At 42.4% G+C, this 127,532-nt stretch overlaps 3 protein-coding genes across 12 annotated transcripts; 1 reads left to right on the top strand and 2 right to left on the bottom strand.

The window, feature by feature from the left end:
* Window positions 1-8,037: 8,037 nt before the first annotated feature.
* On the bottom strand, window positions 8,038-75,048 carry ak8 (adenylate kinase 8). Of its 6 annotated transcripts, XM_071402329.1 has the most exons (14): window positions 74,941-75,048; window positions 74,370-74,474; window positions 73,761-73,845; window positions 73,256-73,305; window positions 61,035-61,145; window positions 59,632-59,700; window positions 53,230-53,311; window positions 53,024-53,095; window positions 48,866-49,066; window positions 34,629-34,760; window positions 33,780-33,869; window positions 31,214-31,355; window positions 9,324-9,404; window positions 8,038-8,403 (listed from the first exon to the last, which is right to left on the bottom strand). In XM_071402329.1, exons 1-14 carry the CDS (start codon window positions 75,013-75,015, stop codon window positions 8,169-8,171), a joined length of 1,530 nt encoding a protein of 509 aa, XP_071258430.1. In that variant the 5' UTR covers window positions 75,016-75,048; the 3' UTR covers window positions 8,038-8,168. The 6 variants fall into 6 exon arrangements, with proteins under 6 accessions (XP_071258430.1, XP_071258435.1, XP_071258432.1 ...); XM_071402334.1 differs by lacking the exon at window positions 48,866-49,066; XM_071402331.1 differs by lacking the exon at window positions 53,024-53,095.
* A 363-nt stretch (window positions 75,049-75,411) lies between these two features.
* Window positions 75,412-76,331, top strand: spaca9 (sperm acrosome associated 9). Its single transcript, XM_071402336.1, is given in 4 exon segments — window positions 75,412-75,497; window positions 75,499-75,572; window positions 75,638-75,828; window positions 75,958-76,331. Coding segments are annotated over 4 exon segments (504 nt in total). The 3' UTR covers window positions 76,111-76,331.
* A 280-nt stretch (window positions 76,332-76,611) lies between these two features.
* tsc1a (TSC complex subunit 1a) lies at window positions 76,612-126,297 on the bottom strand. 5 transcript variants are annotated; one of them, XM_071402324.1, is made up of 23 exons: window positions 125,825-125,974; window positions 125,653-125,736; window positions 124,799-124,994; window positions 116,981-117,084; window positions 116,292-116,444; window positions 115,856-116,000; window positions 115,157-115,311; window positions 114,962-115,035; window positions 114,576-114,757; window positions 114,009-114,121; window positions 112,914-113,082; window positions 112,630-112,709; window positions 112,143-112,200; window positions 110,128-110,232; window positions 109,258-109,849; window positions 108,889-108,959; window positions 107,229-107,395; window positions 106,728-106,910; window positions 92,168-92,278; window positions 91,819-91,941; window positions 80,653-80,840; window positions 80,187-80,363; window positions 76,612-78,878 (listed from the first exon to the last, which is right to left on the bottom strand). In XM_071402324.1, exons 3-23 carry the CDS (start codon window positions 124,905-124,907, stop codon window positions 78,227-78,229), a joined length of 3,711 nt encoding a protein of 1,236 aa, XP_071258425.1. In that variant the 5' UTR covers window positions 124,908-124,994; window positions 125,653-125,736; window positions 125,825-125,974; the 3' UTR covers window positions 76,612-78,226. The 5 variants fall into 5 exon arrangements, with proteins under 5 accessions (XP_071258425.1, XP_071258428.1, XP_071258427.1 ...); XM_071402327.1 differs by having other exon boundaries at window positions 108,916-108,959; XM_071402326.1 differs by lacking the exons at window positions 125,653-125,736; window positions 125,825-125,974 and adding an exon at window positions 126,131-126,297.
* Between the last annotated feature and the right edge of the window lie 1,235 nt (window positions 126,298-127,532).

Below are 127,532 nucleotides of genomic sequence, written 5' to 3'. Positions count from 1 at the left end.
GACTTGAACCCGATCGAACATCTCTGTAGAGACCTGACAATAGCTGTGCAGCGACGCTCCCCATACAACCTGACAGAGCTTGAGAGGATCTTCAGAGAAGGGAGAAACTCCCAAATACAGGTGTGCCAAGCTTGTCATACCCAAGAAGACTCGAGGCTGTAACTGCTGCCAAAGGTGCTTCAACAAAGTACTGAGTAAAGGGTCTGAATTCTTATGTAAATGTAATATTAAGGTTTCATAAAAAATAAAAAGAATTGCACAAAAAAACAGTTCTTGCTTTGCTATTATGGGGTATTGTGTGTAGATTGATGGGGGGGGGGACTATTAATCCATTTTAGAATAAGGCTGTAATGTAGCAAAATGTGGAAAAAGTCAGGGGGTCTGAATACTTTCCGAATGCACTGTACTTTATATTACACCGTGCTCAATATTTGTTCTCGTATTTGGATTTTCAAATCATCTGATCCATAGTCCTACTTTCTCATGTGTTCTCTGTCGTGCTTTCATTTTTACCAGGACCCTATGGGCACTGGTCAAAAACCTGGTCAAAAGTACTGCACTAAATAGGGAATAGGGTGTCATTTGGGACGTAGACCAGAATGTAATTTGTCAAAATGTCATTTTGAAATAAGACCGCTTTTGAAACACTCGTTATTTATGAAATGTTCTCAGAATAATTATTTAAGAATAATTATGAAATTTCTTTGACAAAAAATTGAATACTGAATTTACATAAAAGGAATCCTCCTCATCAGCTTAAGTAAAACAAATAATACATCTTAGTAGTCACTCTTATTCATATCCCAGACACTTCTACAGTATAACCCTTTCCTTGGCTTTTGTAGAGGTATGGATAGAGATGTATACATATGAAAGTGGTCATGATCCTCTGGGTCCCCAAGCATCGACTCCCAGTCCCATCTTTAATCATGAGGCAGTCACCTCGGTGTTACCCGACCCATTGTTTGCTTTGGGGACTGTATGTAGCCTACTGCTCCCCCGGCCCATGTTCTCAACTAAGAGTTAATGATATTTAACAATGTGCACTCTGACCTCACTAATTAAAATGAATCTCACATCTGCCCACAGGATCGGGCCCTCATTACTGTGCCATGTCATTAGACCAAAAAGGCCCTTGGGAGGGAGGGATTCAATATGTGTCATGACTCTCCTGTGAGGATCCTAAGATCAGGTTACAATGGATCAATGTCTACAGAGCCCTCTCACCCGCAGAGGGGAGGGATTGGTGTGGGGGTTTTATGAAAACCTCATGCCAATCGTAAATTGTATGCAGCAGACTCCTCCTTTTGGTCTCTAGTACTGGTGATTGGAATCGCTTTGTTACAGAAGATTTTGCCGCCCAAAAACTCTAATGTCCAAAAGTGAACACTGGGACAATATTTTCAACATCCGAATGTGGGGAACGATGAGAGATGGAATATGGGAAATTAATGTCTATTTTGTGACGTCATTACAAATGGTATAAAAGTGATATAATGAAAATATTGTCACTTGAAGAGCTTTCACACTGTGTATGTCAGGTTTACATCCTTTATGTTGTGTCGGAAATATCAAGGATGAAGATGTTTTTGTTAAGATAGGAATGTTATTTTAGTTTTCTAACAAGTTCATAGTTTTGATGATACTTTGCCAGTAACTAGCCACGCCCAAGGGAGCTCAGAAAGAATGCCCCTTTTTACCTAAGTGTATAAAAGATTGAGTTAAGAATTAACATACCAGACTAGAGGGACTCAAGCTGCAGCTAGGTCTCCATTAGTCACGACCCTGAAAATCAACACGAGTTGAAGACGACAAAGTAGCCTCTAACAATCAATGTTACGGTAGAGAAGCTGTTCTAAGTACTGTATCTAAGAAAGTTAATTTAAGTAAGACCATCCGGTTATTCTCTTCAAATCATCGTCGACTACACTGCTCTCATCACCCCAATGGGAATCAGACATGGCTGATTAGCTGTCCTCAGAAGACCACTCTTCCAGAACGAGTGAAAGTAAACACAGACAACTAAGAAGGACATTGTGACCTCTTGTGGACAATCAGAGCCTTACAGAACTAAGGAGAGGGCCCAATCGAACCCTTTTTACGAAGCGGAACCTTTTTCACGAAGGCCTGGATCCAACAGAGATACACGACGAAGGAAGACATTCAACACGTAAATACATGCATTACTTCTTACCCAAACGGGCGGCAGTTCGGGGAAAAGTCTTATGATTGCTATGAGAGTAGTTCCCAAATGTATCCATATGTTGTGTCTCTCTTTTTCTCTCTCTCTTTAACTCTTCATCTTTTGTAACAAGTGTCATATTGTGTTAGTCTGCTAGGGACCTGTTTTCATCGTATTAAGTTTCTAAATAATAACCTATACCATGCGTGTGTGTGTGTATCCTGTGTTAGTTAGTAAATAAATAATCAAATCTGTGTGTTACGGGACGATCAGCAAGACTCGGCTTTGTACAGATTCAAGAAGCCTGCGACATTCAGAATGAGACTGATATGAGGTAATGATTAACTTCTTCTTAATAGGGGGCGCTGTTTTCACTTTGGGAAAAAATCGTGCCCAATTTAAACGGCCTCGTACTCTATTCTAGATCATACAATATGCATATTATTATTACTATTGGATAGAAAACACTCTCAAGTTTCTAAAACTGTTTGAATTATATCTGTGAGTAAAACAGAACTCATTTGGCAGCAAACTTCCAGACAGGAAGTGAAAAATCTGAAAACGAGGCTCTGTTTCAGGGCCTGCCTATTGAATTGCCTTATATTTATGGATATGCATGCACTGCATACGCCTTCCACTAGATGTCAACAGGCAGTGGAAGGTGGAATGGGGTGTCTAGCTTGATCTGAGGTCGAACAAGAGCTTTTGGAATGACGTGTCCAGAATTTCCTTTCTCTACCTAGGCGCGGGAAGCACCTCCATATTGTCTTATGATAAGCGTTCGGTATACACAGCTAATATCTCCGGCTATGATTTTATTTGATACATGTGATAATAACATCGTAAAGTATGTTTTTTCAACCGAGTTTAACCTCTAACGAGTCACAAACCCGGATCCGGGATCCCCCCCATCAAAAAAGCTGACTAGCATAGCCTAGCCTAAAGCCACAGGGATATCATATAATCAAATGTTCATGAAATCACAAGTCCAAGACACCAAATGAAAGATACAGATCTTGTGAATCCAGCCATCATTTCCGATTTTTTAAATGTTTTACAGGGAAGACAAAATATGTATTTCTATTAGCTAACCACCATAGCAAAAGACACAACTTTTTTTTTCTCCACCATTTTTCCCTGCATAGGTAGCCATCACTAATTCGACCAAATAAAGATATAAATAGCCACTAACCAAGAAAAAACTTCATCAGATGACAGTCTGATAACATATTTATTGTATAGCATATGTTTTATTAGAAAAATGTGCATATTTCAGGTATAAATCATAGTTTACCATTGCAGCCACCATCACAACTCTCACCGAAGAGACTAGAATAACTACAGAGAGCAACGTGTATTACCTAATTACTCATCATAAAACATTTCTTAAAAATACACAGCGTACAGCAATTGAAAGACACAGATCTTGTGAATCCAGACAATATTTCAGATTTTCTAAGTGTTTTACAGCGAAAACACAATATAACGTTATATTAGCTTACCACAATAGCAAACATCACAACAGCATTGATTCAAGCAAAAACATAGCGATAAGTATAAGTGTCACGAACCGGCTCAAAGCCCGTAACAAAAGGGAGACAACGTGGAGATAAGGAGTAACAATATATATATTTATTAAGTAAAGTAACTGGGTATAATATACAATGGTGTGTGTAATCAGTAATCAGTAGTGTAAGTGAGTGTTTTGCATGCATGAATGTGATAATGCAGGGTGTTGAAAGATGCTAAAGTAAACAACCAAAAAACCACCAAGAAACACAACAAAATCTATAAAGGTGTCTGCATGGAGAGAGTCTCCTCCATGAATGGGGAAGTGGTGTATTTATCCTGGGACACACTGGGCTCAGGTGTTTCCCATGTAGCTGACGACCCTCCCAACTCCGCCCACCGGCATCCTAATAAGGAAACAAGAACAAAGAGAGAATACGGCAGACAGAGTGGGAGGGTCGTCACAATAAGCCACCGAAAGATATACATTTTTTCACTAACCTTCTCAGAATTCTTCAGATGACAGTCCTATAACATCATATTACACAATGTATATAGAGTTTGTTCGAAAATGTGCATATTTATCGGCACAAATCGTGGTTATACAATGAGAATAGTGGCCAAAACTTAGAGCAATCTGTCCGGCGCCATCTTGGAGAAGCACCTATTCTAATCGAAAACTATTCATAAACTTGACTAAAAAATACAAGTTGGACAGCAAATGAAAGATAAATTAGTTCTTAATGCAATCGCTGTGTTAGATTTTTAAAATTAACGTTACTAGACATACAGTGTGCGTTACAGCCAGACCAGTGCCGCAACAATAGCGGCCAAACACTTTTACATTTTTCCACATAAATACGGAATAACATCATAAATAGCTCTTACTTTTGGACGAGCTTCCATCAGAATCTTGGGCAAGTTGTCCTTTGTCCAAAAGAATCGTTGCACGGTTGTAAAACGTCCTCTTCAACTTTGGAATTAGCAGCTAACAATAGCTATGTCGCACAGACATGCCCAAATCGTCATGGCGCAATACTAAGGAAATACCGAAAATAGCAATATACTCGCATAAACTGATATAACTCGGTTTAAAATAACTTCGTTATGATGTTTCTAACACCTATATCGAATTAAATCACAGACGGATATATATAGGGCCTAAAACGAGAGCGTTTGAGCATGCCATCCTGATGTCCTCCTCTGCGTCTTGACGAAAGTCGAAAAGAGCGGACACTGCATGTCATGGCCTTTTATAAGGTCTGAGAGCTACGTAGAAACTCCATTCCAATTCTCATTGGTTACTGACATCCAGGGGAAGGCGGGTGCAGTTCATGTCGACCCATAGGATACATACAGAGCTTTAAACTGATCTGAGAACAGAGCCTAGTTTTCAGACCTTCGCAGTTCCTGTCATGAATTTCGCTGCAGAAAGAGTTCTGGTTCACCCACAGACATAATTCAAACGGTTTTAGAAACTAGAGATTGTTTTCTATCCAATAGTAATAATAATATGCATATTGTACGAGCAAGAATTGAGTACGAGGCAGTTTAATTTGGGAACGCTAAATGTCGAAGTTGAAACAGCACCCCCTGTAGTGACAAGAAGTTAATCAGATTATTTAACGTTTATTGGGACTTTGAGTTTTCCGTTCTCTGCGTCGAGAGAAATTGGGAACGTCATCATATTGACTAGCATTGTGGCACGAATTCGACAGGAGAAAAGGACATTCTAAAACCAAACAACGATTTATTCTTGACCAAGGACTCCTTGTACAAGATTCTGATGGAAGCTCAGCAAAAGTAAGAACAATTTATGATGTTATTTCGTATTTCTGTGGAAAATGTTGAGTCCTATTATCCGCCGTTTTGGCGGGCGCTGTCTCGCTATAACGTAGGCTGTTTGTTATGGTAAAGTTATTTTTAAACATCTAACACGGCGGTTGCATTAAGAACCAGTGTATCTTTCATTTGCTGTACAACATGTATATTTTAGTAAAGTTTATGATGAGTTCTTTGGTCAGATTAGGTGAGTGTCCAAAATAGCTCCGGACATTCTGGTGAATCGATGCTACATATTCACAATGTATAACCACGGTTTGCAGCTCTAAATATGCACATTTTCAAACAAAACATATGTGTATTGTATAACCTGATGTTATAGGACTGTCATCTGATGAAGTTGGTCAAGGTTAGTGATTAATTTTATATCTTTTGCTGGTTTTTGCGATCGCTACCTTTTGCTGCTAATAAATGCATTTGTGTGTTTGGCTATTGTGGTAAGCTAATATAATGCTATATTGTGTTTTCGCTGTGAAACACTTAAAAAAATCTGAAGTATTGGCTGGATTCACAAGATGTTTATCTTTCATTTGCTGTACACCATGTATTTTTCATAAATGTTTTATGATGAGTATTTAGGTATTTCACGTTGCTCTCTGTAATTATTTTGGCTGCTTTGGTGATATTTTTGATGGTAGCTGCAATGTAAAACTATCATTTATACCTCAAATATGCAAATTTTCGAACAAAACATAAATTTATTGTATAACATGTTATAAGACTGTCATCTGATGAAGTTGTTTCTTGGTTAGTGACTAATTATATCTCTATTTGGTCGGTTTTGTGATAGCTACCTATGCGGTAGAAAAATGGTGAAAATATGCAGTTGAGTCTTTTGCTATTGTGGTTAGCTAATAGAAATACATATTGTGTTTTCGCTGTAAAACATTTTAAAAATCGTAAATGATGGCTGGATTCACAAGATGTTTATCTTCATTTGCTGTATTGGACTTGTGATTTCATGAAAATTATATTATATGATATCCCTGTCGCGTTAGGCTAGGCTATGCTAGTCAGCTTTTTTGATGAGGATCCCGGAATCCGGGAGAGAGAAGCGGTGGAGGTTAATAAGTGACTGTTATCGATATATAACATATCTTTAGAGTTTAATTCGGGAGATGGTAACTATAAACAACTCTTCCGTGGTGCCCCAAATTCCCTAATGAGTTAATTGTTACATGATTAATTTAAATCGGGGAACAATTAAACATAGTTGATTCGATAAATAACAGACATCACATTAATGAAAGTCACGACAAATGCAACATCATAATATGGAGCAAGTTCTTACATTCAGAAAACGTGCTTTGTAGTGGTATTGTTTGAATTGATTGACAAGTCCATTTTCTGAGTTGAGACCAACAACAAATACAGAGCTTTGAAATAGATTCTGATACTTATGATAAGATGGACAAGTCTGTCTTCTCACCTGCATTTACAGGTAGTCTGCATTTACAATACAGACTAAAATATCAAGTAAGCAATCCCCCACATTATGAAAACATAGACTAAATAAACATACTAAATAAATCAGAACTACACTGATTAGTGGAACACAAAAAAATAAAGAGGGCATGGGAATTGGTTGCTTTACTCTAGAGTACAAACTTTCAAACACCACCACATAAAAAAATCCCACTACTAAAATATTCAAAGGAGATGCATATTATGTTCAAACTCATCTGCAGTAATTAAGTCAGCCTGGACCAGTCTTTGGGGACTTTGTAAAACCTGCCATATTAACATCTTTGTTTAACTGCTGCACTTAAGTCTCCCTGATGGCTAACTAATGGCTCCCCTGTACAGAGGACTTGAACCAAGCAGCAGTTTTACTTCTATATGTTAATAAAGCAGAGTTAACCAGTGCACCTTGTGAAGATTAGGGCCAGGAGCGTGGTGAAAAAAGTACAATTGTCATACTTGAGTAAAAGTAAAGATACCTTAATAGAAAATTACTCAAGTAAAAGTGAAAGTCACCCAGTAAATTCTACTTCAGTAAAAGTCTAAAAGGATTTGGTTTTAATTATACTTAAGTATCAAAAGTAAATTGAATTGCTAAAATGTACTTAAGTATCAAAAGTAAAAGTACAAATCATTTCAAATTCCTTATATTAAGCAAAACAGACGGCACCATTTTCTTTTCTTTTTTTGTTTACGGATAGCCAGGGTCACACTCCATCACTCAGACATAATTTACAAATGAAGCATTTGTGTTTAGTGAGTCCGCCAGATATTACGCAGTAGGGATGATCAGAGATGTTCTCTTGATAAGTGTGGGAATTGGACCATTTTCCTGTCAAGTCCTTTTGGGTGTCAGGGAAAATGTATGGAGTAAAAACTACATTATTTTCTTTAGGAATGTAGTGAAGTAAAAGTAAAAAAGTACAGATACCCCAAAAAACTACTTCAGTAGTACTTTAAAGAAGTTAAGTACTTTACACCACTGGCCAGGAGGCCACAGACAAAGTGGATGCGGAAACAAATGACAACGATGACGGCTTCAGTGGGTTTGAACAATAAACTCCTTTTATTTCTACAATTAAGATCCCAATACGTTATACTAAATAAAAAGGATATTCACTCCGCTCGTGTTAACGTAAAAATCATGAGGGTGGGTGGGTGTCTCGATTAGAATTCAGGCGTCGTTTTGAAGACGTCCGACTAGACGACTCTCTAGGGACTCAAAGACGGTGTGTGGGTCCTGGTCAGCGTTGATATGCACCGCCTCAGGGTAGAGGTCCTGCAGGGAGGAAGCATTTGCCCAGTACTCCTTTAGCTGCCGGAGCAGTTGGGCCTCGGAGTCCTTGGGATTGAACTGCAGACGGGTCTGCACCTCAGGACTGGGGGCTGGCTTATACAGTGAGTGGTATCTGTCGGGCAAAAACAACAGGACTAAGAATAACAAAGGACGAGGAATAAACAACAGAACTTTGTACATCAGACTATGGGAACATCCCCATTTAATGGCACCCTCTTTTCTATATAGTGCACTACTTTTGACCAGAACCCTATGGGTCTTGGTCAAAAGTAGTGCACTAAAGAGGGAATATGGTAACATTTGGGACACAGGCTGTGTTTCAAACTCATAAAAGACACACCCTCATCCACTTACCCTCGCCTTATGACCATGGGGGAATCCCCGTGGCCATATTTGTCGTCGGTCCAAATTATTAGCCAAGCAAGGGAAGTTTGCAACATAAGCCCCTCAGCCCTCGTTTTAAATGGAGTTTGCGAGTGTACAATTATGTTCACTCCGGGACCTGAAACCCCCCATAATTCAATTTGCGATGATTGTACATCTGCTAAGAAAATTCAGCCAAAACTTAAAACCAATATTAATATGGAGAAGGAATGTAATGTATGTAAATAAGTTAGACATTTTGCTACCCTGACGTCACACTTACAGATTGTAACTTTCAATTTTCCTGATATAGTAGGATGGCTAACATTCGATGTCGTTGGCTTCTAGTCAAGATATGAAATGCAATCATAATTGATTGTAGTGCATATAAGGCACACACAACAGTTCCATGATGACTGAAAACACAACCGTGGGATGAACGAGTGACAAATTGCCGGTCAAGAGCGGTAAATTTAAAATGTATTCATTCTTCCCTCGCCCTGCAAGTGTCAACTCGTCAGACATCATGATACGTCATCAGAAGTGTCCACTTAATTCGAGGGCTGAGGGGAGAGGGTGTGTCTTAAGAGTTCGGAATGCAGCCGCTGTCTATGTCATGGGGTCAACATCCCCATAAGCCCGAGCAATGACCGCCGTCGCATGACTCACCTCTCCCCGGTGACAGGGTCGATTGACCTCAGAGTGACTCTCTCGATGGCCACGTCATCTGTCATCTCCAAAAAGAAGACCCTATGGCGAGAAAGGAAATGAACATTAGATATCCATCCAGAAATAGTTGCAAGGACTGTAATTAGCTGTACAAGCTTCATTTTAGGATTTCTCCACATACCACTAATGGTAACGTACCCCACACCCACTCAGGAGACAGCCAAAGTAAATATTTCACCTACTCTGTCCCCAGCACAAGTACAGGAAGTAAAGACCCGGATCTAAAAAAACAGATGTGTTTTCAGAGGTACCAGGCCGAACTGAGGTTACGGCTCATGATATCGTTTCCCTACCAGGGAGAAAAGTGAGCATGAGGCCATATCAGGTACCTGATGTTCGACAGGCCGCGATTAGAACAGAGACAGAGAAAATGTTGGCAGCTGGAGTGGTCGAAGAGTCACATAGTGAGTGGTCTAGCCCAATTGTGATGGTCTCCAAGCCCGATAGGTCTTTGCGGTTCTGTAACGACTTTCTGAAGGTCAATGAAATCTCCAAGTTCGATAACTACCCCATCCCCGAGAAGATGAACTGCTGGAGAAAATTGGTAAAGCTTGGTACATTACGACCCTGGACCTAACCAAAGGTTACTGGCAAATTCCTCTGACCCCCAGAGCCAAAGAAAAGACAGCCTTTGCAACCCCTGATGGTTTGTTTCAATACACCGGCTTACACGGGGCCCCAGCCACCTTTCAACGGCCAATGGACAAGGTCCTAAAACCACACCAAGCGTATGCCGCAGCCTATTTACATGACGTGGGGATCTACAGCCCAGTTTGGGAATCCCACTTACCCCGGGTATAGGCAGTGTTAGACGCCCTTAGGAAGGCACGGCGAACCCTTCTCACGGCGAAACCTGACAATTTTTACGTGGGGTTAGAGGAAACAGAGTATCTGGGATACACCGTGGGAAGAGGGTTAATCAAACCCCAACGTAAGAAGGTGGAGGCAATTAGAGGATGGCCGAAACCAGTAAATAAGAAGCAGGTTCGAGCCTTCCTAGGGTTGACCAGTTACTACCGGAAGTTTATTCCAAGTTATGCCACAGTGGCCGCCCCACTTACCGACATGACTAGAGCCTGGAGGACCAAACATAGTAAAATGGGATGAAAGGGCCACCAAAGCATTTAGAACATTACAGGAGGCTCTCTGCTGTAATCCAGTGCTGGTGGTACCAGACTTTGAGCGAGAGTTCGTGGTTCAAACGGATGCCTCAGAGGCCGGCTTGGGAGCCGTGCTATCCCAAGAGGTAGAAGGGGTGGAATACCCCATCCATTTTTTAAGCAGGAAGCTGGAACCACGGGAGGCCAACTACTCAGTCGTTGAGAAAGAGGCGCTGGCAGTAAATTGTGCTCTAGAAAGCCTGAAATCCTACCTGCTAGGGCACCACTTCACCCTCATCAGTGACCATGCCCCACTCACTTGGATGCATAGGGCTAAAGAGAAGAACGCTCGGGTGATGCGGTGGTTTTTGAGTCTCCAACCGTTTCACTTTGACTTAAACACAGAGCAAGGAAGGAAATGGAAAATGTGGATGGGTTATCCCGCATGCACGCATATTTTGCTGCGGTAGCTCAACCTAGGGGTCGAATCTAGGGGGGGGGGGGTGTGTGGCAAAGAAGGGGGTCGAGTGATAAATGGCAGATATGTGAGAGCAGAACTAATAATCGGGCTCTGCCCTCTCACTAAAATGGCCACCCCGATCAGAACTACAGATCACAAAATGGCCGACCGCCAAAACTACTATTCCCAGAAGCAAGGGGAACGCTCAGAAAGTGGGGCCACCCACTAACGGGTCAAGACAAACCAGGAAGAGAGAGAGGAAGGGCTGGAAGGATCTGTGAACCATAGAGAAAGAGACAATATATATCAGCTGGATTTACCGTGTATGAGCTGAACTGTTTGGACTTACCTGTTGGCGTTTGGACCTGGACCTACCGAGAACCCGATTTGTGTACCGAACCCTAGTATCCTTGACCTCGCCTGCGGCCTGGGTGGACCAGGACGGGGAAACAAACACACAGGTACTGTCCAGTTCGAAAGAACTCTCATTCTGGGGTTATTTTGGTGACAGTTTCCCGCTTAATTTGTGACAAACTCTCCTAATCTCGAAGAGGTTTGTCACAATACATGAGGTTTGTCACAATACATTGTTAGATAAATATACAATATATTTCCTCCAGACAAACAATGATGACCAGTCACCTTTCTTGGATCATCACAAGGATATAAAACCCCAAAGTAAGCCACATGAGCCAGTGCCGGGTTTGGGATCGTCAAGGTACAATCACTTAGAGACCATTTCGCTTCCCTTTACTTCCACTTGAGAGAAGACGACGGTTGGTATGCTTACTTACTACTACTAAATGATTTTGTCTTCGAAATGTCCCATGAAAACAATAAAGGTAATGCCTGAATATCACTGTGCCTAACTGAAATAATCATGACGGCAGCTAAGAGAAAGTGAATGGATGATGATGGTCTCCTGAGCAGGCACAACTTAATAATCGCGGGAATGTCCACTCGGGTCTCTCCCAGGACATGCTGCTGCTTACGTAAAGTGCCTCTAATGGTGTGGTTAGGTGGAGGAACACCATGCTAACTGTCCTCGCCCCCTAGTCCCCGTCATCCCCTTCTAAACCCCGGCCCCATAGTGGTCTCTGGAGGATCATAGGATGGTGACCTCTTGACTGCATTCGCAGTATCATAAATGTTTTACATTTACTTCAAGAGGAGAGTATATAGAAGGACCACCCCCTAGCCCCACTTAAGGTGAGATTTGGAACATTTCAAATTACAAAGGATCAATGACACACACACACACACACACACACACACACACCTTGGAATATACTGTGTGTGATACAGTATATAGGCCTACTAAAGCCCTTTGATATGCCTTCCATTCCATGATGTTCCCCAAGTGTTCCTAACTGTTACAGATTAAGAGACTGTGGCAGGGATGTCCTGACTGGCACATACTGAACCACATGTCACAGAGCTGTCAATCACCACTGTAAAACATTTCCAGACGAAGATTTTAAATGTATGCCTCAGGGAAAGCTTTGTGTGTGTGTGTGTGTGTGTGTGTGTGTGTGTGTGTGTCTGACTATGGTCAATTATTTTGGGGAGAGTGTCTTGAATTTTTTATGAATATTTGTCTTTAAAAAAATAAAAAAGAACTACTCTGCAAAGCTATTAGAATTAATATTTATGCCACTACATGAAATATTCATGGTTAAACCAAGAAGATTAAAAAAAGACTGATAGGAGAGTCAGTCTGGGTAGGGTGGTTGTAAGAGAAGAGATCATTTACATTTGGGTGTTGTTTGTGGAACAGCTTGATGCTCTAAAACAAATAACTTACATAAACAAGAGTGCTCACAAGCAGAGATATGCGGAGATATGGGAAAAAATTGGAAAGAAACGTAAAGTGTGTTTGTGTGTGTGCACACTTGAATGAATGCACATGCATTTCTGTCTTAGGCATGTGGGTATATAACCTAAATTTGATGAGTGAGGAACGTACACACTGTACAAGTACCTCTTTTCTGCACAAAGACCATGTGTACCAAATGGCACCCTATACATTATATAATGCACTTTGGGCTCTGGTCAAAAGTAGTGTACTAGGAAATAGGGTGCTCTTAACTAAACCAAGAGGCTCCACCCCCTGTCTAGAACCAGAACCCCCCGCCCCCCCCTCCCAACCCCCTGTCCTTATTTCCTCCCATTCCATCTTACCCAAATTAAGAAATTAATGAGGGGCAGATTCTTTACAGCCCGCATTGGCAATGTTTACCACTGATTAAATTAGAATGCAGGCCCTGTTGTATTATTTATAAGCCAATTAGAGGAAGTGTTAATTTGATACGGTCTGCTGGACAATTAAAATACATCTGAGTGAGAGAGGGGTTGGGGTGGAAAGAGGAAGGCTCAAGCTGACATTTGTCCACAGCTCTCTGGGATTACATGGCTAATTGCCCTGCTTTATCTGTGTGTCACGAATAGGCATGCATATTTCACTGTTCACAAAGACTTTGATTGTTTCAACTCGTGTCGGGCCTTTAAGGAGCCAAGGTGTGGCCAACGCGGAGTGTAGCATAAAGCCCAATGATGGCTTAAAATGTTTTGAGGGGTCTGGAGAACACAATAAAATCGCCCAAATATGCCATATGTGTCATAATATACACTGAACAAAAATATAAACGCAACATGTAGTGTTGGTCCCATGTTTCATGAGCTGAAATAAAACATCCCAGAAATCTTCCATAGGCAAAAAAAGCTTATTTCTCTCAAATGTTTTGCACAAATTTGTTTACATCCCTGTTAGTGAGCGTTTCTCCTTTGCCAAGATAATCCATCCACCTGATATGTGTGGCATATAGAGAAGTTGATTAAACAGGATGATCTTTACACAGGTGCACCTTGTGCTGGGGACAATAAAAGGCCACCCTAAGAGGTGTAGTTTTGTCACACAACACAATGCTACAGATGTCTCAAGTTGAGGGAGCGTACAATTGGCATCTTGACTCCAGGAATGTCCACCAGAGCTGTTGCCAGATAATTGAATGTTAATTTCTCTACCATAAGCCACCTCCAACGTCATTTTAGAGAATTTGGCAGTATGTCCAACCGGCCTCACAACTCCAGGTCACGTGTATGGCGTTGTGTAGGCGAGCGGTTTGCTGATGTCAACGTTGTGAACAGAGTGCCCAATTGTGGGGTTGTGGTATGGGCAGGCAAAAGTTACGGACAACGAACACAATTGCATTTTATTGATGGCAATTTCAATGCACAGAGATACCGTGACAAGATCCTTAGGCCCATTGTTGTGCCATTCATCTGCCGCATCACCTCATTTCAGCATGATAATGCATGGCCCCATGTCGCAAGGATCTGTACACAATTCCTGGAAGCTGAAAATGTGCCAGTTCTTCCATGGCCTGCATACTCAAACATGTTACCCATTGAGTATGTTTGGGATGCTCTGGATTGACATATATGACAGCGTGTTCCAGTTTCTGCCAATATCCATCAACTTCGCACAGCCATTGAAGAGGATTGGGGCAATATTTCACAGGCTACAATCAATAGCCATTAGGCAAATGGTGGTCACACGAGATACTGACTGGTTTTCTGATCCCCGCCCCTACGTTTATTTTTAGGTATCTGTGACCAACAGATGCATATCTTTATTCCAAGTCATGTGAAATCCATAGATTAGGGCCTAATGCATATGTCAATTGACTGATTGCCTTATATGAACTGTAACTCAGTAAAAATCTTTGAAATTGTTGCATGTTGCATTTATATTTTTGTTCAGTCTATATTCATTAAAATTGTATTGTTAATGTTTTCATGGTTAGTTCCAATAGGTTACATGTAAACACTAAAGGTGTTCCCTTTAGTCTAATGATGGCAATGATGCTTCCAAAATGGCTAGAATTAAGAAAAATGGTGAACACGATTCACATGACCATATTTCCATAAATAATTGGCACATAAAAACCAATGATGGCTTAACATGTTTGGTGGTGGTATGAAGAACACAATAAAAGGGCCCAAGTATCGTATCCCATACATCCCATTCAAAAAGTTTCCATGTACATTCTAAGTACAGGGAATGTTTCCTCTAGCATTTCTTGAAAATTACAAAATACAGAATAGGATATTATACATAATTTCAATCAGTAGACTTCAGGGAACACCAATACCAGTCAAAAGTTTGGACACACCAACTCATTCCAGGGTTTTTCTTTATTTGTACTATTTTCTACATTGTAGAATAATAGTGAAGACATCAACTATGAAATAACACAAATGGAATCATGCTGTAACCAAAATAGTGTTAAACAAATCAAAATATATTTTATATGAGATTTTTCAAAGTAGCTACCCTTTGCCTTGACAAGTATGCACACTCTTGGCATATAACATTTACATAAGTATTCAGACCCTTTACTCAGTACTTTGTTTAAGCACCTTTGGCAGCGATTACAGCCTCGTCTTCTTATGTATGGCGCTACAAGCGTGGCACACCTGTATTTGGGGAGTTTCTCCCATTCTTCTCTGAAGATCCTCTCAAGCTCTGTCAGGTTGGATGGGCAGCGTCACTGCACAGCTATTTTCAGGTCTCTCCAGAGATGTTCGAATCCGGGCTCTGGCTGGGCCACTCAAGGACATTCAGAGACTTGTCCCGAAGCCACTCCTGTGTTGTCTTGGATGTGTGCCAAGGGTCGTTGTCCTGTTGGAAGGTGAACCTTCGCCCCCAGTCTGCGGTCCTAAGCAGGTTTTCATCAAAGATCTCTCTGTACTTTGCTCCGTTCATCTTTCCCTCGATCCTGACTAGTCTCCCAGTCCCTGCTGCTGAAAAACATCCCCACAGCATGATGCTGCCACCACCATGCTTCACCGTAGGGATGGTGCTAGGTTTCCTCCAGACCTGACACTTGGCATTAAGGCAAAAAAGTTCAATCTTGGTTTCATTAGACCAGAGAATTTTATTTCTCATGGTCTGAGTCCATTAGGTGCCTTTTGGCAAACTCCAAGGGGGCTGTCATGAGCCTTTTTACTGAGGAGTGGCCACTCTACCATAAAGGCCTGATTGTTGGAGTGCTGCAGAGATGGTTGTCCTTCTGGAAGGTTCTCCCATCTCCACAGAGGAACTCTGTCAGAGTGACCATCAGGTTCTTGGTCACCTCCCTGATCAAGGCCCTTCTCCCCCGATTGCTCAGTTTGGCCGGGCGGCCAGCTCTAGGAAGGGTCTTGGTGATTCAAAATTTCTTCCATTTAAGAATGATGGAGGCCACTGTGTTCTTGGGGACCTTCAATGCTGCAAAAATGTTTTGGTACCCTTCCCCAGATCTGTGCCTCGACACAATCCTGTCTCGGAGCTCTATGGACAATTCCTTCGACCTCATGGCTTGGTTTTTGCTCTGACATGCACTGTCAACTGTGGGACCTTATATAGACAGGTGTGTGCCTTTCCAAATCATGTCCAATCAGTTGAATTTCAAAACAGGTGGACTCCAGTCAAGTTGTAAAAAACATCTCAAGGATGATCAATGGAATCAGGATGCACCTGAGCTCAATTTCGAGTCTCATAGCAAAGGGTCTGAATATGTATGTAAATAAGGTATCTGTTTTTGATTTGTCATTATGAGATATTGTGTGTAGATTGATGAGGAAAAACATGTATTTAATCCATTTTAGAATAAGGCTGTAATGTAACAAAATGTGGAAAAAGTCAAGGGGTCTGAATACTTACCAAATGTAAAGATTTGTTGGAACTAACAAACATAAATGTATCCTAACAGTAAAACCCTGAATCCCATTCCACTTTCTTCCTAACTGAGACACCCAACGCTTCCTCTCCCACCTCTCACTAATCGTAGCCTGGTGGACAACTGCATTCTAACCTGGTGGACAACTGCATTCTAACCTAAGTGATGCTAAACAAAACAAAGTGTCTGCTGCCTTCTCTCGGCATATCTAGCAAGATGATATGTGAAATATTACGAGTATTCGTTTGAAAAGTAGCAAAGAATAGCTCCAGCTATTCAGGTAAGGTGTAGGTGATTTGATCCTCGACCAGTCTCTCAAAGCACTTCATGATGACCGAAGTGAGTGCTACGGAACGATAGTCATTTAGTTCAGTTACCTTTGCATTCCTGGGTACAGGAACAATGATGGCCTTCATGTAGGGACAACAGACTAGGATAGGGAGAGACTGAATATGTCCGTAAACACACCAGCCAGCTGGTCTGCGCATGCTCTGAGGACGCGGCTAGGGATGTCGTCTGGGCTGGCAGCCTTACGAGGGTCAACAGGTTTAAATAGTGGCCGGGGACTTTAATGCAGGCAAACTTAAATCCATTTTACCAGCATGTCACATGTGCAACCAGAAGAAGAAAAAAAACAACTCTAGACCACCTTTACTCCACACACAGAGAAGCATACATACAAAGCTCTCCATCGCCCTCCACTTGGAAAATCTTAACATAATTCTATCCTCATGATTTCTGCTGTGGCGTACAGCAGGTCAGCCACCAGGGAGAAACTCATCGAGGCCTGGTGACAGACGGAGTCTACATCACGAGGCGATGGCTCCATCTGCTGGACGTGCAAGGTCTCGATGGGCTCTCCGGCCAGGATTAATTGGAGCTGATTGTGGTTGGTGAGTAATCAAGGGGCTGATTGCTCACCAGCTGGACGAGTACCATAAAGCTGCCAGAAGGGCAGCACACGGGAGAGGGGACTGGGGGAAGAGAGGTTATTCCCGTATAGTCTTGCTCAGCACCAGAGATAACGGATGGAGCTCAGTTTTGTACCCCCAGGATAGAGCAATACAGACCCCGGAGCCCAGAAGATGGTAATGTTCCTGTCTCCTGGAGGAGACCTTTTCTTTTCATTTGTTATTTAAATAAACACCCTTGAAACCGAGCTAATCCAACTCTGTCTGATCTGTTTTAAACGCCTGGACCAAACCCCCTGGTCTGCCACACTGCTTACAGGCAAAAACTAAATCCGGAAGAACCAGTGACTCGCTCAATACAGAAGTGGTCAGATGACGCGGACGCAACAGGACTGTTTTGCTAGCACAGACTAGAATATGTTCTGAGAATTATCCAATGGCATTGAGAAGTATACCACCTCAGTAAACGTCATCATCAATATGTGCATCGACGACGTCGTCCCCCAGTGACCGTACGCACATTTCCCAACTAGAAGCCATGGATTACAGGCAACATCCGCACCGTGCTAAAGGCTAGAGCTGCTGCTTTTAAGGAGCGGGACACTAATCCGGACGCTTATAAGAAATCCCTCTATGCCCTTAGATGAACCATCAAACAGGACAAAGATTGAATCCTACTACACCGGCTCTGACGCTCGTCGGATGTGGCAGGGCTTGAAAAATATCACAGACTATAAAGGGAAGCCCAGCTGCGAAATGCCCAGTAACGCAAGCCTACCAGACGCGCTAAATGCCTTTTTAAATGCTCGCTTCAAGGCAAGTAACACTGAAGCATGCATGAGAGCACCAGCTGTTACGGATGACTGCGGAATCATGCTCTCTGTATCCGATGTGAGCAAGACCTTTAAACAGGTCAACATTCACAAAGCCGCGTGGCCAGACGGATTACCAGGATGTTACTCAAAGCATGCATGGACCAACTGGCAAGTGTCTTCACTGACATTTTTAACCTCTCCCTGATCGAGTCTAATACCTACATGTTTCAAACAGACCACCATAGTCCCTAGGCCCAAGAAAGCGAAGGTAACCTGACTAAATGATTACCGACCCGTAGCACTCAAGTCAGTAGCCATGAAGTGCTTTGAAAGGCTGGTCATGGCTCACATCAACACCATCATCCCGGAAACCCTAGGCCCACTCCAATTAGCATACCGCCCCAACAGATCCACAGATGACGCAATCTCAATCGCACTCCACACTGCCCTTTCCCACCTGGACAAAAGGAACACCTATGTGAGAATGCTGTTCATTGACTACAGCTCAGCGTTCAACACCATAGTGCCCTCAAAGCTCATCACTAAGCTAAGGACCCTGGGACTAAACACCTCCCTCTGCAACTGGATCCTGGACTTTGACAGGCCGCCCCCAGATGGTAAGGGTAGGCAACAACACATCTGCCATGCTGATCCGCAAAATGGGGGCCGCTCAGGGGTGCATGCTTAGTGCCGTCCTGTACTCCCTGTTCACCCACGACTGTGTGGCCAAGCATGACTCCAACACCATCATCAAGTTTGCAGACAACACAACAATGGTAGGCCTGATCACCGACAACGATGAGACAGCCTATAGGGAGGAGGTCATAGATCTGGCAGTGTGGTGCCAGGAAAACAACCTCACCCTCAATGTGAGCAAGACAAAGGAGCTGATCGTGGATCATAGTAAAAGGAGGGCCAAACAGGCACCCATTAACATCGACGGGGCTGAAGTGGAGCGCGTCGAGAGTTTCAAGTTCCTTGGTGTCCACATCACCAACAAACTATCATGGTCCAAACACACCAATACAATCATGAATAGAGCATGACAACACCTTTTCCCCCTCAGGAGACTGAAAATATTTGGTGTTGGTCCTCAGATCCTCAAAAAGATCTACAGCTGCACCATCGAGAGCATCCTGACGGGTTGCATCAATGCCTGGTATGGCAACTGCTCTGCATCCGACCGTAAGGTGCTACAGAGGGTAATGCATACGGCCCAGTACATCACTGTGGCCAAGCTTCCTGACATCCAGGACCTATATACTAGGCGGTGTCAGAGGAAGGCACAAGAAATTGTCAAAGATTCCAGAGAGTCAAGTCATAGACAGTTCTCTCTGCTACCGCACAACAAGCGGTACCGGAGACCAAGTCTAGGACCAAAAGGCTCCTTAACAGCTTCTACCCGCAAGCCATAAGACTGCTGAACAATTAATCAAATGCCCACCCAGATTATTTACATTGGCCCCCCCCCCCCTTGTTTTTACACTGCTGCTACTCACTGTTTTCTATCTATGCATAGTCACTTTACAAATTACCTCGATTAACCTATACTCCCGCACATTGACTCGGTACCCCCTGTATATAGCCACATTATTGTTATGTTTTCTTGTGTTACTTTTATATATATATATTTTTTTACCTTAGTTTATTTTGTAAATATTTTCTTAACTATTTCTTGAACTGCATTGTTGGTTAAGGGCTTGTAAGTAAGCATTTCACGGTAAGGTCTAAACCTGCTGAATCCCGCGCATGTGACAAATCAAATTTGATTTGGATGTCTGCTAATGAGTTCACAGCTGGCGATGCCTCATCTGTATTGGTTATTCCCCGTCATTTTCAACAATGTCAATCAGCGTCATGACTATCTTTCCTTTGCGGTACCTCAAACTGTCAATAGCTGTCAGGTAAATCACTGCCCCCAACAGCCCTGGCCGTCCCACCACTACCATAATCATCATCCCCCTTCAGTAAACATTCTCTCTCCATTGTCTCTATGACTTAATTAAGCTAATACTATGTAAATTAGGTCTCCTGCCATTAGCGCCAACGCCAGTATTGCCTGTGAGCTTTCTGGACACTTCGCAGTATTTACTGACATCTCTAATAGTGCTTAATGCCACACAGCAGGCTGCACTGGAGAAGGGAAAATGAGACCATTATGATTAGTAAACACTGATTGAGAGGTGGTGTAGGGTCTAGCTAGGACATGGGATGTATTCAAAATGGCACCCTCTTCCCTATGGCCCCTGGTCAAAAGTTGTGCACTATGTAGGGAATTGAGTACCATTCATTTCCATTGCAGACATGGACATGTTGGAGACGAGGTAGATGTCCAGTTGAGGTCAACACATGGAATGGAGCTTGTACTGTAAATGCAGATGGCTCTCTTGTGATTCTCCAAGAGAATTTATTTGCATCCTTCAATAAAAATAAGAAAAGCACCAAAAGCCTAACTATACAACCGGGTCAATCTTCAATACTGTCAAAATCTTATAAACAGTCAGAGGCAGCTAGTTCTATAGATTTTCAGTCAATAACACAACAAATTGAAGTTGTGGTGGAGGGTCAATGTGTTTCAAGATTAAATGTTGACAATGAAGCATAACCCACAATTCAATGTCTATTTTAGATTTACAATTGGTTGAGTTGTCAACTAATGTGAATGCAATGTGAAATCAACCAAAAAAAATCACCAAAATCCCCTTCACCTCTCTTGGGCACGTGAGACGGTAGCGTCCCACCTCTTCAACAGCCAGTAAAACTGCTGGGCGCCAAATTCAAATACAGAAATACTCATTATAAAAATTCAGAAAACAAAACATATTTTACATAGGTTTAAAGATTAACTTATTGTGAATCCAACCACGGTGTCAGATTTAAAAAATGCTTTACGGCGAAAGCATACCTTACGATTATTTGAGAACATAGCCCAGTAGACAAATCATTACAAAAAGTAGAACAGTTACACATGTCAGAAATAGAGATAAAATTAATCCCTTACCTTTGATGATGATATGGTTGCACTCAGCAGACATTCATTTACTCAATAAATGTTCCTTTTGTTCGATAAAGTCTCTTTATATCCAAAAACCTCCGTTTTGTTTGCGCGTTTTCTTCAGTAATCCACAGGCTCAAACGCAGTCAAAACAGGAAGACAAAGAAATCCTAATTGTATCCGTAAAGTTCATAGAAACATGCCAAACGATGTTTATATTCAATCCTCAGGTTGTTTTTAGCCTAAATAATCGATAATATTTCAACCGGACAATTACGTCGTCAATTTAAAAGGTAAACAAGAAACGCACTCTCTCGGTCGCGTGCATGAAAAAGCTCTGTGACACTTTAGGGTCCACTCATTCAGACTGCTCTTACTTCTTCATTTTTCAGAATACAAGCCTGAAACAATTTCTAAAGACTGTTGACATCTAGTGGAAGGCATAGAAACTGCAATCTGAGTCCTAAGTCAATGGATACTGTAATGGCATTGAATAGAAAACTACAAAACCCCCCCAAAAAACGACTTCCTGAATGGATTTTTCTCAGGTTTTCGCCAGCCAAATCAGTTCTGTTATACTCACAGACACTATTTTAACAGTTTTGGAAACTTTAGAGTGTTTTCTATCCAGATTGACCAGTTATAGGCATATCATATCTTCTGGGCCCGAGAAGCAGGCAGTTTAATTTGGGCATGCATTTCTTCCAAAATTCCGAATGCTACCCCCTACCCTAGAGAAGTTAAGTTGATGACTTTTTGCAAATCTGATGGATTCTGTCAAATTGTAACATGTTTCTGGTTAACCTCTTGACGCTAGGGGTCAGATTATTATTTATTTTTTAAATAACGTTCAAGGTAAACGGACTATTTCTCAGGTCCAGATCGTAGAATATGCATATAATTTACAGATTAGGATAGAAAACACTCCAAAGTTTCCAAAACGGTCAAAATATTGTCTGTGAGTATAACAACTGATTCTGCAGGCGAAAACCTGAGAAAATCTAACCCGGAAGTGATTTAAATTTAAAAGAATCTGTGTTTCCTGGCCCGTCTTTCTTCCATTTAAAGGGGTATCAACCAGATTCCTTTTCCAATGGCTTCCTCAGGCTGTGACCAGGCTTTAGACATAGTTTCAGGCTTTTATTTTGAAAAAGGAGCGAGATTTTTCTAAACTAGTCAGGTGTCCTCTGATTAGTTCCTGCGCGCGAGAGGGTAGCTCTCCATTTTCTTTCTCTCTCTTATTGAATAGGTTACGGTCCGGTTGAAATATCGATTATGTTTGTTAAAAACAACCTGAGCATTGATTATAAAAAACATTTGACATGTTTCTACAACCATTATGGATACTTTTGGGAATTTTCGTCGAACGGAACGAGGCTTTGGTTTTCTGAACATAACGCGCAAACCAAATGGCGTTTCTTTTGTTATAAAAGTAATATTTATCGAACAAAAAGAACATTTGTTGTGTAACTGGGAGTCTCGTGAGTGCAAACATCCGAAGATTATCAAAGGTAAGCGATTAATTTTATTGCTTTTCTGACTTTCGTGACCAAGCTAATATAAGGCTAACTGTTCTAGCATTGATTGATACACTCACAAAAGCTTAGATTGCTTTCGCTGCAAAGCATATTTTCAAAATCTGACACGATAGGTGGATTAACAACAAGCTAAGCTGTGTTTTGGTATATTTCACTTGTGATTGCATGATTATAAATATTTTTTGTAATATTGTGCCCTGCAATTCAGCGGTTGTTTCGGAAAATGATCCCGTAAAAGGGATCCGTAGCGCAGAGAAGTTAAACTGTAGTTCGTTTGTATCAAATCAAACTTTAGTCACATGCGCCGAATACAGGTGTAGACTTTACAGTGAAATGTTTACCTACAAGCCCTTAACCAACAGTGCAGTTCAAGAAGAGTTTAGAAAATATTTACCAAGTAGACTAAAATAAAAAGTAACACAATAAGAATAACAATAACGAGGCTTGTATCCTGTTTAGTGAATGATTACTGTGAGCGTTAATGGAGTTTAGGCCATGAAACTGTGTGTATGCTAATTTAGAAATGGTGACCTAATCAGATAAGAGGAAATTGCTTCGGATCAGAGAGCATGGTCAGGCCCAGAACAGAAGATGGACGGGTTGTGATTCTGACATCTGGCTAAACAAAGAGAGGACCATGGACATTCCACAGGGGGAAAGGAGGGAAACTCATTGGGGTCATAAAATGTACCTTCAAGAGGGGGGTGATCAAAAGGAGGGAAGAGTATAAAAGGTGTTGTGAACTTTTTAAATGCATGCACTCAGCTGACTGTATCCTTGGTATGAAACACTTTAAACTTCTCTTGAGCGTTTGGTCTCAATTCCTTATTGCAAAGAGGCTGCAATAGCATTTTTCTTTTTAACAATTCAATGTCATCACATATCATTTTTTTGTTGAAATATCAGAAACAAAGGTAGTTCAACCAGTTTCTGCCCAGTGAGAAGGAACACAATGTGTGTACACAATGAAGATAAACACAAATAATGTTTGATTACACTGGGGAAGGAATGATATAGAATCCTTTGTGGACACAGAAAGGATCTGTACACCTGTACAGGCAACAATAATGATTAAATTCCACAGCATTTCCAACAGCATAGTTCCTTTGTTTCTGGCAAGGTTAGATAAAGAGGAGTACACCTTGGAGGAATTATGACCATCCCTGGCTCTGTGTCAACCGAATAGCCTGGGTGGAGGAATAGTCCAAGTGTCATGACCATGAGTGAAGAATAGCCTAGAATTGTCATGATGAATGACAAGGAGTTGACATGACAGCACAAACAGGTTTAGGACCAAGCTACCAACGGAGCACTGACCTGAGAGCCCTCAACTGGACCAGTTGCAAAACCTTTACACCCATAATGACCTCATTTCATTTCCACTTGGTACATACCCACACTACCCACAGAGAGATTTGGCATTCCAAATGACACCCTATTCCCTATTTATTGCACTACTTTTGACCAGTGCCTACAAAAGTAGTGCACTGTATATCATGGGAATAAGGTGCCATTTGGTACACAGCCAGAGAGTGCCGTCGGATAGAGTACTTTGGAGTAACCGGAGTCTCCATGACGGGTGATCTGCGTCCAGAGGTATGTACAGTGCATTTGGAAAGTATTCAGACCACTTTAATTTTCCCACATTTTGCTACATTACAGCCTTATTATAAAATGTATTCAATATTTGTTGAATACACGCAATGCCCCATAATGACAAAGCAAAAACAGATACCTTATTTACTCAAGTATTCAGACCCTTTGCTATGAGACTCGAAATTGAGCTCAGATGAATCCTGTTTACATTTATCATCCTTGAGATGTTTCTACAACTTGATTGGAGTCCACCGGTGGTAAATTCAATTGATTGGACATGATTTGGAAAGACGCACAGCTGTCTTTATAAAGTCCCACAGTTGGCAGTGCATGTCAGAGCAAAAACCAAGCCATGACGTTGAAGGAATTGTCCGTAGAGTTCCGAGACAGGATTGTGTCGAGGCACAGATCTGGGGAAGGATACCAAGACATTTCTGCAGCACTGAAGGTCCCCAAGAACACGGTGGCCTCCATCATTCTTAAATGGAAGATGTTTGGATCCACCAAGACTCTTCCTAGAACTGGTCGCCCGGCCAAACTGAGCAATCGGGGGAGAAGGGCCTTAGTCGGGGAATGACCAAGAACCTGATGGTCACTCTGACAGACCTCCAGAGTTCCTCTGTGGAGATGGGAGAACCTTCCAGAAGGACAACCATCTCTGCAGCACTCCACCCAAATACAGGTGTGCCAAGCTTGTAACATCATACTCAAGAAGACTCGAGGCTGTAACCAAAACGAAACCGGTAGGTTGTGGGGGGGCAATCCTTAGTTGCTACATCCATTTTTGGACCTATGAATTAATATGTAGCCATTGATTCTTGACGCTGTTTGTTCACACGCACCCGTTCGCAATTGCTAATAACCCATCTGCAACCGCCTGACTGTGTGATAAAGTGCAAATCTGGAGGCCCACACTGGACCCTATCTCGCAAACATACAACAATTCGGTCTAGGCTACAGTCAGAGAAGGTGGAACGATTTTTTGACAGGGAGTGCAGGATATTTTTTGGGTGCTTAATGTAGATATGTTTCTGCTTATAATTTCCGACAATTTGGTAGGCAATTTTTTATTACCTCCCCCCTTTTCATTTTCTGCTTCTTTCTCTAAATTTCACACACTTTTCTGCTCCCACTGTTTTTTTCTTCTCTTGTTAAAAGACACTGCTTCAACTTTCTTTTGTAATGCCATCATCAACAAAAACAATTCATTTACGCTGTCTGTCATGCTGCAGCTAGCAGATTTCAGAGTGAAAGGTGTGGAGTGTCTTCAAGAAATAAACATGAATTTTTCTGATTCCAAATTAAATATTTTGTAGCCGATACATTCCTCCTTGATTTAGAAGAAAACACATATAGCCATAAAAGCCTGTCTCTGAAGATATCATATTGATATTAATGCGTTGTTTCCTTTAGGCCCTAAAGCTTATAGGCTTACGCACTTATGCGAAATAGCCTTAAAAGAATGAAAGAAAAACCTAATTGTAGCCTACAGATATACATTTCGCAAGAATTATACATTTATGGATTTTCTATTTATTCATCCCGCCTGCCACCCACCAGCCCTTCATCCACACAATATTTCATGACCCTAAACCCGCCCACCCCGATTGCGGGTAATAAGTCAAACTTGTTTAATTCCAATCTTTGTAAACAACCATTGTATAGTCTAAAAACATGGTTAAAACTATAGTTTGGATATCATGGATGGTCAATCCTTGCATCCATAGCGTAGTCTATGGATATGAGTGGTTGCATTTCTCCAGCCCCATCCCTCAGCTTTTTACTGAAACTGTTTACGGTTTCAATAAAGGATTGCCTCTTCAAACACCTTTATTAGAGTAATAGTGTTATTATATGGTGTTAGCCTCTAGTGAGTGAGTTACTTTTGTGCCATTAATATTAAGTAAAACTTCTGAAGTCGCAAACAAAAATAATTATATTGAAAGCAAAACATAAACCCAAAGGTATTGAAAGCAAAACAAAATATTGCAAGGAAATCATTTCAAAATGCGAGAACAAATTCATTGTAAAAAATGTTTGTTGTTATGATTTTTTTCATGTGTTTTTTTTGTAAGGGCGCTGCATTCACCATTCTATTTCAGTAAAAAATAATGGTGAACGCAGCTAACAGGCTGGTTCCACCAGGCAAACATGTAATTTATTTATTTAATTAAAAAAATGGTTTATTTAACTAGGCAAGTCAGTTAAGAACAAATTCTTATATATAATGACGGCTTACCCATTTGGCCGCCCTATGGGACGCAGCCTGGATTCGAACCAGGGACCGTAGTGACGCCTCTTAGATCGCTGCACCAGTCGGGAGCCCTAAATGTAGCCTGACTGTCATGTAATGAAGTGAAGTGGTTTTGAACCAAAACATGAATTAAACTGGAACCTACTAGCTATATAAACTAATCTCTTTACACAGAATGGAGAAGCAGGAGACATTACTGATCTACTACAGTAGTTTCACATTACCACACTCATAGGGCTCTATTGTCAACTTTGACAGCTGGTGCTACACAAATACTCACAACCCTATATTGGAGTGTGAGTGATTGCTAAGTCAGTCCAAGGTCTGAGATATAGGCTGATTGGCTGTGTCCTCTAGGGCTGGTATTCCAATGTCGTCAGGGGTATGCCAAATAAAAATGTGATTCACATAAAAAATAAAAAAATCAAAAAATCTATATACACTGCTCAAAAAAATAAAGGGAACACTTAAACAACACAATGTAACTCCAAGTCAATCACACTTCTGTGAAATCAAACTGTCCACTTAGGAAGCAACACTGATTGACAATAAATTTCACATGTTGTTGTGCAAATGGAATAGACAACAGGTGGAAATAGGCAATTAGCAAGACACCCCCAATAAAGGAGTGGTTCTGCAGGTGGTGACCACAGACCACTTCTCAGTTCCTATGCTTCCTGGCTGATGTTTTGGTCACTTTTGAATGCTGGCGGTGCTTTCACTCTAGTGGTAGCATGAGACGGAGTCTACAACCCACACAAGTGGCTCAGGTAGTGCAGCTCATCCAGGATGGCACATCAATGCGAGCTGTGGCAAGAAGGTTTGCTGTGTCTGTCAGCGTAGTGTCCAGAGCATGGAGGCGCTACCAGGAGACAGGCCAGTACATCAGGAGACGTGGAGGAGGCCGTAGGAGGGCAACAACCCAGCAGCAGGACCGCTACCTCCGCCTTTGTGCAAGGAGTAGCAGGAGGAGCACTGCCAGAGCCCTGCAAAATGACCTCCAGCAGGCCACAAATGTGCATGTGTCTGCTCAAACGGTCAGAAACAGACTCCATGAGGGTGGTATGAGGGCCCGACGTCCACAGGTGGGGGTTGTGCTTACAGCCCAACACCGTGCAGGACGTTTGGCATTTGCCAGAGAACACCAAGATTGGCAAATTCGCCACTGGCGCCCTGTGCTCTTCACAGATGAAAGCAGGTTCACACTGAGCACATGTGACAGACGTGACAGAGTCTGGAGACGCCGTGGAGAACGTTCTGCTGCCTGCAACATCCTCCAGCATGACCGGTTTGGCGGTGGGTCAGTCATGGTGTGGGGTGGCATTTCTTTGGGGGGCCGCACAGCCCTCCATGTGCTCGCCAGAGGTAGCCTGACTGCCATTAGGTACCGAGATGAGATCCTCAGACCCCTTGTGAGACCATATGCTGGTGCGGTTGGCCCTGGGTTCCTCCTAATGCAAGACAATGCTAGACCTCATGTGGCTGGAGTGTGTCAGCAGTTCCTGCAAGAGGAAGGCATTGATGCTGTGGACTGGCCCGCCCGTTCCCCAGACCTGAATCCAATTGAGCACATCTGGGACATCATGTCTCGCTCCATCCACCAACGCCACGTTGCACCACAGACTGTCCAGGAGTTGGCGGATGCTTTAGTCCAGGTCTGGGAGGAGATCCCTCAGGAGACCATCCGCCACCTCATCAGGAGCATGCCCAGGCGTTGTAGGGAGGTCATACAGGCACGTGGAGGCCACACACACTACTGAGCCTCATTTTGACTTGTTTTAAGGACATTACATCAAAGTTGGATCAGCATGTAGTGTGGTTTTCCACTTTAATTTTGAGTGTGACTCCAAATCCAGACCTCCATGGGTTGATAAATTTGATTTCCATTGATAATTTTTGTGTGATTTTGTTGTCAGCACATTCAACTATGTAAAGAAAAAAGTATTTCATAAGAATATTTCATTCATTCAGATCTAGGATGTGTTATTTTAGTGTTCACTTTATTTTTTTGAGCAGTGTATATTTAGAAGGATTTTTTTCTTCTTCACATTTTCAAACATTTATATTTTCCAATGGGGCTATACATTTGGGTGAGGTTTTTCTCTCGCCTGAGTAGCCTCATTTCACTTCCAAAAATAAAATTAAGCCATCTAGTGTTCAGCGAAATAACAACAAAGTCAAATGCAGATGGCCTAGTCAAATAATTAACATCCAATCACATTAACCGTTACTCTCTCGCGGGAAATCCACTAAAGGTCCGTATGTAGCCAAACGTAGCTGCTGCTCATTCTGTTTGCTTGAAAATGGATGAATGGTTAAAAAAAGTAAGTCCCGCGTCCATAGAGACACATACCAGCTCTACTGGTAGTACTGCTGGTAGTAACACCTATCGACACAAGTTGTTCTGCTTTCACGAGCACATCCAATGCTAACATCAGTAATTCTACATTTGTTGTTAGCCCAGCTAGCATGGACACTGACAGTTGTGAATCTGATGCACCCGAAGAGCTACTGCCCCCTTATGCGGGAAAGCACTGAACAACAGACAGGGACGTTGGACCTAAGTCCTCCACAATAGTATGGGGCTTGCCTGTCCTGGCCACTTGGTAGTTCACCATATAAGACACTTCTAGCCCCTTCTTTTAATGTTACCTGTTGATTTTATACAAGTCTTACTACTCGAAAGTCGTCTTAATTCTCACTCAAAAAACTGCCGTGGCTTATTTTCAAATGTATTATTTCAACAATTACTGCTTCGCATACAAGCCAGTGAATTATATGCATTACAGCTGGATGAGTCAACAGATCCTGTTATATGTCTGTTACGTTTATGGGAGGTCAATTAAGGAAGACATCCTCTTCTGCAACACTGGAAACCAGGACAACAGGAGAGGATATTTTTAAAGTACTGGACAGCTTTGTGACATCAAATGGACTTTGGTGGTCAAGATGTGTTGGTATCTGTACTGATGGTGCAAAAGCCATGACAGGGAGACATAGTGGAGTAGTAATACGCATGCAAGCAGTTGCTCCCGATGCCACTTGGGTGCACTGCAGCATCCACTGAGAGGCTCTTGCTGCAAAAGGAATGCCTGACCGCTTGAAAGACATTTTAGACACGACAGTGAAAATGGTTAACTTTGTTAAAGCAAGGCCCCTGAACTCTCATGTATTTTCTGCACTATGCAATGGTATGGGCAGCGACCATGTAACACTTTTACAACATACAAAAGTCCGCTGGTTATCAAGAGGCAAAGTATTGATAGGTTTTTTTTAAATTGAGAGACGAGCTTAAAGTTTTCTTTACTGACCATAATTTTCACTTGTCTGACCGCTTGCATGATGACGAGTTTCTCACACGACTGGCCTATCTGGCTGATGTTTTTCTCACCTGAATGATCTGAATCTAGGATTACAAGGACTCGTCGCAATTATATTCAATGTGCGGGACAAAATTGAGGCTATGATTAAGAAGTTGGAGCTCTTCTCTGTTTGCAAAAACAAGGACAACACACAGGTCTTTTCATCATTGTATGATTTTTTGTGTGCAAATGAACTCAAGCTTACGGACAATGTCAAATGTGATATAGCGAAGCACCTGAGTGAGTTGGGTGCGCAATTACGTAGGTACTTTCCGAAACGGATGACACAATCAACTGGATTCATTATCCCTTTCATGCCCTGCCTCCAGTCCACTTACCGATATCTGAACAAGAGAGCCTCATCAAAATTGCAACAAGCGGTTCTGTGAAAATTTTATTTAATCAGAAGCCACTGCCAGATTTCTAGATTGGGCTGCGCTCAGAGTATCCTGCCTTGGAAAATCACGCTGTTAAGACACTGATGCCCTTTGCAACCACGTACTTATGTGAGAGTGGATTCTCGGCCCTCACTAGCATGAAAACTAAAAACAGGCACAGACTGTGTGTGGAAAATGATTGAAGACGGAGACTCTCTCCAATACCTTCCAACATTGCAGAGTTATGTGCATCCTTTCAAGTACACCCTTCTCATTAAACTGTGGTGAGTTATTCACAATTTTAGATTAACAAATAAAGTTGTATATGTAAGATGGCTAAATAAAGAGCAAAATTATTGATTATTATTATTTGTGCCCTGGTCCTATAAGAGAAATGTGTCACTTCCCACGAGCTGGGTTGTGACAAAAACTCACACTCATTCTTATAGTGTGGGTGTGGCAGGCTTACAATGATGGTAAAAAAACAACATTTGAGAGTGCGCTGACCCAGGTGCTAGAGGGGGTACACAGCTGGAGGTTGAATGTTTAAAGGGACTATAAAAAGTTTGGCAACCACTGCTCTAGGGGATCTAGAGGTAAATTAGCTCGGGTCCCATCGTGTGGCCTATGCAACTAGAGGCGTTAGTAGAGGAACGAGCATTAACGCCCTGGACCAGAGCTAGAGGTAAATAGGCCTACCTGCTGGGGATGAAGTTGGACTCCTGGAGTTTCTCTGCCTGCTCCAGGTCTCTGGGGAAGCCATGCAGCACCCAGCCCCGTGTGGTACAGTCCAGCCTGCTGAGACGCTCTGTCAGGATCTGCAGCACCATACTATCAGGCACTAAGGAAACACAGGGACACACATAACACACTCCCTTAGAGACTCTGGTCTTGTTCTTTCAGAATTCTTAAGAAGACTAAGAATGCATCCTTCCTGATCAGACATCTGACAGATAGATCCCTGTTCTGACATGCCTGGATTGGTGGAAGATGTGATAGAACCATTGCTTATACTGCATCTATCAATGTGTTCAGTCACATTCCATAGTTTACACATGGTAAACAGACGTATTCACAATTAACATATTTCTCTCATTACTTTTGTTTTTGTGGATTCTTCAGGAATTTCCTGAATAAACACTATAGCCTACTCTTTAATCATCTTTTCATTTAGAAATTCATTGATTAGTCTAATTCCTGGCGTTATGATCATATCAGCAGATTGGGTCCAGAGGATTATTATACATGTGCTCTTCCTTTCTGACAAGGCTTGTGATGCAAATCCCCCCCCCCCCCCAAAAAAAATGGGTATCGACCTTTATGTTAACTTGTCTGGTATAACTTATCCCCCTCTGTACTTTCTATTTGGTCTTGTTTTTTCCACCACACTTATTGCACCTTGAGCCAGAAATCTCTCTTGTTTCCAAAAATAAACATGCCTATTAAGTGTAGGCTATATCTTCAGAGACAGGATTTTATCACCACATGCATTTTCTTCTAAATCAATGAGGAATGAATCAAGGAGGAATGTATCCGGCTACAAAATAATTACGTTGGAATCAGACAAATTCATGTTTACATTTCTTGAAGACACTCCACACACCTTTCACTCTGAAATCAGCTAGCTGCAGCATAAGTGAATTATTATTAATTTATTTATGTTGATGATGGCATTCCAAAAGTAAGGTGAATAAGTGGCTTTTAACAAGAGAAGAAAAACAGTGGGTGGAGGTGGGAGAAGGAAAGTATGTGCGAAAGTTAGAGATAAAATAGCAGAAAATGAAAAGGGGGGTAGGTAATACAAATATAATTATATTCTTTGAGAAAAAATAAGAGCAAAACCCAAGGGGACCATGAAGCCTGAGAAAAATGTAAGTTGATGGATTGAAATGTCCAATTTCTACAACAAACAATCTGAGCTTCTCCCTCCTGCAGAAACGTCTTCAAACATCAGGCAGCCTGAAAACGTTTCTTCTTCTCCCTTCGTTTCCACTCCCTCCTTTCCTTCCACTCCTCCATAACACTATTTCCTATTTTCTACTTCCTTAATGGTGGCTCTCCAAATCCCTAAAGCACTGGACTGGTTACACTAGCCACAATCTCTCCCTACCCTAATTATACCCCAGTGAGTCTATTAATCAACTTGTAAATGATTTAAGCAAGCTCCTTTCCCTGCAATCCTCACTGTCACAGAGAGGGAGAGTGATGTAGGGAGGGTTAGGGAGAAAGAGATGTCTTCAAATGGCAAAAGCCACCTTCTCTCACTGGATAACATAAAGCCCAGTTCAACAAAATACAAGAAGTTGAACACAACAATTAACATGCATATTCTTCACTCCAATATGTACATTGGTAACAATAAGAATGTGAGTTGGTTCCCACTGTGGCCAGCAGTGGTTCTTCTGGTCGTAAATAGTTGCAAACGGACTCTATGGGTCATTGTCCCAGACCCAGATTAAGCCTGTGTGTTTGTGTATGTGTAGCCTATGCATGTGTATGTGTAGCCTATGCATGTGTATGTGCAAATGTGTGTTTGTGCGTGCGAGGGATAAGTGTGCGAGCCAAGGCCTTCATTAGGCTTGAACTCAGTATGCATTGGAGGCACAATCTCGACACACATCTGCATGGAGCCCACTCCCCGGGGGATGTTTATTCAATTAATAAAAAGTTGCTCAAGGCGAGTGGCCCAGACACAAGCCCTGGGCACTGCAGTGATTGGCACGCTTTGGCAGCCACATACACTCTCTAGAGTGGAGCAGTAGCCCCAGCTAAATGGCAAACGCCTTATATCATGTCTAATATTATTTTCCACAGGATGTTATTCCAAGTAGCAAAACAATTAAATGTAAAAAACTGACTGAAATATGTATCTTTTTCCAATCAAGATGAGACACACAACCCAGATGAAAACCTGATTTGAACTAATTGGAAATGTAGTACTAGAGAATGTCTCCTTAGTTATTATTCACATCAGAGAATTGTCTGATGATGAGTAGCCCGAGCTAATCTAATTATTTTGGGCAAACGACTCTAGCCATTCCAGAGCTGTTCATTACTATTGCAAGGGCAGGGATACAGGGTCTCTGTGCACACATCAATTTTTACTCCCCCCTGTAACACTGTTTACATGCAGGCTCTGATGCTAAAAGCAACTAATTGAAGGAGGAACCAGGTAAATTGTATGGCCACAAAGGTGTGTGTGTGTGCAGGTGTGTGTGTGAGCACGTGTGTATGAGTGCACCCTCTTGTATGACTAGCTGTGTACCTTGCTGTCCAGATTCCAAGTAAGGTTTAATGAGTTCTCCCATATTGGTCGCGTCTGCAGAAACCGCCTCCAGAAGCTCACCGCAGCAAACTACAAGGGAAGTGGAGAGTCGGGACAAGAAAGGGGAGACATTCATGTTGAAATAAACAGAATACACAATGTAACCTTTCAGACAGGGAATAAACAGAATAGGAAAAATGACAGCTCCTGTAGGCTGCGTCCCAAACAGCACCCTATTCCCTAGAGCGGTCTTGGTCAAAAGTAGTGCACTAAATAGGAATAGCTTGCATTTGGGATGCAGACATACACAGTAAACAAGGAGATGGAGGATGGAAAATGAAAGTCTGTGCAAAAAAATGGCAGTGACATAAGACTCCATGTCAAAACAGAACATTTGAATCATGTTTGTGTCTAAACAAATATATATCATATACTGTACTCACCATATGTATTTGGACAGTGAAGATACAATTTTAATTTTGGCTCTATACTCCAGCACTTCAGCCATAAATCTAGAGCATTAAATAATTTCTCTGGTTTGCAAACTGGGAGTCAATATTGGATTACCGCATTCTGTTATAAACTGCATTCAAACAGGAAAACTGCACTTAATATAACCACATTCTGTCAGTTTCTGTGCCAACTCTAGAGAACATGGCAAAATATACTTTGTCGAAATAACATTCAAAAGTTGTATCATAAGAAGTACTTCTAAAACCAATTTTGAATTTAACGCCATAACCATAGTACAAATTCAATTAATGAGTATTCTGTAGAGCCAGGTAAAGGCAATAGTATGGGGAACACATTGAGAGGGACAGTGAAGTACTGTTCTGGGTGAAAACTTACGATTGACAATGTTGTATTTCTGAGAGATAAGTTTCGCCAGCAGACTCTTGCCTGAGCCAGGGGGCCCAAAGAGGAGGACCCTGGGGGTGTGAGGGGCCACAGAACAGTGCCGCGAAAGAATGTACGTCAGCACTGTGGGAGGAGACAAGAACCACAGCATTGAAGTGGCAATCCAGTTCTCCTTTTCACCTAATTTAACACATGATCTCAAGAGGTGGTCCAGGTATGTCATTATCAACGTTGTTTCCACGTCATTTCAAACAAAAAAAAATAATCAAAATCTTATCAAATTTTATTAGTCACATGCGCCGAATACAACAAGTGTAGGTAGACCTTACAGTGAAATGCTTACTTACGAGCCCCTAACCAACAATGCAGTTTCAAAAAAATATGGATAAGAAGAAGAGATAAAAGTAACAAGTAATTAAAGAGCAGCAGTAAAATAACAATAGCGAGACTATATACAGGGGGGTACCGATACAGAGTCAATGTGCGGGGGCACCGATTAGTTGAGGTAGTATGTACATGTAGGTAGAGTTATTAAAATGACTAGGCATAGATAACAGAGAGTAGCAGTGGTGTAAAGAGGGGGGGGGGGGGGCAATACGAATAGTCTGGGTAGCCATTTGACTAGATGTTCAGGAGTCTTATGGCTTGGGGGTAGAAGCTGTTAAGAAGCCTTTTGGACCTAGACATGGCGTCCAGTACAGCTTGCCGTGATGTAGCAGAGAGAACAGTCTATGATTAGGGTGGCTGGAGTCTGACAATTTTTAGGGCCTTCCTCTGACACCTCCTGGTATAGAGGTCCTGGATGGCAGGAAGCTTGGCCCCAGTGATGTACTGGGCAGTTCGCACTACCCTCTGTAGTGCCTTGCGGTCGGAGGCCGAGCAGTTGCCATACCAGGCAGTGATGCAACCAGTCAGGATGCTCTCGATGTTGCAGCTGTAGAACCTTTTGAGGATCTCAGGACCCATGCCAAATCTTTACAGTCTCCTGAGGGGGGGATAGGTTTTGTCGTGCCCTCTTCACGACTGCCCTCTTCACAACTGTCTTGGTGTGCTTGGACCATGTTAGTTTGTTGGTGATGTGGACACCAAGGAACTTAAAGCTCTCAACCTGCTCCACTGCATCCCCTTCGGTGAGAATAGGGGCGTGCTCGATCCTCTTTTGTCTCCTTTGTCTTGATCACATTGAGGGAGAGGTTGTTGTCCTGGCACCACACCGAGAGGTCTCTGACCTCCTCCCTATACGCGGTCTCATCGTTGTCAGTGATCAGGCCTACCACTGTTGTGTTATCGGCAAACTTAAATGATGGTGTTGGAGTCGTGCCTGGCCATGCAGTCATGAGTGAACCGGGAGTACAGGAGGGGACTGAGCACACCGAAAGTCTGAGGGGCCCCTGTGTTGAGGATCAGCGTGTCGGATGTGTTGTTTCCTACCCTTGCCATCTGGGGGCGGCCCGTCAGGAAGTCCAGGATCCAGTTGCAGAGGGAGGTGTTTAGTCCCAGGGTTCTTAGCTTATTGATGAGCTTTGAGGGCACTATGGTGTTGAACGCTGAGCTGTAGTCAATGAATAGCATTCTCACATAGGTGTTCCTTTTGTCCAGGTGGGAAAGGGCAATGTGATGACATTGAATCAATGTGGAAAACTGATTGGATTTGAAAAAAGTCCTTCACGTTTTGGAATTTCATTGTTTTTTCACCCAACTTTTAATCTAAATCCAATGACATGGTAAATATATATATTTTTGCTTTCATGTTGAAATCACGTTAGTTCACAACTCAACCAAATGTAAATCAAAACTAGATGTTGAAAATGTTTGCTTGGTTCTTTGTGGTAGATTCTGTAATGAGGGGATTCACATAAGTATTTTATTTTAAGTTATACATTTACCTAGTAAGCATATGTTACCTTGGAAACTGTGTTAAAGTTGTAAGGGATGGTTAACAAATATATCAGTTCATTCCTATTGATAATATATAAACTACAGCTAAATTCTGTTCGTCTCTAGTATGTTGCAATTTCAATGTTATTTTAGCAAAAGCATTGATAAGAACTTTTTACCAAAGGCTATCTATCTTGATAGAGGAATAGCTAGAACATGGGTTCATTTACACTTATTTATTAAAACATTGGCAGGATGAAATCTCTTGAGATGCACCATCTTGTTTTCAAAAGTGTCCAAATAAAACCCCAAATTAACAGACAATACTTAGTAACAAGAATAATGTCTAATAATAATAATAACAATAAAACAATAATAATAAATATCAAAAACTTACATTAACAGCAAGAACTGTTGTTGTACAACTACTAATAGGCCTACAGCTAATAAAACAACTACTAATTCCACTAATAAAATACAGTGGGGTCCAGATATTATTAACACCCTATAAAATGAATAATTCAAATACAGAGCTATATTGTATGCAACAAAAAAAGGGGGAATTCTATTATTTTATACTAATACAATTGCTCAGAGAAAGAGATTTTGTTTAACAAGTAATACTTTTTTTCACAAAAGGTAGGGGTCAAAAGTATTGACACCCCTAAAGATTGTTATAAATAAAGTAGTCAAAAGTTTAGTATTTGGTCCCATATTCCTAGCATGCAATGACTATATCAAGCTTGTGACTCTAAAAACTTGTAGGATGCATTTGCAGTTTGTTTTGGTTGTGTTTCATATTATTTTGTGCCTAATATACATTTATGGTAAATAATGTATTGAGTCATTTTGGAGTCACTTTTATTATAAATAAGAACAGAATATGTTCCTAAACACTTACATTAATGTGGATGCTACCATGATTACGGATAATCCTGAATGAACCGTGAATAATGATGAGTGAGAAAGTTACAGAGGGTCAAACATCATACGCAAAAGACATGTTAACCTCCCAGGGGAGGTCAGCATATCTTGGGGGCATGATCATGTTTAGAAACATATTCTATTCTTATTTACAATAAAAAAGACTCCCAAAAAAACAAAAAACATAACATTATTTACCATTAATTTCTATTGGGCATAAAATAATCTGAAACACAACCAAAACAAACTGCAAATGCATACAACAAGTTTATAGAGTCACAATCTTGATGTAGTCATTGCATGCTAGGAATATGGGAACCAAATACTAAACTAATACATCTTTTAACTACTTTATTTATAAGAATCTTGTGAACCCTACCTTTGAGAAAAATACATTACTTGTTAAACAAAATCTCTTTCTCTGAGCAATTGTATTACTATAAAATAATAGAATTCCCCATTTTATGAGCATACAATATAGCTCAGTATTTGAATTAATTATTTTATATAGTCATTATTGCTCATCTTCATAAAGGGTGTCAATAATTTCAGACCACACTGTACATACATATTTACAAATATCTCATCATGGCGATGTTCGTAAATAGTTAAAAACACAGTTATTTTTCACATTTGAAGAAGTGCTTTCTTAAATCCACTGTGATTAATGCCCTGATTTCTATAAGTCAATTATTGCAGTCAATTGGGCCTTTGTATCTGAAAGATCTTAATCCAACTTCACGATGTACACTTGGAATATGTCATTGCTGCTGTTATAGAAAGGAGTACTGTGAGTCTTGTATAGTTATATACAGGGACATATAAGTAGATACATTCTAAAATGTAATTGTTACCAATGGAGTTGTCTTCTGTTTGGGAGTGACAGCCAATATAGTGATTCATACATTTTGCAAAGACGTGTCTTATAATGGCATCCAAGAATGAATCTGCAAAGATAGTTATAAATTACATCTAATTCCCAAAGTATGATCTTGGTTATGTCTTAATGATGAGGGATCACTCGTGCACATTTCTATATAAAATAGGTATGACATTATTTACACTATAAACATCAAATATATCTAAACCTATCTAACTACCATTGGCAAAGTCAAACTAACATTACTTCAAAATATTATTTCCCCAATACAAAATAAACACTAAACCATAATTTTTTTTTTTTTAAAGCGAGATCTCTTGTGCTTTACAATAACTCTGTTAGCTTACTTGCACTGTCATGTATGATCTCATAAGCCAGTTGTTAACAGTGCATTGGGGCTGGCTGGGGATTGTTTAAAGCCCTATTCTCTCCCATGGAGTAATAAAGAGCGAGCCAGCGGGCTAATCTGAATTTAAAGGAGGTGATCAATAAATTGAGTCACTCTCTCTCCAACGCTCCCTCTCTCCCTCCCTCCCTCCCTTGGTTCCAGGGGAGTATTTGTTTGAAGTGTGACACTCAAGAGGAAGCGAACAGCTGTTTACATTTGGGTCGAACTACAACAATACTGTTCGTCAAAATGATAGGCCTTGCGTTTAACACGCTGCAATTAACAACAAGCTAATTGGAACTAATCACTCTAAGCCTCTAATATGCAACAAAATATATTTACTACATAGTGCACTCACGTCTGTAGACATGAAATGCTTTGAAAGGTTGGTCATGGCTCACATCAACACCATTATCCCAGAAACCCTAGACCCACTCCAATTTGCATACCGCCCCCAACAGATGATACAATCTCTAATGCACTCAACACTGCCCTTTCCCACCTGGACAAAATGAACACCTATGTGAGATTGCTATTCATTGACTACAGCTCAGCGTTCAACACCATAGTGCCCTCAAAGCTCATCAATAAGCTTAGGACCCTGGGACTAAACACCTCCCTCTGCAAACTGGATCCTGGACATCCTGACGGGCCGCCCCCAGGTGGTAAGGGTAGGAAACAACACATCCACCACGCTGATCCTCAACACAGGGGCCCCTCAGGGGTGCGTGCTCAGTCCCCTCCTGTACTCCCTATTCACTCATGACTGCATGGCCAGGCACCACTCCAACACCATTATCAAGTTTGCCGATGACATAACGACGAGACAGCATATAGGAAGGAGGTCAGAGGTCAGAGACCTGGCCGTGTGAAGCCAGGACAACAACCTCTCCCTCAAGGTGATCAAGACAAAGGAGATGATTGTGGACTACAAGAAAAAGAGGACTGAGCACGCCCCCATTCTCATTGATGGGGCTGTAGTGGAACAGGTTGAAGGCTTCAAGTTCCTTGGTGTCAACATCATCAACAAACTATCATGGTCCAAACACACTAAGACAGTCGTGAAGAGGGCACGACAAAGCCTATTCCCCCTCAGGAGACAAAGGATTTGGGTCCTCAGATCCTCAAAAGGTTCTACAGCTGCACCATCAAGAGCATCCTGACTGGTTGTATCACTGCCTGGTATGGCAACTGATCTGCCTCCGACCGCAAGGCACTACAGAACGTAGTACGTCACTGGGGCCAAGCTTCCTGCCATCCAGGACCTCTATATCAGGCAGTGTCAGAGGAAAGCCCTAAAAATTGTCAAAGACTCCAGCCACCCTAGTCGTAGATTGTTCTCGCTGCTACCGCACGGCAAGCGGTACCGGAGCGCCAAGTCTAGGTCCAAAAGGCTTCTTAACAGCTTCTTCCCCCAAGCCATAAGACTCCTGAACAGCTAATCAAAGGGCTACCCAGACCCCTCTTTTATGCTGCTGCTACTCTCTGTTTATAATCTATCCAGTCACTCTAACTCTACCTACATGTACATATTACCTCAACTAACCGGTGTCCACGCACATTGACTCTGTACCGGTACCCTCTGTATATAGCCTCGCTTGTTATTTTACTGATGCTGTTTAATTATTTGTTACTTTTATTTTCTATTTTTTTCTTAACTTGTTAAAGCATTGTTGGTTAAGGGCTTGTAAGTAAGCATTTCACTGTAAGTCTACACCTGTTGTATTCGGCGCATGTGACAAATACAATTTGATTTGACTTCTGACAAGCGTCCATAGGGCAAACATCATATTTTCGAATGGCTGAGGCAGCCAGTCAGATCATAAAAGGATGCATCTTAATTAGCGTAATAATCAATATGCAAAGAAACAGTTTTAGCACATTTGGTATTTCAACCACAGCGTATGAATACTTAATCGCAAAGACATTTTCGAAACATTTCTATGCCCTCAGTTTAACTTGAGCAAATAAGAAGTTGATTAATTATAAATGGTGCCATTACAGAAACCTTTCATTTACTTATCAAGCTGAAAACACAGCCCGGGAGAGTAAACACACATAGCCTCCCATACACTCCTCTAAATCTCTATCTGCAATCATAGACCTGGACTGCGTCCCAAATTGCACCCTATTCCCATTATAGTGTACTACTTGGGCTCTGATCAAAAGGAATAGGGTGCCATTTAGGACGCAAGCCTGGTTCTAAATCAGAGAGGATCTGGGGAAAGACACCATACATGGCTGATTCTGGCAATGAGAGAGGACGGTTTGTAACTAATAACACAGGATGGAGAGGCTGAGTCGAGACCTAAAAAAAAGATCACGTGTGTAATTCTTACACAGGATCAAAATGGGGCTTAGGTGGTGGGAGTGGCAGAGGCGTGGAAACAAAATGTTGCTGTTTTAAAGCTAGAATCCTTAATTGAAACAATAACAAAGCAGCACCCCACCTCAGTTTTGGTAAAAAGCTGAGGGATGGGCCTGGAAAAATGTAACAACTCTCAAATTCATAGACAGGGGTATAGATTCAAGGACTGACCATCCATGATGTTAAAATTATAGTTTTAAATATGTTTTGAGGCTATACAGTGTTTGATTACATTATTTACAAATATTGGAATAAAACAAGCTTATATTTTGGGTTAGGGTTAGGGTACTCATTCCAGGGTTTTTCTTTATTTTTACTATTTTCTACATTGTAGAATAATAGTGAGGACATCAAAACTATAAAATAGACATGTGGAATCATGTAGTAACTAGGGTTGAAAAGGGTTGGAAACTTTCCGGTAAATTTACAACATTTTTCAGGGAATTTTCCATGGGAAGTTAAGCCCAGGAAATTGGGGAATTTTGCTTAAATTCATCAAAGAAGTTAGCTTATAACAGTGAACCTTTTTTGTGGGATACACATAAGGCAATTCTAGGTCTTGGTTAAACTATCCAATGGAATTGCAACCCTCTGCATAGACAATGCATTCTTCCACCACATGTACAGCTGATTGTCAAGATCTTGCACTCTAATGAGATGCTATTGAGCCCACACTACTACACTGTCTGAGCCAAGGACTACATGCTTTCTGGTAAGTTTTGATTACAATACTGGGTGGGGTGAATATATTTTATGACATACATGATTTTTTGTTAACTAGTAAATAGTAGCCTACAGCAAAGTGTGTTTAAACAATTTCTGCTAGTTAGTTTTTCTACCATGTGGGTTGTAGCTTGCTTGAGCCTGCTAACTGAGGAGTGTTAATTCACCTGTTTCCATACATGTTTCATTTTAAAACATTTATCTTACAAAGGAGTTGTTTAATCTAACTGCTTAACTATTTATCTGTACATGGAATTGTATTAGTTCTTTTGCTACAATTTTTTTTCTAATCTTTACAGGAAATTGCCACAGACACTATGATGTGTGGAGACATTTCACTGCAGCTGACGTAGAAGGAAAAGCTGTGTACATTTGAAAATACTGTGCCAAATCATATGTGAAGAATGCAACAAAGATGCAGAATCATCTGGCCAAGTGCATAAAGTTCCCTCAGTGCTCAGAACGAGCAACCTCTGATTCATCATTTTCAACACGAATAGAAGTAGACACCTTATCGATAGCAACAACTCATGGTCCTCCTGGAATCAGAAGTTTTTTGACTCAATGGAGGAACGTAGTCAGAGAAATGCTGATGAATGTCTTGCTAGAGCTGTGTATGCAACTGGTTCACCAATGATGCTCACAGGCAATGTGTATTGGAAAATATTACTGAATGATGCCCAGCATACACCCCTTCAACCAGACATGCTTTATCTACTCATTTGCTGGATGCAGAGCTCATCATAGTTCAAGTGGAGGTCTAGCAAATCATAGAGAAAGCAGACTGTATTGCAATCATCTCTGATGGGTGGTTGAATGTGCGTAGGCAGGGAATAATTAATTAGATAATCTCCACCCCTCAACCAGTATTCTACAAGAGCACAGACACAAGGGACAACAGGCACACCGTTCTCGGCATTGCAGATGAGCTGAAGGCAGTCATCAATGACCTTGGACCACAGAAGGTATTTGCACTGGTGACAGACAATGCTGTGAACATGAAGGCTGCTTGGTCTAAAGTGGAGGAGTCCTACCTCACATCACACCTATTGGCTGTGCTGCTCGTGCATTGAATCTGCTCCTCAAGGACATCATGGCACTGAAAACAATGGTTACACTCTTCAAGAGAGCCAAGGAAATGGTTAGGTATGTGAAGGGTCATCAAGTTATAACAGAAATCTACCTCACCAAGCAAAGTGAGAAGAATATGAACACCACATTGAAGCTGCCCAACAACATCTGTTGGGGTGGTGTTGTCATCATGTTTGACAGTCTCCTGGAGGGGAAGGAGTCTCTCCAAGAAATGGCCATATCACAGTCTGCCAATATGGACAGCCCCATCAAGAGGATCCTCTTACCTACAGCAGTAGCCATTGCACAGATTGAGGGAGACAATGCCATATTGTCTGATGTTCAGACTCTGCTTGCAGATGTAAGAGAAGAAATCCGTACTGCCCTGCCCACTTCACTGTTGCTCCAAGCAGAGGAAACTGCAGTTCTGAAATACATCAAAAAGCGTGAAGACTTCTGCCTGAAGCCCATACACGCCGAAGCGTACATGTTGGACCCCAAGTATGCTGGCAAGAGCATCCTGTCTGGTGCAGAGATCAACAAGGCCTATGGTGTCATCACTACCGTGTCTCGCCACCTTGGCCTGGATGAGGGCAAGGTTCTTGGCAGTCTGGCGATGTACACTTCCAAGCAAGGGCTTTGGGATGCAACATGGCAGTCGTGCCAACATATCTCATCAGCCACCCGGTGGAAAGGACTTTGTGGATCTGAGGCTCTTTCCCCTGTTGCCTCCATCATCCTCTAAATCCCACCAACATCAGCCGCCTCAGAGCGCAACTGGTCCTTGTTTGGGAACACACACACCAAATCACGCAACAGGCTGACCAATACAAGGGTTGAAAAATTGGTGGCCACCCAAGCAAACTTGAGGCTTTTTGAGCCTGGCAACGAGCCATCCTCAACAAGTTTGGAAAGTGACATTGAAGATGAGGCCTTAGAGTCTGATGTTCAAGAGGTGGACATTGAGGACGTCCAGGGAGAAGAGATGGAAGCCTGAGACGAAGACAACCAAAGCTTTAGTTTCTAGACTATCATTTTACAGATGTTGAAAACGTTTTTGGAAGATGTGATGGATCATTGGGGTTCATTCAATATTCCCTTTCTTTTGTTGTTCAGTGAAATCATCCCATGTGAAGTCAATTCATTTAATTAAAGATCAAGTCGTAACAATGTTTTTAAATGTTATTTCTATTGGAAGGATTTAATAATTTGCAATTGTGTCTACTTATGATAAGGTAAAAGGTTTATGTTTCTTTCTCCATATGATATGGTAAATATATCCAATGCAAAAAACATCTACATTTAAATGGTATTAATATTAGTTTACATATATTATATTATATATATATATTTACATATAATTCCCATATATTCCCCACGGAAAGTTTCCACCCCTGAATATTCCCCAAAATGTGCAACCCTAGTAGTAACCCAAAAATTGCTAAACAAAAAATATATTTTATATTTGAGATTCTTCAAAGTAGCCACCCTTTGCCTTGATGACAGTTTTACACAATCTTGGCATCTCTCAACCACTAATATATGTGTCACGTCTACTCCCGCTCCTCCCCTATTCTTGTTACAATATATCCAAAAATGGATATAGAAATGGTTGAATTATAGTTGAAAACAAATTTCCTGCAATTCTACATATTTTGCCATGGGGCAGAGTGAAAATGTTACAATTTTAAAGCTAATACTCCTGAATGCATAATTTTTATTTGGGTGATTGTTACTTCTCCAAGATGATCTATTTACAATTATATAGATCCATTATCTTTTTTACAGATGGCCCACCCAAGACTTTTCTCTGCAGAAAAAACTTTGTTACAATACTATCTATCAGTTAGCTTTCTTTGTAAGATTCCAGACACTCCGATTGAAATATATACACTTTAGTAATGCAAACTTGTTTAAGCCCAATTCACTTCCGCCATGGTGCACCTGCTTCTAGCCTTCTATCGTCACCACTGCCCTGCCTCGCACAACAAACCTGAGGCGGCAGGTAGCCTAGTGGTTAGAGAGGTGAGCCAGCGGCTGGAGGATTGCCAAGTCAAATCCCGGGTCAGAGAGGAAAAAGCTGTTGAGAAGTGAGCTGGCAACCGGAGGGTTGCTGGTATCAAATCCTAGATGACATTGCCTGCTTTTGTGCCCTTGAACAAAGCACTTAACCCCCCACAACAGGCACCCAGTGTGGCAGACCCCCGTACCTCTCCAAAACCTGTATGTGTATCATTTGCAGGGGTTGGGCTAAAGTAATCTTAAGAGAGAGAATGACAGAACTATTTTGTCAAGTTGAGTGGTGTAATGTTCAGACAGGTAGTATTCAGATGGCTTTAATGGTGTGGCTGAAGGCTGCGACGGCTGCTCCTCCTCCCCTTGCCTGTAGCTTAGCCTTAGGCAAACCCCCTGTCCATCAGCTGGGCTGACAGGGAGGGGAATCAAAACCTCCCCATGGGTCTGCTGCAGTGCAGTCCTGACATCCCGCCAGAAGGCGTAGCCGTGGAGGGGCAGCAGCCCACTGAGAGTGTGTCCTAAAATAGCACCCTATTACCAATATGGAATCTGGCCAAAAGTAGTGCACTATATAGGGAATAGGGTGCCATTTGGGACGCAGCCTGAGATTATATGGTGATGAGGCTTTGATGCTGTGCAACAAAGCCTCTGAGGCCCGTGATGGGAGAGACTGTCATCCATATCCATCGTCAATCACTGTCTCAGGTAGAGAGGGGCATCAAAGAGAGGGGCTTTATGTAAGTCATTACTATACTGAACAAAAATATAAATGCAACAATTTCAAAGATTTTACTGAGTTACATTTCACATGAGGAAATCAGTCAATTGAAATAAATGCATTAGGCCCTAATCTATGGATTTCACACGACAGGGAATACAGATATGCATCTGTTGGTCACAGATACCCCTCCAAAATGGGCCTCATGACCTCGTCACAGTATTTTTGTGCATTCAAATTGCCATCGAGAAAATGCAATTGTCCGTAGCTTATGCTTACCAAAACCCCAACGCCACCATGGGGAATTCTGTTCACAATGTTGACATCAGCAAACTGCTCGCCCACACAACGCCATACACGTGGTCTGTGGTTGTGAGAATGTACTGCCAAATTCTCTAAAATGACATTGGAGGCGGCTTAAGGTAGAGAAATTAACATTAAACTCTGGCACAAGGTGCACCTGTGTAATGAACATGCTGTTTAATCAGATTCTTGATATGCCACACCTGTAAGCTGGATGCTTTATGGAACATTTCTGTCATCTTTAATTTCAGCTCATGAAATATGGGACCAACACTTTACATGTTGCATTTGTATTTTTGTTCAGTGTACTACTGTGGAATATGGAGACATGTCAGTCAGTGAGTATTTGCTTCTGGTTTAAAGAAGTGTGTCCTTTATGGCTGTGTCCTTCATCCCAATAATAAATACACTCCTTCACTACTTCCCACAAACCTAAAAGTATTGGATTGGTGAAGGCATGGGCTAGAGTTTCCACCATGTTTCTTACACCAGTCATTTCCTTGAAATGAAAGGAACAAGTGGACACTTGGGAGGAAGGACAGATAATTGGAAACATGTAGCATATGTTCGCGAATGAAAACAATCTACAGTCATACAACCCAGCTAGCACATAACATTCTGAGAACCATGTGTTTCTTAGAGCTTGGTGAGAGCGTGGTTGTCCTATGGTTATTTTGCATACAACCTTCCCAAAACTTTCTGAGAATGGTGCAGGATAGTTGCTTGGCTTTGGAACATTCTCAGCACATTTATAGAACTTGACAAAAAACATTATTTTCTTGGTATTTCATTACTTTAACATGTTTTTAGAAATTTTAGCAAATGTATTGAAATTTAAAATGCAAAAATATCCAATTTAAATAAGTATTTGCTATGACACTCCAAATTGAGCTCAGGTACAGCCAATTTCCTTTGATACAACTTGATTGGAGTCCACCTGTGGCCAATTCAATTGTTTGGACATGATTTAGAAAGAAACATACCTGTCTATATAATGTCCCACAGTTAACAGTGTATGTCAGAGTAGAAACTATACCAAGGAACTATCCGTAGATCTCAGAGAGAGAATTGTGGTGAGGCATATATCTAGGGAAGGGTATAAAACCATTTCTCGTGTTGACAGTTTCCAAGAGCACATTGGGAAATACGGAACTACCCAGACTCTGCCTAGAGCTGGTTGTCCGAACAAACTGAGCAACCGGGCAAGAAGGACCGTGGTCAGAGAGGTGACCAATGACCACTCTGAATGAACTTACAGAGTTCCTTGGCTGAGATGGGAGAACCTGTCAGAAGGACAACGGTCTCTACAGCACCATCCTGGGCTTTATGGGAGAGTGGTCAGAAGGAAGCCACTTCTGAGAAAAAGGCACATGGCAGCACGCCTGGGGTTTGCAAAAATGCACAGGAAAGAGTCTGAGATAAGGCAAAAGACTCTGCGGTCTGATGAGAAAGAAAAGTAACTCTTTGGCCAAATGGCAAAGCACTATGTCTGGAGAAAGACGGGTGATAAACTGTGCCTGGTTAACATCATCCCTACCGTGAAGCATGGTGGTGGCAGCATCATGCTATGGGGATGCTTTTTAGGAAGGGACTGGGAGACTGGTAAGGATAGAAGGAACAATTAATGGAGCCAAATACAAGCAAATCCTTGATGAGAACCTGCTTGAGTGCAAACGACCAGTCCCAACAGGTCAATGACCTTTAGCATACAGCCAAAGCAATGCTGGAATGGCTTCAGAACAAGAATGTAAAAGTCATTGAATGGCCCAGCCAAAACACAGACTTGAATCCCATTGAAAATCTGTGGAAACACTTGAAGATTGCTGTTCAACGCCATTCCCTATCTAACTTAATAGAGCTTGAGAAAATCTGTAAGGAAGAATGGGAGAAAATCCCTAAATCCAGATGTGCAAGATGACTCAAAGCTGTAAACGCCGTCAAAGGTGTTTCTACAAAGTATTGACTCAGGGGTGTGAACACTTACGTAAATTAGATTTCTGTATTTCATTTTCAATACATTTGCAAAAATATCTAAAAACATTTTTCACTTCGTCATTATGGGATATTGTGTGTAGATGGGTGACAAATTCCATGGATAGAGAACAGAAGATTCTAAGTTTGAATTTCACTGATGCTGTGTCACAATGATTAATGCCTAAGGACATTTATTTCCATTTGTCCAATCTGTGCTTGGAGTTAAAAAAAAGTTAACCCCAAATAAGCTAAAAATCTTATTGAAACAAAAACCTCCAAATAACCTATTTTTATTTTTTGACCCCTTTTTCTCTCCTATCCAATTGGTAGTTACAGTCTTGTTCCATCACTGCAACTCCCGTACGGACTCGGGAGAGGAGCAGGTCGAGTGCCATGCATCTTCCGAAACACGACCTGCCGCACTGCTTCTTGACACACTGCTCCCTTAGCCAGGAACCCAGCCACACAAATGTGTCGGAGGAAACACTGTGCAACTGGCGACCGTGTCAGCGTGCATGCGCCCAGCCACAGGAGTCGCTAGAGCGCAATGGGACATGGACATCCTGGCCGGGCAAAACCCTCCCCTAACCTAGACAATGCTGGGCCAATTGTGCGCCACCTCATGTGTCTCCCGGTCGCTGCTGGCTGCAACACAGCCTGGGAACGAACCAGGGTCTGTAGTGACGCATTTAGCACTGCGATGCAGTGCCTTAGACCGCTGCGCCACTCGGGAGGCCCCCAACCGATCATTTCTCTTCTCAGAGTCTTAGTGAAACCTCCCAGGAACACTTTCAAGGAACCAGAGTGAAACTTTCTCAGAACATCCCTTCAAACTAAAAATGAAAGTTCCCAGAATATTTTAAGAACATAGTTTTACCGGTCAGGAAACGTATGGTTTCATTCCCACAACCAATGTGAATCCAAAAACATACTTTCCCACAACTTCCAAGGAACCAAATGTACTAGCTGGGAGTGGTCTTCTCACCTTGGTCAAATACGTCCACATGCGGTTGGTCGGCATCAATGACCTTCAGGCAGTTGCGGTAGGTCTTGCGAAGGGCGTGAACCTCGCGATGGTGCTGCATCAGCTGGGCGACAAGCTGCTTTTCTGACACGGCCTTCAGGCGCTCTAACCGCTGCACCACTTCCTTGTCCTCGGGCCAAATGAACGTGACGTGGTACACATCTACACAGGTAATACAGAGAAGATCAGGGTATGTATTCATCAAGTGTCTCAGAGTAAGAGTGCTGATCTAGTTTCAGGTCTCTCCTATCCATGTAACCAAATTTACTATGATCTGAAAGGCAGACTGAACCTAGCACTCCTACCCTGAGACACTTTATGAATACAAGCCCTGATGGCCCCATGACAGGGAGGTTGGGATCTATTTATCTCTTCTTGTTCATAGACTTCATGTTCTAGATATCTCCCCCACTGTAAAATATCCACAGAATTTTTTTGGAAGGAAACACCAACATAAAGTGGATAATATAGCCTACCGTTCAAAAGTTTGGGGTCACTAAGAAATGTCCTTGTTTTTGAAAGAAAAGCACATCTTTTTGTCCATTAAAATAACATCAAATTGATCAGTAATACAGTGTAAACATTGTAAATGACAATTGACGCTGGAAACGGCTGATTTTTTATGGAATAGGCATATAGAGACCCATTATCAGCAACCATCACTCCTGTGTTCCAATGGCATGTTGTGTTAGCAAATTCAAGTTTATCATTTTAAAAGGCTAATTGATCATTAGAAAATCCTTTTGCAATTATGTTAGCACAGCTGAAAACCGTTGTGCTAATTAAAGAAGCAATACAACTGGCCTTCTTTAGACTAGTTGAGTATCTGGAGCATCAGCATTTGTGGGTTCAATTACAGGCTCAAAATGCCCAAAAACAAATAACTTTCTTCTGAAACTCATCAGTCTATTCTTCTTCTGAGAAATTAGTTGAGTTTTTTTTTAATTGAGTTTATTTAGGAAATATTTTTTAAACTCTATTTTCTTAAAACTGCATTGTTGGTTAAGGGCTTGTAAGTAAGCATTTCACGGTAAGTTCTACACCTGTTGTATTCGGCACATGTGAAAAATACAATTTGATTTGATTTGATGAATAGGGCGTTTGGCCACCACGAGAACAGCTTCAATACACCTTGGCATAGATTCTACAAGTGCCTGGTACTCTATTGGAGGGACAAGACACCATTCTTTCAAGAGACATTCTATAATTTGGTGTTTTGTTGATGGTGGTGGAAAAGGTTGTATGAGGTGGCTGCCCCAGAAACTCCCAAAAGTGTTCAATTGGGTTGAGATCTGGTGACTGAGTGGCAGGAGATGGCATATGGCATATGGTTTACATCGTTTTCATGCTCATCAAACCATTCAGTGACCACTCCTGCCCTGTGGATGGTGGCATTGTCATCCTCTGGGGGAATAGCCATGGTAGCCAGAATAATGACCTGCCCAGCATTTTTATACATGACCCTAAGCATGATGGGATGTTAATTGCTTAATTAACTCAGGAACCACACCTGTGTGGAAGCACCTGCTTTCAATACACTTTGTATTCCTCATTTACTCAAGTGTTGCAATTATTTTGGCAATTACCTGTATATCCTCATTGTACATCAGCCTGTACTCCAGAGTTCTATGTTTACTGTATATTGACTTTGACAATTCACTCAGTCACATTTTGGGTATCTGTAAATGTACTAGGCGAATAAAGTAATTCTGATAATGTTTATTTACACAGGTACCAATAATTTCGTCACGTTGACAAACAAATTCTGTATGAGTGAAAAATAAAACGTGTAAGTATTTGGACAGCTTTGAAAAAAACTGCGAGCTCATTTGCACAATGCATGTAATTCTACTGACAAAGGCAAAATGAGACGTCGGCACAATGAAAAGAGAGATTGCAATTATTTTGATCGAGTACATCCTCACCATAACAAACCAACCTATTGGGAGCTGAGACTTTTGTTAATTATAGCACGGCTTTGCTATACTCTAAGGACTTGTTCTCCTGGAGAGCTATGGTGGGGATTCAAAGAAATCAAATCTTATTTGTCACATGCGCTGAACACAACAGGTGTAAACTTTACAGTAAAATGCTTACTTACAAGGCCAACACTTCACTTCAAGAAATAGAATTAAGAAAATATTATTAACTAAAGTAAAAAAAATAATTAAAAGTAACACAATAAAATATCAATAGCGAGGCTATACAGGGGATTCCAGTACTGAGTCAATGTGCGAGGGTATAGGTTAGTCAAGGTAATTTGTACATGTAGGTAGGGGTAAAGTGACTATGCATAGATAATAAACAGCGAGAAGCAGCAGTGTAAAATCAATGTAAATAGTCCGGGTGGCCATTTTAATAATTGTTCAGCAGTCTTATGGCTTGGGGGTAGAAGCTGTTAAGGAGCCTTTTGGACCTAGACTTGGCGCTCCGGTACCGCTTGCCGTGCGGTAGCAGAGATAAGTCTATGACTTTGGTGACTGGAGTCTTTTGAGATTTTTTAGGGCCTTCCTCTGACCGCCTATTATATAAGTCCTGGATGTCAGGAAGCTTGACCCCAGTGATGTACTGGACCGTACGCACTACCCTCTGTAGCGCCTTACAGTCGGATACCGAGCAGTTGCCATACCAGGCGGTGATGCAAATGGTCAGGAAGCTCTCGATGGTGCAGCTGTAGAACTTTTTGAGGATCTGAGGACCCATGCCAAACCTTTTCAGTCTCCTGAGGGGGAAAAGTTGTTGTCGTGCCCTCTTCACAACTGTCTTGGTGTGTTTGGACCATGAACGTTTGTTGGTGATGTGGACACCAAGGAACTTGAAGCTCTCAACCTACTCCACTGCAGCCCCGTCGCGGAGAATGGATGTGTGCTCGGCCCTCCTTTTCTTGTAGTCCACTATCAGCTCATTTGTCTTGCTCACATTGAGGGAGAGGTTCTTGTCCTGGCAACACACTGCCAGGTCTCTGACCTCCTCCCTATAGGCTGTCTCATCATTGTCAGTGATCAGGCCTACTACCACTGTTGTGTCATCAGCAAACTTAATGATGGTGTTGGAGTCGTGCTTGGCCACGCAGTTGTGGGTGAACAGGGAGTACAGGAGGACCTAAGCACGCACCCCTGAGGGGCTCCAGTGTTGAGGATGTGTTGTTGCCTACCCTTATCACCTGGGGGTCCAGGATCCAGTTGCAGAGGGAGGTGTTAGTCCCAGGGTCCTTAGCTTAGTGATGTGCTTTGTGGGCACTATGGTGTTGAACGCTGAGCTGTAGTCAACGAACAGCATTCTCACATAGGTGTTCCTTTTGTCCAGGTGGGAATGGGCAGTGTGGAGTGAGATTGAATCATCTGTGGATCTGTTGGTGCGGTATGCAAATTGGAGTGAGTCTAGGGTTTCTGGGATGATGGTGTTGATGTGAGTCATGACCAGCCTTTCAAAGCACATCATGGCTACCGACTTGAGTGCTACAGGGCGGTAGTCATTTAGGCAGGTTACCTTCGCTATGGTGGTCTGTTTGAAACATGTAGGTATTACAGACTCGGTCAGGGAGAGGTTGAAAATGTCAGTTAAGACACTTGCCAGTTGGTCCGCATATGTTCCGAGTACACATCCTGGTAATCCGTCTGGCCCTGCGGCCTTGTGAGTGTTGAGCTGTTTAAAGGTCTTGCTCACATCGGCTACGGAGAGCGTGGTCACACAGTCGTCTGGAACAGCTGGTGCTCTCATGCATACTTTAGTGTTGCTTGCCTCAAAGCGGGCATAAAAGGCATTTAGCTCGTCTGGTAGACTCGCGTTACTGGGCAACTCGCGGTAGTCTGTAACAGTTTGCAAGCCCTGCCACATCCGACGAGCATCAGAGCCGGTGTAGTAGGATTCAATCTTAGTCCTGTATTGACGCTTTGCCACTTTAATGGTTTGTCTGAGGGCATAGCGGGATTTCTTATAAGCGTCCGGATTAGTGTCCCGCTCCTTGAAACCCAGGTTCAATATGGATGTGGGTTTGTGGTTATGATGTGAATTATAAAAAAGGAATGTCTCTCTGTATCACTTTCACCCCCCTCCCCTTGGTAGAATCGGGCACTCTGGAATACATCTCCAGTGTTCTCCATCTCCACGTCATCTTACCTCCTGTAACAGGGTCTATTCTCTTGCCCTGACTCCGTTCAATCAGTACTGCATCGGGTGCCTCCAGCAACACTGACAGAGAACACACACATAAACAGTTCCTTCAATACACACACACTCACACAAATGCATGCACGTACAAACACAAACGCAACATGGAAATAACCAAACATAAATGTATAACTGGGGTAAACTGAGGCACTAACCAACATGATTTGGGGCAACTCCAGCCTCCTGTAGGGACAGGGCCTCCTCTCGTGTCTGAGGTATCCCCTCCAACACCCAACCCTGAACACAGAACAAACAACACAAGCACTAAACAACGTGGCTCAAACTGGGGTCAAAAGACTAACAGATTTCTCATATAGGACATGATGGGGCAGTTTCCTGAAGACAGATTAAGCCTAGTCCCAGACTATAAAAGCAAACTCAGTGGAGAATCTACATCAAACATTTTTTCCAGGACTAGGCTTAATCTGTGTCCAGGAAACAGCCCCCAGATGTATTATTTATCATATGTATAATTATATAAATTATAAAGTATAGTTCTTCTGATGGGGTGGTTTTCTTTTCTCCTGAGATGACACAAAAATCCAAAAATGATTCTGGAGATGATCATTGCCTGATCGACAAGGTTAGCTCTGTGCCCTGTGCTCAATAATTTAAAGAAATAGAATTACTTACTTAGAAATAGAATTACTATGTTTAAAAACATCTCTACAATGGCATATGACCTTACACAGTAATATGATTACAATGAAATGCATTGCTACTCCACCCTATTTCTATCCAGTAGCCTATTTTTTTATATTCATCACTTCCTTTAAACTGTCCCATTCTCTCACTGTGATAAATAGCTGGTTGTTTAAAGATTTAGACGTGGTCTCTTTATAATGCAGTTAAACCAAGTCCCTGACAGACCTTAAGAGACAATAACTCTATGAATAAATATCTGTACAAACAGGGAGAGGAAAACAATTGCCACTTCAAGTAGTGATTCAATAGGTGGGTTAAATTCCTAAACCTTGAAAATGTGGCTAATTATCCAGTTCCTTCCCCCAATTTGCCATAAAAATAAACATAAGAAGAAATAGGCTGATGAGCGTTCATAAAATCATCATTTATTCTGCGGATTTTATGAACGCACCCTAAAAACGACTGGGTAAAGTGGTAACCACTGTACATGGTTGCAAATGAAAGTGTGTAGTTAGTAAGGTATAGATAGAGAAGTAACAGAGCCCATACAAACAGCAGGTCCAATGAGAAATAGTGGAGAACAGGAAAGATGTCAGTCTCCAGCCAGACCAGGCCAGCTCCTATTAATACCGTTCTACCTCTCCACCACTCCCTCCCAGGGGAGACTAGGCCAGGGATGTGGAAAGGCAGGGGGAGTCCCTCCCAGCCAGGCCCCAAAAGCTCAGGCCTGATTGAAATTCTAATGAGCTACGTCAAAACAACAACACCCCCAACTTCCTCCCCCCTCTCCCCAGCACACTCATCCTCCCTGCCTCCACCACTGGGGTCCCACACAGTGGCTCCCTCCATTCCGTTTCATCCCTACATCAAAAGGGCTCAGTGTTCAGACAGAACCCCAGGACCACAACATCTGCAGTGGGGAGGAGGGAGGAGGGGATGTATCACAGGATGGACACGCATGAAGCAGATGTCACGGGGCGCTCAACAGCAGGCTGGGGGGGACGATGTGGGGGAGTGTAGGGGAGCAGTGCTCGACAAGCCGGAGAGAGACCTTTGCAGTCTGCTGTGCTCCGTGCACAAAATAGTCCATGGCCCTGGCGCGAAGGCTCGCTAACAAGGTCCTTTTGACAGTACAATCAGCCAATTAGTCACCCTGCTGCTAATCAGATAATCATTGTCTGTGTGTTTTTGTTACTAAGGAGCCATGTCCTGCACGGGACATGTCCCCTAGGAGCTATGCTAGTTCCATTGTGCACTGGAGGCTTTGTATATCTATCTATCTATCTATCTATCTATCTATCTATCTATCTACTATAGGATAGCAATGTGGCACCAATTAAAAGGCACTTAGTGCAAAACTAGATACTACAGTGTGGTTATTACTGTAATTACCCTACAATGTTACACCAAATCAAAGCTCAATCTAAAAATGGATCTTGAATATTTGGCAATGGAAAATATCTAAAGCTCACCACATTTGATGAACCAACATTCAATGTTGAGGAAACATTATAATTACTGTACTATATGTTACTAAAATAGATCATTTTAAGTACATTGGATCAAAACTTTACTTAATGGGCAATTCAATCTACACTATCAAAACAAAAATCTATAACATTGTTACAAACAACCATTGTTGTAATCAGCCTTAATCCTAATCTTTCAGAGACAGCGTAATCCTTAAATGTTTTCACCATTATGTAATATCATAATAGTACAATGGGGTAATGCCTTTAAAATGACAAATTTTATTGCTATACTAAAATGTAAATATGTTAAGCATAGATTAATAAATTATGAGATACTTCATGGGTAAAGATATAAAATTTAGCAGGTCAGACTTTTATACTCTTTGTAATTCCAAGCACTTTGCAATTGCATTGTATCGTACGAACTGTGCTATGCAAATAAAGTTTGATTTCAAGAGCGGTGCTCTGATTGCGCTTTGCTTGTTTTGTTGAACATTCCGTTTTTAGGGTGTTTAAATAATAGCCTAGATCCCATCTTGGGTTAATATTTTTAAAGTTTAGCACATACTGTATAAACCGTTTTCAAAAAAATTGACAAATAAATTAGGCTTATTCTTAGTATTTATCTGTAAAAGGTGCTTGTTAATAACACATTGGCAAACTTCACAATCTAAATATATATTTTATACGATATCAAATTAACAAACCTAAATCTAGAAATGCACTTAATGAATTTATGTTAATGCAGGCATGATTCACAGAATCCAAGCTGAATATTTACCATTTCTTTTAGATATATAAACAGACTTTCACACAATTTATAGGTGAAAAATAATACTAGAGGTCACTGACGGACCAGCCTCTCTCCCCCCCAGCCCCCGCAAGGTGGGGGGCCCATGCGCCTGTCATCGATGTCTATTTTTATAAATATTTCTATAAATAATTTTGACAGTAACCCTTCAAAAAAGAAGCATTTTTAATTTCTATATGTACTAAGAAGCTCAGTGTTTGTTTTTTGGGCTTCAGGAATGTGACTGAAAAAGTGCTCCAGGCCTTGAAAAACACCAAATGAAAGTAAAGGGGATATCAATGAACAAATGCCGTGGTCAAGGCTACAACAGTGCCAGTGCAATGATTGGAGCTTACTAAGGTATTCAAAAGCACATATCAGACCGAGAGCCTAATGCTTCTTAGGTAGTTATGGTAGTTTATGAGTTTAAGTTTAGAAAACGATCTCCCCGCAGAAGCGTCAGTTACAGGGATATTTAATTCCGTAGCATCATCAGGGAAACTAGGCTGAAGGGAGTGTTGCTTCAAATACAGCAGTTCTGCAACATCTTTCATTGAGCCTATCATTCTCCTTAACTGCTGGCCTCAACACATTACGGAAAGAGATTAACTGTATAGGAAGCTCTGGGGAAAGGTCATTTGGATACTGGACGGCCAATAAATTGGCATATGCAAACAGATTACCATCTTTAGTGGACAACAGTTCTTGAGAGCTTGAACAAAGAAAGCGGTTTGCGATTTTGCTCATACTGGCGAACCGGCGTTTGAGTTGTGTGGTTGCAATATCAACAGTCCTTTATCTCTGGTACATCTTGGCATACATCATTCAAGACTAAGTTTAAATTGTGTGCAGCGCAATGGACATATAATGCACAATGTCTCAGGAAGCACTGTCTGGGTTGGCAATACTCTATAAAAAAAAACAGTTGGGTCCGCAACCTGGACCTACAGGACATGGTGAAAACATTTCTACTCAAAAAAGTAATTTTAATAAAAAAGTTTATAAATAGCAGCTAAATATGGTATATAGTTATAGATAGTACAATGCATAATGGAAGGGGAAAAAATTAGGATGGACTGTATTATTTGCCATTCATAGACTGCTTTTACAACTTTTTATTAAAGTTGGGAGAGAGCACGAGTACGACTCATGTCATGCAGGTTCATCTAGTCTATACAGGACTGTTGTATATTCTAAAACATCAATTGGTAGCTACACAGTGTATAGCTTTGTGAAATGTTAGGCTTCGGGCGAACTTGGACCTTGCGGGGTTCCAGAGAAACTGCGTTACACCAGTGCTAGAGGTCTAGAGTGACAGAGCTCTTTGATACAGCCGTGTGGCTTGTATCTCTTTTCACAGAGTTCAACCTCTTCTAAATCAGCAGGAGTACTGCACTAATTCAGTTGTTATTCCACTTCCACTTCGTTCATTATTACGCTTCCATCCACTTTTCCCTTCTATGATTTCCCTGCAGATTACAAGTCGAAAGTTTTACAAACAGCCTCAAGAGAACAAAGAGTAAAAAAGAGACTGAACCCGAGCGACCTAGATTAGGTATGATTAACGTTCCACAATCGCTTTAATTTGAGAGAAAAAAACAGAGAGAGAGAGAGCACACGAAAAACAGCCGATAACGAGTGGAGCTGCAATTAAGCAGACAGGCCTTGACTTCAGTTGTAATGCAACGTGTCAATCACTCTGTCGCTACTCCATTTTTGTGCACGAGATGAAGGAGTGCCTTTGTGTGACAGAGAGACTCCAATCCGATGCAGATCTGGTAAAGCTGCAACAGTACTGCTTTGTTGCCTGCGACAGAGAACTAGCCCTGGTTCCTGACTGAATTCTCAGCCGTTTATGCAGATGTACAGGAAAATAATTAAACAAATGAATAAACACCATCAGACATTTAGCCTAAAGGGATAAACAGCCATTACGAAATTTAAAGAAAAAATGAATCACAAACTACAACACTTAAAAGGCGAAAGTTAAAGGATGCCAAGCGAAAAAGTAATGTATTCAGCCTAAGCAAAGTTTACAAGAAAAAAATTGCATTTTTTTTCTATTTCATATTTTTCCACACCACTACAGGGAAAACTGACACTTCAGAGATAAGATACCCATCACAAGAATGGCTGCTGTGTGTTTGATAGTGAGCTTATTGACTGTGTGATAGAGACAGTGTCAGGATTAGAGGGCCTAGGTTTGGGGGTATGGCTGACTCTGTTGTGGGTTACCCATGTCACATTAGAGAGGAGAACACAGACTGGTGGAGGCGGGTGACAGGTGTGTGATGAGGGTTTTGCTCAAAGAGTCATCATGTTCTATCACAAGAGGCCCAAATCCCCCTGGGAGGAAGGGGCCGATCCGCTGGGAATGGAGCTGTACACTGGTGTAATTCACATCATTAAGTAAACACATCAAATGAGAAGGGCTAGATAATATACAGGTATTTGTTACTATTAGCATTTACTGATCCGTTAAAATTCTGTTTATTTCCAAGTGTGTGTGTGTGTATGTGTGTTGGCACAGTCCCAAAGCAGCTAGTCCATAGGCATGTCTAACTGTTGTAATTGAAAGTGACAGACCGAGAAGTACGAGGGGTATGGAAGCCTACACATCTCACATTAGAACTCAGCATCGCTCTATTGATCTTTTCCCATGCCTGGTAACTCATACAAGTCTTTTTGGAACTGCACAATCTCATGGACTAGCTACATGTAACTACCAAAATAAAGGAAACACCTACATAAACCAACTGGCCAAAAACTTGTTGAATCAACGTTTTTTCACGTCATTTCAACCCCAAACACCGACAGTATGTGATGACATGGAATCAACGTGGAAAGCTAATTGGATTTGCAAAAAGTCATCAACGTAAGGGCATTGCGTATTTTTCTCACCTGGACTTTTTACCTAAATCCAATGATGTGAATTTTCTGGGTTGATTTCACATTGAATTCACTTTAGTTGACAACTTAACCAAATGTAAATCAAAACTAGACATTGAACTGACGTTTGTGCCCAATGTGAAGTGTCTTAATAGGGCATTGGGCCACCACAAACCGCCAGTACAGCTTCAATGCACCTTAGCATAAATTCTACAAGTATGTGGAACTCTATTGGAGGGTTGCGACATCATTCTTCCATAAGAAATTCAATAATTTGGTGTTTTGTTGAAGGCGGTGGAAAACACTGTCTCAGGCGCCGCTCCAGAATCTCCCATAAGTGTTCAACTGGGTTGAGATCTGGTGACTGAGACACACACACCCTTAAAACCCCTATGCTCCTTTGAGACCCCTATTTCAAAGTCAATGAGATTTCTTCTTCTAGCCATGTTAGCCAAAATAAATGGGCAACAGGGCATTTTTATACATGACCCTAAGCATGATGGGATGTTAATTGCTCAATTAACCCAGGAACCACATCTGTGTGGAAACACCTGCTTTCAATACACTTTGTATCCCTTATTTACTCAAGTGTTTCCATTATTTTGGCAGTTACACGTATATCTCCAATGTCAAACTATTGCCTACATTTCCTTTCAATAAAGAGCTACAAATGTAAGGTGTGTGTGTGTGTGTGTGTGTGTGTGTGTGTGTGCGTACATGCATGCGTGGGTGCATGCCTTCGTGCGTATGTGCACGCTTACCCGTCGGACACAGTCTATTTTCGACAGCCGTTGCTGAATCAACTTGATCCAAAGGTCGCCTGGGATTTCCTAAAAAAACAAATGCAACAACAAAACCTTTTAATCTCTTGTCATTCCAATACTCACTTCAAAAGGGACCCAAGTTGCCCTCTGCCTCAGAGTGAATCCAGGAAACATCGCAAACGACACAGGAACAACTACTGTATCTCTGATTGGTCTTCCTCTAGACAGATTTCTCTTATGCTTTCTTATGCTAGATGTGTTGTGGCAACACCAATGGGCCTTTGTGGGGATTGAATATTGGCTCTGATCTGAGCTAGCAGGGTGTGCTATGAGACACGGCAGGGATGGACTGTGACCAGAAATTGTCCCGGGCACTTCTAATAACACCGCCCCACTATTTTTCCTCAAGGCCCCCACACCGGCACATTTTTTTCCACAGGGCTCCCATTTTGAAGCCAAAATATGACCATTATATGACAAAACTAACAATTTAGACAAATTAACATGGACCACCTCACCCAGCATTTTCCCAAAATGCCCTAAAGTCAGTCAGTTTCTGCCACACAGCATGCACAGTGTCTGCACATACTCTTTGAAGTGTCACCTAGAGAGAAGTGCCAGCAGCCAAAAGTGTGAGAATGCTTGCACAGCTTCAAGAGGAGAGTATATCTGAAATCTCCTGCTAGATAGACACAAGTCTTCAACCCTCTCCCACTTCCATTACCAGATCACGACTTCAGTACTACTCTAGTAAATATATATATATAAAAACAATTAAAAGCAGTTTCACCTCTACGAAAGACATGGAGTTGTATGTATCAAGCGTCTTCGATCATAATGAATAGTATTATATGGACAAGTATGATCTGATCCTAGATCAGCATTCCTACCCTGAGGTGCTTTATGAATACGGGCCCTGATTCAGAGACACTTATTGCCTTTTATCTTTCTCTCCACCCTGGCTTTTAAATATAAATCACCCAAATAGGCCTTTTAAAGGGGCAGTTCATTGCCAAGGGAAGGACCTTGAAAGACTGGAGGGGAAAGGATAATTAAAATAATCATACCACGAGGACATACTTTTGCAGGCCCTGTGAATTCTTCCTCCTCCTTCTCTTATCTAACTTATTTTCTGATGTGCTGAGATATTTGCATCCACGTAAGTCGAACAACGTTGGCGGCTACTCTTTTTCTCACCTCTTCAGAAGCACAGGAAAGATATCAAAAATACTTGTCATACTTCGATCCCATATTCCATATGATGTAAGATCATGGGACAGTTATTTCTATCTAATAATTTTCTATTCCACTTTTTTTAAAGTTAGGAATAATAATTCAGAAATAAGGATACAGTGTCTCTCTAGTTCTTCACAGACACAATAAAATCACCTGAACTGTACCTGTTGCTTGGCTTTGTACTGTAGTGCCTTCTTTGTTAGGTCAGTGTCTTCCTTCAGAATGTTGCTGTCTGTAATATGGATCACTTGAGTGTGTTCACACAGCTTCCTGGCCTGTTGGGATAAAAATAAATGGCTTCAAAATAACAGGACAAATAGGCTATCAGTTCATAGAGGCTATTTATATAACTTTGCCACCCATGTTGAATGTACCACCTGTTGAGATAGCTGTGCTACTCTCTAAGAAAAACATAGTGCAAATAGGTGTGGTTTGGTGGTTTTATGAATACACTCTGCTACTGTATGATACACTGAGAAGCAAAAATATCCGGACAACCAAACCTGGTACAGATGCAGTCTTTTTGTGTGCACATCACAGCACAGATTTTGACCCAGGCAAGCGCAGCATGATCTGCTGTGCTGTGACGTGTAAAAAGAAAATATGTAAACCTTGGTGAATACTGTATGTACATACAGTGGCTTACGAAAGTATTTACCCTCCTTGGTATTTTTCCTATTTTGTTGCCTTACAACCTGGAATTAAAATTTTTACTTTTTGAGGGGTTTGTATCATTTGATTTACACAACATGCCTACCACTTTAAAGATGCAAAATATTTTTTTATTGTGAAACAAACAAGAAATAACACAAAAAAAAACTTAACTTGAGCGTGCATAACTATTCACTCCCCCAAAGTCAATACTTTGTAGAGCCACCTTTTGCAGCAATTACAGCTGCAAGTCTCTTGGGATATGCCCTTTGATTTTTGCCCCATTCTTCAAGGCAAAACTGCTCCAGCTCCTTCAAGTTGGAAGTGTTCCGCTGGTGTAGAGTAATCTTTAAGTCAGATTCTCAAGTGGAAAGAGTTCTGGGCTTTGAATAGGCCATTCCAAGACATTTAAATGTTTCCCCTTAAACCACTCGAGTGTTGCTTTAGTAGTATGCTTAGGGTCATTGTCCTGCTGGAAGGTGAATCTCCGTCCCAGTCTCAAATCTCTTGAAGACGGAAACGGGTTTCCCTCAAGAAATTTCCTGTATTTAGCGCCATCCAGCATTCCTTCAATTCTGACCAGTTTCCCAGTCGCTGCCAATGAAAAACATCCCCACAGCATGATGCTGCTACCACCATGCTTCACTGTGGGATAGTGTTCTCGGGGTGATGAGGTGTTGGGTTTGCACCAGACATAGCGTTCTCCTTGATGGCAAAAAGGCTCAATTTTAGTCTCATCTGACCAGAGTACCTTCTTCCATATGTTTGGTGAGTCTCCCACATGCTTTTTGGCGAACATCAAACGTGTTTGCTTATTTTTTTCTTTAAGCAATGGCTTTTTTTCTGGCCACTCTTCCATAAAGCACCGCTCTGTGGAGTGTACGGCTTAAAGTGGTCCTATGGACAGATACTCCAATCTCCGCTGTGGAGCTTTGCAGCTCCTTCAGGGTTATCTTTAGTTTCTTTGTTGCCTCTCTGATTAACGCCCTCCTTGCCTGGTCTGTGAGTTTTGGTGGGTGGCCCTCTCTTGGCAGGTTTGTTGTGGTGCCGTATTCTTTCCATTTTTTAATAATGGATTTAATGGTGCTCCATGGGATGGTCAAAGTTTCTGATCTTTTTTTATAACCCAACCCTGATCTGTACTTCTCCATAACTTTGTCCCTGACCTGTTTGAAGAGCTTCTTGGTCTTCATGGTGCCGCTTGCTTGGTGGTGCACCTTGCTTAGCGGTGTTGCAGACTCTGGGGCCTTTCGGAACAGGTGTATATATACTGAGATCATGTGACACTTAAATAAAGTCCACGTGTGTGCAATCTAACTAATTATGTGACTTCTGAAGGTAATTGGTTGCACCAGATCTTATTTAGGGACTTCATAGCAAATACATATGCACGCACCACTTTTCCATTTTTATTTTATTATTATTTTTAAAAAATCATTTCACTTCACCAATTTGGACTATTTTGTGTATGTCCATTACATGAAATCCAAATAAAAATATATTTAAATTACAGGTTGTAATGCATCAAAATAGGAAAAATGCCAAGGGGGATGAATACTTTTGCAAGGCACTGTAGACTAGCCTTCAATGTTTAAATGCTTGTTGGGACCATGGGAGGTCTACCAGTTGTGACACTGTTTCAGGTATTGGGCCATTTCTGCTAGCCTTTATAAGGGAAGTGGAAGTAAGCCATTTTGGGAAGTCTCTCTCGATGGCGGAAGTGGAAACACTGTCGGATGGCGCATTAAAGTTAATGGAAATGTGTGGAAAATTGTAGCATAAAATTTTTTAGGGCTTAAATTGTTAATGAAGACAAACCTCGGTCTAATAATGCCTCGTTCCTTGTTGGAGTACAATTCATTGGATAAGGATGTGTTTTTGGGAGATCCTTTTGTGGTCAAGAAGATGGTGGAGGACACACTGGGAAAGGTTGAGTCAATCAAAGTGACCAGGAGTGGTATGGTGTTGATTTATTGTATGTCAGAAGAACAAACGAACAGTGCATGACACTTGTATTTTCATGAATGTTTAATATTACGATTTTGTATTTTGCGCTCTGCAATTTCACCGGATGTTGTCGTATGTGTCGCGCTGGTTGTTCATGCGGCCAAACAGGTTATGGCCCTGGCCGCCGTGCCAGAATGATTTATTCCTTGGTTTTTCCTCATGTAAGCCTACTACTTGTTTGACAAAAAAGTTACGTAATGTATGTATAGTTTAGGCCTTTGCTTTTTACTTCAATGGATATTTTAGTTGTATCTGTGATTCTTAATGTCATTAGGCTACTTGCATGTCTAATTGCTATTGATAGATATACAGCTTGGCGTTATTTGATGGGTATAGGGACAATAACCAATGTAGCCTAATTAGTTGTGCTCTGAGGTGAACCCTGGCACAGTGCTCCTGTTGTCCTGGCTGTCCACTCCGATGGTGCTGAAATTGGAACATTGGTCCTGAATCGATGTTTATGGTGTGTGCTGTTTTAATGACGGGATCTTTAGCTACCAGTCTGATAAAAGAATTATAAGGTTAAAGATAATGATTAAATAATTCAACCCGGAAACATAACCATTAGGGAGTATAGGTTATGGAGCATATATAACGAATAATAAAAATATTAAACATAAGTCCAACTAGGTTGGACTGGGGAAGAGAGGAATGTGTGTGTGTGTGCCTAAAGAAAACACAGACGTCAATTAAACTGTGTTTGAACCGACCCGGCTAGAACACTGAGAAATTACGATAGGACAAGGAGTACCTCTCCAGGTTTCCCTAATCTGGGGGGAATGGAACTATCGGCTGGGTAGTGATAAACTGTGGTGAGAATTCTGGAGAAGAAGATAGCTCTCCTAATGTTAGTGTGCATGTGTGTGCGTAAGTGAGAAGAATGGTATAAAAGGAATGTCTTTGTATATTAACTGCAGAGCTCTCGTGAATAAACATTGATTTGACTATTGTGAGCTGGGAATTCTGTCTGTTTCATTTAAACCAGAAAATTACAAAATCTGGTTTGCAGACCGATAAGAATAATTGAAATGTATGAACATTGAATAATAAAATTCCATATCACAGTCTTTGAGTGGCTTCTCTTAAGCATTGCATGCTTCAACATAACAGTTGTTGTGTATATGGCTTCATTTCAGATAGGCCAAAATGTTTTTACATTTTGTATGTCGCAGTAGTACGACCAATACCATTTGTAGCCTACTAAAAGAATGTTGGCAAACGTTCACTCTGTTATCACTAATTTGCATTACACAGGCTACTGAAAAAGTAATATCAATACTATGAAAACGCCTCCTCCCTGCCCTCAACACTGGAGCTCCCCGGGGGTGTGCGCTCAGTCCCCTCCTGTACTCCCTGTTCACCCACGACTGCATGGCCAGGCACGACTCCAACACCATCATTAAGTTTGCAGACGACACAACAGTGGTAGGCCTGATCACCGACAACGACGAGACAGCCTATAGGGAGGAGGTCAGAGACCTGGCCGGGTAGTGCCAGAATAACAACCTATCCCTCAACGTAACCAAGAGTAAGGAGATGATTGTGGACTACAGGAAAAGGAGGACCGAACACGCCCCCATTCTCATCGACGGGGCTGCAGTGGAGCAGGTTGAGAGCTTCAAGTTCCTAGGTGTCCACATCAACAACAAACTAGAATGGTCCAAACACACCAAGACAGTCGTGAAGAGAGCACAACAAAGCCTATTCCCCCTCAGGAAACTAAAAAGATTTGGCATGGGTCCTGAGATCCTCAAAAGGTTCTACAGCTGCAACATCGAGAGCATCCTGACTGGTTGCATCACTGCCTGGTACGGAAATTGCTCGGCCTCTGACTGCAAGGCACTACAGAGGGTAGTGCGTACGGCCCAGTACATCACTGGGGCTAAGCTGCCTGCCATCCAGGACCTCTACACCAGGCGGTGGCAGAGGAAGGCCCTAAAAATTGTCAAAGATCCCAGCCACCCCAGTCATAGACTGTTCTCTCTACCGCATGGCAAGCGGTACCGGAGTGCCAAGTCTAGGATAAAAAGGCTTCTCAACTGTTTTTACCCCCAAGCCATAAGACTCCTGAACAGGTAATCAAATGGCTACCCGGGCTATCTGCATTGTGTCCCACCCACCACCCCCTCTTTTACGCTTCTGCTACTCTCTGTTCATCATATATGCATAGTCACGTTAACCATATCTACATGTACATACTACCTCAATCAGCCTGACTAACCGGTATCTGTATGCAGCCTCGCTACTGTATATAGTCTGTCTTTTTACTTATTTCTTTCTTTACCTACCTATTGTTCACCTAATACCTTTTTTGCACTATTGGTTAGAGCCTGTAAGTAAGCATTTCACTGTAAGGTCTACACCTGTTGTATTCGGCGCACGTGAAAAATAAACTTTGATTTGATATTATTTATTTTTAAATGTTTTTATTTAACCTTTATTTAACTAAGCAAGTCACATATCTAACAGCAATATAGCCTATAATTCTAATTATTGAAGTTTAAGCTATGAAGCATGCAAGAAATATTTTGCCATGGTGCTCATTCTGTGGAGCTGATCTGTGCGTGTTGGTAGGCGCACAGTATGTGTAGGCCTACGGTAGCTATTTAAACTCAGCAAAAAAAGAAATGTCCCTTTTTCAGGACCCTGTCTTTCAAAGATAATTCGTAAAAATCCAAATAACTTCACAGATCTTCATTGTAAAGGGTTTAAACACTGTTTCCCATGCTTGTTCAATGAACCATAAACAATTAATGAACATGCACCTGTGGAACGGTCGTTAAGACAAACAGCTTACAGACGGTAGGCAATTAAGATCTCAGTTATGAAAACTTAGGACACTAAAGAGGCCTTTCTACTGACTCTGAAAAATACCAAAAGAAAGATGCCCAGGGTCCCTGCTCATCTGCGTGAACGTACCTTAGGCATGCTGCAAGGAGGCATGATGACTGCAGATGCGGCCAGGGCAATAAATTGCAATGTCCGTACTGTGAGACGCCTAAGACAGCGCTACAGGGAGACAGGACGGACAGCTGATCGTCCTCGCAGTGGCAGACCACGTGTAACACCTGCACAGGATCGGTACATCCGAACATCACACCTGCGGCACAAGTACACAAGTACAGGATGGAAACAATAACTGCCCGAGTTACACCAGGAACGCACAATCCCTCCATCAGTGCTCAGACGCAATAGGCTGAGAGAGGCTGGACTGAGGGCTTGTAGGCCTGTTGTAAGGCAGGTCCTCGCCAGACATCGCGTTTATCATCGAAGGAATGAGCGTTACACCGAGGCCTGTGCTCTGGAACGGGATCGATTTGGAGGTGGAGGGTCCGTCATAATCTGGGGAGGTGTGTCACAGCATCATCGGACTGAGCTTGTTGTCATTGCAGGCAATCTCAACGCTGTGCGTTACAGGGAAGACATCCTTCTCCCTCATGTGGTACTCTTCCTGCAGGCTCATCCTGAAATGACCCTCCAGCATGACAATGCCAACAGCCATACTGCTCGTTCTGTGTGTGATTTCCTGCCAGACAGGAATGTCAGTGTACTGCCATGGCCAACGAAGAGCCTGGATCTCAATCCCATTGAGCACGTCTGGGACCTGTTGGATCGGAGGGTGAGGGCTAGGGCCATTCCCCCCAGAAATGTCTGGAAACGTGCAGGCTCTTCGTGGAGTGGAAGAGTGGGGTAACATCTCACAGCAAAAACTGGCAAATCTGGTGCAGTCCATGAGGAGATGCACTGCAGTACTTAATGCAGCTGGTGGCCACACCAGATACTGACTGTTACTTTTTGATTTTGACCCCCCCTTTGTTCAGGGACACATTATTCCATTTCTGTTAATCACATGTCTGTGGAACTTGTCCAGTTTATGTCTCAGTTGTTGAATCTTATGTTCATACAAATATTTACACGTTAAGTTTGCTGAAAATAAAACGCAGTTGACAGTGAGTTTCTTTTTTTGCTGAGTTTATGTCGTAGTGGGCACATATCTTTCTTGTGTTCTATAAAACGATAGTTGTTGATGTGTACGTCTACATTTCAGATACTACTGTTCAAATATACAAAAATGTAGGACCAATCTACCTTGTTTTATTAGGGCTCTAAAGCAATACTACCCCCATGGATTTAAATGCTCCCTCAGGCATGTCATCCTGGATCTGGGCCTGGTCAAACTAACAAGAAATCGGAGAAACTTTACATAATTGTGAATGCAGCAAAAAGGGTTTTGGATCTCCAGGACTTTACAGCTGAAACAACATTATTTTTTGTTGTTGTTACATTTCACCCCACACAGTAGGTGGCGGCATGCACCTATAATGTACGTTTGCGGACCACCATAATACCATAGAGGAAGAAGGCTGTCATTTTTTTTGGTGTTCGATCATAACGTTCGGTTTCGAAAGTGAACACAGTGTTGCGTTTGATTGGTGGAGCTGCACAGCTGTACTGAGATTGAGATAGCCATGGCACGTAGCTCAGATGGGAGTAAGTCTGAGATGGATGAAGGCAGTAGTATTAGTGAGGAGTCTACCTACACGACTGTACGGGAGAAAAATAAGAAAAGGTTCAGAAAAGGGGATGAGGGTTGATTTACCACAGATGGGGACATAAATAGAAGGGGGAAATCTAGAAGAGCAAACAGGCAGGAGATGAGGTACAGAAGAACAAAGTAATGATTGTCTTTTCTGAGCCAACCAGCAAAATGTTACAACCGATTACATTGTCAAAAGCCATCAAATCAGATATAGGACATGTAAAAGATGCTAGGTGCGTAGGGAAAGGAAAGGTATTGATATTTGCAGTTAATATAACTCAGAGGGACAAGATATTGAAAATGGAGGCTCTAAATGGAGGTAGGGTGAAATGCCATATCGCTTGCAGAATGGCGAAAGTGAGAGGGGTGATTGCGGGAGTACTGATGGAGGTGTCAATAGACGAGTTTAAGAGGGAGGTGAAAAGTGGTTGAGGCGAGGAGAATGAACAGTAAGAAAAGGGAGGATGGTGTAGAAAGCACTACAGTGCTGCTAGAGTTTGAAGGGAATCTGTTGCCGTTTGTAAAACCAGGTAAAAATCCCACTAGGGCGGGCAGTTATAGGCTTATCGAGCTGACATCCAATATGTGTAAGTTGATGGAAAAGATGATAGTGAGTAGGATGATGTATTTCTTGGAAGTTAGGGGTTTGATGAGTTTCAGGAGACGGAGGTCTGCCATGGATGCCCTGGTTACAGTTAGTACAGAGATAGCAAAGGCCCTGACAATAAAAGAGGTGATGAGTGTTGTGCGTTTTGACATTGAGAAACCTTACAATTCCATGTGGAGGGAAGGGTTGTTGATCAAGTTGAGTGCATTGGTCTGTATAACTGGATCATGGACTTCCTTTTCGATCGAGTCATACGGGTGAGGGTTGGATCCGAATTATCAATCCGGTTTAAAGTGGACAATGGTACTCCTAAGGAAAGTGTGGTTAGTCTGGTGTTGTTCACCCTGATGATAGATTACATATTTAAGGAGGTGGGATAGGGAGTGGGTATTGGCCTTGTATGCTGATGATGGGCTGTATGGAAGAGAAGTGGGAATGTGAAATATGTGATGAAGAAGATGCAAGAAGCTGTGGGAGTGTGCAAGATTGGTCTCTAACATGGGGGTTTAGGATGTCTGTGGCCAAGTCCTGCTTTATGGTCTTTTCTAGGAGGAAGGTTAAAGATGTTAGGGCTGCAAATATACAGTCAGGATATAGGTAGGGCGTCTGAGTTTAAGTATGTTGTTTGATGAGAGTATTGAAATTAAATGTAGAAAAGTGGTGAACCTCATAAAGGCAGTGTCAGGATATGATTAGGGGTCGGCTAGACAAACACTGTTGTATATGTGCCATGCATTGATCAGGTTATCTTTGGATTATGGGTGCTTTGTATATGCATCGTCAGCCAAAACTGTACTATAGTGCTGGAAAGGATACAGTCAAGGGCACTGAGATTATGTGTGGGTGACTTCAGGACGGCATTGCAGGTGGATTGTGGGGAACTACCACTGAGGATAAGGCGTGGCAAACTGCATTAATGTACTGGGCGAGGTTTAAAGGGAGTTCATTAAAAACCTCTTAGGGGTCTAGGCAACTGGGGAATGCTAGGAGCGAGGAGGGGGTAAGCAGAGGGCATAAGGGTGGACAATCGGGCAGAAGGTTGTAGAATATGGACTGGGGGAGAGAAAGATAGGGCCGGCAATTGCATTGGGGAACGTCTCTCTGTGCCCGTTTCCGAAACCAAATGTAGATGTGGACATGATTGAGGGCAGGAGCGAATGGGGTGAGGACAAGAGACGGTGTGTGGAGAGATATATAGATAAATCGGTTTTATTTGTTTTTAAGGATATATACAGATGGTTCAAAGGATCCAGTCAGTGGAAGGGTGGGGGCTGGGGTGTATATCCCAGACTTCAATGTTGGAGTTTGTAAGCGGTTAACTGATTATGTGTCAGTGTATATGCGGCAGAGTTGATGGCCATGATTATAGGTTTGAGATGGTTGGAGGTGAAACCACTGAGGTGCGATCTGCTCTGATTGGGCTGCAGTGTTGTTTGGGCTGCAGTCCCTCACTAACTTTAAACATCAGCTATCTGAGCAGCTAACCGATCACTGCAGCTGTACATAGCCCATCTGTAAATAGCCCATCTAATCTACCTACCTCATCCCCATATTGTTTTTATTTACTTTTCTGCTCTTTTGCACACCAGTATTTTTACTTGCACATCATCATCTGCACATGTATCGCTCCAGTGTTAATTTGCTAAATTGTAATTACTTGCTACTATGGCCTATTTATTGCCTTACCTCCTCACGCCATTTGCACACACTGTATATAGACAATTTTTTTTCTATTGTTATTGACTGTACGCTTGTTTATTCCATGTGTAACTGTGTTGTTGTTTGTGTCGCACTGCTTTGCTTTATCTTGGCCAGGTCGCAGTTGTAAATGAGAACTTGTTCTCAACTAGCCTACCTGGTGAAATAAAGGTGGGGAAAAAAGTGTGAAGGCGGGCAGGTTGGATAGGGGAGACTTTTTGTGGAGATGATGGTGCTGTTAATGGGATTGGAGAGGATGGGAGTGGTGGTAAGCTTTTGTTGGGTTCCCGCCCATGTGGGTGTGGAGGGTAATGAGAAGGCTGATGTGGTGGCTAAGAGTGCTGTGAGGAGAGAGGTGGTAGATATTCAGGTCACACTGGGCCACAGGGAAGTCAAGTCCTTGATCCAGGCAAAAGGGCTCGATCTTTGGCAAAGGGAGTGGGATGCTCGTAGTAAGGGGAGGCAATTTTATTGCATGCATCGATCAGTAAAAGAAGACGTGGGGAGTATGGGATGTAGGACACGAAGTTGTGTGGAGTAGACTACGGTTTGGGCACACAGGTTTGAATGCCAAGTTGTGGATGATAGGAAGACATGAAACAGGTCTGTGTGATGAGTGTTTAGTGGAGGAAATGGTGGAGCATGTGTTGATATTTTGTGAACTGTATGACATACACAACCACATTCAAAAGTTTGGGGTCACTTAGAAATGTCCTTGTTTTTGAAAGAAAATACATTTTTCTGTCCATTAAAACAACATCAAATTGATCAGAAATACAATGTAGACATCGTTAATGTTGTAAATGACTATTGTAGCTGGAAACGGCTGATTTTTTCATGGAATATCTACATTAGGTGTACAGAGGCCCATTATCAGCAACCCATCACTCGTGTTCCAATGGCACGTTGTGTTAGCTAATCCAAGTTTATCATTTTAAAAAGGCTAATTGATCATTAGAAAACCCTTTCGCAATTATGTTAGCACAGCTGAAAACTGTTGTTCTGATTAAAGATGCAATAAAACTGGGCTTCTTTAGACTAGTTGAGTATCTGGAGCATCAGCATTTGTGGGTTTGATTACAGGCAAAAATGGCCAGAAACAAAAAACGTACTTCTGAAACTCGTCAGTCTATTCTTGTTCTGAGAAATAAAGGCTATTCCATGCGAGACATTGCCAAGAAACTGAAGATCTCGAACAACGCTGTGTACTACTCCCTTCACAGAACAGCACAAACTGGCTCTAACCAGAATAGAAAGAGGAGTGGGAGGCCAAGGTACACAACTGAGCAAGAGGACAAGTACATTAGCGTGTCTAGTTTGAGAAACAGACACCTCACAATTCCTCAACTGGCAGCTTCATTAAATAGTACCGCAAAATATGACATTTACATAAGAATTTAGACCCTTTACTCAGTACTTTGTTGAAGCACCTTTGACAGTGATTACAGTCTTCTTGGGTATGACGCTACAAGCTTGGCACACCTGTATTTGGGGAGTTTCTCCCATTCTTCTCTGCAGATCCTCTCAAGCGTCGGCTTCCATCTGGCCACTCTACCATAAAGGCCTGATTGGTAGAGTGCTGCAGAGATTGACCTTCTGGAAGGTTCTCCGATCTCCACAGAGAAACTGAAGCTCTGTCAGAGTGATCATTGGGTTCTTGGTCACCTCCCTGACTAAGGCCCTTCTCCCCCTATTGCTCAGTTTGGCTGGGCAGCCATCTCTAGGAAGAGTCTTGGTGGTTCCAAACTTCTTCCATTTGAGAATGATGAAGGCCACTGTGTTCTTGGGGATCTTAAAATCTGCAGAATTGTTTTGGTACCCTTCCCCAGGTCTGTGCCTTGGGTCTGTGCCTCCGAGACAATCCTGTCTCGGAGCTCTACGGACAATTACGTCGACCTCATGGCTTGGTTTTTGCTCTGGCATGCACTGTCAACTGTAGGACCTTATATAGACAGGTGTGTGCCTTTCCAAATCATGTCCAATCAATTGCATTTACCACAGGTGGACTCCAATGAAGTTGTAGAAACATCTCAAGGATGATGATCAATGGAAACAGGATGCACCTGAGCTCAATTTCAAGTCTCATAGCAAAAGGTCTGAATACTTATGCAAATAAGGTATCCGTTTTTAATTTGTAATACATTTGCAAACATTTATAAAAAGCTGTTTTCGCTTTGTCATTATTGGGTATTGTGTGTAGATTGATGAGGGGAAAAATAATTTAATCAATTTTAGAATAAGGCTATAATGTAACACAATGTGGAAAAAGGGAAGAGGTCTGTCTCAATACTTACCAAATGCACTATATATATAAGGGTAAAGGACATTTATTTTATTAATTTGTCCTTCCCTAGGTGTTAAAATCACAAGCCATATCTTGGGACTCGTATATCTGTAAAGAAAACTTATTTTCTAATTGCAATTTCTAATTTTTCTTTAAAAAAAACATTTGCAAGCTTGAATTTTGTCAATGGTCAAATGTATTCATGTTTTTTTGTCATGTCATTCTTCTCTTTAGAAGTGAAATGCCAGCCCGTTCTTTGCTCTTCGTTTTTAGTACTGAAACAAAGTTGTCATGTAAAAAGATAGCCCTGATCAAATATTAGCAGTTTACCATTGTTCATTGTCACATGCTTTTTTGTATTTTGGTGTACTTCTGTCATTCATTTGGTAGGCCTGTGTTGGGAACCTTATGGCTTAGCATTTTGGAGCTTCCCTTTCCTCCGGTGTAAACCAAGAGGTGGCGTAGTACAGCTACTGTCTTATGTTACAAATACAAAGAATATTTTATCCCAAACCAAATCCATCCATTTTCATGACATCTCAATTCATCCTAATACTGTAGGCTTTAAAATCAGTTTTGAGAACAAACATCTACTCACAACAGTTCTTTTCCCTGATGCAGGTGGACCTAACAACATCACTCTGGGTACTGCAAAAATTAAACAAACATGTATTACGACCACAATTTAGTTTCAGGAAACAATATTAAACGAAAAGACATGATATTGACATGTGGGATGTGAATGCCAGGCACCTCATAGGCAGCGTTTACACAGGTATCCCAATTCTGATATTTTTTCCCCACTAATTGGAATTTTGACCAATTGAAACAGAGCTGATGTGAAAAGATCTGATGTGATTGGTCAATTGACCAATTAGTGGGAAAAATATCAGAATTGGGCTGCCAATGTAAACACAGCCAGTGGCTATACTTCTCATATAGTGTCACCTAGTGGTAGAATAACAACACTACACAAAATCAGTTGTATGCACATCACAGGTGTATTCATTACGGAAATCGTTTACGAACCAAACGGGTAGGGACCAACCTGAATTTGTTACCATCATGAAATACCTACTGTATGTGGACCAGAGAGCACTTACCCTCAACACTGCCCCTTTTGAGAAGAACGATTAGATACTGGATGGGATCCTCTGGCTTATCAACCATAAGATTCGTCACCAATGTCTAAAAAAAACAAAATCGCTTTCTACCATTAGAGCATGTTTTATTTGTATTTTTCTTAAAATGTAAACAAGCATTGAAAGGGATGAAAGTAGTAGTAGTAGTAGTCTTCATCACCAGCTCCGATGAAAAAGAGTAAGATGACAGATCAGTCAGGATGAAGGGAGTAGAAGCAAAAGGAGAGCAGAGGTAGCCTGGGTTCTGACTAGAGGGAGTACAGCTACAACCGGAAGTTACTTTTTCATAGCAGGTTAGGATAATTAATGTGGCAGGTTAGGAGACTAGGGTTAAGGTTGGGAAAAGGTTAGGGTTAGCTGAAATGCTCACCTAACCTGCCACAAAGAGTCACTTCCGGTTGTAGCTGTACTCCCTCTTGTCAAACCGGTAGTCAGGTTACAGATCTGTTTTGGCATGACAGGGCGTTGACATGATAGCAAACAGATCTGAGACCAGACTCGTGAGGTGGTGGGTAACTAGTGGGAATCTTTTGCAATGTTATTGTCAAATGAAATAGTAAATAGGTTTACCTGGACTAAATCAAATATTTCATGCTTCTCTGCATAAATAGCCATTTCAGGTGGAATTCTTAGTGGTTTTGCCGTTTCATCCATTGCAATACGGTGATTTGCAGTCTGTTTGATGGGGAAAAGGTGGGATATTGTGTAACAAGTAACAAACTGAATACCTAACAACTTTGCCATGTAATTGCACAATGAAATGTTTTAATGTCTGAATGTCAAATAGTTATTCCATTGAATGTGAGCGCTGTGTTTTGGCTTTGTTGCTAATTTAGCCTTGTTTTTTAGGGACCCCCTGAAAGCCCTCTGAGGCCCCGTTGGTCCTACTTCTAGGCCCTCTGGCTGAGAGATTGGCTGACCAAGCTAGTCGAAGGAAACAAGCTACGTGTTTTTTGCTCTTTGCTAACCAAAATGCTAGCTAACTAGCAAATTCTAACTATCAGTAAACATGGCGTTTCACTTGGGTTTTTGACAAAACGAATGAACTTGTACAATTATTGTACAATATTTAATGAAATGTGGCTAAGTAGATAGCTTAGTTTGGAACTGGCTTTTGGAAAATGGTAAAATATTTTCTTACCCGCTTATAACATGAATCCAAGTCGCTTGCCAAGACCCATTCACACGTTGCTAAGGAAAACGTAATTGGTGTCATGTTGCCCAGCAACGTCAGAACGCTCGTTGATTGTTGGTTCGACTCCTCAAGACAACATTCTGAGACCACAGTGCTTCGTTGTCAATCATGTACTACACACTACAGTGTCTATCATTTAGCAAAATTCTGCGCTATTTGTAACTTTTTATCCAGGGAAAAAATATTGATACTGCTAGACTGACTCAGCACATAGACCAGCAGGTAAACTGTATTTATTAGGACCTTTCCATTGTTGTCTCGAAAACCCAGAACTTACATTGGTACAAGGCTGTCTGTCTAGAGACTTTGTCCAGAGCAGCAGAGTATACATATTGTGCTGCAGCTCCATAGTGTAAACTTATCCATCTCAAATGGCATTTTCCTGTTGACAAGTGTGCACAACTGGCAAGGGTCACAATGCGTGAGGCAAGGGAGAGGTTGAAGGCCATTTAACACACACATAACCTCTTCAAACTGCAGCAGTTCATTTTCATAGCAGCCCTAGAGGTCACAAGAGCATGCTCATGATAGGACAGAACCAGTGGCATCAGTCATGCAGGTGAGACCATCTCTCAACAGTTATTCTCACAGGTCCTTTTTTTAAATAAAATAATGAACCCATCCCTTTTTGCACACGTTCAAGGGTACATGGAGCACCACTGTATTAATGCCACAGATCTACAAATTTTTACCCTCTTCTTGAAAATGGTGGATGAGTAGAGGGCTGTTCTGAGGCTCCTGAAGGGCAACAACCAAAGCCCTGGAGGTGTCATCCTAGACACTTACAGGTTGCTTCTCAGCTACAACTGCAACATCAGCAAACTGCAGGCCCATGTACATCAAGGACCGACTTCGACAATAGATATGGTAAATGTTGCAGAATATCAGTTGCATTTTAAACTGGAGTTGTGAGGTTGGACTATTTTGCCTGTTTTCTAACCCAGGTCCTTTCTTTGTCTGTAGTTACCCACATGATGAAGTGAATCGAGCTGTGACGAGGCCAGGAACTACTACGGTGGTGTGGTAAGCCTTATCCCACTAGCACTGGAGCTACTGCAAAGGTTGGCCAGTTCCTACACCTACTGCGACCAGCACAACATCTGCTGGGAATCCTAATGTGGATGTGCTTGAGTCCTCAGGACAGCGAGGTGGGACGGCTGGTGTGGGAGACGTGTCTTTCAGCCTGACTGGGCACGCTACTGGTGCTCATAACACTAGGAAGACCCAGGCTAAGAGAACAGGCATGCAATCAAGCCAGCCTCACCACCAGGATTAGGCCTTTGACCATTTCCTCTATTTTACATAAATCAGCATTGCAATAAAGTTGGTTTCTCTTGGTTTGACTTGTGATCAACTATTACTCAGAACTTGGCAACCATATTACACAATGTTTCATACAACAGACTGAAACTGGACAAATAGTTTAACAGCATTTGCGTTTTGAGACAGAAATCACTTATATCAAAACAATGCGGTGGCTTTTCTAAACCCCACTGACACTGTAGAATAAGACGGTAAATAACTATCTCGGCGCCCATAACCACATCTTGTTAAATTACCATGTAGCAATGTTTGTGTGCTCTCGGCAAACTGAAAAAAAAAAGAGACAATGCAAAATATTTGTATTGATTTATATTGTTCAGTTAATTTTTTTTCCCTTTTTGTTTTCAGAACATTTGTAATCAGAACTGTCTTAACATACCGTCAGATTCACTGTACCATAGTTTCCTCATTCCGATGGTGTTTAACATTGATTTACATGCCTGATAACAAAAGATGTGGGGGAAAAAAGGAACACTTGAATTGACACCAGGATCTTGGACAGAGACCATGCTTTGAGGATAACAGCTGGAGATGGGTAATACTGACTTCAATGGATATGTGACTTAACTGACTAGCTTGCAAGTCTTGATCCTGAGTAGGGGATGGAACAATAATGATTGTCACCCTAGATGACGATTGACTATATGGCAACAGAAACTCACAATATGTCCATGTTTAGAACTACAATTTGACCCGATTCACTTTAAAGGCATTGGGTGAGGAAGGACCTCTATGAAGAGGGACATATACCTGGCATAGCTTCAATGCCAAGACATCAAGAGCGCCATCAGAGTCCCACTGCAGTAGTTCTGGCAGTTGTGTGCAGCCATCAAGGCACTGAATATCCAAAAGAACACAGGCCTCTAGCCTAGACAAAATAATGCAGTGATCCACGTCAACTTGATCAATAAACCCCCAAAAAGCAAGATGGATGCCACGTGGCACATGTAACTCAAGAGAATGTATGAGAATTAACTAGCTCTGGTCCAGGGTGTTACTGCACGTTCCTCCACTACTGCAGGAACACGCACTAACGACCTGAGCTAGAGATTTAGCTTGAACCTAGGCAAGATGCATTATTGCTGTAAAACTTCATTGTATGGTGGGATCATGCCCATTGAATCAAGAAAACAAAATATTGTTACTTGATACTCTTTAAGCTTCTCTTTAGCTGGTTATAAATTATAACAGATTATTGCAATAACTTTCGTACCTATTTGTAGAGCTATATGTGTTAAAACAAGAGGCACTGAGTGTTTTGGGGAGGGAAATGTGATGGAACAACTCAAGAAGTGTTCTGAAAAAGCTGAGGCTATGAGGCCTTTGACCAAGCAACAAAAAAACAAGATGAATCCATTTGAGAAAAGTATTGCACTTGTGAGTAGGACCCTCCGAACCCTACAGAAAGTTCAGGCCATTCTAGATTGGGGTGTGCCAAAACCATAAATAAATAGCTTATTAAAACATCTAACAAAAGATTCTTGCTCGTTTTCCTGTTGCTGTTATTCGTTTTACATCACACAGACCAACGTAGCCTTAATATATAGATTTACACACCCAATAGACCAATTGTGTGTGATAGGACTTGCCATAAGGAATCCATGTTAATCCATGTTCACTGTTGAATACTTTTTGTTCACTCTTGCTCCCCCTAATGGATACATATAGCAGTGGCCCTTCGACAGAATACATTAAAAAGCTAATTATGAGGCCAAATTTGCTCATTGTCCCTTGCTTAGGGAAATGTATTATTTTTTTCTTGTTTATATAATAGAGCTTTGTATGAACCTGTATTCGCCCATCCACTGGGGAAACTGTGAAAATAACACTGCATTTAGAGATATTTCTTACATCTGTTGTTACAGTGTCAGCTCCTCAGCAGCTGTTGCCCCACCCCTCCCTCTCATCTTCAGATGTGCTCCTGCTGTGTTTCATTGTAGTCCATGATCCGCAGGTCCTTCCTCCTCTGGCGGGCAGCAGCGGCAGCGCTGGCCCTAGGCCTTGCCCCCTGCCCGTGGTGGGCCCTAAGCTGCTGGCTGTCTGACGGGGGTGGCTCCTGGGCCAAAGCAGACTGAGCAGAGCCCTGTGATGGAGGAGCAGCAGCAGGAGGAGGAGAATGGGGGGGGATGCCTGTGGCGGGAGGAGGAAATGGGCTGGACTGGACGTTCTCTGTCGACTCTCTGCTCTCCTCACCGGCGACTAGGCTGTGAGAGAGACTACTGAGCTGGGTGTCCTCATCCCCGTCACACTGGCTATCACTTTTGTTGCGGAACAGCTCTCGGGCGTGCATTCCCAGGAAGCTCTTGGCACTGGGGTAGGTACCCACAGTGAAGGGGGTGCCAGCGGGGGAGAGGGAAAATGGAAAGGCGGCCAGGTGGGTCGGGGACATCTCTGACAGGAGAGGGGGCTGTTTCAGACTGCCGTTGAGGGTCACCGAGGTAGTGGACTGAGCTCCACCCCCGGGTGGTAAAGTGCTTCCGTTGCCAGGCGGCCACGCTTGGGTGCGTTGGTCAGAGCTGCCCTGAGCAGTTGGCACAGTTCTGCTACTGCTGCCATTTGGCCTAGCAAACACACAGACACACACACACTATTGTTCATCTTTTTACATTGGTCTTCAGCTTCACTACATAAAACATTCTGTTCAAGAGCTGTACCTCTCTGGGATTAGTCCATAGTACCTACTTTTAATTTATGTACAGGGTAACCTCCTCTCCTTTATCCTGTGACAAATTGACAATTTTGCTTGACATTTAAAACGGCCATTTACGGTTTTCTATTAAAACAAGATTATTATTTTGACGTCAACTCACAATGCAGAATTATGGTCCTAATACTTATGTATAACCGCTAGGGCCAGGCAATGAAGTTATATCTACCGCAGTCATATAACCCTTGAAAGCACCTCAGGCTTACAGCATGTTTGTTTGTCCAAGGATGCTTTTTAAATGCAGAAACAAAACCTTCTCTGGAGATAAGTTTTGAAGCCCCACTTAAATGGGCATTTTAGGAATGCAGCTTCTGAAATGGGGACTGCCATCCATCACATAATCTTAAACTGCCTGATGCAAGCCATGCTCTCCTAAAAAAGAAAGACATTTAGTAGAAAGAAAACATATACCGCTAGGAATCGACTCCTAAGATTCAGTATTTTTGGCACGGAAGAGACTGATTAGTTGGCGTACTTCTGAGAACAAACACTTGCATCTTTCATAGCAAGCTACCGAGGGACGGAGAGATGGGGGATGGGCACAGTATAGGCAGGTTGGCCACCAGGCATAGTCAGAACCGTGCACTAGGCCTATCTATCGGCAATCAAAAGCTTTATCTTGCAATGGAATGTATATTTCGCATTTCTTGGCTTGCAATGTATCGCAACTTCAGTAAAGCAGGGCCTATCATTAATAAATAGGCTAGGTTATTGTGCAGGCAACAGATCGAAGACAGAACACACACACACTCACATTATTAGTGAAGAGAAAGAGCATGCAAGCCAGCTGCAGTGATTTCAATTTTGTGGGATCCCAATTTAGTTTAAAACGTTCACACCCCTAATCTTGACTGAGTTGGTTTCAATAGTACTGTATTTCTAGACTGTAGCGATGATGAGATGGCTCAAATTAATACAAATTGCACTGCACTGGGTATAGCCTACCTAAAAGACCATCTCCTGCTGGTAGCACTTGGCACGGTTATATCATTTAACTTTGTCCCAGAGAGAAGACATTCATTGTACAAAAAAACACCAGCAGCATTTTGTCAATATTGCATAATTATACGTTGAAGGCCCTTGGCTGTTATATCCATTCCGTGGGAGCTGGAGCCATCCCTCATACTGTGGGAAAGGGATCAAAGGAGGTGCTGGGTCTCACCTGGAAGTGCCAGGAGGAGCGCTGGAGGGCTCGATGGTGTCAGACTCTGAGAGACTCTGGTTGGTGGTCAGCATCTCGGCGTCCAGCTGGCTGTAGAGCTGCAGCATCTCCGTCTGCAGCACCTGGGTGACCCGTCGCATGGCCAGGTACCTGCTCTCCGACGCCTGCAGCTGGCCCCTGGGGTGACACATAGACAGACACACCTTTAAAATGTAAAAGTTCACAGGGGGGGAAAAGTACACAATACAGTTCATCCATTGTGGAATAATAAGAGTTGTTGGGTACTGGGAGCCAAGCACGTAGCTGATGTCGGTTGAATCCAGCCTCCCCACCACTTCCTACCTGTTCTCCCCTTTCAAATCTGTCCACCATCCTAAATTCAATCTCTTTGAAAAATAATAAAATACATAAGGGAATCAGAGCTCGCAATAGCCTAAAAAAAAGTTGAGTGGAATTGGGCCCTTACTTGGTCTGGCCTTTGACTTCCTCCAGGAACAACTTCTGCTCCAGAATGAGGTGCTCCTTCTTGGCCAGCTGGGCCTCCAGGTCTCCGATGCGCTGCTGAGCTGCCTCCAGCCCCTGGGTCTGCTGCAGCATGCTCTGACGCAGACACTCCTGCTCCTTGCCCATGGATGACTGCAGCATCTGTAGCCCCTGCAGATAGGACCAGGAAATGGTTTAGTCTATGGCAGTGTTTCCCTATCCTGGTCCTGGGAATGCAAAAGGGGTGCACATTTGTGACTAGTTTCAGGAAACTAGGCATATGTCGCGCGCCACTGCTTCACACAAGAGCCATTTGAACATAAAACACTTTTTTTTAATCAAAATGCATTTTTGGGCAGAAATGCCTTCTGGAACATGTGAACTTTCATGTGCCTTAAATAACAAACTTGTATGACATCTGTAAACACAAATAAAATTGTTAAATTACGAGCCTAGTTGGTTTAGCCACGGAAAAAGTAAGCAACCTTCCAGCTAGCCATGATTGGCTGAGATAATGAGCGGGCTGGACATGCCGAGAGATGAGTTCGGATTGGTCTGCCATTTAGCACCCTTTTGTCTATCATATGAGCTGGTCAGTAGGTGTAGGTAATCCTTTCTTTACTTTTTTTTTTTTAATAGTTTATCACATTTTCTCCCCAATTTTCGTGGTATCCAATCGCTAGTAATTACTATCTTGTCTCATCGCTACAACTCCCGTACGGGCTCGGGAGAGACGAAGGTCGAAAGCCATGCGTCCTCCGAAGAACAACCCAACCAAGCCGCACTGCTTCTTAACACAGCACGCCTCCAACCCGGAAGCCAGCCGCACCAATGTGTCGGAGGAAACACTGTGTACCTGGCCCCCTTGGTTAGCGCGCACTGCGCCCGGCCCGCCACAGGAGTCGCTGGAGTGCGATGAGACAAGGATATCCCTACCGGCCAAACCCTCCCTAACCCGGACGACGCTATGCCAATTGTGCGTCGCCCCACGGACCTCCCGGTCGCGGCCGGCTGCGACAGAGCCTGGGCGCGAACCCAGAGACTCTGGTGGCGCAGCTAGCACTGCGATGCAGTGCCCTAGACCACTGCGCCACCCGGGAGGCCAGGTAATCCTTTCTAACGTGGCTTTTTTGAAAGATATCACGTAGTAGAATTACATAAGTGTTGCTCTCCAATTTCTGGAGGACCGAGTTTTGAAATCTTGGAATTAGAGTATGATAGCTAAGGAGCTGGTGAAAATTCTGGCGTTTGAATGCAAATCTGCAGAGGAAGTTGAAAAGAGAACACACAGAAGGCTGTTGTATAAAAAACACCCGTCTCTGGATTACATCTTCAAACTAAGGGAAACCATGGCATATATAACAGAGGAATAAGCGTCAATACATGTATACTGGCAAGATAATCTAGCTAGCTACATTTTCAGATATTACACGTTTCTAATTTTGTCAGAAAGTTGTTTTCATTTCAAGTTAAAGTGTACTTTTAGCTAGCTAGCTAACATTGAACCAGGTTGGTTAGCTACCTACAGATTCATGCAGGGTAGTAACGTTATGAGTTGGGATTATGGTTCATTGTTTAGCTAGCTACATGTCTAAACAAAAAGACTCCACTATGCAAGTAACCATTTCAACAGAATGTTCATGATGTCATTACAACAACTGTCAATACACAGAGTAGATATCCAGAGCGAATTTACCAGCTATCAGAGCACTCTCGTCTGAGTGTGCCAGAGCTCAGAATAATTGACGAATTTACAAATTCTCAACACCTGCTGAATATGGACGGTGTCAGAAAACAGTGGCAAAAAAGTGTAATTAAATTGTTGCCAGCAGCACAGTTGCAGTCACCAATGCTCTGGATAACATAAAAACAGCCTAACCATCTCTTCTAGGGCAAGTAAAATGGTCAGAGTAAGCTGTTCTCTCATTTGTGTCTGGAAGTAGCTAACAAGCTAGCCAACGTTAGCTTGGGTGCTTGACTGCGGTTAGGTTAGAACGCTCGGATCAACCCTACTCCTCGACCAAAGCATCCAGTGTGCGCTCTGAATGCTCCGAGAGCAAAACACTCTGAATTTACAAATGGACAATCTGACAACGCTCTGAGTTTACGAACGCCAAGAGAGCACTCCAGACAAAACACACCTAGTATAAACCAGCCTTTAGTCTTGAAATCTTTGGTTGTTTAGTACATGGCCTCACGTGAATCCTTAAAGAGATGGCTGGGGCTAAAGAGGGTGTGAATGATGCTGAATGGGTGTAGACAAAGAAGAGCACTCCAGTAGCTGTTCCAAAACATTTAAGGGCCATTTTCTCAAAAGTGGGGTTACAGGTTTATCAACTTTCAAAGCAGAATTACTTTCCCATTGTTCCTCAACTGTAGTGTATGATACCATTTTCTAGCTCGGAGTCTCTACTTTTTTCAAATTCATTTTTTAAACTTTATTAGTAGATTTTCAGATATAACAATAAAAACAGTACAAACCCAACCCCTCATTCATCCCCTCCACTCCACCCACCAAGGCATTTATAAAATTAAGTTTTAAATAAGAAAAACAGAAAAAAACTAATAGAAACAAAAACAAATGGGGAAAACAAAGTTAAATACAAATTATTATCAGCACAAATGGCCACTAGAACAGACACGACTGCTTACCAAACTATGCAAGTTACACTAAGTAAAAGACAGGCTCTCCACGTATTGTATTAATGGGGAACAGGTTAAGTCAAACTTTTGTCGGGACCCATGGACAGTGTACCTAACCTTCTTCAGAGGCAGAGATGACATCACCTCCTTAACCCACTGCATAAAGGAGGGCGGCTTTGCAGACTTCCAGTGAAAGAGGACAAGGCAGCGAGGTAGCATTCTGGTCTAGGGGAAGTACCCCAAAAATGGCAGTGATCGGGTTAACAGTTGTATTACACATATGTGAGAATGGGGCCCCATTTTTGAGGCAGAGGCCACTCAAAGATTGGCATGACCAAAACATGTGTCCCACAGTCACTAGACTCTGGTGGCATCTCAAACACTTGGTCAACATTTGGGTACATTTTTGCCAATCTGTCATTTGAGTAATGGAGACGGTGCAAACCCTTAAAATGAATAAGCCCACGCCTTATGCAAAAGGATGATGTGTGGATACGCGCAATACTTTGTAGCCACATATCACCAGGTAGCTCGCCACCTAGGTCTTGCTCCCATGCAGATTTTGTATTTGCAAAGGAAGGCGGATTAATGTTCTGTATTATGTTGTATCATCTGGAGATTGTGCATTTAGTAGGCCCGAATGGAAATAAAATAAAATGTTTTTTTGGCAAAGCTGCGAGTTGGCAGGCATCTAAAAAAAGTGGGTATTGGGTGGTCAACCCTCAAGAGTATCAAATGAGACTGTGTTATCAACAAATAGGTCACACAAAAAAAACACCAGACCTGGAATATGCCAGAACTGGAATGCCGTGTCAATCTGTGACACTGGGAAGAGATGATTAGATGTTCATGGAGAGAAGCCGCTTGCTTGTTTAAGGCTAAAGTGACTGAAGGAATTGGGACCAGATTTTAAGGGAGTTCTTAACAATGGGGTTCAAAACATGGGTGGCAAGGTTCATGTGCACTGGGGAGCACAGGAGCGAGACCGGAGAAGTTGGAAGGCTTGACTAACTCCATGATGGCCCAAGTTGGGTCATCATTGTTTTCAAATATAGAAACCCAATAAACATATTTAGATATATTTGCTGACCAGTAGTAGTGTAAAAAAAACAAAAAGTGGTAAGGCCTGGGGGCTTAGCTCTCTCTAGATATACCTTTCTCATTTGTGGATTTGACTTATTCCAAATGAAGTTGGAAATGTAGCTGTCCAGTTGTTTGAACACCAACTTTGGTAGAAAAATGGGAATCATTTGGAAGAAGTACAAAAACCTAGGTAGTACAGTCATCTTAACAGAATTAATGCGACCTGTTAATGAAATGGGAAGAGACGACCACCTTATGAAATCCTGCTTAGTGCGCTCCAGGAGTGTTTTGAAGTTGTTTAAACAGAGCGTGTGACTGTCATCCCCAAATAAGTAAAGACCTGATGCTCCACCTTAAATGGGAAATTGGCATACCCAATTCCTTCTGCTAACTGATTAATGGGAGGAGCCTCCCTTTTTGTTAGGTTTAACTTATAACCAGAGAATGTCCCAAAACCTTGTAGCATGTCCAAGAGATTGGGTATAGACTCCACAGGGTTAGAGATGTACAGTGGCAAGAAAAAATATGTGAATGTAAAACTTGATCTTATCTTCATCTAGGTCACAACAGACAAACACACAGTCTGCTTAAACTAATAAACAATTATACGTTTTCATATCTTTATTTAACACACCGTGTAACCATCCACAGTGCAGGGTGGGAAAAGTATGGGAACCCTTGGATTTAATAACTTTGGCAGCAATAACCTCAACCAAATGTTTTCTGTAGTTGTGGATCAGACCTGCACAACGGTCAGGAGGAATTTTGGACCATTCCTCTTTACAAAACTATTTCAGTTCAGCAATATTCTTGGGATGTCTGGTGTGAACTGCTCTCTTGCCACAGCATCTCAGATCAGGTTGAGGTCAGGACTGACTAGGCCACTCCAGAAGGCATATTTTCTTCTGTTGAAGGCATTCTGTTGTTAATTTACTTCTGTTTGAGGGCGTTGTCCTGTTGCGTCACCCAACTTCTGTTGAGCTTCAATTGGCGGACAGATAGCCTTATATTCTCCTGCAAAATGTCTTGATAAACTTGTGAATTAGTTTTTCCGTCAATGATAGCAAGCTGTCCAGGCCCTGAGGCAGCAAAGCAGCCCCAAACCATGATGCTCTCTCCACCATACCTCACATTTGGGATGAGGTTTTGATGTTGGTGTGCTGTGCTGTGCTTTTATTTCTCCACAGTGTTGTGTTCCTTCCAAACAACTCAACTGTAGTTTCATCTGTCCACAGAATATTTTGCCAGTAGCGCTGTGGAAGATCCAGGTGCACTTTTGCAAACTTCAGACGTGCAGCAATGGTTTTTTAGGACAGCAGTGGCTTCTTCCGTGGTGTCCTCCCATGAACACCATTCCTGTTTAGTGTTTTACTTATCATAGACTCGTCAACAGAGATGCTGACACTACGATTCTTCTTAACCTCATTGAGCATTCTGCACTGTGCTCTTGCAGTCATCTTTGCAGGGTGGCCACTCCTAGGGAGAGTAGCAGCAGTGCTGCACTTTCTCCATTTGTAGACAATCTGTCTAACCGTGGTCTGATGAACATCAAGGCTTATAGAGATACTTTTGTAACCCTTTCCAGCTTTATGCAAGTCAACAATTCTTCATCTTCTGAGATATTTTGTTCGAGGCATGGTTCACATTAGGCAATGCTTCTTGTGAATAGCACACTCAAATTTTGTGAGTGTTTTCTAAATGGGGCAAGGCAGCTCTAACCAACATCTCCAATCTCGTCTCATTGATTGGACTCCAGGTTAGCTGACTCCTGACTCCAATTAGCTTGGAGAAGTCATTAGCCCAGGGGTTCACATACTTTTTCCAACCTGCACTGTGAATGTTTAAATGATGTATTCAATATAGACGAGAAAAATACAATAATTTATGTGTTATTAGTTTAAGCACATTGTTGTTTGTCTATTGTTGTGACTTAGATTAAGATCAGATGAAATTGGATTATCAATTTATGCAGAAATCCAGGTAATTCCAAAGGGTTCACATACTTTTTCTTACCACTGTATAAAATAAGACCGTCTGCATATAAGGACACCTTGTGAGTTATGTTGCCCCTTAATATTCTCGTAATCCTCTCCTCTGGCCGCAGGGCGACAGCAAGAGGCTCATTAGCCATATCAAATAAGAAAGGGGATAAACAGCAACCCTGCCTGGCCCCCCTGTGTAGAGGGAAGTAGATGGAGGTAACATTGTTGGTGCGAACAGAAGCCACTGGGGACGAGTACGAAATCTTAATCCAGGAAATGAATGACGGGCCAAACCCAAATCTCTCTAGTACTGTAAATAGATATTCCCACTCAAACCGATCGAAAGCCTTTTCAGCATCAAGAGAAATTACAACCTTTGGCTGTAGAGTTGTGTGGGAAGATTAAATAGCCGGCGCATATTATAGAAAGATTGCCTCTCTGAGATAAATCCGGTTTGGTCAAAGTGAATTATATTAGGCATCACTGTCTCTTAACGGCACGAGAGGACCTTTGTGAGAATTGTATAAATCGCATCACAAAAGGCTTAAGGCGGTATGAGCCACAGTCTAGGGGATTCTTGTCTTTTTTTAAGCAAAACCGAAATAGGTCACCTGGGTAAGTGTCTGGGGAAGTTTCTGACTAGAAAGGATTTCATTGTACAATGAGCTGAGGATAGGGGATAATTTAGAGGAGAACGCTTTATAAAATTCAATAGGGAAGCCTCGACTTAAACAGAAGCTGCTCCGTTTGTTTGGTGGAAAGATTGTCAAATCTCCAATTGGTGTACAGTCTCTCTTTGTAGAGTTCAGGAGTAGAAGAGGCATATCTGTTGTCCACATCTAGAATGAGTTGAGATAGGTTCGATAAGCGTTTGGTGCGCTGTTTGTTGTCATACGCTGTGTATTAAATAATTTGGCCCCTTAGATATGCTTTTAACGACTCCCACAGTAGAGTGAGACACGTCACAGGTGCAGTCGATCTGTAAAAGACATCAATGTGAGTTGATATGCATTTATTAAAAAGCGCTACAGGATAGTATTAGTGGCTCAAGTCGCCACGCGCGTTGTGACACAATACTGTCCGGAAAGCGGATATCTAGCTGATCAGACAAATTATAGGATTCTAGAAATGAGTTGATTACTGCGACTGATTTTAAAATTACATTGTTGGGCTTCGGTCTAGATCTATCTAGACTTGGACGCAATACAGAATTGAAATCTCTGCCCAATATCAAATGATGAGAGTTAAGGTCGGGAAGTGTTGCGATGAAGTCAGAAAGAATTAGTCTCATCCCAATTAGGACCATAGATGTTAAACAAAATAACCTGTGTGCCGAACAATTTCCCCATTACTATAATATATCTGCCATTAGTATCTGAAATTACTTTGGAGACAAACGGGGTGCCTTTTTTGATAAGGATGCTGCCCCTCTGGACTTGGCACCAAAGTTGGAGTGAAATATTTGGTCTAAGCATCCTCTCTTTAGTTTATCATGGTCACTGGACCGGAGATGTGTCTCTTGGAGAAAAACAATGTCCAAACTTAAGGACTTAACATAAGCAAACACTCAGCTACGCTTGGCAACCTGGTAAATTCCTTTCACGTTCCAGCTGATAAAGCATGTGGAGCCTAGAGTATGTGAATTTGGCATAGTGTGCTGAAAGGTCAGAGTAATAAAATATCAAATAAAATAAAAAACAGCAAAAACAACAAAATACCCAGAAGAAAACCTTGGACCCCTATGCTGGCCTTCCCCCTGTTGGAAGGCTGCATCTACCTCTCCTAGACTAGAGCAAAATACTACCATGATAAACTGAACATCAGTAGAGCTCTATCCAGGGCGAACATAATCAAGTTTACACCTAAGGAAGGGGATTCTGGAGGGAACCACCTCTGCCATCCAAGGTATCTTATGCAATATGCATATTTGAAGGATAGTAAAAAAACAATATATTAAAAAAAGGAGGTATAGGTGTATGTCCCCCCCATCCACTTGGGATGGCTTAAAACACACACACACACTACAAAAACATTTAATTAAATAAGTAAATAGGAAAACAAACCCAGTAAAATTCAACATTTGTATAAATGTAACCCTCTGTTGAACATCCTAAAAGCCACAACACCGGAAAGTGACTGGCAAACGCTTGGTAATTAATACCTGTCCTACAGAGCTGCAGTGTTCGCTCGGCTATACAACCTGCAAACCTGTGCCATCCGCCACCAAGCACCAGGGTGTAATCCGCCACCAAGAACCAACCAGTCAAATAGTAAAGAATAATACAAATGGTCCTTTGGGAGTATAAACTTGCATGTATTAAACAAGCTCACAGTATGTTAGTAGGCTATCCTATTAAGGGAAGGAAAGAGAGCTCAGTGTCTAGCCTTAGGTAGCGACTACGCTAATTATTACCGCACCACCTTGCACCGTGGCTGTACAGCCGCAGCTAGTTGGTAAAAGCTTATTGTGCCATGTACTGTAAATAAAATACTACTCAAACTAAAAACTCAGAAAAGAAGAAACGTCCTCTCACTGTCAACTGCGTTTATTTTCAGCAAACTTAACATGTGTAAATATTTGTTGGAACATAAGATTCAACAGACATGAACTGAACAAGTTCCACAGACATGTGACTAACAGAAATGGAATAATGTGTCCCTGAACAAAGGGTGGTTCAAAATCAAAAAAGTAACAGTCAGTATCTGGCGTGGCCACCAGCTGCATTAAGTACTGCAGTGCATCTCCTCCTCATGGACTGCACCAGATTTGCCCGTTCTTGCTGTGAGATGTTACCCCACTCTTCCACCAAGGCACCTACAAGTTCCCGGACATTTCTGGGGGGAATGGCCCTAGCCCTCACCCTCCGATCCAACAGGTCCCAGACGTGCTCAATAGGATTGAGATCCGGGCTCCTCGCTGGCCATGGCAGAACACTGACATTCCTGTCTTGCAGGAAATCATACACAGAACGAGCAGTATGGCTGGTGGCATTGTCATGCTGGAGGGTCATGTCAGGATGAGCCTGCAGGAAGGGTACCACATGAGGGAGGAGGATGTCTTCCCTGTAACGCACAGCATTGAGATTGCCTGCAATGACAACAATCTCAGTCCGACGATGCTGTGACACACCTCCACAGACCATGACGGACCCTCCACCTTCAAAACGATTTTGCTCCAGAATACAGGCCTCAGTGTAACGCTCTGTCCTTCGACGAGAAATGCGAATCCGACCATCACCCCAAAACCATGACTCGTCACGACTCGTCATGAACACGACTTGTTTTTGCCAGTCCTGTCTGGTCCAGCGACGGTGGGTTTGTGCCCATAGGCGACATTGTTGCCGGTGATGTTTGGTGAGAATCTGCCTTACAACAGGCCTACAAGCCCTCAGTCCAGCCTCTCTCAGCCTATTGCGGACAGTGTGATCACTGATGGAGGGATTGTGTGTTCCTGGTGTAACTCGGGCAGTTGTTGTTGCCATCCTGTACCTGTCCCGCAGGTATGATGTTCGGATGTACCGATCCTGTGCAGGTGTTGTTACATGTGGTGTGCCACTGCGAGGACGATCAGCTGTCCGTCCTGTCTCCCTGTAGCGCTGTCTTAGGCGTGTCACAGTACGTACATTGCAATTAATTGCCCTGGCCGCACCTGCATTCCTCAGGCATGCTGCAAGGAGGCATAAGGCACGTTCACACAGATGAGCAGGGACCCTGGGCATCTTTCTTTTGGTGTTTTTCAGAGTCAGGACACTAGAGGCCTTTATACTAAGTTTTCATAACTGTGACCTTAATTGCTTACCGTCTGTAAGCTGTTAGTATCTGAACGACCGTTCCACAGGTGCATGTTCATTAATTGTTTATGGTTCATTGAACAAGTGTTTAAACCCTTTACAATGAAGATCTGAAGTTTGGGATTTTTATGAATTATCTTTGAAAGACATTGTTTCTTTTTTTGCTGAGTTTATATTGTCCTTGTGAGAACATGTCACCCTATACATACCATCATTGTTCATAACATTAAGTTACTGGATGAATAATAAAAAAAATTGGCAGCAGGGTGGAGGCACGTTTCTAATCAAGATATTAAATCACTAGTTGGTCTTTGGATTGCGTTAGCACAGCTAGTGCAGGTTCACAGTATAAGCCCACAATGGCTAGTTAGTATTATGTCGCCTGTCCTCCTGTGGACGTAGGTGTGCGACAATGTATTCTTTGGCTTTGGTTGGGTCTAAGAATGTCTTCTGCTCATCGGAGGGAGTAATGATCTACAGTAGAGCTGGGTTAAGAATGCCGAACTTGGTGTCCAGAAAGCGATGTAGGAACCCCCTCACCTCGTTGAAGGCTGACCTCTTCTTCATGACTGCCGCCCCGCCGTGTAGTCAGAGTAAATGTGAATATTCCGGCTGTCATGGGTGATGGGAGCTGCTCGCGCTGCCTTACGGAAGACATCCTCCTTCTCCTGAAGGTAGTGGAATTTAACTACTATGGGTCTGGGCAGCTCCCCATTCTTCGGTGCGGACTGTATGCTTCTGTGCGCACTGTTAAGGGTGGGGGCGTAATCGAGGCCTAAATTTCCTGTAGCAGTTTAGCTATGGACAGGGTAGGCCGCATTCAGTCTACGGTCTCGAGTCCCTGTCTTACGCCGAAAATGCGACCGTTCCCCCAGCGCTGTCTGTTCTCGAGGTCCTCAACCTTGGAAGTGAGTTTGATGACATCTGATGATAGCCGGGTGACTTGCTCTTCCAGTTTCACCGCTTTGTCGGGAGTAAATATTTGCGCAATCTTCCAGGCTATTCAGACGGGTGTAATGTCTCGCCAAGTCTTCGCTAACGGTGTCGATCTTTATGTTGACCTCTGTGGCGAGAATAGCTATTTGTGCAGATATGTTGCTGCTCACCAGTGCCCCCCCGAGTCTCTACTTTTATCCAATGTAAAAAATACAACGATTTCAAATTGTGCTACATAAGACCGAATCGAGCCGGTCGGTCACATTTTACTTTTTGACCTAGCACAAACGCACTTTATTAAATTAATCAAGTCTTTCATTATTTGAATCAGTTGTGTTAGTGCTAGGACAAAAACTAAAATATGCACCCCTTTGGGTCCCCAGGACCAGGACTGGGAAACACTGGTCTATGGTATAAGAGCTGACTTGGCCAACAGAGAAATGTCAAGAAATCATTACAAAGAGGGATACAGTGATATGATTGTTGATATGAAGAGTTTGAGTCCATAAACTGATGGGTTCTGAGTTCTAAACTTGAAAATATTAAGTATCCTTATTCATGTCACCGAGGGAGAGGGGAATGTAGAACGTTTACATTTTGTCAAAATATGTTATTGTTAGACATCAGGGATCCTATGGGGAGGAGTGAGGAATTTGGGCAGAGGTCAGGTCAGATTAAGAGAGTAAGAACTGTTATCACTAATCCTGCCTCTACCTTACTGCTCTCCGGTCCCAGGCGTTGCACTTCCTGTATTGCCAGCTTGTTGGTCTCTCCCAGCAACAGCAGCTGTTTGTTCAACAAGTACATCTGCTGCTGGAGGTTCTCACTGTTGGTGAGCTGAACAGGGAAAGAGGAAGAGAAAAGGAAAGATATTTTGGGAGCACAATACTTTTTTGTTTGTTCAAATACACTGACCAACAGAATGTTTTTTTATTTTGCTCGACGAGCCTATAAAGACCTTTCTTCTAGCTTTAAGTTGCTAATCTCTCTGAGGAATTAGAGAAATGAAATTTGTAGTTGAATATGCTTAATAATGGCAATAGTTATGTGTTAGTAAGCTCACCTTGAGGGACAGTTGGGTGAGCTGGTGTCCAGTGTTGTATGCCTCATTATTGGCTTTCTGAAGCTCAGCCTCCAGCTCTCCCATGTTGCTTTGGCATTCTTGTAACTCACTCTGTAGACAAAATCAGAAGTCAGTACCTGGGGACTCATTTATAAAATGATGCGTACACACAAAATATGCCCAAAAACACGCATGTGCCAGTTCACGCAAAAGTTGTCATTCATAAAAACTGAAATTGACGTGAGAATGTGATTATCGTCACGCAAAGTTTAGTTTCTAAACAGTTGAAGTGTTGCATTGCAAGAAGGCCAAAGTAGCGTTGTGCAAATGGGGAATATACAGTGCATTCGGAAAGTATTCAGACCCCTTGACTTGTTCCACATTTTAAGGCTGTAACTTTGTAACGTTACAGCCTTAAAATGTGGAAAAAGTCAAGGGGTCTGAATACTTTCCAAATGCACTTATTAATCTACATACAATGTCCCATAATGACAAAGCAAAAACTGTTTTTTAGACATGTGTCCAAATGTTTATTTAAAAAATCATGACATATCACATTTACATAAGTATTCAGACCCTTTACTCAGTACTTTGTTGAAGCACCTTTGGCAGTGATTACAGCCTTGCGTCTTCTTGGGTATGACGCTACAAGCTTGGCACACCTGTATTTGGGGAGTTTCTCCCATTCTTCTCCGCAGATCCTCTCAAGCTCAGTCAGGTTGTTTTGAGAGCGTTGCTGCACAGCTACTTTCAGGTCTCTCCAGAGATGTTTGATCCGGTTCAAGCCCAGGCTCTGGCTGAGCCACTCAAGGACATACAGAGACTTGTCCCGAAGCCACTCCTGCGTTGTCTTGGCTGTGTGCTTAGGGTCATTGCACTGTTGGAAGGTGAACCGTCGCCCCAGTCTAAGGTCCTGAGCACTGTGGAGCAGATTTTCCATCAAGGATCGCTCTGTACTTTGCTCTGTTCATCTTCCCCGCAAATCCTGACTAGTCTCCCAGTCCCTGCCGCTGAAATACATCCCCTCAGCATGATACTGCCACCACCATGCATCACCGTATGTATGGTGCCAGGTTTCCTCCAGACGTGGCACTTGGCATTCAGGCCAAAGAGTTCAATCTTGGTTTCCTTGATTGGCAGAGTGCTGCAGAGATGGTTGTCCTTCTGGAAGGTGCTCACATCTCTACAGAGGAACTCTGGAGCTCCGTCATAGTGACCATCGGGTTCTTGGTCACCTTCATGACCAAGGCCCTTCTCCCCCGATTGCTCAGTTTGGCAGGGCAGTCAGCTCTAGGAAGAGTCTTGGTGGTTCCAAACTTCTTCCATTTTAAGAATGATGGAGGCCACTGTGTTCTTGGGGACCTTCAATTTTTTGGTACCCTTCCCCAGATCTGTGCCTCGACACAATCAAACAAATGTCTCGGAGCTCTACGGACAATTCCTTCAACCTCCTGGCTTGGTTTTGCTCTGACATGCACCGTCAACTGTGGGACATAATATAGACAGGTGTGTGCCTTTCCAAATCATGTCCAATCAATTGAATTTACCACAGGTGGACTACCACAAAATGACTTTTGTCATTATGGGTTAGTGTGTGTAGATGAATGCAGAAAACAATTTCATACATTTTAGAATAAGGCTGTAACGTAACAAAATGTAAAGTAACGGGTCTGAATACTTTCCGAACGCACTGCATGATGCCGCTCAAGCTCAATTCAAACGCATGTGAACACACTGGAATTAGAATGCACTAAAGTGACAGAAAAGAGAATTAACAGCGTGAAATTAGAAAGCAAGTCTATTTATCGCGTCTACGCAAAGCAATGCTACTAAAATGAGTGAATACAATGCCCGAATATAGACTGTGCATTGTTACGTCTGGAATTTACATGTTTAACTTCCAGTGCCAATAACACATATTTGAAAGCAATAACGTTATGCCTACCCTGTGCTGAATTTGATCACAGGCATACAGTGCCTTCAAAAAAAAAAAATCACACCCCTTGACTCATTCCACATTTTGTTGTTACAGCCTGAATTCAAATGATCAAATTGATCTCACCCATCTAAGCACAATACCCCAGAATGTGAGTGAAAATTGGTTTCTATACATTTTTGCAAATGTATTGAAAATGAAATACAGAAATCTAATTTACCTAAAGTATTCACACCCCTGACTCAATACTTTGTATAAGCACCTTTGGCAGCGATTACAGCTGTGAGTCTCTGGGTAAGTCTAAGCGATTTCCACAACTGGATTGTGCGACATTTACCCATTTTTATTTCCAAAATTCTTCAAGCCCTGTCAAATTGGTTATTGATCATTGCTCAACAAAAACACTCAGGTTTTGCCATAGATTTTCAAATAGATTTAAGTCAAAACTGTAACTCGCAACTCAGGTCTTGTGTTTTAGGTTATTGTCCTGTTGAAAGTTGAACTCATCTCAGTGTCTGTAGAAAGCAGACTAAACCAGATTATCATCTAGAATTTTGGCCGTGCTTAGCTTGATTCAGTTTCTTTTTATCCTGAAAAATTCCTCAGTCCTTAATGATTATAAGCATACGCATAACATGATGCAGCCACCACTATGCTTGAAAATACGTAAAGTGGTACTCGGTAATGTGTTGTATTAGCCCCAAACAGCACTTTCTATTAAGGGAAAAAAGTAAATTTTTTGACACATTTTTGGTAGTATTACTTTAGTGCCTTGTTTCAAACATGCATATTTTGGAATATTTTTTGTACAGGTTTCCTTTATTTTTTTTAACCCCTTTTTCGTGATTACGATCTTGTCTCATTGCTGCAACTCCCTAACGGGCTCGGGAGAGGTCAAGGTCGAGTCATGAGACCTCCAAAACATGACCCGCCAAGCCGTACTGCTTAACCCAAAAGCCAGCTGCACCAATGTGTTGGAGGAAACACCGTTCAACTGGCGCCAGGCCCGCCACAAGGAGTCGCTAGAGCACAGTGAGCACAGTGAGCCAAGTAAAGCCCCCCTGGCCAAACCCTCCCCTAACATGGACGACACTGGAACAATTGCGCCTCGCCCTATGGGACTCCCGGTCACCCCAGGCTGTAGTGACGCTGCACAACTGCGATGCATGGCCTTACACCACAGCGCCACTCGGGAAGCCAGGATTCCTTTTCACTGTCAATTAGGTTAGTATTGTGGAGTAACTACAATGTTGTTGAACAATCATAAGTTCTCTCCTATTACAGCTATTAAACTCTGTAATTGTTTTAAAGTCAACATTGGCCTCATGGTGAATCATTGAGAGGTTTTCTTCCTCTCTGGCAACGGCGTTTGGAAGGACAAATCAAATGTTATTTGCTACATACATCGAACACAACAGGTGTAGTAGACCTTAAGGTGAAATGCTTACTTACAAGCCCTTAACCAACAATGCTTTAAGAAGTAAATAAAACTATAGCAGTAAAATATCCAAGCGAGGCTATATACAGGGGGTACCGGTACAGAGTCAATGTGCGGGGCACCAGTTAGTGGAGGTAATTGAGGTAATATGTAGGTAGAGTTAAAGTGACTATGCATAGATTATAAACAGAGAGTAGCAGCAGCGTAAAAGAGGGGTCTGGTTAGTCCTTTGATTAGCTGTTCAGGAGTCTTATGGCTTGGGGGTAGAAGCTGTTAAGAAGCCTTTTGGACCTCGACTTGGCGCTCCGGTACCGCTTGCCGTGCGGTAGCAGAGAGAACAATCTATGACTAGGGTGGCTTGTGTCTGACAATTTTTAGGGCCTTCCTCTGACACTGCATGATAAAGAGGTCCTGGATGGCAGGAAGCTTGGCCCCAGGCCTACCACTGTTGTGTCATCAGCAAACTGATGATGGTGTTGGAGTCGTGCCTGGCCGTGCAGTCATGAGTGAACAGGGAGTACAGGAGGGGACTGAGCACGCACCCCTGAGGGGCCCCTGTGTTGAGGATCAGCGTGGCGGATGTTTGTTCCCTACCCTTCCACCTGGGGGGCGGCCCGTCAGGAAGTCCAGGATCCAGTTGCAGAGAGAGGTGTTTAGACCCAGGGTCCTTAGCTTAGTGATGAGCTTTGAGGGCACTATGGTGTTGAACGCTGAGCTGTAGTCAATGAAGAGCATTCTCACATAGGTGTTCCTTTTGTCCAGGTGAGAAAGGGAAGTGTTAAGTGCAATAGAGATTATATCTGTGGATCTGTTGGGGCGGTATGCAAATTGGAGTGGGTCTAGGGTTTCTGGGATAATGGTGTTGATGTGAGCCATGACCAGCCTTTCAAAGCATTTCATGTCTACAGACGTGAGTGCTACGGGTCGGTAGTCATTTAGGCAGGTTACCTTAGTGTTCTTGGGCACAAGGACTATGGTGGTCTGCTTGAAACATGTTGGTATTACAGACTCAGACAGGGAGAGGTTGAAAATGTCAGTGAAGGGGAGAGTGGAGGGACGACATGTGCGACTGACGTGTTTTCCGTTTGCTCCCGCGGTATTCTTAAAGTTTATGTGAATTTTGCAGCAGAACCGTATTTATTTTCCCTTTCCGTAAAAACCAAGACTACTTTACTTTCGAATGTCAGCATGTCGACGAAACATAAGGCCAAAAACATGACTTTGAGAAAACCCGGCCTACAAGACCCACTTTCATCACCGCCCTCTCCTGAGTCTGAGGGCCCGGGGACTCACACTTTAACCGGGGGTGCGGCTTGGCGTGGCGGCGCTGAAATTAACATTCGAGGACATCAAACTACTGCGCTCTGAGATAGTTGAAATGAAAACGGAGGTGGTTGCTATGATTGAGGCCCGAATACAGGAGGTTTCTGATACTTTAAAAGCAGATCTAACCATCCTGCGGAACGAGACGGTGCCAGCAATCACATCACTCAAAACAACAACAGTGTCGCACACTACAACGATTGCAGCACTGGAGACCTCCGCTACCAATGTCTCCGATTTAACTACATCCCTGGAGGCTGACGTGAAACGCCTGGCTGCGGATTTGAAAAAGGTGAAGGAGAGCTGTGTGAGTTTAGAGGGATTCTCTCGCCGCAATAACCTGAGACTTGTATCGGTCCCAGAGTCCGCGGAAATGCCTCGCGCAGCGGATTTCGTTTCTGGGCTGCTGAAGGATGTTCTTGCCTTAGATGAAAAGCCCCTGATTGATCGTGCCCACCGGTCGCTGCGCCCAAAGCCCCGGGATGGTGAGAGGCCCCGTGACATAATTCTTCGAGTGCACTTTTTCCATGAGAAGATGGAGATTCTCCGACGAGCCCGCAATACCACTCTGAGCTTTCAAGGACAGAGCTTCTCCATCTACCAGGACTACTCCCCCACGGTTTCCAGGCAGCATGCAGCTTTCGGGCAGGCCAAACGACTACTACGGGACCATCCAGGTGTGAAGTATGGACTGCGATTCCCGGCCCGTTTACGGCCATCTCATGATGGTAAAGACTACACATTTGAGTCTCCGGATGAGGCTATTGCTCACATTCAACATCACATCAAGAAGTCTTGAACTTGCTCATAGTTCAGCAACTGTTGCTTGCGAACTGTGGATAGTAAGTAGCCCACGTGTGGTACAATTATGTTTAGTTATAACATACTAGTCTTGTATAGTTGGGGAGTTGGCGAACCCATTCAGGCTTATTTGATGTGATCTAATGTTTTGATCATCTAGAGTGCTTGCCTTACAATCATTCAGTCATTTTAATTTCATTGTATTAAGGTTTTACTTAACTCCTGTGTTTCTAGGCTGTCACGTTCACCTATTCAGTTTGGTTACAGTGTCTCAAAATATTTTTGGTTATTTGTTTACTGCATCCGTTTGCACCGACCCAGTAAACAGTAAATGTTTCCCGAGGCCACACGTTTTTGGGGGTCTTCACTTCAATTTTAAAAGTTTTGAGCATAATTTATGCCCAGCAAACGTTCAACGTTGCGCACACGTAGTTTTTTGGTCTTGGTTGTAAGTTCTCTCAGCGTCAAACTAGACAATTATTATTATTTAAAAAAATGTTGATTGTCTTACTACGATTTCCTTACTTCAAAATTAGGTTTTTGGCTGAGAGCCTTTATACATTCGATTTATTTTCTCTCTCAATGCCTGTTATAAGACTGGGAATATAATTATATACATCTACAAGTGGTGCTTTTGTAATTCGTTTGCACAAGGGATTCACTTTTATTTCTCTCTCTTTTTGCTGTTTGATCCACTAACACAAAACAAGACTTTAAAGAGCGGGACTGTGGGTTTAGGTTTAAGACCGCACAGTATGTCTGTGAGAGTGCGAAGAGAACATGTTCTATTTAGGCTTGTACCTCGTTTGGGGAGGTACTGTCTGAGGTCGGGGGGAGGGAAGGTTGAATTGTTCAGTTGTAATGTTGTCATTGTCTTTTTCGTTTTTTTTCTGTACTTTTTCCAAACATCTTGCACCGTACATTATTACTCTGAGACAAGTTATTCTGGGGTTGTTGGGTGCTCATTGCTTTTCCACTCTATGCTCTAATGACAGGGATGTATAACGGGAATGCCCAGGGTGGCCGAAATAATGCGATCAAGTACATTTCGTGGAACATCAAAGGGGTTAACAACCCTGTGAAGCGTATGAGGGTGTTGACACACTTAAAGGGTTTGAATGCAAATGTTGCATTTCTACAAGAGACTCACTTGAGGACTGGTGAGCATTTTAGGATGCGTAGGGACTGGGTTGGTCAAGTGTTCCACTCTAACTTTCATAGTAAATCAAGAGGTGCTGCCATTTTGGTTGATAAATCTATTCCCTTTGTAGCTTCTGAGGTTATTGCTGATCCTAAGGGACGATACGTCATAGTAAACGGTAAACTGTTTTCTACCCCTCTTGTTTTGGCTAGTGTTTATGCTCCCAATTGGGATGACACAAGTTTCATTTATTCCTTTTTATCTGCTATACCCAATTTAGATTCTCATTTGTTGATTTTAGGGGGGGATTTCAACTGTAAAATGTCCCCAGTTCTTGACAAGTCCTCACGAAGAACTACAGGCCCATCTAAATGTGCCCTACTTATTCAATCTTTTCTTCAGAAATATGCTATGTTTGAGGCCTGGCGTTTCCTACATCCTACAGATAGACAGTATTCCTTTTATTCTCATGTTCATCAAACATACTCCCGGATTGATGACTTCTTTTTGGACAAAAAACTTCTGCCTAACCTTCGGCGGTGTACTCACGAGAGTATTGTTATTTCTGACCATTCACCATTAGTGCTTGAACTAGTTTCCCCAGCGACCTCCTATGTGTTATCAATGGCGTCTTAACCCCATTTTACTCTCAGATAAGGAGTTTGTCAATTTCATTTCTTCTGAAATCACCTTATTCCTAGAAACTAATTCAACACCAGGTATGTCCTGCTCTACCATATGGGAGTCTCTCAAAGCATACCTACGTGGCCAAATTATTTCTTATACAGCCAACCAAAACAAAGTTCGCTCTCAGCGACTTCGGGATCTGAGCGAATCCATAGCCACATTGGATGAGAAGTATGCTACGATTCCTTCCTCTGATCTGCATAAAGAGCGCCAACTACTCCAATCTGAATTTGATGAGCTTTCTACCAGGCAAGCTGAACAGTTACTCTTGCGAGCTCGGTACAGAGTGTATGGACAAGGCCAGTAAACTCCTTGCACATCAGATCCGTAAATCTGAGGCCTCACATTTAATCCCACAAATAAGGACCCCGTCTGGTGCCACCACAGTTATACATAAAGAGATCAATGATCAATTAAAACATTTTACTCTGCGCTATACACCTCTGAATCCCCTCAAGACCCTTTGCTGATTGATTCCTTTTTTAATGGCTTGAATATGCCTTCAATTGATACAGACTCCCATGACTGTCTAGAAGAAGAATTTACACCTGAGGAGATTGCAACAGCAGTGTCCGCAATGAAAAGTGGTAAATCACCGGGTCCGGACGGTTTTCCAACCGAATTTTACAGGACGTTTTCTGGTCTGCTTTGCCCATTCTTGTCTCGATTATTTGCAGAGTGCCTTAATACCTCAAAGCTACCCTACGCCTAGTCTTTATCAGGCTTCAATTTCATTACTTTTAAAGAAAAACAAAGACCCACTAGAATGTGGATCCTATCGCCCAATCTCGCTTTTAAACTGTGATTACAAAATCCTAGCCAAGCTTTTAGCCATCCATGTGGAAGGCTTGCTGCACCAAGTAATACACTCTGACCAGACTGGCTTTGTGAGAAATAGGCATTTGTTTTTCAATATTAGGCGCCTTATGAATATACTGTACTCCCCAGCGTCGGGGGACCCGGAGGTGGTGGTCTCACTTGATGCGGAAAAAGCTTTTGACCGCGTTGAGTGGGATTACCTAACAGCTGCCCTTTATAGATTTGGCTTTGGCCCCAAATTCATTGCGTGGATAAAGATTCTTTATTTTTCCCCCATGGCTTCGGTACGGACTAACAACTTGTCCTCTGACTATTTTCTCTTGCATCGCGGATCCAGACAGGGTTGTCCACTCTCTCCCTTGTTTGCTTTGGCAATCGAGCCTCTGGCCATTGCACTACGCTCTAATGATGCCATTCAAGGAATAATCAGGACGGGCTTAGAGCAGAAAGTCTCGCTATATGCTGACAACCTCCTTTTGTTTATCTCTAACCCTGATACCTCATTGCCACGTGTCTTATCTGTTCTTAAAAAGTTTGGATCAATCTCAGGGTACAAGCTGAATCTAGGCAGGAGTGAGCTTTTTCCTGTAAATAAGGCTGCTTTAAAGTGCTCTTTTACAACTTTTCAGTTTAGGATTGTCCGGGATCAATTCACCTACTTGGGAGTTAAAGTGACAAGGAAATATTCAAATTTGTTTCAGGAAACCTTTGTTGCTCTAGCAGACAGTTTGAAACAATCTTTCACTTTTTGGAATTCGCTACCTCTTTCTCTTATCGGAAGGATTAATGTCATTAAAATGAATGTGTTGGCCAAATTTTTATATTTATTTCAATGTTTACCCATTTTTATTCCAAAATCTTTTTTTAATTCACTGGATCAAACATTCATGCATTTTATTTGGGATGGCAAGGTACCACGGATTGGTAGAAAACATTTACAAAAGCCTAAGTCATTGGGGGGTTTAGCTCTACCAAATTTTCAGACATACTATTGGGCTGCAAATTTCAGAGCCCTCCTGTACTGGCTGCAGACTGATCCTACTGGCCCTAGACCACTCTGGGTCCAGATGGAGTCTGAATCGTGTAAACCTGCTGCACTTTCTTCTGTGTTGTGCTCGTCTCTCCCAGTGTCCCTTGGCAAAAGGTGTGTCAACCCAATTGTAAAGCAGTCTCTTAAAATTTGGAATCAGTTCCGTTTAGCCTTTAGCCTCCGAGGCTTTTCTCTATCAGGCCCAATTAATCATAACATTTTATTTCCTCCATCTTTGAATGATGGGGCTTTTGCCATCTGGCACTCACTAGGCCTCTCCTCACTAGCCCAATTATTCTTTGATGATACATTTGCCTCTTTTGCTCAGCTACAGGAAGGGTTCAACCTCCCCCAATCCCACTTTTCCGCTATCTCCAGACTAGGAACTTTGTCAGAGCTAACACACCTGAATTTCCCCATAGGGCTGCAAATATAGCTATAGAGAGCATCTTTGAGCTGAACAAGCTTCCTAGGGGCACAATTTCAGATGTATATGCAATCATTCATGACTTACAGAACCCTTCTTTGGTGCCTTTAAAGACTCGATGGGAAAAGGATTTGGGGGAGGTACTTGGGGAAGACACCTGGGAATCTGTGCTGCACAGGGTGCATTCGTCCCCTTTTAGCACTAGACACAGCCTCATTCAATTCAAGGTGGTTCACCGTATCCACTGGTCCGGGGCCAAACTTGGAAGAATATTCTCTGATTTTGATCCTACATGTGTCAGATGTAAAATGGAACCAGCCACACTCTTGCATATGTTTTGGGGCTGTCATAAACTGTCAGGTTTCTGGGAATTAATATTTAAATGTTTCTCTGATATATATGACACTGTTATAGATCCGTCTCCGCCTTACAGCCCTTTTTGGAGTACTGCCCATAGGTACCCCCCTGTCAAGAATCCAGTTGGACACTGTTGCTTATACAACTCTGTTAGCTAGACGGCTAATAGTCCAGAACTGGAAGATGGCAGCTCACCCATCTTATAAATATTGGGTGAGAGATGTGTTGTGCTCTCTGAAACTAGAAAAAATTCAATTCAATTCACGTGGGAACCCCAAACTGTTTAATGAGGCTTGGGCTCCATTCCGGTCTTACTTTAAACAGTCCATCCTCTGATGGCATTCATATTAAAACAAAAATAAGTCTATTTGACCCCTCTGTGACTTAAGGGTTGGATGTGCATTTCTTTGTGTTTTTTTTTCTGGGGGGGGGGGGGGGGGGCAATAAGGTTGATGGGCTTATTGATTGTGACCTACCGATGCCTTGTTCATCTTGCCCGGTCAGAGACTAAAATGTGAGCTTGTTTTTATTTTATTTTTTCACGCCTACATAAAATGATTCTTCTTCTTTTTTTTCTTTTTTTTTAAGCATTGTAAACTTTTAATTTTTGGTCCAGTGGAGGGTCGGTCTGTGGCCATGACTGTCTGTGAGTGGTTGCATTTCTCCACCCCTATCCCTTGACTGTTTACAGGAACAATGGTGAGGTGTTTGCTCTGTCCCTGTACTATAGATTGCCCTTTAACCTTTGTAGCCTTCTGCCTGGTGTGTTTAACTTGTCTAAAGTATGGTATCTTTAAAGCTTTTTTTAATAAAAAATGTCAGTGAAGACACTTGCCAGTTGGTCAACACATTCTCGGAGTGCATGTCCTGGTAATCTGTCTAGCCCTGCGGCCTTGTGAATGTTGACCTGTTTAAAGGTCTAACTCACATCGGCTGTGGAGAGCGTGATCACAGTCGTCCGGAACAGCTGGTGCTCTCATGCATGTTTCAGCATTACTTGCCTCGAAGCAAATATAGAAGTAATTTAGCTCGTCTGGTAGGTTCATGTCACTGGGCAGCTCATGAATGCGCTTCCCTTTGTAGTCTGTAATAGTTTACAAGCCCTGCCACATCCGACGAGCGTCAGAGCTGGTGTAGTACGATTCGATCTTAGTCCTGTATTGACGCTTTGCCTGTTTGATGGTTTGTCAGAGGGCATAGCATTTCTTATAAGCTTCCGGGTTAGAAAGCGGCAGCTCTACCCTTTAGCTCAGTGCAGATGTTGCCTGTAATCCGTGGCTTCTGGTTGGTGTATGTTAGGTTAACTGTATCTTTGAAGTGACTGGGTGTATTGATACACCATCCAAAGTGTAATCAATAACTTCACCATGCTCAAAGGGATGTTCAATGACTGGTAAATGGGTAAAAATAAAGATATGAAAATAGGTTCCCTTCTTTAGGAGGCATTAGAAAACGTCCCCGGTCTTTGTGTTTGAAATTGCCTGCTCGAATGAGGGACCTTACAGATAATTATGTGTGAGGTACAGAGATGAGGTAGTCATTCAAAAATCATGTGAAACAGTTATTGCACACAGCGAGTCCATGCAACTTATTCTGTGACTAAGCAAATGTTATTATGAACTTGCCATAACAAAAAGGGCTTATTGACTCAAAAAATGTCAGCCTTTAATTTTTAAATTATTAGTAAACGTTTAAAAAACATAATTCCGCTTTTACATCATGGGCTTTTGTGTGTAGGCCAGTGACCAAAACCCCAAATTGAATCCATTTTAAAATGTAGGAATTAATACAACGTAAAAAAATTTTTTTTTTAACTATTTTTTATATAACCTTTATTCAACTAGATAAAGTCGATCGATTTAGTTTCTTTACATTTTAAAATAATTAGAAATAAGCATCTATTTCCTATTATTTATTTATTTCATTTCCATGATCATTGCAGGTTAAATTCCTCACTCGCAAAATATCCTATAGGCCTACAACAAGTTAGGATAGGCTACCATTTGTCCCATCTCTCATTTAATTAAGCCTATTAGAAAGGCTATTATAATTTCTAGTTGTTGCTGTATGCATCCGAAATGGAGGGAGATTTCACATACAGCAGAATTTAACAGGTGAACAGACTAGAGGTCGACCGATTAATCGGAATGGCCGATTAATCGGGTAATTTTGGACGGCGATTTAGGCTATTTTTTTAATTATTTTTTTTATACACCTTTATTTAACTAGGCAAGTCAGTTAAGAACACATTCTTATTTTCAATGACGGCCTAGGAACGGTGGGTTAACTGGCTTGTTCAGGGGCAGGACGACAGATTTTTACCTTGTCAGTTTAGGGATTCAATCTTGCAACCTTACGGTTAACTAGTCCAATGCTCTAACCACCTGCCTCACGAGGAGCCCGCCTGTTACGTGAATGCAGTAAGAAGCCAAGGTAAGTTGCTAGCTAGCATTAAACTTTTCTTATAAAAAAACAATCAATCAATCATAATCACTAGTTATAACTACATATGGTTGATGATATTACTAGTTTATCTAGCGTGTCCTGCGTTGCATATAATCGATGCAGTGTGCATTCGCGGAAAAGGACTGTCGTTGCTCCAACGTGTACCTAACCATAAACATCAATGCCTTTCTTAAAATCAATACACAGAAGTATATATTTTTAAACCTGCATATTTAGCTAAAAGACATCCAGGTTAGCAGGCAATATTAACCAGGTGAAATTGTGTCACTTCTCTTGCGTTCATTGCACGCAGAGTCAGGGTATATGCAAGAGTTTGGGCCGCCTGACTCATTTACGAACTAATTTGCCAGAATTTTACATAATTATGACATAACATTGAAGGTTGTGCAATGTAACAGGAATATTTAGACTTATGGATGCCACCCATTAGATAAAATACATAACGGTACCGTATTTCACTGAAAGAATAAACGTTTTGTTTTCGAGATGATACTTTCCGGATTCGACCATATTAATGACCTAAGGCTCGTATTTCTGTGTTATAATTAAGTCTATGATTGATAGAGCAGTCTGACTGAGCGATGGTAGGCACCAGCAGGCTCGTAAGCATTCATTCAAACAGCACTTTTGTGCGTTCAAGCATTGCGCTGTTTATGACTTCAAGCCTATCAACTCCCGAGATTAGGCTGGTGTAACCGATGTGAAATGGCTAGCTAGTTAGCGGGGTGCGCGCTAATAGCGTTTCAAACGTCACTCGCTCTGAGACTTGGCGCAGTTGTTCCCCTTGCTCTGCATGGGTAACGCTGCTTCGAGGGTGGCTGTTGTCAATGTGTTCCTGGTTCGAGCCCAGGTAGCGGCGAGGAGAGTGATGGAAGCTATACTGTTACACTGGAAATACTAAAGAGCCTATTAGAACATCTAATAGTCAAAGGTATATCAAATACAATTCGTATAGAGAGAAATAGTCCTATAATTCCTATAATAACTACAACCTAAAACTTCTTACCTGGGAATATTGAAGACTCATGTTAAAAGGAACCACCAGCTTTCATGTGTTCTCATGTTCTGAGCAAGGAACTTAAACGTTAGCTTTCTTACATGGCACATATTGCACTTTTACTTTCTTCTCCAACACTTTGTTTTTGCATTATTTAAACCAAATTGAACATGTTTCATTATTTATTTGAGGCTAAATTGATTTTATTGATGTATTATATTAAGTTAAAATAAGTGTTCATTCAGTATTGTTGTAATTGTCATTATTACAAATAAATAAATAAATAAATAAAAAATTAATAAAATAAATAAATAATAATCGGGCAATTAATCGGTATCGGCTTTTTTTGGTCCTCCAATAAATCGGCATCGGCGTTGAAAAATCATAATCGGTCGACCTCTAGGACAGACAGTTGATCTTTTAAAGCATTGAAGTGTGGAGGCTACCACTGTAAGTATGTCTACTGTAGTTTATTGTTTTCCAAGCAGACAATGTTTCAGAATTCGCAGGCAGTGCAGCATATTTAGGTTTGGGGAAAAGTAGATGCAAAACATTATTGAATTTAAACGATCTGTTCACTGGTCCACAACAATTTGCAATTGTTTTGGTCTTTCAGAAACGGTCAAAACGGCAAATGTCACTGCAAAAGAAAACATTCTGCCAACACCTGCCATGGCCATTTCCTTTAGATACTGTTGTGGCCCATTTCCAATACCTCCATAGAAGGCATATACAGCAACTAAGGAAGTTATTGTCACCATAAAAGGTGAATGATGTGCGTTTCTCAGGCAGAGTTATAATGCTCGTTCACGCTGCCACAGTTTTACAAAAGGTCTGATTTATAACGGGAAACATGCGTATGTATGGCGTGCGCCAAGTTAATAAATCTCAATACTTTTGTGCGTGCGCAGTCTTTTCAGAAATGGTGCACGTAGATATTTAGTGTAAAATGTAAGCGTCGGTTATAGATGAGGCTCCTGGACATCAGTAAATAAATATACAGACCCCCTCCTGAAAAGATGCAAGTCCTGGTTATAAGGCGGTTGATTCATAAAAATAAGATTGGTTAAATGTATTACATTCACTCCTGTGTCAGTGGTACTGTGTACTATATGTGGTTATTCATCTGTGTGCTCACCTGCAGCTTCTGAGCCTTGGATAGGTACAGGTCATGGCCCTGCTGTAGCTGTTGGAATTGACTGTGGAGGCAAGCCGTCTCAGTGTCTCCATCCTCCTTCAGGCGCCTGTAGCGCTGCTGCTCCTCCACCAGACTGGCCTGCAGAGACTGGATCTCTATGTCCTGCAGCTTCAGCTGTGCCTTCTGCAACCATATAAAATCACAACACACCATACAGTAAAACAAAAATTCAAGAGATAAAAACAAGCAGGCCATACATGTTTTTATAAAAATATGTCAACCACCGCTCCTAAATCAACCGAAAGAAACCTCATGTTCATTAGGCATCAATATGAACCGCTTGTTTTCTTTTCTCCGTTGCAAAACATTTTGCTACAGGGTGCACTAATGAATACGACCCTGGTAAACAACATGCATGCTTTAATTTCCAAAAATAAGTTATGTTCTATTCGGAATTCAATGGCTTCTGACTGGGCAGGGAGTGCAAGGTTTTTAATTAACCATTGAGTTGTTTTGCTCTTCCATGGCGGTGGCATTGATGATGCGGCGGAGCAGACGGCGGTTGCGGATGGCGTGCTGCTCTCTCTTGTAGCGCTCGTACAGGAGCTGGTTGTGGAGCAGCAGCACCTGACTGCGCAGCGTGTGCAGCTCGTCCAGCGGCGTGGTGCCTGTCGAGAGGACACAGCAGCAAAATGTTTGATTATTTAATATTACGTTTATATTATTACTTTTTCAAACTCATTCTTTCAAGACCATGTTATTCATCTCAACAGAAAACTAGATATTAGTACTGTGGTATCAAAAACTATTTAAATTATACTGAACAAAAATATAAAAGAAACATGTAAAGTGTTGGTCCCATTTTTCAAGTGCTTAAATAAAAAGTCTCAGACTTTCCACATGCACAAACAGCTTATTTCTTTCAACTTTTTAAAATATTTTTACATCTGAGTTAGTGAGCATTTCTCCTTTGACAAGATAATCCATCCACCTGACAGGTGCGGCATATCAAGAAGCTGATTAAACAGCATGATCATTACACAGGTGGACCTTGTGCTGGGGACAATAAAAGGCAACTTTAAAATGTGCAATTTCGTCAAACACCACAATGCCACAGATGTCTCAAGTTGAGGGAGCGTGCAATTGGCATGCTTACTGCAGGAATGTTCACCAGAGCTGTTGCCAGATAATTAAATGCTAATTTCTCTACCATAAGCAGCTTCCAATGTCATTTTTGAGAATTTGGCAGTACGTGCAACAGGCCTCACAACCGCAGACCAAGTGTAGTCACGGCAGACCAGGACCTCCACATCCGGCTTCTTCACCTGTGGGATCGTCTGAGACCAGCCACCCGGACTGCTGATGAAACTGAGGAGTATTTCTATCTGTAATAAAGCCCGTTTTGTGGGGAAAAACACATTTCGATTGGCTGGGCCTGGCTCCCAAGTGGGAGACCTCCCAGGCCCACCCATGGCTGTGCCCCTGCCCAGTCAAATCCTTATTTATTTATTTCAATTGACTGATTTCCTTATATATGAACTGTAACTCAGTAAAATTGTTAAAATTGTTGAATGTTGTGTTTATATTTTTGTTCAGTATAGATCAAAACGAAATGGTACTGTATATTGCATAGATTTTAAGCATTAACCTAAGCACTGCATGCATAGATTGTATCAAAAGACCTTGAACTTTTTACTCCATAGCAAAGGGCAAGAAACTATGAGATACAGTGGCTCTCAGATTCTGTAGTAAGATTCTGTAGTAAGCCAAATTCCATTGGATTGAATAGGTCAATCTAATTAATATTAGACTGGAGAGTTTGGAGGACAGAAACAGAATGACAGGTTGATCCACAGACACTCATGGCAGTTCCCCTAGGTACAGATCTATGATCAGCTCCCCCTCCCCCAATCCTAGCCTTAGTGGGTTAATAGCAAAACTGACACAAGATCAGTGTTTAGGGTCAACTTCACCCTACTCCATATTTTACAGCTGATATGTAGCTTTTCAAAGAAGATACAGGTAGGAACCTGCTAGAAAAAAAGACACAAACCAACAAATAGAGAGATGGATGCAGTAGGATGGAGAGCGCAGACAGGAAAAAAAGGATTGTCTCATCCTCTCCCCCATCATAGCATAGTGGCAATACATTTGGCAATACCTTTCGCTTTCATACTCTGTTGTTTACCTCCAAAGTGTGTCCAGTCTACTGACTTGTTTGGCATGGGCAATCTATAACAAGAACACACACAGTACAGAGGAGTGTGAGGAAAGTTCACAATGAAGGGTCAATAACAGACACCGACATACATAGTACGGCACACCAAACAGCCAGGTCATGAGCACTTCATAACAATGCACAGATAGACCCACTACCAGTGAATCATGAAATCACACATGAGAGAGCAATAACATGGATGGAGTACTAGTCTATGGAAGGAATTGGCTTGCCCGCCCAGACTTCCATAAAGGGGTTGTCGTCCATACGGACAGAGTAGCGAAACACACTCAGCCAGCCATAACCTCTCACCTCTTGAGCACTTTTTCATAGGCCTCGTTGCCGTGCTGAATGAGGCGATCCAGGACCTCCAGCGGGGACATTGCCGCCATCTCATCCCCTTCCTCCTCCCCTTTGCTTGCGTTCCTCTCCCCCTCGTCGCTAGCGGCCCTCTGCGCCAGTGCCACCGAAGTCTTCCTCCCCACGAACAGAGAGGCAGCCCTGGGCAGGGCCAGCTCAAACAGAGGCTCGTAGACGGGGTTAACAGGGTCCCTGAAGATACTGGGGGAGGAGAACAGGCCGTACTTTGCCAGACCGGAGCCCCCCTCCTCCTCGGCCCTGTAGGGGCTCTGAGAAGTGCTAAATCCGGTCAGCAAGTTGTCGATGGGGGTGAAGCACGGCCGGAAGGACCAGGGGAGCTGCTGATCTCCTCCCCCCGCCGAGCACTCGCTCTTGTCGGGTGTGGACACCAGGTGCTGGGCCTCCTTGTTTAGGCTCTGGTTGGAGGTGGTGAGGAGCATCTCCTTCTCCTGAGGCCCAGTCAGTGTCTCTGTAGTGTTGTAGAAAGAGTGGTCTGCCTTGTGCTTCTGCTCAGTCAATTTCAGGAGCTCCTCTGTGATGGCATCTGACCAGGGAGAAGAGCGTATGGAACAAATCAATGCTTTTCACACTGACTGAACACAAGTGGTTTTCATGGGAAGATATTAATACCGTAGTAGGTTTGGGGGGATTTAAATGAGCCCTGGTGTGAAGTTTCCCCTTTGGTACAGATCAAGGATTGGTTTCCCTCCTGCAATCCTAACCTTAACCACTCGTGAGGAAAATTGAAAAACTGACCAAAGACCACTGGTATAGGTGCAACTTCACCCTACACCATTTAATGAATTGGCAAAAACCATTCACCCTCGTCATGTTCATTCTCCATCCTTTGAATGTCCAGATCCTGCTCTTTGATGAAGTCCGACAGCTCGGTCAACGACATGGTCTTCACACTCTCACCAGCAGCACCTGACAAAGAGCATAGAGAGTGCTTAGTTCCAGACCTGGGTTCAAATAGTATTTGTTTTCTTACAAATATTTCAGCTGCACTAGATTGAGCTTTCCTCAATGGAACTAATGGAATAGTAGCAAAAGTGCAAACCCCGCCCATCTGGGTGCTCTCGACAGGCTCAATCAAACAAAAAGTATTCCAAAGACAAGCAATACCATTTCTACCCAGGTCCCGTCAACGCCACCTCTATTCTACAATGGTCTCGGGTGATGCCTTTATTTACAGCAAAGGTCACGTAAAGCCCCCAAAAATTGGGGAGGAAAGGTACTTTGGCGATGTCAAAAGAACTAACGAGTCCTTTTAGGCAATAAATAGTAGTGATGGGGGGGGGGGAATCTACAGTTACATATCGCAATATTATCTTTGACAATATTATATTGATATTCGACTCCAACTTAATATATAATATCAAATGTTTTGCTACTGTAGGTAGCATTAGCTAGTGCTAGTCGGCTTTACCTGCGCCAAAACTCCAGTATTCTAAATCCTATAGCTTATTCTACATCGTTTTAAATAGTGAGCCAACATTTTTTCAACACTTATTTCCGAGTGGTCAAAACTCATTTTCTCATGCTCATCTCTTTGCAGAAGACATATTGTGAGCCATATGTTTGGAAGAAATAAATAAAATCATAGTATCGAATCGTAATACCCATCGTATCGGAACCTAAGTATTGTGATAATATCATATCATGAGGGCCCTAGCAATTGCCAGCAATAATAAAATAGGCTAGAAATCTGGTCTAGTGAACGATCGCTCATAAGAGGACATTTGTTCTTAACTCCTTACACTTGTGGGAATTGGCCTATATGGACAGGGCTACATTGAAATATTTCTTACATAAGAACTACGTAAAGTATATGCATAACAATTGTAGCAATTAAAAAAGGAACAGTTTGGAGATTATTAGACTAAAAGGTGAAGACAACAGTTCACTTTAAAAGACTGAATCCAAACATTAAACTGTTGATTTTATGTGCATTTTACATTCTGTACTTTGGTGTTTTTTTGGAGCTCAACCTAGCTGTGCCATTGAGGAACTAGAGCAAGCACACTTGTATTTTTGTTTGGAACACAGCCCTGCATCCCCCACCTTTACACAATAACCGTTGTTTAAGCAATCCAAAAACAGTCCATAATAAATCGCAACCTGAGTCAGCTGGGCATAACTTGAAAACAGGTTCAATTGCCAACATAACTAGCTAAATTATAAAATACGATCTTACAGTGTTAGGCTTTCAGAGGGCAATTCAGAGAAGGAGATCCTAATTTTGGTGAGCATAGAATAGAGACATGAGTGCATTCAGATGCGTGGTCCGTTGTAAATTTTCTTCACAATACAACATAGGCTCTTTCTGTTCAGGACATTGCAGGCTATAACGCCATGTCATCAAACATAGTGATCATAAAACACGGCATATTACAATGAGTTTTATGATATGAAAATGTGAAGTGCACATTTGGACTCACAGGTGTTTGGCTTCTTATTATGACATCAAAGCGGTATTTATTGTAATCCTCAGCATCTCATCTTTCAAAATATGTAATTTACAGCCTTTACCTCACTCAGACAACAGAAAATGAGCAAAAGTAGCCCAATTAGCAGGAGGGGTGCTCAAGTTCAGAACGACTGTCAGTCAAAACCCATAAAGAGCTGTGAAGCGGAGATCCGAAGCTCTGACATCATGTATAGCATGTTACTGTACAGCCACTGCGTTCCAATTTAGGTCGGTTATCAGTGTCCAAACCTGCCATTTTCAACCCGAATACGGGTATGAGTGTTAAGGGCTAACATTGGCTCTATAAAAAACACTGAATAGTGACAGCGAAACCTGCTCCTCTTCGGAGATGAGCAAAGCTGCTGACCTTTACTGATGACCTCAGGGTTGCCTCTCTCTGCCTCTCCACTCGGTTTCTGCTTCAGCTGTCGGAACAGATAAAAATTCAGCTGATGAAAAGTCTTACGGGTGGACCATTGGCTTCAAACACACAACCAGCGCACAAACAGCACACTGGGTACAACCATAACCTAAATGCAGTCAACACTGGCTGGAGCAAACGAACTCCCTTAGGCTGGGCTCTACTCTGCGGGTGGAGTGATTGCTTCGTTTGCGTAACTTTTAGAGGGAGTTCAGTTTAGTTCAGTTTGCCACTTCTGCTGAAAATGGCATTTCCAGCTCTGCTTGTGTTCAGTGTACACTCTGGCTCTGCAGATACTTTCCTTTCTCGCTATGATCTGTACTAGCCAATTAAATAATTTAAGAACATCTTCAGTAATTAACTACTATGAGTAGTGCTTAGTGGTTCTGGTACAAAGATTATGGTAGTAAAAATTGTGTGCTACAGTACATACCTGATTGGTTGTGTTGGGGGGTGAACAAACATGCTCAAACTCATTGGAGAGAGTCGGGGCAGGACTGAGACATTTCCCACCTGCGATGAAACAAGAACACACAATTCTGAGTGAAAAGTCCTTATGACAGTCCATCAAAACACTCTTCGTAGCACCGGAAAGTATACTAACTGTAACTGTTCTTTGTTCTCCCGTCTTAACTTTCACTAGATCTTCATATGTTTTCCCCAGCTGGTATTTGACCAGCAAAAACTAAGGTAAAATAAAAAATGAACAAAAATGACCTGATGTGCTGGCTGTTTGGCTGGGGGCATGGGAGGCACTTTGGGATAGCTCTGGAACATTGGCAGGAGAGATACCCCTCGAGGTGGGAGGTGTGGTCAATCCACAATCCGAGGACGGACTCCACATCGACACTTTATTCCCAGCGGGGTCGACTTCACAGTGTTGGTTCTGGAAACATGTGCACAGGGACAAGAGGGCCATTTGTGTCTCAAGAGAATTTACATGAATCACAATCAATGGGAATACAGAATAGAATACAATTGTGTAGAATAACTGAATTTTTCAGTGGGAGCTTCAGTGTTTTATGTTATATACTTGGTACACCGAACAAAAATATAAAACGCAACATGTAAAGTGTTGGTCCCATGTTTCTTGAGCTGAAAATGAAATCCCAGAATTGTTCCATACGCACAAAAAGCTTACTTCTCTGAAATTTTGTGGACAAATTTGTTTACATCTCTGTTAGTGAGCATTTCTCATTTGTCAAGATAATCCAGCCACCTGACAGGTGTGGCATATCAAGAAGCTGATTAACAGAATGACCATTACAGGTTTACCTTGTGCTGGGGGCAATAAAAGGCCACTCTAAAATGTGCGGTTTTGTCACACAATGGCACAGACGTCTCAAGTTGAGGGAACTTGCAATTGGCATGCTGACTACAGGAATGTCCACCAGAGCGGTTACCAGATAATTCAATGTTAATTTCTCTACCATAAGCCAATGTCATTTCAGAGAATTTGTCAGTACATCCAAAATGGTGTCACAACCGCAGACCCAGAGTGCCCTATGATGGCACTTATGATATGGGCAGGCATAAGCTACGGACAACGAACACAATTGCATTTTGTCAATGGCAATTTGAAAGCATAAAAATACCGTGACGAGATCCTGAGAACCATCGCGAGGCCCATTTTTATTTAACGGTATCTGTGAACAACAGATGCATATCCATATTTTCAGTCAGGTGAAATCCATAGATTAGGCCCTAATGAATTTATTTCAATTGACTGATTTCCTAATATGAACTGTAAATCTTTGGATTTCAACGTAATCTCACTAATGGGGTGTTTTCGCTTGGAGAACAGTGACACACCTGGTGGAAAGAGGTGTGGGGACTGCAGAGAGAGGACTGGGTCCCTGGTAGCTGGGGTAAGGACAGGGAGAGAGGCGGTCGGCCAACCGATAGGGGGGTAGAGGCAGAGCTACCTGTGTGGGGAGGAGGGGGAAAAAAAACACACCTGGAACATTAATATACACACAACCTGTAAATACAGGCACGCTGATGAATAGCTCAAAACCTCTTTCGACCCCCTGAAGTAACAGACACTGTGGTAGAAAAATACAAAAAAGGCTAATTAAATATTTAACCATTGTTTTTCTACCTGTGAATTACAGCAGTGGCTTAAGCGTGGCTTACAACTAAGTAACCAAGTGGTATTTGGCCAAACTGCTGTTCTAGCCTGTAACTGCATTACTCCATTACAAACAACGGAGTAGCCTGGTCCCAGGTAAGTTTGTGCCGTCATGTCAACTCAATGAGTGCCAAGGAGTTGACATGACACAAACAGACCTGGGACCAGACTAAGGACAGAGCTGTGCTACAATGGTCATATTTTATTAGGATTGAGTTGTATCAAAGTGAATGTGTCAGAGCTCTGACCGAAGCTGCTGAGGAAGTCGGTGTAGGGGCTGGCAGTGTAGTCGAGACCGGACCGTAGGTGATGATGGATGGTGACGTGGTCTGGCATGCTGGAGTAACCCTCCTCACAGGATGCCTCCTTGGGGTCCAGGGAGACTTTTGCACATTCAATCACAATGTCGTGGATCTCAAACCTCTTCCACCTGGCCAAGGGGTTTGACATGACCCCTTATTATTAGTGTAAACTTGGCTGTTGTCGAGTCAGACCTTACAAGTCGAAAGAGTCTTTGGTTGCGTCAAATGGTACCCTATATAGTGTACTACTTTTGACCAGGGCCCTGGTCAAAAATAGTGCACTATATAGGGAATAGGGTGCAATATGGGAATCCTACTTTCTGAGTGCTTACCTGGAGGGGTCCAGCTCATAGTCGTTGGTTCCAGTGACCAATTCGGGATGTATCCGCACATGCCCCAACATCGGCTAAGAAACGAGCAAATTGGTGAGACGGATGACCACGAGACATCTCTTCACACAACATACATTTATGTAGTGTGCATAGATTCTAGGATGGGGTGAGTATGGCGTGTCCTGTTGTACTAACCTTCACTACTTCCTCAAAGGTGTCCACGTTCTCCTTCATACTGTAGTGGGAGCGCAGGTAGGAGACAAAGTTGCAGGGGTACATGCCGTAGAGCCGGTGGAAGAGGGAGTACACACTGGCATGGAGGTGGATCAGATACACCCCGTGCACATGCCCTATGGCCCACAGGGTGGGGTGTGGGGCGAGAAAAGGGGTTAGGCAACATTTCACAATTCCAAGGAAATTACCAAATGAGATCCCAAGGAAATAGATCCTGTCCTGTAGCTAGATGAGCATGAATGCTCTAGTAGTTTAACTACTCAATAGTTTGGCTGTGACTACAATTCACCACACATTTAATGATGGGAAAATCTAATATCAGATAGTACACAGAGAGCTACTGTCCCCTCATCCCAGTTCCTCCTTCCCATGGGACAGGTTATGGGTTTGATCTTAGGGTGTTCCTCCAACCTCTCCTTGACAACCTCCAGCCATTTCATTTATCTCATCTATCCCATTACTAACACACCTGATTCAATTGGTCAACTAATCATCAAAGCCATGAATAGCTGAATCTAGTGATGGAATAGATCAAATAGGTGAAACGGTTGGTAGTCCCAGAGGTGTGATTTGCTGTGTCAAATTGCTGTGGTCTGATGGGCTACGCCCTTTCTAGTAATTGTATTTCTATGTGGGCAATACTGATCTACGTTAAACCACCTGGGTTTTTCAGGCTCCAGGACGCCAGTCGGCCAAAGATGTCAAAGAAGTCGTATATGTGCTGCTTCCCTGCCTGGGGTATCACGGGTAGCAATGTGATCAACACTAGAACTCCAGTTATCAGCACCACCACATCAGAGTCAGTCTAGATTGGGCAAAAAAAGAGAGCGCAAACTCAATGGCTGTGTCCCACATTACATCCTATTCCCTATATCAGTGGAGGCTGCTGAGGGGAGGACGGCTCATAATAATGGCTGGAACGGAGCGAATGGAATGGTATCAAACACATGGAAACCATGTGTTTGATGTATTTGATACCATTCCACTTATTCCGCTCCAGCCATTACCACGAGTCCGTCCTCCCCAATTAAGGTGCCACCAACCTCCCGTGCCCTATATAGTGCACTACTTTTGACCAAGGCGCTGACTGATGTACCTTAAGGCATTTGAGTAAGGAGGTGAGCAGAGGGAAGCGGGTTATCTTGTGCATCCAGGGGGGCTGCTTGCGGATAACGTGCCCCAGGAGGGTAAGGGTGGGCAGTCGACAGGCCGGCTTGGCCATGCACTCGTTCAGCTTGTCCAGGAGGTGCTGCGGGACAACACAGACAAGTTAACATATCCAGTGCAAAGGTGTATTCACAAGGAACTGGACGAAACAGAGGGACTAACCTAAAAGTATTTTTCCAGCTGGAAAACGTTTTGCTATGGTGAGCACTCAATGGCTGCTCATGGAATTCAACAATGGCTTCCGTACGATATTGTCAATTAATAAATAATTCTGTTTAAGATGTGTGGTGAAATTGTTCAGAGCACAATTGTTCAGAGCACAATGTTATGTTTTGAAATCCCTGCGGTAAACCACACTTTATCCACAGAGGCCGGATTGATAGCCTGGTTGCATTTCTGTTTGTGCTATCCTGCCAACTCGTGCCAATGATAATAGGAGTTGGCAGGACAGCACACCGATCTGGGACTAGGCAACTCAATTGGTGCTCCGGGTAAAGATTCCCCTAAAAACAGATCAGGGATCAACTTCTCTATTCTAACCATCTAACCATTAGCGGAGAAAATTATAAACTAACCCAAGATCAGAGCCTCGGGGAAACTTTACCCTACAGTGCTCACCTTGTCATGAGGCTCCCTGACAGAGCAGAGGATGAGTATAGCCTGTGGAGAGCTGTTCTCAAGGTAGTAATCCACAAGGCCATTGAGCAGCACAGATCCCCGCTCTGTTATTCAGAAGGGAAGAATCAACTAATCAATGTAAGTAACATGTTGATGACTAGAGACAACCAGAGCCATGTATTTTTTTTATAGATAGATATAATAGCCATGTATTTATTTATCTCAATATATAGCTCTGGAGACAACGTCAAGAACATAGAGAGGAGGAGATCCTGCCAATACATTAGATGTTGGTTTATTTGTTAATAACATATGCCATTTAGCAGACTCTTTTATCCAAAGTGACAATCATGCGTGCATACTTTTTAAGTATGGGTGGGCCCGGGAATCGAACCCACTATCCTGGCGATGCAAGCACCATGCTGTACCAATTGAGCTACAGAGGACCCAGCACTTGATCATGACTCTCAGTGTCTAATTACTCTTGTGTCATGTAATGGAAAAGGCATCTTCTGTATGGGGAGCTTTGTTAAGAGCCCCAATGCTCGGTCTGAATATTAACACGCATTGCTTGCTGCACTGTTTTGGAAGCATAATGACCTCCTTATCTTTCATATCTGTGAGAAATAAGGTTAAATTGATATACACCTTTATAGGGTAAGTGTTCCCACACGGCCATCTCTCCATGTTACAGCGCTTGTTACAGAAGACAGAGGCGTGTTAGCATAACTCGGGAATTGTAACAATTGCAGATTCGTCAGATGGAGGCACCCATAGCTGTATGGATCTCTGCAAAACTGCTACAGTAAGTATCTTTTTTTATTTGAAGGATTGTCTCGCTGATGAACGATAAGGACCATATGTTTCGGAAAGCGATGATTATTGACGTTTCTATTCTTGTCGGGATAGTAGCTCATATGAAGCAGTCGTGGGCAAAGCTAACCGCTGAAAACTGTAGGGAGTAGGCTAGCTCGGCTTCGATGATTAAAAAGCAAATCAGTTAAAAAATATATATTCAATTTTTACATTAAATGCATTATGCGGGTTGATTAAAACAATTAATAAAAGTCCCATGATGGCAGTGACTGCCCATTACTGCTTATCACTTATTAACCATAATTTATGATGATTTTATTATTTCATTCCAAGTCATCATCTCATCACTATAGAGCTGCTGCCTATGCTGTCTGACAAAAATCACTATATTAGTAGTTATTCAAAGTAAATAAGGCATACTTTTGACTGCTGAATACCAACTATCAATCATTAAAGTCATGTATTTTCTTTAGAAAAAAACAGTAGATAGTGATAGCACTGATGTCAACCAGGCATTCCTATGGAAAACTCCCGATGGCGCATGAAACTGGAAGTGACTGAATTTGTGCACCATATTGCTGAATTGGGCTGAATGGCACCCCTCCCTCATTGTGTATGGTGTATCTCACTGATCATCCCTAAAGCCAAAACCTCATTTGGACGCCTTTCCTTCCAGTTCTCTGCTGCCTGCGACTGGAACGAATTGCAAAAATCTCTGAAGTTGGAGACTTTTATCTCCCTCAACAACTTTAAAAATCTGCTATCCGAGCAGCTAACCGATCGCTGCAGCTGTACATAGTCCATCTGTAAACTACCCACCCAATTTACCTACCTCACCCCCCATACTGCTTTTATTTATTTACTTTTCTGCTCTTTTGCACACCAGTATCTCTTCTTGCACATGATCATCTGATGATTTATCACTCCAGTGTTAATCTGCTAAATTGTAATTATTCGATTTATTGCCTACCTCATGCCTTTTGCACACATTGTATATAGATTCTCTTTTTTTTCTACCATGTTATTGACTTGTTTATTGTTTACTCCATGTGTAACTCTGTGTTGTCTGTTCACACTGCTATGCTTTATCTTGGCCAGGTCGCAGTTGCAAATGAGAACTTGTTCTCAACTAGCCTACCTGGTTAAATAAAGGTGAAATAAAAAATAAAAATAAAAAAATTGCCCAAAAAACGCAAAGGATCATGGTGAAAGTGGCCGTAACTATCAAAGGATCATGGTCGATGTAGTCATTTTCATCCTGCCTGAGCAAGTCAATCTTAATGTCTATGACATGAGGGCGCAAGTGACCTCTAGCCTGTCGGCGTGTGATTGGTCTGTGTCAACACATGGTCCTGTGTGATGTCAAAAGTAATCAGAATATATCACTATTTAATTAATTATCTGGATTTGTAGCAAAAATATATATAATTCAGTGGGTATCGAACTTCATAATAAACTCATTTTTGAGCCCAAAATGGACATTGATTATTATTTTAATTTCCATATGCTTTTTAAAACCTCTACAGGACACCCCCCCCCCCCCCTCAGAAAGCTTAAATTCTTGTTAATCTAACTGCACTGTCCAATTTACAGTAGCTATTAGAGTGAAAGAATACCATGCTATTGTTTAATGAGAGTGCACAGTTATGAACTTGAAAATGTATTAATAAACCAATTAGGCACATTTGGGCAGACTTGATACAACAGTTTGAACAGAAATGCAATGGTTTATTGGATCAGTCAAACTATTGTGAGAGAAATTACAAGATTGTTATAATACTGTTTTTGCATCAAATGGTTGTTTTATGCAACAGAATAAGGGGTTGTTAGAACACTCATCTGTGTGTGTTCTACTGAGGATGGGCCTCTGGGAGATTTAAAACTGACAGAAGATTTACAATGTCTTTGGGTGATAAACCTAAAAGAGACCGCATTCCATAGCATGAGTTAATGTTTCTGTTCTATAAAAAGGTACCAGGGAGAGATGGCTCGGGGCCAGACCCTGGTTTCTACACAATGAGAACAGTTTTTACGTATCTTTCACACAAATCTTAACCTTGTGACCCATTCCATACATCTGTTGTTTGTCAAGTAGACTGAAGGTGGTGTATCTTGGCTATAAAAGACCTTTGTACCTTTGTCTCAATTAATCACCTAAGAGTGATTCGTTGACTAGCCATCATTATCGTAAAGCACTCAATCGATTCACTTTGTGTGTGTTGTATTGACCTGCTCCCTTATTAATAAGTGAATAAAGATTTAGTTGAAGTATGATGTGTGTGTGATAAGTTTGTCTCTCATTTGATGGTAAAGAAATTAACCACCACACTATGCACATACACTGCTGCCATCTAGTGGGCAAAATCTAAATTGCAGCTAAAATTGAATAATACATTGTGGCCTCTCTCTTGTATTTCAAAGATGGGGGGGAATGAAAAGGAAAAAAAACATGTTTTTTCTTTGTATTATCTTTTACCAGATCTAATGTGTTATATTCTCCTACAATTTCACATTTCCACAAACTTCAAAGTGTTTCCTTTCAAATGGTATCAAGAATATGCATATCCTTGCTTCAGGTCCTGCGCTACAGGCAGTTAGATTTGGGTATGTCATTTTAGGTGTAACCGATGTGAAATGGCTAGCTAGTTAGCGGTGGTGCGCGCTAATAGCGTTTCAATCGGTGACGTCACTCGCTTTGAGACCTTGAAGTAGTGGTTCCCCTTGCTCGCTTTGAGACCTTGAAGTAGTGGTTAACCTTGCTCTGCAGAGCAAGGGGAACCACTACTTCAAGGTCTCAAAACGAGTGACATCACCGATTGAAACGCTATTAGCGCACACCACCGCTAACTAGCTAGCCATTTCACATCGGTTACATAGGGAAAACTGAGGGCCTTTTTTTATGTAGCGATACCTTGCGAAGCAACTGCTCTCTGTCCCTCCCTCTAATGTGCATTCTTCTGTCTCTACTCGTAGCATGCGTAAAATAAACACACAGACCGGACAAGTAGGCTCACAATGGATTATGGTCATTTTAGCTAATTACCAAGTTTTTCTGCACTAAACTATGTAGAATATTGGCCTGTTGGAAACTAAAACTCCCTATTACGTCACACATTTTGGGCTTGATCTGATTTATCTCTAGAGAAACTATGCAACGTGCGCATTGAGGGCACAGAAAAACAAATGAAATGGAATTCAAATAATTTAACCAATGTTAGTCAATTACTTGTATTATTGATTTTGTATTGTAGATATGTTATGGTAGAGTGTTGTGCAATAATGTGTTGTGTTTTGTATTGTATGATTAACTTCCGGCGCCGACCGAGATGGCCGCTTCGCTTTCCTAGGAAAATATGCAGTATTTTGTTTTTTTATGTGTTATTCCTTACATTGGTACCCCAGGTAATCTTAGGTTTCATTACATACAGTCGGGAGGAACTACTGAATATAAGAGCAACGTCAACTCACCATCGTTACAACCAGGAATATGACTTTCCCGAAGCGGATCCAGTGTTTTGCCTTCCACCCAATACAATGGATCTGATCCCAGCCGGCGACCCTAAGCGACGCCGTAAAAGGGGCAAACGAAGCGGTCTCCTGGTCAGGCTTCGGAGATGGGCACATCGCGCTCCACTCCCTAGCATACTACTCGCCAATGTCCAGTCTCTTGACAATAAGGTTGATGAAATCCGAGCAAGGGTAACATTCCAGAGAGACATCAGGGATTGTAACGTTCTTTGCTTCACGGAAACATGGCTCACTCGAGAGACGCTAACGGAGTCGGTGCAGCCAGCTGGTTTCTTCATGCATCGCGCCGACAGAAACAAACATCTTTCTGGTAAGAAGAGGGGCGGGGGTGTATGCCTTATGATTAACGAGACGTGGTGTGATCATAACAACATACAGGAACTCAAGTCATTCTGTTCACCAGATTTAGAATTCCTCACAATCAAATGTCCACCGCATTATCTACCAAGGGAATTCTCTTCGATAATAATCACAGCCGTATATATTCCCCCACAAGCAGACACATCGATGGCCCTGAACGAACTTTATCTGACTCTTTGTAAACTGGAAACCACACACCCTGAGGCTGCATTCATCGTAGCTGGGGATTTTAACAAGGCTAATCTGAAAACAAAACTCCCTAAATTCTATCAGCATATCGATTGTGCTACCAGGGCTGGTAAAACCTTGGATCATTGTTATACTAACTTCCGCGACGCATATAAGGCCCTCCCCCGCCCTCCTTTCGGAAAAGCTGACCTCCTACTCCATTTTGTTGCTCCCTGCCTACAAACAGAAACTAAAACAACAAGCTGCCTCGCTCAGGTCTGTTCAACGCTGGTCCGACCAATCTGATTCCACGCTTCAAGACTGCTTCGATCACGTGGATTGGGATATGTTCCGCATTGCGTCCAACAACAATATTGACGAATACGCTGATTCGGTGAGCGAGTTCATTAGAAAGTGCATTGACGATGTCGTACCCACAGCAACGATTAAAACATTCCCAAACCAGAAACCGTGGATTGATGGCAGCATTCGCGTGAAACTGAAAGCGCGAACCACTGCTTTTAACCAGGGCAAGGTGACCGGAAACATGACCGAATACAAACAGTGTAGCTATTCTCTCCGCAAGGCAATCAAACAAGCTAAGTCTCAGTATAGAGACAAAGTAGAGTCGCAATTCAACAGCTCAGACACAAGTGGTATGTGGCAGGGTCTACAGTCAATCACGGATTACAAAAAGAAAACCAGCCCCGTCGCGGACCAGGATGTCTTGCTCCCAGACAGGCTAAATAACTTTTTTGCTCGCATTGAGGACAATACAGTGCCACTGACACGGCCCGCTACCAAAACCTGCGGGCTCTCCTTCACTGCAGCCGAGGTGAGTAAAACATTTAAATGTGTTAACCCTCGCAAGGCTGCAGGCCCAGACGGCATTCCCAGCCGCGTCCTCAGAGAATGCGCAGACCAGCTGGATGGTGTGTTTAAGGACATAGTCAATCAATCCTTATCCCAGTCTGCTGTTCCCACATGCTTCAAGAGGGCCACCATTGTTCCTGTTCCCAAGAAAGCTAAGGTAACTGAGCTAAACGACTACCGCCCCGTAGCACTCACTTCCGTCATCATGAAGTGCTTTGAGAGACTAGTCAAGGACCATATCACCTCCACCCTACCCTAGACCCACTCCAATTTGCTTACCGACCCAATAGGTCCACAGACGACGCAATCGCAACCACACTGCCCTAACCCATCTGGACAAGAGGAATACCTATGTGAGAATGCTGTTCATCGACTACAGCTCAGCATTTAACACCATAGTACCCTCCAAACTCGTCATCAAGCTCGAGACCCTGGGTCTCGACCCCGCCCTGTGCAACTGGGTCCTGGACTTCCTGACGGGCCGCCCCCAGGTGGTGAGGGTAGGTAACAACATCTCCACCCCGCTGATCCTCAACACTGGGGCCCCAGAAGGGTGCGTTCTGAGCCCTCTCCTGTACTCCCTGTTCACCCACGACTGCGTGGCCATGCACGCCTCCAACTCAATAATCAAGTTTGCGGACGACACTACAGTGGTAGGCTTGATTACCAACAACGACGAGACGGCCTACAGGGAGGAGGTGAGGGCCCTCGGAGTGTGGTGTCAGGAAAATAACCTCACACTCAACGTCAACAAAACAAAGGAGATGATTGTGGACTTCAGGAAACAGCAGAGGGAGCACCCCCCTATTCACAACGACGGGACAGTAGTGGAGAAGGTGGAAAGTTTTAAGTTCCTCGGTGTACACATCACGGACAAAATGAATTGGTCCACCCACACAGACAGCGTTGTGAAGAAGGCTTGTCACCAAAAGCACTCACAAACTTCTACAGATGCACAATCGAGAGCATCCTGTCGGGCTGTATCACCGCCTGGTACGGCAACTGCTCCGCCCACAACCGTAATGCTCTCCAGAGGGTAGTGAGGTCTGCACAACGCATCACCGGGGGCAAACTGCCTGCCCTCCAGGACACCTACACCACCCGATGTCACAGGAAGGCCATAAAGATCATCAAGGACAACAACCACCCGAGCCACTGCCTGTTCACCCCGCTATCATCCAGAAGGCGAGGTCAGTACAGGTGCATCAAAGCAGGGACCGAGAAACTGAAAAACAGCTTCTATCTCAAGGCCATCAGACTGTTAAACAGCCACCACTAACATTTAGTGGCCGCTGCCAACATACTGACTCAACTCCAGCCACTTTAATAATGGTAATTGATGGAAATGTAAAAATGTATCACTAGCCACTTTAAACAATGCCACTTAATATAATGTTTACATACCCTACATTACTCATCTCATATGTATATGTATATACTGTACTCTATATCATCTACTGCATCTTGCCATCTTTATGTAATACATGTATCACTAGCCACTTTAAACTATGCCACTTTATGTTTATATACCCTACATTACTCATCTCATATGTATATACTGTACTCTATACCATCTACTGCATCTTGCCTATGCCGTTCTGTACCATCACTCATTCATATATCTTTATGTACATATTCTTCATCCCTTTACACTTGTGTGTATAAGGTAGTAGTTGTGGAATTGTTAGGTTAGATTACTTGTTGGTTATTACTGCATTGTCGGAACTAGAAGCACAAGCATTTCGCTACACTCGCATTAACATCTGCTAACCATGTGTATGTGACAAATAACATTTGATTTGATTTGTATGTAATTGGGTCCCAAGAAGAGTAGGCAGCAGCTAATAGGGATTCAGAACAAATACAAATTAGTTGTTAAAAAAAAATCTAAAATACCCGAAACTTAATTGCTCTGCGGTAAAGGCAGCAGAATGTCACCTAAAGTTTGAGACCTACAGAGAACCATGCAAACACTGACCTATTCTCTCCCTAGTAGCGTGTAGTAATCTCAGCCTGTTGTGGTTGAGTGGCTAGTAGGAAGAGGGGGGATAATGCTGAATTTTGAGTACTGACCTGTGCTGAGGTGGTCATTGAGGACACTTTTGATCTGATCCAGTTCATGCAGATCGGACGACTCCAGGAGCAGGAGGTTGTCGCTCACATTCGGCTGCTCCTTTGCCATTGTGGTGCTGGGATGCCTATGGAACTGTCCCCCCTCTCAAGGTAAAGCCTGCCAGCAACCTGCTGTGCTGTTGTAATGGGCTGGCCACTGCAGGCATTTTGGACACCAAAGAAAATGTGGTCAAACTAAAAATTGAATAATTCATACAGCTGTGCAGTTAGATACACATCAATACTATTAATAGGAACTTACATCATATGACCATTTACTATCAATAATTTGTATTATGCCACGGCTGACTTTTTATTTAATGTTCAACTACAACATAAAGGATGATCAGTGGTGCCTGCCTGGTGGAATTGAGCGCGTGTGTTCAGTTAGCTATTTGTGAATCCTAGTTAGCTAGCTAGTTACAGTAACGTAGTTGGGGAGAGATGAGTAGCAGGAACACTACTTGCGTCAACATATTTCTAAGTTATTACCAATGCAACATATTAAAGACATATTGCAATGAAACGAGAAGAAGTAGCTAATGAAGAAAGCTGACGTTACTGCACAAACTTGATTGAACGCTGCCCCAAAATGTTAGCTAACTATAACCAGACTAGCTAGCCATCTAGCTAGTTGGCTAGCTAACGTCAACTGTTACCAGTAGCTTGTACCGTACTGACAAACTCGATTAATTCATCAACTATTTTGCGGGGACTTATTTATCTTTAATTAAATTATGTACCAGCAAAGTTCAAATTTTAGATTAAAATATTTGTCACGGCGAAAGTAAACACTAGTGAATACATTTTAATACCTTCTACACTTGTTGTTCTCCACAGGGCGCAGCCATGTTGAGCAACCGAAAAGCCCCTCCCGCTCCTGAAATCTACGCAGCACTCTGGAAAAATTATTCACAGCTGTCAACTACAATCCGAGTCCGACTAAATTCTGACCTTCAAATCTGGCACGAAAGTTATAATACATACCATTCCTTTTTTTATTGGAACAATAACACTTTAATATAATATAATTGTGCTCCGTTGACTATGGCGTTGTTGCAGGGGGACTGCCTTGTTGGTTGAGAGGCAAGTTGGATTTCTCGTGACTCACATAGCAAGCCTGTCTGCGCAAGCGTTCTACGCACAAGGGCAAAGTGCTGTAGACCTATCCATTCCAGGCAGTAGGCCTACCAACAGATTTAAATTCATATGCGGTACCACTACAAACAGTAACTGTAAATGGTGCTACAGTATATCACTGTTGAATTGGCATTGCTCAGAAGTTGCACTTACATTTTGTTGCCTGCAATGGTGAATTTATGGAGGTAAGTAAAAAACGAATGATTGGAGTTGCCTAGGCCTGCATACAGGACTGTTAACCGGCTGATGTAAAGCCTTGGCATATTTGGGGAGCTGACAAGTCTTCTGGTCTCAGGCAAGGTTACTCAACACGCAGAGGTGTAGTCCATCGAACCAAAGCACCGGTTGAGCTCACAACGCTTGGGATTTTTTTTATATGGACCTAAATCATGACCCGAGAGAGCATAATTCATTTAAAAAAAAATTGTATCCCCTCAGACTAGAGAGAGGCGAAGGTTGAGAACCATGCGTACTTCCAAAACACGACCCTACCAAGCCGCACTGCATAACAAGAAGAAAACTGCTGATGCACTACCAAATTTCAAAATTGCACCTTGTATTTGAATAGTATATTCCAGGCCCACTATTCAAACTCTCAATAGTAGCCTAAGGGCTCTATTTGAACAGACCTAACGCAATGTCAAATCTTAGCGCTGGCTAAGATTTAGGTTTGGGGGTGTGTGATTTTTTTACAACCAGAATTATGCGAGCAAAAAGGCTGCGGTAATGGAGCGTCAACTAGTCCCAAAAGCCTCCTTAATCTTCCCCCCAAATTAATCAAAGGGCCACCAGGACACTTTGTTTTTACACTGCTGCTACTTGCTGTTTATCTATGCATAGTCACTTTACCACTACCTACATGTACAAATGACCTCGACTAACCTTTACCCCCACGCATTGCCCCGGTACCCCCTGTATATAGCCTCATTATTTTGTGTAATTCTTACAACAACAAAAAAATACTTCAGTTTTTAGTAAATATTTTCTTAACTGCTTTGTTGATTAAGGGCTTGTAAGTAAGTATTTCACAGTAAGGTCTACACCTGTTTTATTCTGCGCATGTGACAAATACAATTGGATTTTGATGAATTAACAATTGTAGGTGTGTCGAGGCGTGATCCCTCACTTGCCAATCAGAACGTGCTCCATGGCTAAATATGTGGTTGCTTCAAGTTGTGTATTTTATGTATTGTATTTTCATCAACTCCAATTATAATGTTTGTCAGTTATAGCTTAGTTTGTTAATTAGACTACAGAAACAAAGTAACTAAATGTAGACATATCCCATATTTGCTAAGAATGTGTAACATGTTTGCAGTACACAATGTTCTAAGTAATAGCATGGCTTCACTATGGAAATATATTGTTAAACATATAATTCGTAATGATATAGGCCTACTGTAAAATGCATTATGTCTGAGCCATGGACATGCCAAACGTTGTCAATAAGAAAGATTAAATTAAAAACAAATCGGCAGTGAATAGAACAAAGCAACTTGCTTTAAATAAGCTATGTCTAAATACAGTTACGGGCACCATAATTGCTCCCCGTGGG

This window comes from Salvelinus alpinus, chromosome 5, assembly GCF_045679555.1.
Source record: "Salvelinus alpinus chromosome 5, SLU_Salpinus.1, whole genome shotgun sequence".
In the NCBI taxonomy this organism is placed as follows: domain Eukaryota; kingdom Metazoa; phylum Chordata; class Actinopteri; order Salmoniformes; family Salmonidae; genus Salvelinus; species Salvelinus alpinus.
The sequence above is the reverse complement of the archived record's forward strand: the minus strand, read 5'-3'. Positions and strand labels throughout refer to the sequence as shown.

Excerpts from the sequence above, each read along its gene's own strand:
- ak8 (XM_071402329.1), bottom strand. The coding sequence starts at position 75,015 with ATGACACCAATTACGTTTTCCTTAGCAACGTGTGAATGGGTCTTGGCA. Across the intron at positions 53,096-53,229 it reads AGTTGCCCCAAATCATGTTG|TGTTGCTGGAGGCACCCGAT; the intron begins GTTAGTGCCTCA and ends GTTCTCTGTCAG. Across the intron at positions 33,870-34,628 it reads GAAATACAACATTGTCAATC|TTTGCTGCGGTGAGCTTCTG; the intron begins GTAAGTTTTCAC and ends CTTCCCTTGTAG.
- tsc1a (XM_071402326.1), bottom strand. The coding sequence starts at position 124,907 with ATGGCAAAGGAGCAGCCGAATGTGAGCGACAACCTCCTGCTCCTGGAG. Across the intron at positions 114,758-114,961 it reads TATGAGCTGGACCCCTCCAG|GTGGAAGAGGTTTGAGATCC; the intron begins GTAAGCACTCAG and ends CCCCTTGGCCAG. Across the intron at positions 112,201-112,629 it reads CCCCCAACACAACCAATCAG|CTGAAGCAGAAACCGAGTGG; the intron begins GTATGTACTGTA and ends CTGTTCCGACAG.